This window comes from Heptranchias perlo, chromosome 15 (assembly GCF_035084215.1).
Source record: "Heptranchias perlo isolate sHepPer1 chromosome 15, sHepPer1.hap1, whole genome shotgun sequence".
Classification (NCBI taxonomy): Eukaryota; Metazoa; Chordata; class Chondrichthyes; order Hexanchiformes; family Hexanchidae; genus Heptranchias; species Heptranchias perlo.
In genome coordinates, this window is record NC_090339.1 from 15,842,754 (window position 1) to 15,986,932 (window position 144,179).

Sequence of the window (144,179 nt, forward strand, 5' to 3'; positions counted from 1 at the left end):
CTTTGATGCATCAGAACATTTAACGGGCTCTGGCAAACAAGTCCACTCTTCAGTGCCCCTTGGAGATGAGGAGGATGTGGAGATGTACACTTGTCTATAGGACTGTGAGCGATTACTTTACCTGTCTTCAACAATAAGGTAATTAATAGTGGAAAAAAACACAGAACTGTTCTTGCACATTTGTTACAAACTTTTTATTAAGCCATGCAATGTTACATTATTATATTTTTGGGCTAACTATAAACAGGTACAGCTAAAAACATCCCTGTAATAACATATAGTGTAAATTAGTTTAGCTCCACCCCAAGTAATGTGCACTGTGAAACGACTTAAATGTATTGATGTTGTTATATGAGAAGGTTGTGAATTAAACTCACGGGGCTACCCATCGCACCAACTCATTTCCCTTAGTTGGATGTGTGTTTACTTCAAGCCTTTAAAAGATGAAAGAAAAAAAGACCCTAAAGAGTGTAATATAGTATCGGATGAGTACTAGACCCTCGCTATATATGTGGAACAGAATGCTAGGTTTTCCAGCTGTGGTTAGGAGGAGAACATACATTAATCTAAGGAGGGAAATAGTGGCGCTGCAGCCAAACAAAGCAAACCCCAAATGTGACATGGATGCCTGTGGGACTGAACACCACAATTCCAGGAATTTCTTATCAGGATCCAAAAATGTTATATTCATCTAGGCCAGGCCACACTAAATTGACATAATTTTGATTTCAACTGGGTGAATGGATGGTACTGGTGCTGAGCAAGAGATAGATGTGTACTTTGCTGCTTGTAGGAGATACTAACTACCAGACACTGGAAAAATTAAATACACGTTTGCTATAAACAGCCCTGATTTTATCTGGAACCAATTCAACTATCTTCTTAGCTCAGTCTGGCTTGGAATTCTTATGTCCTGTCAAAAATGACCCATCCTGTGGATATGAACCTTTCAGGCACCCATACCACCTTTCAAATGGGCTGGATGCAATTGTAAACTCAATCAGGTCTATTTCCAACAAAGACAATTACAGCGCTTTAGAAATCAGAATGGCTTATCCAGTTTTAATCCATTTCAAATCACTAGTACATTCTACAGTAGATATATAATGGCTTTTAATTTCTCATCAATAAGGAGAGTTGAACTGATCGCAAGTTCAAACTCTGCCACAAGCCATAATGCACTGAAACTTGTCACACCCCACACTGCATATAAACCCTGGTTGTATTGTGAAAATGGACTTTTAGCCAACATAATGTGACTTTTTCAGTTCAATATCTGGACTGTGCCAAGTTTTACTCTGCTTCAACAGAAGTCGCTACTTGCGCAAGGATTTAATTAAAATATTAATCACATATAAAAAAAAATGGGACTGTTAGTTACCCACAAAGTGCTACTCTTTCTCAGCACTGGTATAGTGTATGTAGAATACTTGCTTGGAATGTGTGCATCGCTGGTCTTCCACTATCGGTCACTTGTTTTGCCCTATTTCTTGCTAATGTTTGTTTAATTCAGTTTGGTTACCTGCAGTGAACATGAAAATATCACTGTGATCTGTGATGTGCACTGGCTATATATTTAATTGGATCTGCAGGTGATCGAGTTGAGTTTGAATTGATTGCTGGCCTAGCTGTTTTTTGTCCCAGTTTTATCCTGTATGGTGAGTGATTTTAAATACAATAAAGAGATTGTAAATCTAAACAATAAGCTCAGGTAACATTAAAAAAATACTAGCTATTTTAATAAAACCTGCCTTTTTTGATAATTACTAGTGGGTCTCATCTGGGGTTGCTCATGTTACATTTACTTTCCACGGGAAGTAAAAACAGGTGAGGTGTAAAACGGGCGGCCGATCCAATCCCGTCAGTTTCCCGCCGGGTGGGTTCGGTTAAAATTACCCTCCAAGTAACACAAAATGTATTATTCTGCTCCTAAAGCACAGAGGTGTGTAGCTTAGTGTGTCCCATTAAGGCCATAATGTGTAATTGCAGTGCCTTCCTGAGTCAATTAGAGGCTGATTGCTTTTAGTGGATCATCAGGTCAATTAGAGGTCAGAGGTCGGATGTTTCTCTGTACATTGGAAATGAATGACTTTCCTTCTCTCTCTTTAAAGATCAGAAATTTGTGTGTTTGACATCTTAAGTGTGACATACAGGTCTTGAAACACACGAGAGGGTGAGAGAAATTAAATTCCGTCTTGTTTCTTATGATACGACATACTTATTAATTTTGTGGAAATAAAAAGACCCCATTCTAAATACAATATATTCCTACAATAATGCATATATGTATAATGTGTATGGAGTATAATAATGATTTCAAATGTTTGCAGTATGAAATTCTAGATTAGGCATACAACACATTTACAATGAAGATGATGCTGTTTTCTTAACCAGGACAGTGAGATACAAAAAACAATACCACTAGTTATAGTGGAGATCATTTTACATTTGCAAATTATGATTAAGTACATATATTTATTATAACTTGTGCCCTGCTGAGTAAACAGGACCTTTATGCAGTCATCATGAAAACAATTCTATGATTAACGCTTACAAAGTTTAATATTTAAAAGAAAATATACTTGTTGTGTGGGTGTAGTTGTTTATAATGCCTTATGTGGAGCTCATGATTCTCCACAGGACTACATGACTTTCTGTATTTGAGAAATAAGCTTTTTATGTCATGTTGTTTAATGTGTTCCCTTATTTGAATATTTGGCAACTGATCAGAAAGTTTTCATAAAAAGTGAAATTCTAAAATAAAGAACTGTCATCCTTATGGATCTGGTGTCTTTGCATTGACATCAGAGCCACAAGTTTGGGGTTCACTGAGGAACAATGGTTATCAACCATAAACAAAACTACCCTCATACAATGAATGATATGTTAAGTGTTACAGAACATGACTAGAATGAAGTTCCAAAGATGTGGTATGTGATCTTACTTACAATGCACTTAGAGGAAAGTGGAACATTTGAACTTGTATTAATGGAATCAGAACTGACAATTTTTAAATTGTTGATGAATGGATGCAAAGGCCTGGGCATTTTGGAGGAGGGAGAAGGAAAGAGGCTGGAATAGATGCTTCATTTATTGCCGAAAGCTCTTATTATACCCTCCCGAGCATGCGTGCAACCCACCAATTGCATGGCATGATAACCCGACAGATGACGCGACACCCTCGGTAGTAGTAAGGATATGGCATGTAGCCACCAAGAGGTTCACAGACTCGCTGGCAGTGCTGGTGTCCACGCCGACAATCGGCACAACAGAATCCATGGTGGTCAAGCAAAGGATCAAAGGAGGCCCCGTTCTCCCTCTGTAAAAATATAAACATATTAAATCCTCTCAGCCTTTGGGTGAATTAAAGCCTTTTTTGGTTTAAGACATTCAGTGTATAGAGAAAGGAAACATCAACATATGAACATCAACAAGAGCTCACCATTGTTAGTGGCGAAATCAAGGAGCAAGTTCTGGCAGAGTGGGAACATATCAGAGGAAATTCTGGACCAGAATGAAGCATGACTTTAAATTGGGGATTGCATTACATCTGTATGCCCTGGTCCCATTAGACCCTGCCCTCTAATCCTGCTGAAGACTACACTTTATCTTCACTCCCCATGTACAATGTCATGGGAAATACACATTATTGGGTAGCACCGACAGCCTAGAAATTATTGTTATATCAGCATATGAATACTTAATCGGCTTGTTTGACCCTTCTCGGTCAATCCCAGTCCATCACCGGCATCTCCACATCATGTTATTTTAATGGAGGTGTTAACCCTTTGGATTAAGTACAAATACGTTAATATCATCAACAGTAATTCCTAGCCTTAGTTGATGTATGACTGTATTTAGGTTTCCCTGTGTAAGGTATTGGTCATAGTGAAACTGGGCAATGTAGCAAGAGGCTAGAGCAAAACCATCTCAAGGGGGTAAAGCTTATCTAATCATCCTCATTTTTCCTTCAATTTCTCTTGTCTGCACAAATAATAACATAGCACAAGCCAATCTAATTTGTACCTAATGAGACAGTCCAGTGTCCATTTATCTATTTTGAAAATGATAGAAAATAGCATTATGTTCTGCAAGAATTCATCCGTTACTTCCTATTGGTGATTTTTCTTTTTAAAAATGATCTTAAATTTTGTTTTGATGATCTTGTGACTGATGCATTACTGAAAAAAGCCAAGGTTGCTGATTAGTTAGATTTGCTTTTGACCTGAAAATAAAAAATAAAACCTTTGTTGAAAAGAAACAAATATGATTGAGTCAGGTTTTGCTCTGACACCAGTGAAATATATCTGTCAAACCACAGCGCTCATCTTTCCTAGTTTACATCAAAATAGCTGTAAATAATGGATTTATTTAGTGCACAGCATTTGTGAAAGAGAGGTTTTCTTTTAAGAGAGTTTTGTACCTAGACTCCGATCTGCTGTAAGTAATCTTGCTTTTATTTCATCAATATTACAGTGGTCAGTGGTCTCCTGAATTGTCCTCGCTTAGTCCTCCAAATGCACCATTTCAGCATCTTCCTCCTCCCTACACCATCACTGTCAAAATCAAGCTTCCACTCTAGGAACATAGGAGCAGGAGCCATTCAGCCCCTCAAGCCTGTTCCATCATTCGATTAGATCATGGCTGATCTGTATCTTAACTCCATTTACCCACCTTGGTTCTGTAACCCTTAACACCCTTACCCAACAAGAATCTATCGGTCTCAGTTTTGAAATTTTCAATTGACCCTCAGCCTCTACATTTTTTTTTGGGGGGGGGGGGGGAGGAAGAGTTCCAGGATTCCATTACCTTTTGTGTGAAGTCCTTCCTGACATCACCCCTGAATGACCTAGCTCTTATTTTAAGGTTATGTCCCCTTGTTCTGGATTCTTCCACCAGAGAAAATAGTTTATCACTATCTACCCCATCAAATCCTTTAATCATCTTAAACGCTTCAATTAAATCACCCCACAATCTTCTATACCCGAGAGAATACAAGCCTGGCTGTATAATTGTTAAAATTGGATAGCCATGTGGTGAAGGATAGACTATTAGAGCCTGGTCTTTAGCTACTTCTAAGCCTTTATGCATAGAGATTCCCCTTACACACACCTCACACTCTAGATAAGCTCTCCTATTAAAAAGGTAACAAGAAAGTCCCCAATTGATAACCACCACCTGAATACAATTAACACTCATTGATTTAAATCATACAATTAACATAATTTAACCCTTTTAGCTCCGGTATCATTCTGGTGAAACTGCGTTGTGCTCTAACCCGGTCTTTCCCATAACCCTAAATGTGGAGATCCTTACCTCCCTTGGGCTACCCCTCTTCCTACAGGCTCTTAAAACCTCAAGCTTGATGTCACCTAGTTACGACTTCTTCATTTATCCCATCTTCTCCCTTACTGTTTTCAAGCCTTGCAGTATAGGCTTTAGCCCTTTATCTTCGGTTTCTCAACAAAAAAAGTGTCTTTCTAAAAAATCAAACCATCATAAAGAATTCAGATTCACGTGAATGCACGTTTGTTTTTGTCTTTGTTGAATTTTTTTGGGTACCGTTGTTTCAATAATGAGTCTTGATGCCATCATTGGGTGTACTGACGGGAGGATTTGCTGATTCTGAAAGAATGAGGGAGCTGAATTAACATTAACTGACATCATTATTAACGCAAGCTACTAAGCAGTGTGCCTGGCTCCTGATGTTTACCAACATGTTGCTGTGTGTTTGAGATATTGTTGCGCGGTGTAAAAGCTTCACCACAGCTAAAGAAAGTAATGAATAATTGTGACCGTGATACTATTTTGTTAAATTATAAATTCTTGTAATATGCCCTGCCAGTTGAGAGATTGTTAAGCTCTGTAACCACTAGTTTAAGGGAACCTCAAGGAATGTCACATGGATAGCTAATGTCGAATGGAGACTGTGACGTTACTATAATGCAGGACAAAGTCTCCGATTTATGGTCATCCTTTGCCAATGTGGGACCCAGATCCACCAAGGGAAGCAGGTTACAAAAGTTTAATGTATTTCCACACACTGCATGAGCATACTCTGACATTGCATGATTTTTGATGCAAATTCAAATCCCAACATGGCAGTTTGAGATTTTGAATTTGGTTTAAGAAATCTAGAAATAAAAAGCTAGTATCAGTAAAAGTGACCATAAAGCTGTTGGATTATCATAAAAACCCAACTGGTTCATTAATGTCCGTTAGGGAAGGAAACCTGCCATCCTTACTCGGTCTGGCCTATATGTGACTCCAGTACCACACCAACGTGGTTGACTCCTAACTGCCCTCTGAAGTGGCCTCTCAGTTGCACCAAACCCCTCAGCAGTTCAGGTGAAGGCCCACCACCACTATCTGAGGGCAACTAGGGATGGGTTATAATTGCTGGCCTTGCCAGCGACGCCCATATCCCAAGAATTAATTTTGAAAATATTGCCAATAATTCCCACGGCATGGAAATTCTATGGGGGCGCCTCCTGGCCTCCCGCAATAACTACCACTTTGACCAAGCTTTTGGTCACCAGTCCTAATATCTCCTTACGTGGCTCGGTGTCAGATTTTGTTTGATAACGCTCCTGTGATGCGCCGTGGGACGTTTTACCACATTAAAGGCACTACATAAATGCAAATTGTTGTTGTTATTGTTTATGCCATGTCTCTGGGGATAAGAACATAAGAAATAGGAGCAGGAGTAGGCCATCAGGACCCTTGACCCTGCTCCGCCATTCAATACGATCATGGCTGATCTTCGACCTCAACTCCACTTTCCTGCCTGATTCCCATATCCCTTGATTCCCCTAAAGTCCAAAAATCTATCCATCTCAGCCTTGAAAATATTTAATGATTCAGCATCTATAGACCCCTAGGGTAGAGTTCCGCTGGTCTCCTGCCAGACAACCCCCATGGAATTTCAGGGCTCATTAGTCTAAAACCCCGCAAGTCTGACTTTTCAACGGAATTGCTGAGGCAAAAGATGCCACATTATATAATGCATAATTAGAGCATTCTTCTCCTCCCTGCCTCCAATGTTGGAGAGCAATATGTTGGAGTGGCACTCCTAGGGCTCGATTTTGGGATCGTGTTTCCGGCGGGTTCCCAGCGGGGTGGCCCCGAAAATCCCGATATCTGGTCATGTGACCGGATCGCGACAAAATCCCGGCCACTTCCGTGTACCGCGCTGACGTGCGGGGCTGCGCGCGCAAGCCCCGCTGGTGGGAATCCCGCAGGCAATTAAAGCCAGCGGGGTTCCACTTGAGAGTACTTACCTTGCTCGTTGTGGTCAGTTAATGAGCTGAAGCAGCTGTCAAAAGAGGAAGTGTGGGATTTTCGGTTCAAGGCAGTGAGTTACCCACACTGGGGGAAACAGTCCCTCCTCAACCAGGCGTGTTGCAGCCAGCAGCCTGTGGCAGGTGCCAAGGTGCGCTCCACGGGGGAGAGCCCTCACCCACGCAGGAGGCCACCGCGTCACATAGGGCAACCCCTGCCCTCCACCACCCCCCGCCAAGCCAGAGGACAGACCGACACGAAACCGCAGCCCCAGTCCGAGGAACCACCCACCTACCCTGCACAACCCCTCAGACCAACACCTGCCAGATGGGTGGTGTGTGGACACCCTCGGAGGACGAAGAGCATGACCAGCACCAGCAGCCTCGCAGTCCACGCCGTCCGCCGCAGAGACGTGGATCCCCCCAACACGGTGTTGTTGCACGCCCACCTGCACAGCAGGAGGGAGGGCTACCGCAGAGAGAGACGCATCGCAGAGGGCACTACCCTCGCCACAGGGTCCACAGACCGAGGCGCAGCTCCCCGGACCTCTCCGAGCAGCAGTGCACAGGGAGGCGCAGATTCGCTCGACATGTAGTCGTGGAGATCTGCAGCCTCTTTCATGCCGAGCTGCTCCTGGCTGGCCCCAGCACCAACTGCTTACCTGTCGCTGTCAAAGTCACTACTGCCCTCCACACCTTCTCCTCCGCATCCTTCCAGGGTGCAGCCGGCTACACCGCCGATGTCTCTCAGTCGTCTGCGCGGACGAGCCCTGCAAATACACCTGCACCTACTCTGCAGTAACACGATGGGTGGCATCAGTGGTGGGTCCTCATAGTGATACCCAGGAGCGGCCATTATTGGACACAACGGACAGGATTCGCGGAGACATGGCAGTGGTGGTGTCAATATAATGTGTGCTGTTTGTTGCTCTGAAATTCAATATAGGTAACACCCATGACAAACCCTCAGACACCCTTGTGCACCCCCTTCATGCTGACGACACCTTTGCCTTACGCTGCCTACTGCACATATGTGATGCATGCCCTGTGGCTGCAGCACAGGTGGTGGCAGGTTGAGTGAGGCTGGCCGTGAGGGAGATGCACGGGAGGGTGAGTATGGGATGGAGCAATGAGATTGTATGAGGATTGGGTTGCGTGTTAGTGGCAGGATGAGTACTGGCGAGGTGAGTAGGTGGAGGTAAGATGAGGATGGGGTTTGAGTGGGTATGAAGGGTGATGTGACAGAATAGTGCTGGCGGTGCCGAAGCAGATGTGGGGTGGGGGCAGTGTTGTGGCAGACGGAGTGTAGGGGAAAGACTTCATGTTCTCACTGCGGCTGACCTACTGCGGTCATTGCAGCGCCTCCTGCACTGTATGCAGGTGGGCCATATGTTGGTGGCGCAGGTGACCCCCTCTGCCACCTCGAGCCAGGCCTTCTTGGTGGCAGAGGCAGGCCGCTTCCTCCCGCCCGCCGGGGGGAAGATCTGTGTCCTCCCCCTCCTCCTCACCCCATCTGAAGATTCTTGGGGTGAGGCATCATTAAACTGGGAGCAGCCTTCCCCCTGGGCTGTTCCATGCTGCAATTTGTTCCATTGGTTGCAGCATCTGTCAGTGGAGGACTGCCCCTTTAACTAGAGAGCCTCCAGCTGACAGATCGTACTGCGCATGCGCAGCCCGACCAACGCGCAGGCCAGCGCCGTGGACCCCGGAGGAGCAGGTAATTGATTCCTATTAGTGGGTTGCCTGCTACGATCGCGTGGGCAACTCACTAATTTCGCCGTCCGCGTTTTCGACGCTTCTGGAGGACCACCCGCTGGGAACCCGCAGGCCTGCTAAATTCGAGCCCCTAAAGTTTGGTAATAAAACAAGGTGCTATTTTTGTGGCAGGGAAATAATTTTTACTGAAGTGCTTGTGAGTCTTACTTTTAGCTGCTATTGCAAAAAGGAAATAAGATTCTCTCTAAGGTAATTTTAAAAGATAGTTGTTCAGAAAAAGAACAAAAAACATTCAATAAGAATTAGTTCCTTAGCAGAAGGTTTTAGCAACATTCAACAGCTAGTGTTCTTGGTTCTCAACTGAGTTTATTGATCGAGAATGCAAGTAAACCTCATTCTAATGCTAAAACCAAGGCTTATTCAAAATAATGTTTGATTTGAGGTGTAAGGGTCTTTGGTCTAGAATAGATTCTTACAGTGATGGAATGAAAATGAGATCACTAGAAGCACTCAAGAGTAGTCTATATACTTTAACACTCCACAAGGAAAGTTATATAGGAAAAGCTAATTGTCATAAATGAGCCTCAGCACTTGTAAAGCCAGAAGGTTCCATTTTAGATAAAACGTAGCATTTCAGAAAAATGGAACACCAGGGAAAGTTGCCCTTAAAACAAATCTGACATCTTAAGTTAAATCAAAGCACCTAAATCTAGAAACTCACTGCACCAACAGTTGAGCCTATGGGTAACTCAAAGGCTCATGTGATTAAAAGGGATTAACTGGCCAGGAATGAGGAATGGAAGGAATTAAAAAGTGACTAGAAATTCATTTCACACAAAATGATAACCAATAAAGCCTCCAAATAACTATTACAGGAGCGTAGAAGGATTTGATTCAACTTAGATTGGTTCCATTTAATTGAAGAGACACTACTTTCATAAAAAAATACTAGACAAACATTATTTTGCATTGAGGGAGATTCATTGTTTTTATTATAATATTAATATTTGGAAGATAATGAAATTATTGTATTGAGTGTGCAAATAAATGATAAATAACATGTCAAGCACTTCCTCATGAAGACAGTGCCCCTTTAATCTTTAGCCTGAATACAAGGTAAGGCCTGACATATGGGAGGAGGGTGAACTGATGGAAGGGGAAGTCCATTACTTGGCTATCCAATAATGAGCAGTATCGGAACACTGTTGCCCACCTGAAAACCGTTGTGTCCATCATGTACATATTTCCATGAAGCCATTATACATTTTGATTACATGGTGTTTGTGGAAAGAGTGCATTGATACAACCAGGCCATCTTGAATGACTGTGCTTGCACTGGGAGCAATAGGGTCAGAGATCGAGGCAGTTTCTTTGGTCTTAGTTTCTAGGCATTAGTTAGACTTGGGGTTCGGAGGGAGGCATGGTACTGCACACATATCGGTTGGAGACGTTGCCCTTCCTGGCTAATGGGTGCAGCTTGTGTTGAGCGAGTCTGCATGAACGGGCCCGGACTTCTTGGTATTTCTCCTGTTCCAGGCCGAGGCTAAACATTACTTTTCTGATTGGCTTGTTCCACATGTGTTTCAGTCACATATTTGTTGTGGGGAGGGCTGCACTTCACCATAAAGTGGGATGCACCTTCTTACAGTTTAGTAATGAGAGTTGTGCTGACCTGAGTATAATTGGGACCTCCCCTCTCCAGTGGACAGGCCTAGCAAGCACTGAGGTGGGTCCTCTTGGATTACAAGACTGGTCATGTTCCCAATGCTCTCCAAAACTGCTGTACAGAATGGCTTGATGTGGGGGCATGACTAAAACATTATATATAGGAGGATGCCCTTCTGGCCAAGCCCCTCTGGCAGTCACTTGTCATATGGTATGGAGGGCTGAAATGTGTGGAATTTGTGTGAGGTGTGGTATATGTGATGTATGACGTTGAGTTGACCTTTGTGTATTTTGCTGCAGATGGTAGTGTTCAAAGCCTGTATCCATACCATTGGACACCCCTCTTCCCTTAACAGATGCCCTAGATCTTATTTCCCAGGCTCCCTCTGACTTTCTGTCCCATCCTTGGTCATGGAGGTGAGCACGATGCCCTCACAGGAGGCTGTGGGGAGTGGAGGAAGGATTCTAAGCAGGTTGGCTCATGCTAAAGTCTGCTAAATATTGCAGGGTTATAGAGATATTGCCAAAGGGACATTTTCAAAATGGAGGAAGTTCACATCTGCCCAGTGGTTTGTCACCTCAGATACATATTTGTTGCAAGTATCAGTAGAATAAAAACCAATGAATGTCATTTTATGAATTACCAGTGAATCTCCCATGGCAATGTTCACAGTAAGTCAGAGGATATACTTTTTTATGCCATGTAACACATAATGCATTATTTAGCTGTTAAGATGGAGCTGTGTCCCTTTAAGGTTATAAGATCTAATTGCTGTAAATAAGCATATCCTGAAGTCAATTAAAGGCTAATTCCTTTTAGGTACATCTTGAGGTCAACTTGTGTATTTTTTTTTCTCTATAGATTGGCAGCTGGTTGTAAAGTAAATCTCATGTCTTTCGTCAGCTCAGCAATAGGAAATAACTGTATTTCTCTCTCTTTTCTTTTTAAAGATTTTTTTTACATTTATAACAAAGTATGATGGACCTATAATATAGATTCTAGATGGAAGCTTACACATGTTGAGTATTTAACTCAATTTAAATGGATTATCAATAGATAAATTCAAGAAAATCATTTACAATTTCTCATCTTCCCCTGAAGATAGTCATTTATTCTGGGGTACAGTTCCATGGGCACTAGCATTCTTCCATTGTACTTTGTGTTCAAGTGGTGGCCATTCACCATGTATGGGTCTAGGTAGTAATATTTAACTGGGGGAGGGGTAAAACCTTTAAGGCCAAATCTGATCCGGTCTTCATTTCCAGCAGGAGTCACTGCATAGAGATTGTGAGCAAGAGCAAGCAAGGACCCACCTCCGTGCTTGCTAGGCCTGTCCACTGGAGAGGGGAGGTCCCAACTATACTCCGGTCAGCACAACTCTCATTACTAAACTGTAAGAAGGAATGTTCGGGTAAGTTGTGCTGCCTCTATTACTACCGTGGTTGACATCCTCTTATGAGGACAGGTTGGCTTGGCTTGTATTGTATTTTCTTGAGTATAGAAGATTGAAGGGTGATCTAATCTAAAAATGATAAAAGGATTCAATACAATAGATAGAGAAGCTATTTCCTCCGGTGGGGGAATCCAGAACAAGGGGTCATAATCTTCAAATTAGAGTCAGGTCATTCAGGAGTGAAATCAGGGGTATATGTACACAAATCGTTGAAGGTGGTAGGGCGGGTTGAGAAAGCGGTTAAAAAAGCATAAGGGATCCTGGGCTTTATAAATAGAGGCATAGAGTATAAAAGCAAGGATGAACCTTTATAAAACACTGGTTCGGTCACAACTGGAATATTGTGTCCAGTTGTGGGCACCGCACTTTAGGAAGGATGTGAAGGCCTTCGAGAGGGTGCAAAAGAGATTTACTAGAATGATTCCAGGGATGAGGGACTTTAGTTATGTGGAGAAGCTGGGGTTGTTCTCCTTGGAACAGAGTAGGCTGAGAGGATATTTAAAATCATGAAGGGTCTAGACAGAGTAGATAGAGAGAAACTGTTCCCATTAGTGGAAGGGTCAAGAACCAGAAGACATAGATTTAAGGTGATTGGCAAAAGAACCAAATGTGACACGAGGAAAAACCTTTTCACACAGCGAGTGGTTAGGATCTGGAGTGCACTGCCAGAGGAGATGGTGGAGGCAGATTCAATCATGGCTTTCAAAAGGGAACTGGATAAGTACTTGAAAGGAAAAAAATTGGCAGGCTACGGGGATAAGGCAGGGGAGTGGGACTAGCTGGATTGCTCTTGCATAGAGCCGGTGTGGACTCGATGGGCCGAATGGCATCCTTCCGTGCTGTAACCTTTCGATGATTCTAACTGAATGGTGGAACAGGCTCGAGGGGCTGAATGGCCGACTCCTATTACTATAGGTAGAACTGGAACCTTCCTCACCTGCATAATTTAGTGCCACATCACTCTGCATTTACCCAATGAGCCGCTGGGGAAACATGAGATTTACAGTTAAATTAAATATTTTCTTCCTGAAAGTCAGCTAAAATTTATAAAATGAAGACTAAATCCTCCCAAGAAAAGTCAATTTAAAAAAAAAATTGAGATGTGAACTTGTGACTGTGACCTTTTACAGAGGTTATGAGCCAGAGCAATAATTTGTAGAAACTCTTGGCAAAATTGACAGATGTTTTATGAAATTTAGCTCCTTTTACGATTCAAATTCACTCCAGGTGCTTATTTTGTGACCTGTGCAAAAAGTGTGCTCCCTAGATGAGCCACACCCTCTCTATTAACCCATGAAATAAGGCCTGTGCAAACAATGAGCCCTTTTATTATAATCGGATAGAAGGTCCACTTTGTCTTGCCTCACTTCAGAAGATGCTTCCTATCAGCCACGGCACACACTTCCGTGCTAAGCTGAAATATTAAATAGGTTTATTTATGGGTTCTTATTTGTGGCAGGAAGCAATAAAAAGATTGTACTAATATAAGTGCAGAAATGAACAAGTCTGCAACGCATTCATGACAGACAAAGTCGCCATCTGTGATCTTTTTGGAAGCTTCCTTGCAGAATTTGGGTTAAAAACGAATACTTTTCAGATAGAGTTAGTAGTTTTGATTTCTTAGTGAATCAGTGGGTTAAATCTGCAGGATTTCTGTAGTTGTGTCGATGGCCAAGCTAAACTGAAGTAGCCCAAATTGGGGCTGTGCTGAAGCAAACCTGTCCGAAATGCAGTTTGATTTACAGATGGTCAGAGCTATGAGATTATACGATCAATGCACTTATTGCAAACCAATCAAACTAGGTGACAAGCTAATAGTTTGCCAGATTCAATATATGAACAGAAAGCAGGAAGTGTTCTGGTGAGACATTCAGGTAGATTTTCCGGTCCGTGCCTGGGCGTATTGGACTGCTTGAGACAGTGAATATAGAAACATTCGGCATGGAGCCCGTCTGATTTCCTGTCAACTTAACGGATGGCAAATTGGGTGAGCTGTTTTCGGAAAGTGGGTTTCTGCCTACCTGATTTTCCTCTATTCACTGGGCCCAAGCGATCCAATGCCTTTCAGGCACAGGAACTAAAAAATCTATCTCCCCTCCCACCACCTCTCCCCTGCCTCCCACCCATGCAATACTAACATCTTTCCAATCGGCCTGTCAGCATATGAAAGACAGGTTGGGGTGAAATTTGACTTGGGCAGCAGTGCAATACGGCCGATAACACATTGGCCGCCCGTTTTATATGCCTCCCAATTTTCTTTTCCAGGTGGAGTGTAAAACGGGATAATGTAAATTAGGACAAATGTCACCCCCTGCGTTTTATCAGAGTTTCTGTAGTTAGTTTGATTCTGGGGTTAATATGTTGTGTTTTTAATGAAAGTGCAGCTCCATTTTCAATGTTTTTTTTATATGTACGTTTTTAAACTAAGACACATTAAAAGGAAAAAAATGGACAAAATAATTTTTCACACTGGTATCCTATCTATAATTCTTTATTTAAAAAAAGCAAGAATGCAGACACTGGGACTTTGATATTACATTGGTGATTTCTATCTCTCAGCTGGATGATGGGTCATATTTTCATTGTTATACACCAGGCTGACAGGTTCAAGCAGAGAGCTCTAATTACCAACTATAACGGTAGGGATGATTGAGAGATATCTAATTTTACTTCAAGTTTTGATTTGTATAGACAGGCCAGATGGTCACTCTGAGTGATATGGGGGATATCTCTTTCAGCTTATTAATGCAGCGTGACTTCTGACAAGTTTCAGTCATGGTTATTTTAAAAGTGCTACCTGCAAATAGTCTGATTTATTTTAAGGTTTGGAATCAGGTGGAAAAAAATGTCATCCGTACCTTATAGAAGGTATGAGCCTATATTTTCGACAGGCTTTGGTTATGAGGTCTTTCTCATTTGGAAAATTAACAAGAAGTTATGATCTGGAATGCACTGCCTGAATGGGTGGTGGAAGCAGATTTAATAGCAACTTTCAAAAGGGAATTGGATATATACTTGAAGAGAAAAAATTTGCAGGGCTATGGGGAAAGAGTGGAGAAGTGGAACTAATTGGATAACTCTTCTAAAGAGCCAGTACAGGCACAATGGGTTGAATGGCCTCCTTCTGTGCTGTAAGATTCCATGGGCTCTATTTTAGCACCCGCTATCGGTGTGTTCCCCGCGGGGGGAGGCCTCTGAAAATCGGAGAATCCCGCCGCGGTACCAGAACCCGCGCACTTCCGGGTTCCCCGCTGACGCGCCGGCGTGCGCGCGCAGCCCCCGCTGGTGGGAATCCCGCAGGCAATTAAAGCCAGCGGGATGCCACTTGACAGTATTTATCCAGGTATTTCAGGTCATTAACTGACCTGATTAAGGGATTATGTGGGATTTTAGACCAGAATGGGACTGTTTCCCACACTGGGGGGAAACACTCCCAGGTCAAATGGACGTGTTGCAGCTGTCAGCCTGTGGCAGCTGCAAAGGTCCATTTGACAGGTGGAGGGGGTAGCGGGGGGGGAGAGACCCTCACCCATTGCAGGAGGCCACTCTGTCACTTGGGACAAAGTTTGGCCTCCACCACCCTCCTCCTGACAGTCAAAGTCACCAACCTGCACACTTACCCCGGGGTCCGGAGACATGTACCTACCTTGCGGACCCCCACAGATGTAGCTGCAGTCATGACCTCCTCGGAGGACGAACAGCATCGCCAGCCTCGCCATCCACGCCGTCCACCTCTGACACGTGGAGCTCCACAACAGAGTGCTGTGACACATCCACCTGCACAGCAGGAGGGAGGGCTATCGCAGAGAGAGATGCGTTGCAGAGGGCAGTACCCTTGCCACAGGGTCCACAGACCGAGGCTCAGCCTCCTGGACCTCTCTGAGCAGCAGTGCACACGGAGGCTCAGAGTCACTCGACATGTAGTCATGGACATCTGCAACCTCTTTCATGCCGAGCTGCTCCTGGCTGGCCCGAGCACCATCTTCTTACCTGTCGCTATCAAAGTCACCACTGCCCTCAACAACTTCTCCTCCGCATCCTTCCAGGGTGCAACCGGGGACATCGCCGATGTCTCCCAGTCGTCTGCGCAGAAGAGCCCTGCAAATACACTTACACCCACTCTGCAGTGACACAATGGGTGGCATCAGTTGTGGGTCTTCAGAGTGATCCTCAGGAGCGGGCATTATTGCACAAACCAGACAGGATTCGCGAAGACATGGCAGTAGTGGTGCCAATATAATATGTAATGTGCGTTGTTCAGATATTCAATATAAGTAACAACCATGACAAACCCTCAAACACCCTTGTGCATCCCCTTCATGCTCACGACACGTTTGCCTTACGCTGCCTACTGCACATATATGATGCATGCCCTGTGGCTGCAGCACAGGTGGTGGCAGGTTGAGTGAGGCTGGCCGTGAAAGAGATGCACAAGAGGGTGAGTATGAGATGGAGCCATGAGATTGTATGAGGATTGGGTTGAGTGGTAGTGGCGGGATGAGTACTGGCGAGGTTAGTAGGTGCAGGTAAGATGAGGATGAGGTTTGAGTGGGTATGAGGGGTGATGTGACAGAGTAGTGTTGGCAGTGCCGAAGGAGATGTGGGGTGGGGGCAGTGATGTGGCAGACGGGGTGTAGGGGAAAGACTACGTGTACTCACTTTGGCTGACCGACTGCGGTCATTGGAGCGCCTCCTGCACTGTATGCAGGTGGGCGATATGTTGGTGGCGCTGGTGACCTCCTCTGCCACCTCGAGCCAGGCCTTTCTGGTGGCAGAGGCGGGCCGCTTCCTCCCACCCGCCGGGAGGAAGATCTCTGTCCTCCCCCTCCTCCTCACCCCATGTATTGATACCTGGAGTGAGGCATTATTGAACTGGGAGCAGCCTTCCCCCTGGGCTGCTCCATGCTGTCATTTTTGCTATTTGTTGCAGCATCTGTCAGTGGAGGACTGCCCCTTTAAATAGAGCGCCTCCAGCTGACAGATCTTACTGCGCATGTGCAGCCCGCCCGACGCGCAGATCAGCAGTGGGGAACCCGGAGGACAAGGTAAGTGGCTCCAATTAGTGGATTGGATCCTACAATCGCGCGGGAAACTGACTAATTTCACCGGGCGCGTTACCCACGCGCCCGATAGCCCCCCCCGCCGAGAACCCGCAGCCCTGCTAACATCGGGCCCCATGATTCCATGTTGGCCATTATGTAACTTGAGGATGCACAATAGATGCTTCATTTAAAATGATTTCAAATTTATTTTCTAAGTTACAAAATTGGGTTGTGGTTGCTTCTCTTGTAAATGGACGATGATCTCTAACAAAAGCAGTCTCAAAACTCTGCAACTTTTTTTTCTCCGAGAATTTATAGCTACTGCTTCATGTTTAGCAGCTAATTCAGTAACAGGTGTGGTGACAATAACGAGTTAATTAACCACCTACTCTCCAGCGTACTTTTCAAGGGACAAACAGATATGGAAACAAAAGCAAGTTTATACATTGCAGCAGAGTTCAGCTCACATATACAACATCACAATACATACTGAAACCACTGTATCTAGTTCCTGGCATAACACATATCCTTATGACCCAAGGCCGCTGGACTTGTGTCACTAAATAGATTGAACATGAGCAGATCCAGGTGAAACCACACATATATATATATATATATATATATATATATAGTAGTGCTATGAGTTTGTGGAAAGTGGAGCAATCGCCCTTTAAGTATAGCAAGGGCATACTGGATAGCAATTACTTTCAAAGCGGTTTTAACCCCCAAGCTTTAATTAGAGATATTTACCTTGTCCTCCCTAGTAGTCCAGGAGCCAGTTGCAACCAATGAAGATGGAAAAGTCAATTTTTTTTTTAGAAAAAATATAATTGCAGATTTTTATTGGCGATGATGGGACGGATAGAAATGCATTACTTATGGACCCCTTCATTTTAAAATTCAGGCACCATTTGAACCACAGCACGGAGAATTTATTTTTACTTACACGCCCGTGATTTAGCACAACTGAACATTTGAAAATTGACACCATTTTGATTTAAGATGGTCGAAGATACTCACATAGTCATTTACGGAGCGTAATGGGCGCTTTCCATTGGGTTTGGTTTTCAACTCAGCAGCAAGTGCGTCCTCTTCAGCATCCTCTGGATCTCCAAAATCGTAAAATTCTGTACCTGAAAAGATACAAGGCTCAATTAGAACACTGGGGATTCCATACATCCACTGGACTCGATGTACAATAGTGATATGGTTGCCCAATACTATCTTTTAATTTCTGCTATACATATTCCAGTGCCCTCAGGGCACTAAGCAGACAATATAAACAAGCGAAGGGAAGCTGACTCCACTGGTGCACTGGGCCCATATAAGTCTGGGCATTAGAAATGAGAAAATATTGATTTGTACTTTGTTCAGCGTCATTACCTTTCTCTGGATAAGATTTCATTGGTTTTTGTTTGCAAATATCTTTGTTGTATTCAAAGATTATCACCTTCTCCAAACAAGAATCTAACATGTTTTCATTTTAAAAGATGTTTCTAACTTTTTTTTTGTATCGCTTGCTTGCAGGGAAAACAAAAATGGATTTTGTTATCTGAATTGTTGACATTCCAGTCATTTCATCTCATGTGAGTGTAAGGAATTGAGCTTGATAAGGGAGCAAGGGAACAGAAGATTGAAATGACGACTCTTTTTATTCCAAAAAACAAACTCTCCTAAGGAAACACCAGAAGTGACTTTTGTCTAGACAAGTAGCAATCTATAAGCAGATGCCCATTAATTTGTGATCGATACAGCCTCAAAGCATGCCTTTGGCACATCCATTATAGGTTTATGAAAATAATTAGTGGTTTTCAATATCTTATGCTTTGTGTCAAGCATCGGTGGTTTTTGGGTCAATATTCATTCAGTGCTTTGATAAGAACATTTGTGGAGATGTATATTATCAATAAATAGTACACCCTCAGTAAGCTAAAATCTGGTAAATACAGTGAAATGTAACTTATTACTACCCCTTTGTCAATGCTCAAAGATATTAATACACTTTGCTGAATGTTATGCCACCTTTGGAACATGACATACGCTGATAGCTGCCTACAATGTCTATCACTTAAATACCCGACTAAACCCCTTTACAGGTAAACTAAACAGTCCAGCCTAGGAATTATGGTTGGTAATATTTGCAGACAAACATTTAACATTCTTTTGTCTGCTATTTTAGTGGAAGTGTTACCCATTTAAAATAACGCTGCATTAAAATAGTGGGCAAAGGACTGTCCTATGAACACGTTGCATGCTTGTTCACTAATACTGCCCATTGTAATCTCGATGTTTAACTATCATAAAAAGGAAGAACAACAGATTTCAGTCATTTGAGCTCCAAGCTAAAATCTAATCGAGGGATTTAATAACTCTAAACTTTTTGACTTTAGATCTTTGTTTAAAAAAAATTATTATTTTGCCTGGCTGCCTTGATTATCTTACCTTGGCATTTGCTGATGGTTATCTTAATAGTCCCTGTATAAAATGCAATAAAATCAGTTTGGCTGTTAAAATAAAAGTTTTAAATCCAGTTCTGAATTGTAATATATTTTTGTCAATAATTCTTACTTTCTCATTATCACGATTACATAATTCACTAGGGAAAGAGCCAGCCATTCAATTTAAACTGTACAAGATACTGAAGTAATGATATAAAATTAATTATTGATGTGGTAATCAGAGTCTGCAGCAGCAATGCAGTCTAATACGCATTGTATGATTGAACACGAATACTCGAACATATCAATTTATTAACTACAAAACAGTCTCTTTGATACGAACTTGAAACCATATCCAAAATCTTTGATACTTTCACTTCTATTATTTTTACCTTTCAAATATGATGGACGAAGCCAATAAATAGGAAGATTTCCACATACTTCCAGGACTTTTGAATTCAGCAGAAAATGTTGGTCCTTAATTGGTTGTTCAGCTGCCACCCAAACAAGAGACTCATCAAACTTCACTGGCATAATTTCATCTTGCTGTTAAAATGAATGACGTACATTAACCTTTTTTGTCAACTGCCAAAAAAAAGCAGGAATTCATTATTTTTTTAACTTGGCAGTTTCATCTAAAGTTGAATTGTAGAAAACTCTTGAATTTATTAGTAGTACAATAAAAGCAAATGACAAGACTTAATTAAATTCAACTTCAGTTTGAACATATGGTGTGGTATAATTGGTTTTTCCGCAAATACTGATTAGCAGAATTTCATTAGGAAACTTTGTGCACTAACCTATTTTTCATCATTAGGAAATACAAAGAGGGACTTTCAAATGCCATATCGGCAATGATGGACCTTTTGTCAGCGCGATTTTAAAATTAAGACTTTTAGGCTGCAGTTATATTGTAGGTACCAGTCTGAGAGTAGACCATGATGTTCAGTTGGCAGGCCTGAGTTATACTTCTGACTATGCCTCATGCCAACAAAAGAGCTCTGTGTAAGCTTGGATGAACTGTGCAGAATTCTGCTCTCTGGGGGGCTGAACAGAAGAGTACAAGTGGCAGCCTGAATTGTTTCCTAACAATAAAAGCATTGAAAAAATATCTTTTATAAATTACTCAGGGGTCCAATGGATTGCCTGAGCATTACTGAAATGTGGTTTGGCATTGGACTGAAGTTGTACTGCAAATGGTGAGAACTACCAAGTGGTACGAGGTTACATGTTCAAAGCGATCTCCCATCTCTCGCTTGAGAGTCAGATTGCCAAGCTGACTCTTGAATTCTAATGCCACTTGACGCACACTGAAAACCACTTTACATTGAATTAAAATGGCAGTGTAACTGTACCCTTAGAATAAATGTACTGGTATTAGTGTCTTTGACCAAACTTTTTTCAATATAAAGCTATCCGATTGCATTTCAGCAATCAAAAGTATTTTATTTAAGTTTATTCCTACGACTCAACGAATTCTGAAAAATTCTATCGTGCGGGAATGGGGAAGGGAGAAGATCCTTTCGCCCATTGGATCTCAACTTTCTGAATACTAATTGCAAAATCCTGGCACTACAGCATCTAACTGTTTCTTAAATGAGTCCTGGCCTCAATAATTCTTCCTGGCAACCCATTTAAGTTGTTAATTATCCTCTGTAAAGTAATACTTCTTGGCATCTGCTTGAAACGTTCCCTTCACACTCTGAACTTGTGCCCTTTTGATCCTTCTGCATAGGTGTATCAAAAGTATTGTTCTTGGTTTATTTTCTCTATCCCATTAACTATTCTTTAATAGGCTTTTCCTTTTGAAGCTGATGAGCCCTAACTTACTTAATCACTGCTCATAGGTCACCTCTGTAACTCTAAGGATCAGTCTTGTTGCTCTCCTCTGCATCAATTCGAGGACTTGGATGGCCCCCGAACATATATTGAGATTTTTGTCCATTACGTCTAAGAAGGATTTCAGATTCATTTATTTTAAGATGTTGCTATTAATTTCTGCTCACAATACATTAAATCCACAGAACACACAAGCTTCTAGGAATGCATATTCAATCCAGGTTAAGTGGCTGCAGAAATGGTGTTTCCTGTATACCACACCAGCTTGAGATAATGGGGTCTGTTAAGATATTAGTAACACCCACGTATAAAATACTGGAATGGCTTCATTCAAATGAGCCCAATCCAAGCAGGAGTGGTTGCTAGTGGCAGCTCAACTGGCCAATCCTGAGCACAGAGCAGGAGGAAAGTCAGAGTTCAAATGTTTGACTTCCTATCTAGCTGGAACATGAAAATTGAGTCTGCGGAAACTTGGAATGGAAAACAGTCACAGAAGGAGAGAACTCTCTTCTTAAGGTTAGAGTCAACTATGGGCTGGATTTTACTGTAAAAATACTGGTGAGGCTATCGGTTCTCATCGTTATTCATGTGCAAATTGGAAAGCAACTTCCGGTGACCATACAAGCGCAGTTAGAAGCGGAAATCCGGAAGTTGCTGGCCGAGATGCCCTGCTCCTCCAAAAGCTGCCCGAAAACGGCATCTTGCCGTCTGACTCACCATTCAAATGTATTGAACTTAGCTCAGATACTGACTAAACTCACCAAAAGAAGTTAGGGAATGTCCATTCCAGTGTAAGCACCCTTTTAACGGCGTGGTAAGTCTTAATTACTGCCAAACAACCTCTCTGGCACTGAAAATTAACTTTTACAAGTGTGGAGTCTCATTCCTTCGGATTTTAATTATTGTTGGACAATTTAAAAATAAATTAAATAATGTTTCTTTTAAAGTTTTTTCTTTCTGTCTCTTTTATCTCTCTCTTAATCTAATCTTTCTTTCCCTCTCTTTATTTTGCTTACTGTATCTGACTTGACATTGAATTCACTATTCTAACTTACACTTCCTGGTTCAGATGCTGCTCTGCTCATTAATGATTCTTCAATCTGATTGATTAACGAGATACACAGTTGCTTGCCCCGTTCACACAGATTCCAGATGCCCTGTAGAGGGCGCAGGGCTGAATGGCTCTCTAACTTACAGTAACATGCCGTGAAAAACCCCATAGAAAGTCTAGGGGCAAGTGCAAATCTAACGAACGGGGCCGTTCACAGCAAAATCCAACCCAATTAGTTTGAGATTTTGCTCATCTATAAAGTTGAATTTAATTCATGAGTAAGGCAGTGTGCTTTGATATTTTTTATATTATGAGGAATGTTATGCAATAAATTGAAATTCTCACAAACTGTATTCTGTTCATTCGTATCTTACATGTAAAATAAACTAGTTTGTTGACTTGCAGTTGGCACTAGAATGTTTATCTTCTGGAATATAGGAGAAATGTGCGGGCATCTGCAGAATTACTGTAGTGAGCATACACAACCAGGATGGGCGTTCATTGTTCTGATCCCTGGGCCACACTACCATATGACGAGCTATTAGGCAGTATAAAGATAAATTTCTGTGGGATATGCTTGCAGGAGAGACTAGTGCCCCTGAACCCAAGAGACTATCTAGTGCAAATTGGAACACACGTGCTCTTTGTTGTATTGAGTAGAATTACATGTGTGGTCTCACCAGAGCACATGCAGCTTCAGTGAACTTAAACTCAACCCAGATATTCTGCTTGCTTTGTTTACTGCAGCCTCTCGCTGTCTGGACATGGTGGCTGATGAATCAATTAATATCCTTGGTTCTTTTACTTTCCTCTTTGGTAACTTCTATGTACCTATGGTGTATACTTGCCTCCTATTTTTGCTTCCAATATGTGGTACATTGCATTTAACTGTACTGAAGTACATTTTCCACTCTGGTGCATATCCTATTGAGCACTCTTAACTGCCTTTTCATGGTCCAAAGTTGCTCCTAGCTCTGTGCCACTTGTAAACTAAACTACCTTGCACTAAGACTGCAAATCTGGGCCCTATATGTATACCAGAAAGATGGATCCCTGTGGCACACCTGCCGCCCCTCCCTCCCACCACACCCCATTTCAACTGAGCTCCCCTCTGCTTCCTTCCCATTAAGCAGTTGCTAACCCACATTCATGCCTTACTATTGAGAATTTAAATTGTAAAGGAGTCACAACTTTTATCAAAGATCTTTTGGAAGTCTGGGTACGTTACGTTACATGACTTTCCTATATCGAGTCTTCAAAAAAAAAAGTATATAGGGGGTGATTTTAGGAGGCAATTGCGGTTGCGTTGGGGGTGGAGGGGTTTCCGATAATCGGAGAAATCCCGTTCAGGTTCGGAAGCCGGCTCCAACCCGCCGACTTCCGAGTTTCCCAGGGACCCACCTGCGCGCGCGCGGGCGACCCGAAAACAGAAGTCCCGCTGGCAATTAAAGAACCAAATGTACCTCATTGAGGTCTTAAGGTACCTTACCTGTGATAGAATAAGTACTTAGAAAGATTTTTAACTTACCTGGGCAGCTTGCCCACCGCTTCTGATTCACGTGCCGGATCAGGGAACAAGAAACTAAATAAATTAAATAAACCATAGACGGAAGTGAAAACACTAAATGAATCTACCTTTGCACCCTGCTCAGATGTTGTCCCCCCTCCTCATCCCCGTCCCCCCTCCTCATCACCCCCCCCGGATGGTCCCCCTCTTCGCCCCCCCCGGATGGTCCCACTCTTCGCCCCCCCCCCGGATGGTCCCCCTCTTTGCCCCCCACCCCGGATGGTCCCCCTCTTCGCCCCCCACCCCGGATGGTCCCCCTCTTCGCCCCCCACCCCGGATGGTCCCCCTCTTCGCCCCCCACCACGGATGGCCCCCCTCTTCGCCCCCCACCCCGGATGGTCCCCCTCTTCGCCTCCCCCCCCGGATGGTCCCCCTCTTCGCCTCCCCCCCGGATGGTCCCCCTCTTCGCCTCCCCCCCGGATGGTCCCCCTCTTCGCCTCCCCCCCCGGATGGTCCCCCTCTTCGCCCCTCCCGGATGGTCCCCCTCTTCGTCCCCCCCCGGATGGTCCCCCTCTTCGTCCCCCCCGGATGGTCCCCCTCTTCGCCCCCCCGGATGGTCTCCTTCTTGGTCCCCCTCTTCGCCCCCCCCGGATGGTCCCCCTCTTCGCCCCCCCGATCGTCCCCCTCTTCGCCCCCCCGATCGTCCCCCTCTTCGCTCCCGCCGATCGTCCCCCTCTTCGTCCCCCCCCTCGTTTCCCCCCTCCTCGTCCACCCCCGATCGTCCCCCTCTTCGTCCCCCCCCCGATCGTCCCCCTCTTCGTCCCCCCCCGATCGTCCCCCTCATCGTACCACTCCGATCGTCCCCCTCTTCGCTCCCCCCGATCGTCCCCCCCCGATCGTCCCCCTCTTCGCTCCCCCCGATCGTCCCCCCCCGATCATCCCCCTCTTCGCTCCCCCCGATCGTCACCCCCCGATCGTCCCCCTCTTCGCTCCCCCCGATCGTCCCCCTCTTCGTCCCCCCCCTCGTTTCCCCCCTCCTCGTCCACCCCTCGTCCCCCTCTTCGTCCCCCTCTTCGTCCCCCCCCGATCGTCCCCCTCCTCATCCCCCTATTCGTCCACCCCCGATCGTCCCCACCTCGTCCCCCTCTTCATCCCCCCCCGATCATCCCCCTCTTCGTCCCCCCCCGATCGTCCCCCTCTTCGTACCCCTCCGATCGTCCCCCTCTTCGCCCCCCCCGATCGTCCCCCTCTTCGTCCCCCCCCCGATCGTCCCCTCTTCGCCCCCCCCCCCCCGATCGTCCCCTCTTCGTCCACCCCGATCATCACCCTCTTCGCCCCCCCACCCCGATCGTCCCCCTCTTCGTCCCCCCCGATCGACCCCCCCCTTCATCCCCCCCCCAATCGTCCCCCCCTCTTCGCCTCCCCCCGGATGGTCCCCCTCTTCGCCTCCCCCCGGATGGTCCCCCTCTTCATCCCCCCCGGATGGTCCCCCTCTTCGCCCCCCCCCGGATGGTCCCCCTCTTCGCCCCCCCGGATGGTCCCCTTCTTCACCCCCCCCAGATGGTCCCCCTCTTCGCCCCCCCCGGATGGTCCCCTTCTTGGTCCCTCTCTTCGCCCCCCTGATCGTCCCCCTCTTCGCTCCCCCCGATCGTCCCCCCCCCGATCGTCCCCCTCTTCGCCCCCCCCCCGATCGTCCCCCTCTTCGCCCCCCCCGATCGTCCCCCCCCGATCGTCCCCCTCTTCGCTTCCCCCGATCGTCCCTCTCTTCGTCCCCCCCGATCGTCCCCCTCTTCGCTCCCCCCGCTCGTCCCCCTCTTCGTCCCCCCCTCGTTTCCCCCCTCCTCGTCCACCCCCGATCGTCCCCCTCTTCGTCCCCCCCCCGATCGTCACCCTCTTCGTCCCCCCCCCGATCGTCCCCCTCTTCGTCCCCCCCGATCAACCCCCCCTTCATCCCCCCCCAATTGTCCCCCCCCTTCGTCCCCCCCTTCGTCCCCCTCTCCTCGTCCCACTCTTCGTTCCCCCCTCCTCATCCCCCTCCGATCGTCCCCCTCCTCGTCCCCCCCCCGATCATCCCCCCCGATCGTCCCCCTCCTCTTCGTCCCCCCCGATCTGTCCCCCTCTTCGTCTCCCCCGATCGTCCCTTCTTAGTCCCCCCCGATCGTCCCCCTCTTCGTCCCCCCCCGATCGTCGTCCCCCCCCCCGATCGTCCCCCCCTTTTCGTTCCCCCCCTCATCGTCCCCCCCTCCTCGTCCCCCTCTTCCTCCGTCCCCCCCCCGATCGTCCCCCTCTTCATACCCCCCCTTAGTTCGCGCCAATCGTCCCCCACCACCCCAGTCTTCCAGTCCAGCACCGGATGACTTCTCATTCTCTCTGTTTCTCCCCCCCTGCACCCCGCGCTGCAGCTCCCGATGGCAGCCTCTCAATCAGGCTGGCTGCCGGGCGCAAAACCCAGAAAGGACGTCGATCATCAGCAATCAACATGCGATCTCTTCGGAAACGGTAAATTTTGTTCATATGGGTTTGCCACGCGCACCTTCACACCCCCCCACCCCGGCCCCCCCGCTGCCAACCCGCCACCATTCTAAAATCGAGCCCTATGAATCCATCCATTTCTTTTTTACTTTGCTCGTATAGCAAGTAAAACAGAAATAGAATGAAAAAAGAGTGCTGTTGGCAACTAAGTGTTTTTGTTGCTGTAAACTTTTTTTTATGTCATTACTAACTCAAAAAAACATTCTATTTTTATAAAGCCTAGGGGTGTACTTTCATGTTAATACACAAGCAAAAGCTGGCAGATCTCTTGTCGCCTTGCTGACAGTAAATCAGATCATACATTTGTTAATAGTGTTGGACCATGCAATACACAATCTATTATTGTGCTACATTTGGCCAGGTCTGTCTCTTTAACCTTAAAATCTAATTGTTGTAGAAAGGCAATCCTGAGGTCAATTACTGGTTAATATCTGTTGGTGAGGGAAGTTCGCTTGTAAATTTTCAGCTCCAGGTCAAAAGAAACCAGTATGAAATTACTGCTTTGCCTTTTTTTATATATATATATATATATATATGAAAAAATAGTTTTGACACTTTAAAGTGTGATAGACTGGGAATTTATATATTAATTAGTGGAGCGCCCATGGCATTACTCAGATGATATACTGACTTTTAAATATTAAAGTATTATTTTAAGTATTATGCCATGTAATGTGCAGTGTATTATTCTGCTGCTAAGGTGTAGCCATGTTTAAGGTTTAAGGTGACCTGCTCCTTTTAAGGCAAGAAAGTCTAATTTCTATAAGTGAACATAGCTTGAAGTCACTCAGTCTTTAATTGTTTCATCTTTCATTAAGGCACTTTACAACCTTTTGGACTCAACATTGATTTCAATAACTTCAGATCATAACTACTGCTCCCATTTTTTTTTTGTGGGACTGCAGCTGCTGGCAATGGTTCTGCCTTTGCCATTTACAGCTCCTCTAGACCCATCTTTTGTTTCTTAACTTGTCCCATTACCACCCTCCTTGCCTTGCATCATCATCCCTTTAGTCATTTAATCACTCCTGCCCTCTACCGTATCACAAACCTTCCCTTTTGTTCTTTCCTCTCCTCCCGTCCCTCCACCCCCCCCCCCCCCACCTTCCCTGGCTCTGTACTTGCTTAAAAACTTTAATTTTTTAACATCTTCCAATTCTGACGCAAGGTCTTTGACCTGAAACGTTAACTCTGTTTCTTTCTCCACAGACGTTGCCTGACTTGCTGAGTTTTTCCAGCAGTTTCTGTTTTTATTTTAGTTGTTTGGTCGGGGACTTTGCAGATTGGAAATACATATTGATGCAAAGTTGTTAATGAGAGCAAATTGCTAATTACAACACTGAGCTTACAATAAACAAATGAATGAGTGAACCATTTTCTCAAACATCAATAGAAAATGCTCATTTAAAATAGACTGAAATTTGGCTCTTGGTTGCATGTGCCAGGAACATGCAAGAGGAATTGCCCATTAGATGTATTCCAGTGGCAAAGGGGCACAAGTTAGGATCCTCACCAACACTTTGACTTTGACAAGGTAGCACTGAAGAACATCAGTATGAGACATTTACTATTGATAGCAAGGGCAAAGCTGCAACAGAAATAAGGTTAAATGTATATACTTTTTTTAAAAAGCAGAAGAGGAGAACAATTGAACAGTAGCCAACCATAAGCTTTTCAAAAGCTCTATAAACTTCGACAATCTTCTGGATAAAATCTAGCAATCCTATTCCGAAGAGGACCTTGTGATGCAAAGTCAAACTTTAATGCTTTGATTCATCGTTCTGAATCTGGCTGTCAGTCACAAGATTTATTTTTCTTTCTTGCAGACAGCATTGCTTCTTTCCAGAAAAAAAATGACAAAGAAAGGTTCAATCAAGATCTAGCATCATTAATGAGACAGAAATTGCTTGTTTGAAGAATAAAGGACATTAGGGTGTAAATTTTAACCCCGTGAACGGGTGGGTTGGGGGCGGGTGGGAAGATAAAAATCGTTAAAAAGTAAAACCCGACCCCAACCCGCCCACTTCCTGTTTTAAAGGAGGTGGGTCGAGGGACTGGTAACCAACTCGCTCTCAGGAGGCGGGTCGGTCAGTAAAATCTTTTAAGGAGGCTGCGGGCCTCAATTTGACAGGATTTTTATTTTTAACTCCTGGGGACTGGGATTCCTGGGCCTTCTGCTACACGCCACGTAAGAGGACGCGAGAAGGCCTGGCTCAGCAGGTAAGTGCCTTTATAGCACTGCATGTGGGCCAGGAGGAGTAGGAGTTTTCCCTCCAGGTCCAGCAAGCCTACCTGCCGTGGTCCCACATACGTGATCGCCCACCCCCACACGCTCTCCGACCCTCCCCCCTCCACACAAACTCCGACCCTACACCTGCGATCTCCGACCCCCCCCCCATGCCCACGATCTCTGGCACCCCCACCCCCACCCCGATCTGAGACTTGCCTGTTGGCATCCGCTCCCTGGCTGCTCTCCCGTCCGACTGACAGCCAGCCTGTCAATCTGGCTGGCCTGTCAGGCGGGAAACCTACAGAAAAAAATAAAAGACGTCCTCGTGTTAAAATCTTAAGGACGTCTGGGGAATCCCGTACTTCAGGGTTTCCCGTCAGGAATTCCACCCCGCCCTCTTCCCGGCTCCCCGTTAAAATTTACCTCAAGGGTCCTATTCTGCAGAAAGAGGTGGGTGGGGTGAATGAGATAATCTGTAGTGCACTACTGCAAGTGAGGCTTAACTTTTACTCAAGTTCTTGGTGAGCAACATTTCTCTGAATTGTTAATGACTGTTTAACTAAACAGAGGTTGCAATTTCCCACCCTCATATGATCCTAATAATCACTTCTGTAAATCAGTCACTGTAAGAATGAATTTTACCAACACATCCTGTGGGAGATATGAGGCAGGCCATCTCGCATTAGTCAGAATAGTGGATTGGATTAATCACAATCCAATCCTCAGCACTCAATCCATCTGGATGTCCCAGCTAGCAGTCCATATATTAGAATGGGGTAGTTCCTATTTGCATCTCACAGTTCACTGAAGCAAAACTCTATAAATGCAAATCATTGTTTGACTATGTTGTTGTGTTTATACTTGTACCTGCTAGTATATACTTGATCGAGGTTATGATGAGTTTCAGCTTTATAAGTTGCTTGTCCAGCTGCAGAGAAAACCAGTTGTTCTGAGAAGGCCCTAAAGAACAAGTCCCTCAAATAACACTTAACTGATATTCAGAGGAATTTTAATGAGGTAAAATGAGATTGAACCCCTAAAAGACATATAGATTTAGTTTGGAGCTCCTTACTAGGAGGAATTCGTATTCTGTCTTAAAATCTGAGCACTGAGATCATGATTGAATGAAGTCCGAAAGATAGAATATCAAGAGCATTATCAATAGCTAGTTAGAAGTCTGAAAAAGCAGATGCAATTATTAAGAGACCAAACTGGACAAAGAAGTACAAGAGTCTAGGATCTATTATTAGGACAGAACAGGCCTGGGGGGATAGTCTGAGAATCAGGCAAAGTCCGTGAGATTTAATCACTGGCGAAAGGAAAGATATGTGTATACACCTCACACCCAGCCACAACTAGTGCAGAGTTGATTATATAAGACTGGAAACTCTTCCTCTACTAGCTAAGAAATTACAACTAATTGTTAGATTGGAATATTAAGGTTAAGATCTGCTCAATTAATTTCAGAAGGTTCTTTGCATGGTCCTATTTAGGGTACCAGGGTGATAAATGTTTTGTGAAAACTAACAAAGAGGACTCCTGGATTAGATATTTGGGTCTACATGAACTCAGCTACTGAAGATGTCATAATTGTCTTGCCTGATTGGATGCGATTTCCTGGCCATGTCCTGCCTATGGCAGGGGGAGGGGTGGTGGGGTATTGCTAGATAGAACTGCAGTGCTTGAAATGAGGGGGTGAGACAATCACATGTGGCAGCCTGTAACAAATTATTTTAAAGGTGTCATAAGGTTAAAGGTGGAATGAAGCAAATCTTCAGGAGTTTAGGATTGAATGCGGAAGTAAAATGCCAAGTTGGAATCCTGAAAGGGACTTTGGTTTGAGGAATGCAGCCTGCCACACGTTTCTGCATCTCAGATTCCAGGAAAGAAAACAGTATTAAGGGAGAATTGTGCTCCCTTCTAATGTCTGAACTGCTGGACTAGGCATCAGGACTACTGCATGCCACGATCAGAAGGGCAATATTCTGCAGAAAAACACCAATATATTCAACTTACTTTACGTGCATGCAATATATTCAGTATGCTGTTCACTTCACCATTGTCCCAGGTCACGACCTCCCTGTAATCTATCTCAGCTGACTGAATCTACCAGAAAACATGGAGTAGACAATATGTATTTAACACTAGTCTCGCATCAGAGCCTCAAAGCCACCAACACTCACGTACTGCAGTTGCGATGCACAAATGTAACATTCTGCACATACTTATTCCAAATTAAGTTTGACAGCGAGGAAAAAAAACTAATTTTGTTAAATAAAAAATCATTATTTTGGTTACTGTTGAGTGATTTCATATTTGAATTTAATAGCAAACTTTATTCTAAAATATAAAACCACTCAGCAGTAACTATAATTATTTTTCTTTCGTTGTGTGAAATTGAATGGTTAAATGTAGATATAATGTTTTTATTTTCTATAATTTACAAAAGTAATGTTTGCATAAATCAATATAAAAGATCTTACTAAAATATGGGGTCCAGGCAGCTTTGAACCTCCAACTTATTTTACATGCATGCATTTTGCTTTCACACTTCCATTTTTCTTCACTTATTCCCTCCCCCTTTCTGAAGGTGCTAACTGTTAATTGTATGATTTATATCAAGTAATATTAATTGTATTCAAGTGGTGGGTATCAATTGGGGACTCTCTTGTATCCTTTTTTTATAGGAGAGCTTAGCTAGGGTGTGGTGTGTGTATAAGGGGAATCGCTATGAATAAAGGCTTGGAAACAACTAAAGACCAGGCTCTAGTATTCTATCCCTCACCCCATGGCTATCCAATTTTAACACTGGCTCCTTGCTGGGGTACAGTTTCATGGCTGCAGGTTGCCGAGGTGGCCATTCATGTACGGATCTTGACGGGAAGCAGAACACAGGAATGTACAGGACCAGAAAAGACCACCGCGATCCAGCTGACCAGTGATTCAGAAATATCAGCCTGAATCGGGCGTGCGATCCCGGTGCAACGCAGGCTGTGCACGTCTAATGAGGCTGGAGGCAGGGCCGTGGCAAATCTGTCCTCCAGCCTCATTTGCTTATTACAGGTGAGCTGCAGACAATGGTTGCGGCCCCAGGGGCAGCCCGCCGGTCCTGGAGTGGGGGTGCACCAAGATCTGCCGGCTTGGACATCGACTGAGGTCGTTAGGAGAGTCCGGGGTGGGGGGGGGGGGGCAATCGGAAGTATGGTGAGCAGCGACTTTAATGTGGAGCAGGGAGATCCGCTGGTTTGACTGTCAAGCACCTGAAGAAACTGACCGTAGCATGCACAGCACGTGCTATTTCAGGCGCACGCCTTGGGACGCCTGTGCAGGAGCCTTTACCAACATGGTGGGTGGCGCAAGTGGAATCAGCGCGTGCTCGCTGCCCGCCATATTCAATCCGTAGGCGCTGGCTTCCCACGTAATCCAATTTCTAGGCCATCATATCTCACAATACCTCTATTATCCCACTTTGAATTTTTCTTGCTAGGTACTTATCCAACTCCCTATTGCAGTCCATTCCATATATTCAGCATCCTCTGTGTAAAGCAGTTAAATCTAAACTGTTTTTTTACCCTCTGTCTTCCATGTTGAGGCTGTACACCCTCTCCTATTACACTGCAGGGGGACTAATTGTTTGACAAGGGCAATAGCCCTGAGCAGTGAGTTGCTTCACAGCCACTCTGAGTGCCGTCAGAAAAAGTCCATAAGCTTATTTATTTTCATTACATAACTCGGCAGAGACTGAGGATCAAACATGGGACATTTCTGGTCTTTATAGCACAGCTACTCTCTTAGTAAACACACTGTGCCTTTGGGTGAGCACTTTCATACACTTAAATGTCTCTCTTGTTAGAAGGGCTGCATCCTTTATATGCTAATATTGATCTTCCTTCATGGTGCTTCTAAAGGTATGTTTTTTTTTGACAAAGTACTTGTGGTTCAAATTTCTTACTTTATTGATAATAGTGCACATCCTGAAAATGTCTTGGCAATCAATGCAACATCAGCCTATGACAAGGAGTCTATCCTTCATGGCACTGCATGACATTCAAACACTGTGTTTTGAGCCAGAACAGCTGAGATAGCAGAAATATAGCCAGTTGTTTGGAGTAAACTCAGGCCTTCTGGGGCCTTGACTAAAACTGGCAGACCTATATAATTTATGACCCATAACAGCTTAAGGAGCCATTACTTTTGTGTCATGCATCCCTGAGCTTCATTTAAGCTTAGGCCTCTAGAGGTTGAGGGTACTTAGTCTTCACCAGTAGTCTCTGAATGATTAAAATAGTTAGATTGGGAATATTAAAATTAGTTTCTATAGCTAAAGATTGGGACTATGTGGAAAAAATTGTATCCAAGTTGCTGCTTATTATGAAAGTACAAAGGATTTATTTTTAAAATTTGATTAAAATTGATCAATATTTATTATCGTAAGGCTTCAGAGAGTCATGAAAAACATCACCAAGGATCTGTCCTAAATAATAAGTGCATCACACTCGTCAAAAATCATCTTAGTTTAAAGTTTAAAGGGGACTTATACTGGGAAATAAGAGAAGTAAAGGAAAAATTTGCAGGGCTATGGGGAAAGAGCAAAGGAATGGAACTAATTGAATAGCTCTTTCAAAGAACCAGCACAGGCACGGTGGGGCTGAATGGCCTCCTTCTGCGTTGTATGATTCTATGTAATAATGTGATGGTGGCAGAATAAAGTGCACCATCCATCCATCTGGTGTGTCCTTTGGTTGTCTGCACTACAAAAGCCTATTACTGTCACCTGAACATTAAAAACTGAATATATATTGGCTGGAACTTTCAACACCAGTGTAGAACAGGCGCTATCGGATCGGCCACCCATTATACGCCCAGCTGGCGTTGAAAGTTCTTCCTGTTTTCTCTGATTCTGAGAGTTGAGCAAAGACGTTAACAAAAGGAAGCACCTCAGTTTCATGAATGACGACTGATTTTCAATATCTAAAGGTTTTTCTCTTTTGCAGAAGAATATTTGCTTGTAATAATTAAGAATCTAGCATATTAAATAATGCAAACTGTTTATGCCTGATAAAATATTGTGTGTTAAATACAAGTAAATATTAATTTCTTGTCCTCAGGAAAGAAAAAGGAACTCTATTTAAAGAGATTTTTTGCCTCTAATTTGACCAAATGTTTCTAGTTTTCTTTTTTGTTTGCCTTAGGAGATTATTATTAAATCAGTATGATAAATCTATTGATATAAATTTAAGGATTGGGAGAAGCAGTGAATACTGATACTTACATAAAGATATGCCAGAATGTCAAATGCACTTGCATACAAGAAAACAGCAGGGAAAATATTTGTTCAGAATCGAAGAATAGAAATGTACTAAAGCAGACAGCATTAGATAATGGGGACTTGTAAGAATGTAATGGTAGCAGAATAGGATACACCAGAGAACTAGTTATGTATCTGGTGGAAAATGAGGATTCTTCGGAAGGGTTGTAGAAGGAAAAGAAAAGTAAAGAAGTTATGGCAGAGAGCCCTATTGAGTTATTTAAGCAAATAGAAATATTAAATAGATTGAGTATTAGAAAATGTGAACAGGAAAAAGTAGATGATGTGGCAAAGGAGCATACAACTTGTGAGGAGGATGTACAGAAGAATGTCTTTAGCAAGACGTATAGAAGAATATCTTTGGCAAAGAGATAACCAGGCTTAATGCACGAAAAGCCATTTGTAGTTATAACTAGGCTTATGGAGAAAATGGGGTAAATTGTAATTGAGGGGTTAAGGTGTGTCCTATGAAGGCAGTAAATCATTTATTAGAATGAGCTCAAGTGGAGCCTTCGATATTTGTCCATACTGGCAATCTAAATCCTAAAACAGATGTATAAGGAAATGGTTAGGAAACTAATGATAAAAGTATAAAATTAGTTTGGTCCTGTGCTGCTGTACAGCAGGAAATGAGATTAAATTGCGGTTACAGAATTATAGAGAAAACAATGAAATGTACTGAAAACCGGATGGGTCTTGCTGTTTAATGAGGAGAAACAACATTTAAATAAACAGGAATTAAGAAATGTAGGCCTGGATTTGTGTAAACCAAGAGGGATCATGAAAGCGAGAACCAAATCTAAGGATAAAGAAATATTTATGATTAAAGACATTTGGTGTTTACACAGGGAATAAAGATAAATAATTAATTGATAGCAATTTATAATATGACAAATGAAAGGGAGCACTAAAGTAAGGGGGAGGGTAGGGGAACTGAAGGGTTATTTGTAGAATGAGAAGTTGGATATAATTAACCTTTATGAAAATGGAGGATGGATATAACTTTTAATTAGCCAGGTTCAAAACATTTAAAATGACAAAAATTAATGGGGAGAAAGACAGGGTAGTGGAAATCTGGAACTCTCTTCCCCCAAAAAGCTGTTGAGGCTCGGTCAATTGAAAATTTCAAAATTGAGATTGAAAGACTTTTGTTGGGTAAGGATACCAAGGGATACGGAACCAAGGCGGGTGGATGGAGTTAAGATACAAATCAGCCATGATTTAATTGAATGGCGGAACAGGCTTGAGGGGCTGAATGGCCCACTCCTGTTCATGTGTTCCCACAGCATTGCCAGTAAGGGTGTGTCTGAAAATTGTTGAAAGAGAAGAGATTTTTTTTCGATGAGGGGACATTATGAATAAACTTGGATGCGATTCAGTGACACAAGTGGAGGAAACTGTGAGTTCATGTGGATCACCAGGGTGAGGGAAAGAAACTGATACTGAATTATTAGAACAAATAAAAAAAAAATGCACCAGCGATAATTTATTGCAATTCTTTGAGGATGCAACAGAATTGATGGATGATGATAATGTGGTGGATGTTCCATATCTTCCAAAAGGCATTTCAAAAGATGCATCACAAGAAACTTGTGGCTAAAGTGAAAGCTCTTGGGATAAAGTAGGATGTGCAAATTGGATAATAAATTGACTAAAAAATAGGAAACGGAGGGGACTGATGAGCGGTGGTAGTTCTAGTTGGACAGCTGCGAGCTACAAAATACCCTGGGGACCATTTCTGGGCCTCTTCTGTTTACAAGATTTATAAATGATCTTGATGGTACTAAAATTACGATGCGTATGTTAACAGATGATACCAAGTTGTGGAGAGTGAAAATTGACCAGGCTCTATAAAGGACGGGCAATCTGCTCCATCACATCACCGTCCATGCAGTGAAGACAAAAATATACCTCTATGTTTTTTTTTATTCGTTCATGGGATGTGGGCATCACTGGCAAGGCCAGCATTTATTGCCCATCCCTAATTGCCCTTGAGAAGGTGGTGGTGAGCCGCCTTCTTGAACCACTGCAGTCCGTGTGGTCAAGGTTCTCCCACAGTGCTGTTAGGTAGGGAGTTCCAGGATTTTGATCCAGCGATGATGAAGGAACGGCGATATATTTCCAAGTCGGGATGGTGTGTGACTTGGAGGGGAACATGCAGGTGGTGTTGTTCCCATGTGCCTGCTGCCTTTGTCCTTCTAGGTGGTAAAGGTCGCGGGTTTGGGAGGTGCTGTCGAAGAAGCCTTGGCGAGTTGCTGCAGTGCATCCTGTAGATGGTACACACTGCAGCCACTGTGCGCTGGTGGTGAAGGGAGTGAATGTTTAGGGTGGTGAATGGGGTAAAAATCAAACGGGCTGCTTTGTCCTGGATGGTGTCGAGCTTCTTGAGTGTTGTTGGAGCTGCACTCATCCAGGCAAGTGAAGAATATTCCATCACACTCCTGACTTGTGCCTTGTAGACTGTGGAAAGGCTTTGGGGAGTCAAGAGGTGAGTAACCTCAGGTGTGTCTGAGAGAAAGAGAAAATTCAAAGAAATTTGCAGGAACTTGGCTATCATTAATAGAATTTAACACTGAATAATGGAAGAGACTGCATATATTGGCACTAAGAATAGCAAATATGATTAGAAAATAAGGGGTGTAACATCGTGAGGTGAATCAAGAAGATGGTCCAGATAGACAGTTGGCAATGTAATATCATTGTAGGATACCAGCTGCAAAGGCAAATTAAATATTGGAATGTATGGTCCCGATATTTATGTGGAGGCAGGAAGGGAATGGAGGGTGCGTTTGCGGGGGTGGGGGGGAACCTGGAAATGCTGGAAACACGGAGGTCCTGTCAAATTCACGACCTCATTATAATTCTTTTACTCTGTTTTCTGCCTGGCCGCCGGCCCGATTGACAGATTGGCCGGCTGCTGGGCGGGAACGCCAGTGGTAGAAGGCCATTAGGGACGGTCGCCGGCAACCGGGAATCATCGCGGGTTGGGGGTGTGGGTTGGACCGGCAATCGGGAGGGAGGGGGATCAGGAAGCATCGGGGTTGGTGGTGGGGTGGGGGGGCGGGGGTCCGACCAATTGCAGCAGAAGATTTGCTTGAAGGGCCAGGGGGAGCATTCCAGCACTCCAAACCTGCTGTGGTTAAAACGGAAGTTCGCGGCGTGTTTCGCAAATTTGCCAATTTAACCCCACCCCCGAACCTCTCCCGCCCATCGTAGTGGGATCCCCCCTATAAGTTTGATGCATAGATGTACAGTGATAGCCATACTCAGTGGGACACCACTACACTTAAAAACAGAGCATCACATACATAAGAACATAAGAAATAGCAGCAGGAGTAGGCCACATGGCCCCTCGAGCCTGCTCTCTCATTCAATCAGATTATGGCTGATCTTCGACCTCATCTCCACTTTCTTGCCCGATCCCCATATCCCTTGATTCCCCTAGAGTCTAGAAATCTATCTATCTCAGCCTTGAATATACTCAATGCCTCAGCATCCACAGCCATCTGGGGTAGAGAATTCCAAAGATTCACAACCCTCTGAGTGAAGAAATTCCTCCTCACCTCAGTCTTAAATGGCCGACCCCTTATCCTGTGACTATCCTACCCCTAGTTCTAGACTCTCTAGCCATGGGAAACAACCTGTGCCCATACAGTTGTGGTCCTCATACTTAGAAAAAGATATAGGCCCCAATTTTAACTCTGCATTAGGGGCGGGAGGGGTGCGGGATAGGAGCAAATCCCCCACAGACCCCTCGATGTGAGGTCCGGGCAATTTTAACTCCCGGGCCTAAGTTCATTTTCTGCACTGTCTCCCACTCTAGCTGGCAAGAAAGACATAACAGCTAGCGGGTGGGAGCGGGAAGTCGGCAGGAGGCTGATACCACTGGTGTCCCAAGGGAACGGTCCCTGGCAAAGTAAGTAAAGAGGGGGGGGGGGGTGGGGGGGTCTGGGCTAATTGCTGCCAGGGAGGGAGGGAGGGGTGGGGTGGGGTGGGGTGGGGGGGTTGCTGCAGGGAGAACCTGAGAGAGGAGGTCCATGTTTTGTTTCTTGGTCCAGAAGAAGCACTCCTGCTCCTCTTGAGCAACAAGGAACCTTAAGAAAATGTTTAAAATAAAAACACTACATGGCCTGATGGCTGATTGCTGCCAGCGTTTGCTGGCAGGTTCGGCCTCCCGATCCCAGGAGTTAAAATCGCATTGCGGCACCAATGACATCAGGCCGTGACTTTCCTATTTTGATCAGGCCCCCGCCTGCCTGGGACAGACGGCTATCTCGCTGCTGCGATCCTGGCAGTTAAAATGATATGGGGTGAGAACACGTCGGGAACATGGCACAATCCCACCATTCTAACTACATGTTTGTGCTGGGTTAAAATCGGGACGACATACAGTGGAAAGGTTACAGAAAAGGACAACAAAGGCTATTCTTGAATTCAGATTACTGAACTATGAAGATAGGCAAAGGAAACTAAATATCCTCCCACTGGAAAAAAAGATTAAGAGTATTTGCTGTGATTGAGAAGTCAATGACCAGGGGCCATTAATTTAAAATTGTCACTGAGAGTGCAGAGAGAAGACAGGAGGCAATTTTTAATGCAGAGAGTTGTTAAAGCATAGAATGCTTTGCCACGGGGAATGTTTGAGGCAGAGACCATTGCATCTTTTGAGGGAAAAGAAGATAAATATTTGAAACAGAAAATGATACAGGGCTGTGGGAAGAGAACAGGGTTGTACACCAGGCACCATTCCCTAATCTAGGGAGTTTTTGAAAATTCTGACTTACGCAATTTCTTCATCTATTTCTTTTAAGTGGGAATTCTACCCCCTTATTTTTTAGTGCTTGGGTTACTGATAAAACAAAATAGTGGTTGAAAGCATTTCCAGTAAATATTTTGAGTGACTTCATTGGTTTTCCTTCTCGTTCTTACTGGTCATTTTATTGGTTGCTGTTTGCTGAGTGTTGCTTCTTGATCAATAGTTTTATACCTGCCTTCTACTTGTTCAGTTTGATTTGTTGCTGTTTTAATGAATATATGTTATTTGAGTCAATCAGGTATAAGTGTGATACTTGCCTCTGTGATACTTTCCAGTGTGACACTGTGGGGGTAATTTTAACCTAACTCACTGGGTGGGAATCCCACGGGATCGGGTGGAAGGCCGGATTTACACCCCGTCCAATATTGCTCTCAGTTGACTTCAATGGAGAGTAAAATCGGGTGGGGTGTAAAGCCAGTGTTGCACCTGATCCCGTCAGTTTCCCGATGGGCGGGATCGGTTGAAATTGTGTCACTGTAGTGGGGTGCACTAGATGGAAAATTTTTATCGAACTAATTACCTTATGGTTTCTTAGAAACACAATAAATATACGTGTTGTTATCTTATGTGCACTGACATTGAGATTTGCATTAGAGAATTTTCCATCTTTACTTAGCAAATGCCTATTTTGTACCAGATGTCACAGATCACTTGATCTCAGTTATAAATTGCTGGCTCACATCAGTGTAAACCAACCACTATGATTTGGTAGAATTCAACTTTTAGTTTTGGCAAATAGACCAAAATGGACTAGTTGGCTTATTTGCGGGAATTTGTATTTTTTTGTGCTTTTTTTGAGCTGCATCCTTTGACTGGTAATGTTAATACAAATTGGATGCTTTTGCCAACAAGGCCTATGTTTTCATTCTCTTCTTAGATGGGTATGTTACATGGTGGGGTGGGGAATATATGTATCGTGATGCACAAGACATCACAATTATATGGGACAGGCTTGAAGGTCTTTTCCTGGCATGCATTTTTAGTATGTAAGTTTTAAACAAACTCAAATGTATAAAATTGTTTTTATTGGTTGCAACTTTTGGGTCTGCCTTAGATACTCTCTCAGCTACAGTGGCACAGTCACTTATGTAAGAGGTTCGAGCATCTTATGTTCGGGAGTGCACCTGTAATGCTCAAAATTAAATTATGCAATAACGTAACCCAGGGGTGTGACAATAGGACCCCTTTGTGATCTGAACTGGATATTGTCAGCCACACATGCCCTCTGATGTGCTTCTCCAACCTATTTGAAGGTGGATTGAGATACTTGTTGAGATGCGGCTGGATACAAATCATTAAGCTGCTTTATTTCACGGACAGCAAGTGAGTATGTTGAGTAACAGTCAAAGCAGGTTCCCCGTATTTAACAAAATCTCACTTCTGTCCCTGAATTATGTGGAAAATGATAAACCAAGTGCCCTATGCCTTTCGTGGGCTGTTCGATTGTTTTTTTTTTGGCATTACCTTTCTTTCTAGGCAACTTCTAACTACAAACAAACACTAACCACCTGCATTTTTGTTTCCAGTTTCAGGTTACCCACTTACATCTCACAGTCCCTTGTTAAAAACCTGACTGCACATGTGCCCCTTTGTGTGTTCCCAGCAAGGCAGAGGCTTGTGACAATGAATTCCTCTCCATTAGTGATCCACGAGTAGACACATCAATAAAACTGGCTCCTTCTCTTCCTCTCTTGATGTAGGTTTAAGGATAATGTCTCCGGCTGTTCTCAAAATGAATAGGTGCCATCTTGGTTAATGGGCCTGGCATGGGACAATTGACCTTTATTCTAACAGTTTGAAGCAGCCTGCGAGCTGTGACCTTTCACAAACTGGCCCATCTGGTTTCAATACACGCCTTCAATGTCTGCAGCCTGTGGTCCCTTTCTTTTCAAACCTTTGTGAATTCATTCTGTTAAAACTACAACACTTAAACAAAACTCATTCCTAAAACCCTTTCCATGAAGGAAAAAATGATGAAAAATCCCAAAACGTAAGTGTGCTTACCAGAGTAATCTGGCCCGACCTGGACTATTTCATACCTCCACAATTCATCCCCAAAAGCGTATCGTGAGGAAGAAAGAAGTGAATACTCATGAGTGGGAAAAGTCTCAAAAGGCTCATATTTTCCCCTCTCCAATACTTTAAATGATATAGGTCAAAAGTAAAATGTGATAATTAGCGAAAGGCACTAATGGACTGTTCATCTCTGCTGAATACTGATCCGAGAATTTATATCCCTATAGGAATTAAATAATGATTGTTAGTGAAAATTCCCAAGAAGAAAATGTTTGTCTGTTTAAAGGCTGCAGATGGTAGTCGCATTCCACAGTTGCACAGAGAAATTGAAAAGTGAATATTTTACTCCAGATCAGGGCTGACATCTGTGAGTTTAAAGAATGGGATGATTTTTGAAGTATCATCGTAGCAGTGACAGGAATGGATAGCGGAAGCCTGTAAAGTGAATTGGGAGGGGGTTTAAAGCAAATGCAACTAATTTGGGGAGGTGGAGGGAGAGAAGCCAGTGGCACCGTGACTTTTATTAATTAGTGTAGAGCAGCTCAGTTGTGCAATGTTAATTCTGTGCCTGTATGCAGAATCTTGCCAGCGAGTGAGTATTTACAGGGAATATTCTGCAAGGTTGCACACCAACTCTGAGGTTGGGTGAGCATCTACTGAGATGTTGTTTGGTGGGAAATAACAAGGTAAAAGTGAGTGTTTAAAGGAGAGGACAGCAGACAAGGAAATACAAATCTGTGCTGATTGAAATAAAGGAATAATAACCATGAGAACTGAAGCTAATGCAACAGAGACTTGTTTTTCATGGATTCAAGTGCAATCACCTAATGCAATGCTGAATGGTCTCTCGTACTTTTATTAATAAGTAGGGGATTTCAACCGCCCTAATATTAACTGGGATACAAACAGTGTGAATGGTATAGAGGGCGCAGAATTCTTAAATTGCACACAGGAGAATTTTTATTAGCCAGTATATAACAAGCCCAACGAGAAGGGGGGTCAGTTCTGGATTTAGTTCTCAGAGATGAAGAGGGGCAGGTGGAAGAAGTAGCAGTGCGAGAGCATTTTGGTGGTAGTGATCATAATACAGTTAGTTTTAGCATAGTTACAGAAAAGGACATGTCCTTTAGGGAAGAAAACCTACTGTCCTTACCCGGTCTGGCCTATATGTGACTCCAGACCCACAGCAATGTGATTGATTCTTAATTGCCCTCTGAAATGGCCTAGCAAGCCACTCAGTTGTAAAATCTCGCTACGAAAAGTCATAATAAGAATAAAACCGGACGGACCACCCGGCATCGGACCACGAGGCACCGGACACGACAACGGCAAAACACCAAGCCCAGTCGACCCTGCAAAATCCTCCTCACTAACATCTGGGGACTTGTGCCAAAATTGGGAGAGCTGTCCCATAGACTAGTCAAGCAACAGCCTGACATAGCCATACTCACAGAATCATACCTTTCAGCCAATGTCCCAGACTCTTCCATCACAATCCCTGGGTATGTCCTGTCCCACCGACAGGACAGACCCACCAGAGGTGGCAGTACAGTGATATACAGTCAGGAGGGAGTGGCCCTGGGAGTCCTCAACATTGACTCTGGACCCCATGAAATCTCATGGCATCAGGTCAAACATGGGCAAGGAAACCTCCTGCTGATTACCACATACCATCCTCCCTCAGCTGATGAATCAGTCCTCCTCCATGTTGAGCACCACTTAGAGGAAGCACTGAGGGTAGCAAGGGCACAAAATGTACTCTGGGTGGGAGACTTCAATGTCCATCACCAAGAGTGGCTCGGTAGCACCACTACTGACCGAGCTGGCCGAGTCCTGAAGGACATAGCTGCCAGACTGGGCCTGTGGCAAGTGGTGAGCGAACCAACTCGAGGGAAAAACTTACTTGACCTTGTCCTCACCAATCTACCTGTCACAAATGCATCTGTCCATGACAGTATTGGTAGGAGTGACCACCACACAGTCCTCGTGAAGATGAAGTCCCGTCTTCGCACTGAGGACACCATCCAACGTGTTGTGTGGCACTACCACCGTGCTAAATGGGATAGATTCAGAACAGATCTAGCAGCTCAAAACTGGGCATCCATGAGGCACTGTGGACCATCAGCAGCCGCAGAATTGTATTCCAGCACAATCTGTAACCTCATGGCCCGGCATATTCCTCACTCTACCATTATCAACAAACCAGGGGATCAACCCTGGTTCAATGAGGAGTGTAGAAGAGCAAGCCAGGAGCAGCACCAGGCGTACCTAAAAATGAGGTGCCAACCTGGTGAAGCTACAACTCAGGACTACATGCATGCTAAACAGCGGAAGCAACATGCTATAGACAGAGCTAAGCAATTCCACAACCAACGGATCAGATCAAAGCGCTGCAGTCCTGCCACATCCAGTCGTGAATGGTGGTGGACAATTAAACAACTAACGGGAGGAGGAGGCTCTGCAAACATCCCCATCCTCAATAATGGCGGAGTCCAGCACGTGAGTGCAAAAGACAAGGCTGAAGCATTTGCAACCATCTTCAGCCAGAAGTGCCGAGTGGATGATCCATCTCGGCCTCCTTCCGATATCCCCAACATCACAGAAGCCAGTCTTCAGCCAATTCGATTCACTCCACGTGATATCAAGAAACGGCTGAGTGCACTGGATACAGCAAAGGCTATGGGCCCCGACAACATCCCAGCTGTAGTGCTGAAGACTTGTGCTCCAGAACTAGCTGCGCCTCTAGCCAAGCTGTTCCAGTGCAGCTACAACACTGGCATCTACCCGACAATGTGGAAAATTGCCCAGGTATGTCCTGTCCACAAAAAGCAGGACAAATCCAATCCGGCCAATTACCGCCCCATCAGTCTACTCTCAATCATCAGCAAAGTGATGGAAGGTGTCGTTGACAGTGCTATCAAACGGCACTTACTAACCAATAACCTGTTCACCGATGCTCAGTTTGGGTTCCGCCAGGACCACTCGGCTCCAGACCTTATTACAGCCTTGGTCCAAACATGGACAAAAGAGTGAATTCCAGAGGTGAGGTGGGAGTGACTGCCCTTGACATTAAGGCAGCATTTGACCGAGTGTGGCACCAAGGAGCCCTCGTAACATTGAAGTCAATGGGAATCAAGGGGAAAACTCTCCAGTGGCTGGTGTCATACCTAGCACAAAGGAAGATGGTAGTGGTTGTTGGAGGCCAATCATCTCAGCCCCAGGGCATTGCTGCAAGAGTTCCTCAGGGCAGTGTCCAAGGCCCAACCATGTTCAGCTGCTTTACCAATGACCTTCCCTCCATCATATGTTCAGAAATGGGGATGTTCGCTGTTGATTGCACAGTGTTGAATTCCATTCGCAACCCCTCAAATAATGAAGCAGTCCGAGCCCGCATGCAGCAAGACCTGAACAACATCCAGGTTTGGGCTCATAAGTGGCAAGTAACATTCGCGCCAGACAAGTGCAAGGCAATGACCATCTCCAACAAGAGAGAGTTCAACCACCTCCCCTTGATATTCAACGGCATTACCATCGCCGAATCCCCTACCATCATCATCCTGGGGGTCACCGGTGACCAGAAACTTAACTGGACCAGCCATATAAATACTGTGGCTACGAGAGCAGGTCAGAGGCTGGGTATTCTGCGGCGAGTGACTCACCTCCTGACTCCCCAAAGCCTTTCCACCATCTACAAGGCACAAGTCAGGAGCGTCATGGAATACTCTCCACTTGCTTGGATGAGTGCAGCTCCAAGAACACTCAAGAAGCTCGACACCATCCAGGACAAAGCAACCCGCTTGATTGGCACCCCACCCACCACCCTAAACATTCACTCCCTTCATCACCGGCGCACAGTGGCTGCAGTGTGTACCATCCACAGGATGCACTGCAGCAACTCGCCAAGGCTTCTTCGACAGCTCCTCCCAAACCCGCGACCTCTACCACCTAGAAGGACAAGAGCAGCAGGCACATAGGAACAACACCACCTGCATGTTCCCCTCCAAGTCACACACCATCCCGACTTGGAAATATATCGCCGTTCCTTCATCGTCGCTGGGTCAAAATCCTGGAACTCCCTTCCTAACAGCACTGTGGGAGAACTGTCACCACACGGACTGCAGCGGTTCAAGAAGGCGGCTCACCATCACCTTCTCAAGGGCAATTAGGAATGGGCAATAAATGCCGGCCTTGCCAGCGACACCCACATGCCATGAACAAATGAAAAAAAAGAACAAAGACAGAGCAGGAGTTAAAATTTTCAATTAGGGAAAGGCCAATTTTACTAAACTGAGAAGTGATTTAGCAAAAGTGAACTGGAAACAGCTACTTGAAGGTAAATCAGTGTCAGAGCAGTGGGAGACATTCAAAGGGGTGATTCAAGGGGTTCAGGGTAAACATGTTCCCACAAAGAAAAAGGAAGGGGCTGCCAAATCTAGAGCCCCCTGGATGTCAAGAAGCAGTCATCTGACGAAGGAGAAAGCCTCCGAAAGCTTGTGATTTTCAAATAAAACTGTTGGACGATAACCTGGTGTTGTTAGATTCCTTACAGTGTAAGATAAGGCAGAACAGGAAAGCCTATGATAGACATTGGAAAGTCAATACTATGGAAAGCTTAGAGGAGTATACAAAGTGCAGGGGTGAAGTTAAAAAGGAAATTAGGAAAGCAAAGAGAGGGCATGAAAAAATATTATCAGGTAAAATCAAAGAAAACCCAAAGATGTTTTATAAATACATTAAGAGCAAGAGGATAACTAAGAAAAGAGTAGGGCCTATTGGAGACCAAAAAGGTAAACTGTGTGTGGAGGTCAAAGATATGGGTATGGTTCTTAATGAATACTTTGTATCTGTCTTCACAAAGGAGAGGGATGATGCAGGGACTGAAGTTAAGAAGGAGGAGTGTGAAATATTGGATGGGATAAACATTGTGAGAGAGGAAGTATTAAGGGGATTAGCACCTTTGAAAGTGGATAAATCACCAGGGCCGGATGAAATGTATCCCAGGCTGTTGAAAGAAGTCAGGGAGGAAATAGCAGAGACTTTAACAATCATTTTCCAAACTTCACTGGATACAGTCATAGTGCTGGAGGATTGGAGGACTGCTAACGTTATACCGTTGTTTAAAAAGGGAGCGAAGGATAGATCGAGTAATTACTGGCCAGTCAGTCTAACCTCGGTGGTAGGCAAATTATTGGAATCAATTCTGAGGGACAGGATAAACTGTCACTTAGAAATGCACGGACTAATCAAGGACAGTCAGCACGGATTTGTTTAGGGGAGGTCGTGTCTGACTAACTTGATTGATCCTCCTTGTCACCTCCTCGAAAAATTCAATGAGGGTAGCGCAATTGATGTAGTCTACATGGATTTTAGCAAGGCTTTTGACAAGGTCCCACATGGCAGATTGGTCAAAAAAGTAAAGGTCCATGGGATCCAAGGCAATGTGGCAAATTGGATCCAAAATTGGCTCAGTGGCAGGAAGCAAAGGGTAATGGTCGATGGGTGTTTTTGCAACTGGAAGGCTGTTTCCAGTGGGCTACCACAGGGCTCGGTACTAGGTCCTTTTCTCTTTGTGATATCTGTTAACGATTTGGACTTAAACATAGGGGGCATGATTAAGAAATTTGCGGATGACACAAAGATAGGCTGTGTGGTTGACAGTGAGAAGGAAAGCTGTGGACTGCAGGAAGATATCAATGGACTGGTCAGATGGGCAGAAAAGTGGCAAATGGAGTTCAATCTGGAGAAGTGTGAGGTAATGCATTTGGGGAGAGCAAACAAGGCAAGGGAGTACACAATAAATGGGAGGATACTGAGAGGTGTAGAGGAAGTGAGGGACTTTGGAGTGCATGTCCACAGATCCCTGAAGGTAGCAGGACAGGTAGATAAGGTGGTTAAGAAGGCATATGGAATGCTTTCCTTTATTAGCCGAGGCATAGAATATAAGAGCAGGGAGGTTATGCTGGAACTGTATAAAACACAGTTCCAGCTACAGGAAGGATGTAATTGCACTAGAGAGGGTACAGAGGAGATTTACGAGGATGTTGCCAGGACTGGAGAAGTTTAGCTATGGTGACAGATTGGATAGGCTGGGGTTGTTTTCCTTGGAATAGAGGAGGCTGAGGGGTGATTTGATTGAGGTGTACAAAATGATGAGGGGCCTAGATAGAGTGGATAGGAAGGACCTATTTCCCTTAGCGGAGGGGTCAATAACTAGGGGGCATTGATTTAAAGTGATTGGTAAAAGGATTAAAGTGGAAATGAGGATAAACCTTTTCTACCCAGAGGGTGGTGGGGGTCTGGAACTCACTGCCTGTGAGGACGGTAGAGGCAGAAACCCTCAACTCATTAAAAAAAATACCTGGATGGGCACCTGAAGAGCCGTGACCTGCAGGGCTATGGACCCAATGCGGGAAAGTGGGATTAGGCTGGGAGGCTCATTTCTCAGCCGCCGTGGACACGATGGGCCGAATGGCCTCTTTCTGTGCTGTAAATTTTCTATGATTCTATGATTCTATAATGTTTACCATGGGTTTTCACTGTCTTTTTTTGGAACCTTTCCTTATGTGGTTAAAAAGTTTCATGGCAACCTAGGAACAGGAGTAGGCCATTCAGCCCCTCAAGCCTATCCCACCATTCAATTAGACCATATCATGGCTCACCAACTCCATTTACCCGCCTTAGATCCACATCCCTTGATATCCTTACCCAACAAAAATCTATCTTTTACCATGTTATAAATTTAAATTGACCCAACATCCATGGTCTTTTGGGAGAGATTTTGTTTCCTGGCCGCCCTGAAAACCTCAGCCCAATTGTGGCACTTCAGCAGAGGATAGCCAAAATTTGTGTGTGTCTGTGTGAGACTCATAACAGCAAATCTTATACATAGAATTTGCCCAATGTTGATAACTGTTTCAGAGAAAGGTGCATGCGGATCAGTGCGTGCGTCTGTTTCTGTCTCTCTGTAACTCGTAACTGCAAATCTTAACACATGGAATCTGCCCAATGTTAATAACTGTTTCAGACAGAGAATGATGCGTGTTTGTCTTAGGGTTCCCAACCCTCCCAGAATGACCAGGAATTTCCCACAATTGAGGGTTTCTCCCCCGACCATTGCCTCCAGCAGCTCGGGAGATCAACGATTTAAATCTCCCGCTCTACCCCACACTCACCTTTGCTCCATGACGTCACCGGCTGCTGTTAGAGAAGCCTTCGGCTCAGTGACGTCATCCGACCACCACCGCAGAGAGTCATGACCGCGTGGAGTGCAGTCAGGAGGGAGCTGGAGAGTCGGGAATCAGGGTCTCTGAAATGGGGGGGGGGGTCTGCCCTCCCTCCCCGCCCTCGGTTTCCCCTCTCCGCCTGTTAACAGGCGGCCTCCTGGTTCTTGGAACTTCTTGCACAACAACCGCTGGCGCAAAACCACAAGCAAAAGTAGTCAACTACAGGGGATCCAACCTTTATAAGGTAAATGCAATAACATTTGTAGAAGTCATATGATCAAATGTCATGTGACCAGACATCACAGGGTCAGATGTCACGTGATCAGAATGTCATGTGATCCAGGAATGCCTCCAACCAGAGTTGGCAATGTGTGTGTGTTAGAACATACAGAAGTAAGATGGGGAGAAAAGGAAATTATAAACTCAAGTAAAGGGTCAAAGCTTATCGTGCAGGGCACCAGCATAAGTAGGATAGAAAATGCAGTTATCAAAATGAATCAAAAAATACAGGCTAGGTAACATCAAGCTTTGGTTTAAAACATGTGGTTTGTAGATGTTTTACGTATCACAGGGTTTTGGCATGATAACAAATCTTAGCTCCTAGTGAAACTACAGGAAGCAAAGTACTGTCAGAACCTTCCTCTCCATCATAAAGTTTTACAGCACTGATTTTCAGGTTTTGGTTATTATTTGAGGCCCCAAAGGCGGGAGATTCAAAGACACAGAGCAAATTCAAAGAAAAATTAAAACAAACTAGAAAGAACAAGCAAAACTAGACAAAAAAAGTTAGAGTATGTTAAAAAAAGATGGACTTTCTCCTGCCTTTTATCAAACAGAGGACAATATAGCTGCAAGTTATAAAGTTGCTTCACTTGTGCAAGGTGGACTGAATAGTGATGCATTGTTGTCCAATGTCTATTGTGTGTGTGAAATGTGTGGGACAAGGAAAAATCACTTATTTTTTTCTTTCTTTGAGAGATGTCAATGCTGAGGAATGGGACATTTTTCCACTTTGACTACCCAGAATTGGCATCATATAGTCGCAGGTTAGGGACAGCATGGTTATGATGTAAGATATAACAATCTGATAATAAATCTCCCTGCACGCTGTCCCAACAATGTGTCTTCACCTTAGTCTTAAACACAGCATGCCCTATTCCACCAGAGTAAATTATTCCACTTCCCATACTATTTTCTTTGTCTCTAAAATAAGTGGGAGCTGCAATGATGTCTGTTCCAATGTCCAGACATCACTAGGAAAGCATTTACATATTCTACACTGGCAGTGCTGAAAAATCACAGAAGTGTCCACAAATACACGTATGACCACTAATTGTCTTCTAAGGCCTGCCTGGAACAAAATTAAGGCGGTTGTCTTAGTAACCATTTGCTTTCATTGGTCTACGTCTGTGTGGGATTCTGTGACTGACATTCACATTAAACAGGTGAAGGTCAGTGACAGTCTTCGAACAGAAACCATAATCTGTTAAATAAAATGGCTGAACACCCGCTGTATTCAGAAATGCTGCCTGACTCCCTCTTCAACTGCTTAAAGAGCTTGCCATCTTTCAGTTTTATTGTTGTCAAAATCCATCCGCAGAAATAATATTTCATCCATTTTGAAATGATAAAGTAGAATTACAGAAGCTCTTGATTAAAGCTATAGTTTTTCCCCTTATTTTTCTCGTAGAAATAGTGCAGCCCTTAAAGGGTTAAGCAGCTATTGTACTTCATAGGAAATACTTTAGAAATTGGCAGCTATTCATACCTACCAGGCTAATCAATTCTTCATCATTCTTGATGGGCGCAGTATTGGGAAGAATAATTTTGTTTTGGCTTTTGATGTAGCATTTTTCTCCTCCAGCGAACCGTATCCCTGTTAGCCCCTTAAAAAAAATGAAATTTGTTCTTCATACTGTACAGACGTGATATGTTAGTAAAACAAAAGAAAAAATATTAAAGTAACTATAATGGCAATAGTTTTATATTAGTCAAACATAAATGTACACCAATGCCTGAAGCTGCTGACGCCACAGAGACCTCCTTCCTCCCTTGCCTGTCGTTACAGATGATGAACTTGATACAATTCTTGGCAGAATTCAATGTACTAAATGAAGAGTATGATAATTGTAAAAAAAAATTGGTAGTACTCAGCATCCATTTACATTCCCACCTCATTCTGTGCAGTTCAGGATAAAGTATGTAACTCCTCTATTCAAGAAAGGAGGGAGACAGAAAGCAGGAAACTACAGGCCAGTTAGCTTAATATCTGTCACAGGGAAAATGCTAGAATCTATTATTAAGGAGGTTATAGCAGGGCACTTAGAAAATCTCAATGCAATCAGGCAGAGTCAACACGGCTTTGTGAAAGGGAAATCGTTTTTGACGAATTTATTTGAGTCCTTTGAGGAAGTAACAAGCAACGTGGATAAAGGGGATCCTGTGGATGTGGTATACTTGGATTTCCAGAAGGCATTTGACAAGGTGCCACATCAAAGGCTACTGCACAAAATAAGAGCTCATGGTGTAGGGGGTAACATATTAGCATGGATAAAGGATTGGTTAACTAACAGGAAACAGAGAGTAAGCATAAATGGATCATTTTCAGGTTGGCAAGGTGTAACAAGTGGAGTGCCACAGGGATCAGTGCTTGGGCCTCAACTATTTACAATCTATATAAATGACTTGGATGAAGGGACCGAATGTATGGTTGTTAAATTTGCTGATGACACAAAGGTAGGAAGGAAAGTAAGTTGTGAAAAGGACATAAGGAGTCTGCAAAGGGATATCGATAGGTTAAGTGAGTGGGCAAAAATTTGTCAGATGGAGTACAATGTGGAAAAATGTGAACTTGTCCACTTTGGCAGGAGGAATAGAAAAGCAGTATGTTATTTAAATGGAGAAAGATTGCAGAACTCTGAGGTACAGAGGGATCTGGGTGTCCTAGCACATGAATCACAAAAAGTTAGTATGCAGGTACAAGTGATTAGGAAGGCAAATGGAATGTTGTCATTTATTGCAAGTGGAATGGAATATAAAAGTAGAGATGTTTTGCTACAGTTGTTCAGGGCATTGGTGAGACCACATCTAGAATACTAGTTTTGGTCTCCTTATTTAAGAAAGGACATAATTGCTTTAGAGGCAGTTCAGAGAAGGTTCACTCGACTGATTCCTGGGATGAGGGGGTTATCTTATGAGGAAAGGCTGGACAAGTTGGGCCTGTATACACTGGAGTTTAGAAGAATGAGGGGTGATCTTATTGAAACATATAAGATCCTGAGGGGACTTGAAGGGGTAGATGCTGAGAGGATGATTCCCCTTGTGGGAGAGACTAGAACTAGGGACCACAGATTAAAAATAAGGGGTCTTCCATTTAAGGCAGAGATGAGGAGAAATGTTTTCTCTGAGGGTCGTGAGTCCGTGGAACTCCCTTCCCCAGAGAGCGGTGGAGACAGGGTCATTGATTATTTTTAAGGCCGAGTTAGATAGATTTCTGATTAACAAGGGAGTCAATGGTTATAGTAGGTCGACGGGAAAGTAGGGTTGAGGTCACAATCAGATCAGCCATGATCTTATCAAATGGCAGAGCAGGCTCTTTGTTATATACGTACAAAAGACAGTGTAGTGGGATAGACAAATGTTAAAATAATTGTAGTGAGTAAGACTTTAGGAATAAAAGTAGCAGCAGTTTGCAAATGACATATGTGTCGTGATGGGAACGAGAAGGCATTGCAGGAACCAATTTCCACGTGGTAAATTTTAACCCCGAAGAACAGGTGAGGTTTGGGGGCGGGCGGGGGGTGGGCAGTGAAAATTTTAGACTTTGGGAGCAGGAACGAATCCCGGCTTCCACCCACCGACTTCCGCGTTTGACCCAGACGCATCAGGGTGTGCGAACGCTTCTGGAACCTGGAAGTTTTAAAGGTGCAATTAAGGTGGTTGAAGTAATTAGGGGCATTAAATTTTAGTGTACTGAGGCAGACAAACAATTTTAACTCTACCTGAACATGTCTCCCATGGCCTCTGAAAGATGCCATGGAAACGGAGGCGAGTTGCAGCCATCAGCCATTTGGACCTTTTAAATCAATGGTTGACAAGTGGAGAAAAGGTGCTTTTTTACAGCATGGCAATCAGTTCTCTCAGACAAACCTTTGGCTGGAAGTTCTTTGTGTTTAGACTGAGATTTCTTTATTCACACATATTTACCTACATTTTGGACCCCCTCAAACTGACACCATCAGGATGGGGAGGTGCAATGGATTTATTCCATAGTACATCTGAGGAGGAGGCACATCACCGTCCGTGGCAGGAAGGGCATGCAGTTCTGGGAGTTGCAGCTCCACAAGACAGAGGTGCACCACAAGGACCTTCTGAAGAGCAGATAGGGGACCAACGGAGGGGCTGTGGTCGCAGGAGGCATTACCCTCGTGAGAGAGTCTACAGGCAAAGGCTGAGCTTCCTGGACCCCTCTGAGGAGTAGTGCCTATGAAGGCCCAGATTGAGTCGGCAGGTGGTCGCAGACATCTGCAAGTTCCTTCATGCAATGTTGCTCCCGGCTGGGCCTGGTGCCACGCATTGGCTGTCGCAGTTAAAGTCATCACTGCCCTCAATTTCTTCGCCTCTAGATCCTTCCAGAGCGCCACTGGTGACATCACCAGGATTGTTCAGTCATCTGACCATAAATGTATACGACAGGTCACAGATGGCTTGTTTGCCAGGGCGTCTGACTACGTCGACTTCCCCATCGAGGACATCAGCCAGACTGAGAGGGCAGTGGGTTTCCACTCTCTGGCTGGCTTCCCACGGGTACAGGAAGCAATTGATTGCACACGTAGCAATCCGAGGACCTCCACATGAGCCAGGAATGTTCATCAACGGAAAGGGATATCACTCCATTAATGCACAGCTGGTTTGCGACTACTGGAAGAGGTTTCTGCAGGTTTGTGCCAAATTCCTTGCCAGCTGCCGTGATTGCTTCATTTTGCGTGAATCCAACATCCCAGCCCTCTTCCACAAATAAGGCAGACTTAAGGGCTGGTTCCTTGGAGACAAGGGATACCCCCTGCAGATGTGGCTCATGACACCTCTGAGAAACCCCACCGGCGAGGCACAGCAGTGGTACAATGACAGTTACATCACCACCAGGTCTGCCATTGAACAAGCCATAGGGATGCTGAAGGTGCACTTCAGGTGCCTGGGTTGATCTGGGGGAGTCCTTCAGTACTCACCAGTGAGGGTGTGTAGGATCATAGTTATATGTTGCATCCTGTACAACATCGCTCAACAGAGAGGGTTACAGGTGGATGAGGTCCCATGCGCTCATGAAGCACCCGCACCTACTATCAACAATGAAGAAGACGAGGAGGAGGAGGAGGACGATGGGCAAACCATCGGCACAGCAGCGGCTCACCTGGCTGCTCGTGATGCCGGGGTATCACTCATATTTGATAGATTCTCACAGGGAGAGGAGTGCGCCCATCGACGCAGACTCTCACTGCTGCCCCTGCCACCAGTGTCTGCTCGTGCTCACTTGTATGTGGTGATTCACCAAGTGACAACCCAACTACCTCTCTAATAGGACCCACTGAGGTGTGAGTATCTGTGCTGGTGCATGGCTCACTATAATGTGACATTGTGCCCTCAGAGGCATGGAGCTCCTCTGAAGAATCGCCCTTGTCCACGTTGTCACTCCTTGAAGGCCCTGGAAGAGAACATACAACAATATTAAGAATCATTGCAGAAGTAATGTATCGATGAGCATACTGTGGTGTGCTACAGGTCAATCACTGATAACAGCAGTCCATGTTGTGTGTGAGGTTTGCGGGGTGCCAGTCTTGGCATCCCTAACGGCCAGGCACTCCACCATTCGGGGGATGCCCAAGGCCTCCTTCACCCCTCCAGTCTGACTCCTCTCCCTTGCATTTTGCGCTCTCTTCTCCTACAAGGAGAGAAAGTACAGACGTGTGAGTCGGGGTCACCCGATGGATGCGTTGCTCTGAGTCAGGCTGACAATGAAAGAGATGCATGAGAGGGTGAATATCAGACAGATTGATCACATTGCATCGGGATTGGGTTGAGTGGGTGTGGTGGGTGCACAAATAGGGAGGTGAGGAATTGCACAGAAAATGAAGGCGACTTGCCACTGAACCTTAAGTGGGTGTGAGGAGTGATGTAATGGAGTAGGCTTCGCAGGGCAATGTGAGGGGAGGTAATGTACACCACAGAATGTAGGTGAATCAGTACTCACTTTTCCTGACCTGGTTAGGTCATTGAAGCACTTCCTGCACTGCATTCATGTCCGGGTGATGGTGGACCTGCTGGTCACCTCCTCTGCCACCTCGAGCCAGGCCTTCTTGGTGGCAGAGGCAGGGCGCTTCCTCCTGTCGGCCGGGTACAAAGTTTCCCTCCTGCTCCTCACACCTGGTAACAGCAACTCCAGCGAGGAATCACTGAACCTGGGTGCTGGCCTCCTCCTCTGCTGCTCCATCTCCTTGAATTACTCCTTTCTTCCTCAAATCCCATGGTTGCAATAGCCTTTTAAATAATATGGTCCCAGCTCCTCATTCGGGTGCGCAGTGTGCCCACTGTGCAGCCTGCAGACGTAAAACCCAGAAGCCACATTAACGGCTTTCAATTAAGTTGTGATTGCTCGAGAAATGGCAGGAAAATTTTTTACGGGTTTCCCATGCGTGCATTGGCCCCCTTGCTGAGATGCCACTGATATGTTAAAATTTACCCCCATGAGTCAAGTCATCCTGTCTCAATCCTCACTACCCTTCTATTTAAGGGACAACTGCCAAATCATTAGAAGACACAGGGTGGGACAGGTAAGAACATAAAAAATAGGAGCAGGAATAGGCCATACGGCCCCTCGAGCCTGCTCCACCATTCAATCAGATCATGGCTGGTCTTCGACCTCAACTCTACTTTCCCGCCCGATCTCCTTATATCTTGATTCCCCTTACCCTGTGATTATGTCCCCTAGTTCTAGACTCTCTAGCCAGGGGAAATAATCTCTCAGCATCTACGCTGTCAAGCCGCCTCAGAATCTTATACGTTTCAATGACATCACCTCTCATTCTTCTAAACTCCAAAGAGTATAGGCCCATTCTGCTCAACCTCTCCTCATAGGACAACCCTCTCATCCCAGGAATTAATCTAGTGAACTTTCATTGCGCCACCTCCAAGGCAAGTATATCCTTCCTTAGATAAGGAGACCAAAACTGTACGCAGTACTCCAGGTGAGGTCTCACTAAAGCCCTGTACAACCGTAGTAAGACTTCCTTACTCCTGAACACCAACCCCTTTGCAATAAAGGCCAACATGCCATTTGCTTTCCTAATTGCCTGCTGTACCTGCATACTAACTTTTTGTGTTTCTTGTACGAGCACACCCAAGTCTTTCTGAACACCAACATTTAATAGTTTCTCACCATTTAAATAATATTCTGTTTTTCTATTCTTCCTACCAAAATGAGTGACTTCACATTTCCCCACATTATACTCCATCTGCCACCTTCTTGCCCACTCACTTAATCTGTCTATATCTCTTTGCAGACTCTTTGTGTCCACCTCACAGCTTGCTTTGCCACCTAGCTTTGTATCATCAGCAAACTTGGATACATTACACTCGGTCCCATCATCTAAGTCATTAATATAGATTGTAAATAGCTGAGGCCCAAGCACTGATCCTTGCGGCACCCCACTAGTTACAGCCTGCCAACCTGAAAATGACCTGTTTATCCCTACTCTTTGTTTTCTGTCCTTTAGCCAATCCTCTATCCGTGCTAATATATCACCCCCAACCCCATGAGCCCTTACCTTGTGTAACAACCTTTTATGTGGCACCTTATCGAATGCCTTTTCAAAATCCAAATATACGACATTCACTGGTTCCCCTTTATCTACCCTGCTAGTTACATCCTCAAAAAACTCTAATAAATTTGTTAAACATGATTTCTCTTTCATAAAACCATGTTGACTCTGCCTAATCATACCATGATTTTCTAAGTGCCCTGTTATCACTTTCTTAATAATGGATTCCAGCATTTTCTATTGCAGTGGTCGATCTCTGGACCATAAATCACTGACCCCATATGAAGAAGCTATTTTAAGGTCTCCAGGAGAGAGCGCCATTACTACAGAGGTAATTTCATGATTTTGTCTCTCCCATCGGGGAAACTTTGGCTGAAGGAGGTGTGGATCAGAGATAGGGCAACAGCATTTCATCCCCAATCCTTTTACTGCTCCTCCTATTAACATGGCTCTCGGCATGATTATGTATTTCAGTCTATTGTTATTTCCCCATGTAAGAAATAAAAGGCTCTGTGGTCCAAAAACCAAACAAAACATATGGGGGTAGATCTTGACTTTGTGTGATAGTGTAAAATGGGTGATAGTAGTCGGCAGTCCGTTTTACATCTTTCCCGAGTTCTATCGACTTCAATGGAAATAAAAATTGGGAGGGGTGTAAAATGGGCTGTTGACTCGCTACTACTGGTTTTACACTATCACACAAAGTCAAGATCTAGCCCAGGCAGTCCACAGTTTATGAAAAAAAAGGGAAATAGCAGTACTATGATTGTAATTATGTCTAAAGGAAAATAATCAAGTCCAATTGAGAGCTCATTTGCAGAACTGGTTAATGAGAGTATCAGTCACCAACATCTCTATTTGGAGTACTCTTGGTTTGTGCTGAAATGTATGCAGCAGTGTATGTGGTGATACAGTTACCTCCTTCGTGGAGAGGCACACTGCAAAATGGCTGACCCTTGACCTGCTGCTTGTGGGCGCTCTGAGGTAGTGTTGACTTTCTCTGCCGTTCGTGGTACTCTGCAGGTGACCGTCTCTGTAGTGCTTTGTGGACCAAGTCGGATACCGTAGTTACAGCTCCTCTTGGTGAGCCTCCACCTCCTTTGAATTTCCCAGGTGGCGGATTCTATTGTGGTGGACTTGCTGCTGAGAGTAGTGCCCACTGCAACCTTGATCCACCCCATATCTTCTGTGCTGCAACCTCTCCTCCTCCTTCTCCTCCTCCACCATTACATGCACAGCAATGGCTGTTGCACCTGGTTCAGGGTCAGAACCTCCAGTACTAATGACTCGCTGTCACTGCTCTTCTACTTACAACTCTCTCTGTTTGCAATTCTCTCTGATACCAGGTAGGAACTGAGAGGAAGATACTGTTTGATGCGGCTCAAACATCTATTTCTGAGCGATTTAAAAAAGAAAAAAATTCTCAGCATCGACAATTGATCTATTGCTGCTTGCTCCTGATAGTCCCCCAGTCTTGATGCACATCTACTTTTTCATAGCTTCATTAAGGGAAGAATGTGACATTTGATTGGCATTTCATTTACATAGTACCTAGCCCCGACTTTGATCAATTTTTCTATTTAACCTCGTGCTGAATTAGTAACAATTGCTGTTTAAAAGTTTATCATTATAGCTGTCTTTATAGGTCTGTGCTTGCACTTTTTAAATAATCTATCTGAACTACTGCATAAAATTCGAAGTAGATGGATGCAGATTCTAGTAAAGAATTGGTGATTACTATAAATATTAAACAGGTTGCCTAGCAGCATAACCCACAAGCAACAAAGTCACAAGTGGGTTGTCAAGGTCAGGTTGGAAATCCTTGATGGATATTCTATTTACACCACAGATATATATTTATATATTCTCTAAAATGTCTTATTGCTGTTTGAATTTTAGGTTGTAACTCACTTGCAGAAGACAGTGGCGCACTACTTGACTGCTGCTGTTGCTGCTCTCCATTACGGCTGAGCAAACTATTTGTGCAAGCGCCAAAAGAAAAAATTTTCCCATGGTTATGGTTGCTTACAATAAAGTTTTGTTAATTAGCATTTCCTGATTGACTGGGCTAACTCAAATTTCCCTATTTGTGAATTAATGACTTGCATTATTTTTTCGCATGGGCAGAAGACAATTGGAAGGTAAGAGGAGATAGAAAATACTACCGACTCACAGTTTTAAAATCATGGATTTCCACAGACTCTTCGCTACCATTTCCTGTTGTGAAAGTCTCAATGCTGTTTACAGCATCAATCTTCATTAAACTTTCTTTGATAGCACCATTGATATTTATCCGGTACTGTATGTCATAAACCTGAAATCAAACATAATATGTTTTACAATTCTAATTCCACAATACAGTTCTAAATACATGAGCATTTTCTTTTATGCAATTTAGCTCAAAAGCTATAAAACGAGCAACATTCAAACCTGTTTGTCTTGATTGGCTATGTCTGTGAGACTGGATTGTGTAAACTGGCTAATGAAACATAAACGCACATAACCATTTTAAAAAAGGAAATGAAAAGAAACAGCAAACTGGATATCCTGTAATTATTTGCCCCCGGCTAATTAAGCAGTTACCATGGCTATGTCATTATAACTGCGGCTGACAATGCCATGGAGATATCACGATCCCATCACATTTTAATTGCTAGTACTATGGGGGCAATATTCTGACTTGTGGGCGTGAAGGCACTTCAGAGAGTTTTATGGCTCAGGCGGGAACGCTGCAATTCTACCAGCGATCTGCTAAGACACCTATGTAGATGTTAGTTGAAATGAATTCATTTCTATCTTTTCAGTGATGAGAATGACCTATGTCAATGGATGTGACATCAAACCCTGGTGGTAAATACGAAAGTGTAAAGCTGACCATATTTGGAAGAACCCGATCTGTATACATTTTTGTGAAACTGTCGATCAAATCAAAAATGATTTCTTTGCAACTAAACAAATCTACCAGCTGCAGGTGGCTGAAATGAAGCACAGACGACAGTACCTCAGTTAGTATCAAAAGCTCCATGGCCTTGTCTTAAATGGACTACTGATATCATGGATTCACATAGTACCTTATTAGACTGAAATGTCTCTAAGCACTTCACACAAGGAGTTACATTTAAAGTGCAGTGACTGTTATTTTTTTAACCGATGGGTGTCATTTTATCATAATAAAGAAATTAATTCAATTGTATCCATTTTACTCTGCCGGTATAGTTGAGACCTGGTATGAGTTATAGCATCATAATTTGAAATATGTAGTTTGGCTTAAATTAATTGGATCTGCCCTGATAACTGCCTCAATTAGATTTTTTTTATTTTCACTGACGTAAAAGATTTACTGCCATAATAAACCTACACGGGATAGATTTTCATGTGGTGATAAATGAATATAAAAGTTAAACAGTTGAAATATTACCCCTATCATTCCTTTGAAAATTTGTTCAAAGGGAATGGTTCAAAGCACAAACAAAAATCTACAAAGAACATTATCGGTGCACACCTTCAAATTAATCTTTTTATTTGATCTCATTCTTTAAAAGCCAATATTAGCAAATATTCCCCAATAAAACAGTCACAAAGACAGTAAAAATGCTATACTTAATTTACATGTATTAAAATAATTTTCACTTTATTTAGGAGATGCTACACTTCAATATTGCATGTCTCTTATAACATAATGGTGATAGGTCGTGTGTAATAAATCTTTTCTTTTACATTGCATGCTTCTGTTAAGACTACATGAGAGTAATTGCCAATAAGTATTATTTTAGCAGTTGGGTATAAAAGGGGGCATAATGATCATACCAGATGACATATCTTTGGCTGTGTGTTCTGACTCATCTGTAGCTTTTTATTGTCTTCTCGAGGTTTAAAGCTAAGAATATATTATGAAATTCATTCTGAATTTATGCCCAGTCAATGAGCAACTCTCATAGGATCTAGAGATGACTTTATCACAGGTGCTCGAGCAATTGACAATGTTGGATCTTGAGACCCAACCTGATAAGCTCATTCTCGAGGAAAATGTTATTTTTCAGTAGTTACAAGAGCTGGCTATGTTGAACTAATCCCTCATTTTACTCCAGTGTTTCCCCTTTCCCTTTTTTCCAATTTGCTGCTATACCTTGGTTTCTTCCACTTTCCTTAGCCTGTCACTGTTGTGTCTCATGGAAAAGTATATGCTTAATATTGCCTTCTATTCTCTTACAGGCCTTTCAACGACTGCAATGATGGCAGAGGGCGATTCCTCAGAGGAGCTCCAGACCTCGGAGGGCGCACCGTCACATCTTGGTGAGGCATCCACCAGCGCTAATACTCACACCTCGGTGGGTCTAGTAGTCAGTTAGTTAGTTGACATCAAGGCAGCATTTGACCAAGTGTGGCACCAAGGAGCCCTCGTAAAATTGAAGTCAATGGGAATCAGAGGGAAAACTCTCCAGTGGCTGGAGTCATACCTAGCGCAAAGGAAGATGGTAGTGGTTGTTGGAGGCCAATCATCTCAGCCCCAGGACATTGTTGCAGGAGTTCCTCAAGGCAGTGTCCTAGGCTCAACCATCTTCAGCTGCTTCATCAATGACCTTCCCTCCATCATAAGGTCAGAAATGGGGATGTTCGCTGATGATTGCACTCTGTTCAGTTCCATTCACAACCCCACAAATAATGAAGCAGTCCGAGCCCGCATGCAGCAAGACCTGGACAACATTCAGGCTTGGGCTCATAAGTGGCAAGTAACATTCGCGCCAGATAAGTGCCAGGCAATGACCATCTCCAACAAGAGAGAGTCTAACCACCTCCCCTTGATATTCAACGGCTTTACCATCGCCGAATCCCCCACCATCAACATCCTGGGGGTCACCATTGATCAGAAACTTAACTGGACCAGCCATATAAATACTGTGGCTACGAGAGCAGGTCAGAGGCTGGATATTCTGCGGCGAGTGACTCACCTCCTGACTCCCCAAAGCCTTTCCACCATCTACAAGGCACAAGTCAGGAGTGTGATGGAATACTCTCCACTTGCCTGGATGAGTGCAGCTCCAACAACACTCAAGAAGCTCGACACCATCCAGGATAAAGCAGCCCACTTGATTGGCACTCCATCCACCACCCTAAACATTCACTCTCTTCACCACCGGCGCACTGTGGCTGCAGTGTGTACCATCCACAGGATGCACTGCAGCAACTCGCCAAGGCTTCTACGACAGCTCCTCCCAAACCCGCGACCTCTACCATCTAGAAGGACAAGAGCAGCAGGCACATGGAACAACACAACCTGCACGTTCCCCTCCAAGTCACACACCATCCCGACTTGGAAATATATTGCCGTTCCTTCATCGTCGCTGGGTCAAAATCCTGGAACTCCCTTCCTAACAGCACTGTAGGAGAACCTTCACCACACGGACTGCAGCGGTTCAAGAAGGCGGCTCACCACCACCTTCTCAAGGGCAATTATGGATGGGCAATAAATGCCGGCCTCGCCAGCAACGCCCACATCCCATGAACGAATAAAAAAAAAAGTTGTGTTGGTACCTGTTGAGTCACCACACACAAGTGATCATGAGCAGACACTGGTGGCAGGGGCAGCTGTGGAGAGTCCACATCGGTGGGCGCACTCCTCTCCAGCCCTGCTCAGCTGGATGCAGATGCTGAACACTGGGGGCCATCCTTTAAAAGGAGAATGATCGAGGGACAGCAGCACATTTGCAAAGTTCTGGAACAGGTGCCATGAGCATTCTCTACAATAGCGCAGAGGATGGAGGAGTCCAACTCCTGCCTTAGTAGAATAGTGTCACAGAGATGTTTGGGAATCTCTGAGATAGTGTCACAGGGACGTGACCAACTGTGAGATAGTGTCACAGGGATGTGAGCAACTGTCTGAGATAGTGTCGCAGGTAAGTGCAGGAATATCTGCGACGGAGAGAAGGCTAGCCTCCATTGAGCTTCAAGCAAGCCCATGACAATGGCCGTTCGGACTCACGGTGAACAACATTCTGCCATCTTAAACAGGCAGACAGAAGCTTTACAACTGGGCTTCCAAGGCATCATACATGTTCTCCAAACTGTTCTCCTCCAGCAGGTTGGTAGGAGTGATGTGGGCCTGGTCTAGGAGAGGGATGACAGCGAAAGGGGACATGGAAGTGGGGACGCCACTCAAAGTGCTCCCACGTCTCGCCTGTTACCTTCCCCTCTTAACCAGTACCTGCAATGCTGCCTCCTCTCCAGGTGGACGAGTCTGCCCCTGCACGGTTGCAGGTGGAGCAGTCTTTGGAGGGGTCCTTGCGGGCTCCAAAACCCAGAGGGCATAGGCCGAAAGCATCTAAGCAGTCTGGGCATGGACATGAGCAACCTGCCACTACCTCTGCAGCAGCTACAGGGGATGCACCACGTAGAAGTAGTCGGAAGAGAAAGTCTAAGGATTTGTGATCACGAAGGGTATGTACAAGGGTGTCTGACAGACTGTCATGTTTTTCATTACTATTTGTTTTTTGTTAAAGTCACATTAAATGTTATCATTCTCACCACTACTGCCATGTCTTGCCCATTCTTGATTGGCTTTTGTGATGGGGCCATTTCATGTGCTTCATCATGACAGACGATGCCAACCAGTGGGTCACTTTACAGTGGGTGTATGTGTAGTTACAGGGCTGTTTTGTGCGGGGGGGAGGGGGGCGGCGGTGGGGCGTTGGTTGCTGGTGTCGGCGCTGCTCTTTCCAGGTGGTGTGAGGACTGGACTATTCTCACTTTCTGATCTTACTAGAACTGTTCACATATGAGTGACTCACTGGCCTCATGAGCAGCCAGGTGAGCCGTTGCTCGGCCTTGGGTTATTCGTCCTCCTGCTCCTCCTGCTTCTGTTCCTCCTCAATGTGGATGCAGTTGTGGATGGGGCCTCATCAACCGATACCCCTCTCTGTTGCGCCATGTTGTGCAGGACACAACACACTACTATAATGTGACCCACTCTCACTGGTGCGTATTGAAGCGCTCCCCCAGAACGATCGAGGCACTGAAATCGCATCTTGAGCAGCCCTATCGCATGTTCAGTTATAGACGTGGTGGCAATGTGGCTGTCATTGTATCGACGCTATTGCTCAGTGATGGGGTTCCTCAGAGGTGTCATGAGCCACGTGTGCAGGGGGTATCCCTTGTCCCCGAGGAGCCAGCCCTTAAGAGTGTTCAGTGCGTGGAAGAGGCCCAGGATGTTGGATTCTCTCTGAATGAACGAATCGCGGCAGCTGCCAGGGAATCTGGCGCACATGTGAAGAAATCTTTTGCGGTGGTCACAAACGAGGTGAGTGTTGATAGTGATAACCCTTTCTGTTGATGTACAGTCCTGGCTCGTGTGGAGGCACTTGGATTGCTATATTTGTGCAATCGATTGCATCCTGTACCCGTGGGAAGCCAGCCACAGAGTGGAATCCCACTGCCCTCTCCGTCTGGTTGAGGTCGTCCATGGGGAAGTTGGCGTATTGCGAGGCCTTACGAAACAAACGGTCGGTGACCTGCCTTACGCACTTGTGTGCAGACGGCTGAGAGACCCCGTCAATGTCACCAGTGGCACCCTGGAATGATCCGGAGGTGAAGAATTTGAGGGCAGTGGTCACTTTAACTGCGACAGGTAATGAGATGCCGCCAGGCCCAGCCGGGAGCAGCTCGGCATGAAGGAGGCTGCAGATGTCTGCGACCACCTGACGACTCACTCTCAGCCTCCGTATGCACTGCTCCTCAGAGAGGTCCAGGAAGTCGAGACTTGGTCTGTAGACCCTCTGACGAAGTTCGTGCCTCCTGCGACGTCGCTCCCTCTGTGCTCTTGTGCAGGTGCCTGTGGCGTTGCACTGCGTTGTGGAGTTACAAGTGAAGGCAGTGTAAGGCGTGCCTGGTGAGGATGGTGATGTTCCTCGTCCTCGGATGTACTGGTGAACGCAGCCATCACGCCCCCCCATCCCGATGGTTTCAGTTTGAGGTGGTCCAAAAAGTTGGTAAATATGTGTAAACAGAACAATTCTGAGTGGAAACCATGAATTTTCAATCTAAACACAAAGATCTCCCAGCCAAAACATTTTCTGAGAGAACTGAGTGCCCTGCTGCCATAACTCACCTTTTATCCCCATCTGTTAAACAGGGATTTAAATGTCCAAATGGCTGCCGGCTGAAACACGGCTCGTTCCCCATGGCTTGTTTCACACAGCACGGGATACACACTGAGGCTGCTTTAATTGCCGGCGGGACTTCTGGGTTCGGAAACGGCGCGTGCACCCAGATGACTTTGGGTTGTGTGCGTTCTTAGGTGTGTAGGAGCTGGGATTTCTGCCCCGCCCCTCCCCCACCCCCACCCCCCCCGCTCTCAACACAGCTCACTTTTGTTTCAAAATCGAGCCCATTGTTCCCAAAGCTCTCCGCCACTGGGGTTTTTTCTGCGTCTGTTTTAATTGATAAAGATTGATTGCTACGATTAGTCAATAACTCCATTATTTTTTTTTATTCGTTCATGGGCTGTGGGCGTCGCTGGCGAGGCCAGCATTTATTGCCCATTCCAAATTGCCCTCGAGAAGGTGGTGGTGAGCCGCCTTCTTGAACCGCTGCAGTCCGTGTGGTGACGGTTCTCCCACAGTGCTGTTAGGAAGGGAGTTCCAGGATTTTGACCCAGCGACGATGAAGGAACGGCGATATATTTCCAAGTCGGGATGGTGTGTGATTTGGAGGGGAACAAGCAGGTGGTGTTGTTCCCATGTGCCTGCTGCCTTTGTCCTTCTAGGTGGTAGAGGTCACGGGTTTGGGAGCTGCTGTCGAAGAAGCCTTGGCAAGTTGCTGCAGTGCATCCTGTGGATGGTACACACTGCAGCCATAGTGCACCGGTGGTGAAGGGAGTGAATGTTTAGGGTGGTGGGTGGGGTGCCAATCAAGCGGGCTGCTTTGTCCTGGATGGTGTTGAGCTTCTTGAGTGTTGTTGGAGCAGCACTCATCCAGGTAAGTGTAGAGTATTCCATCACACTCCTGACTTGTGCCTTGTAGATGGTGGAAAGGCTTTGGGGAGTCAGGAGGTGAGTCACTCGCCGCAGAATACCCAGCCTCTGACCTGCTCTTGTAGCCACAGTAATTATGTGGCTGGAACAGTTAAGTTTCTGGTCAATGGTAACCCCCAGGATGTTGATGGTAGGGGATTCGGCGATGGTAATGCTGTTGAATGTCAAGGGGAAGTGGTTAGACACTCTCTTGTTGGAGATAGTCATTGCCTGGCACTTGTCTGGCGCGAATGTTACTTGCCACTTATCAGCCCAAGCCTGGATGTTGTCTCGGTCTTGCTGCATGCGGGCTCGGACTGTTTCATTATCTGAGGGGTTGCGAATGGAACTGAACACTGTGCAATCATCAGCGAACATCCGCATTTCTGATCTTATGATGGAGGGAAGGTCATTGATGAAGCAGCTGAAGATGGTTGGGCCTCGGACACTGCCCTGAGGAACTCCTGCAGCAATGTCCTGGAGCTGAGATGATTGGCTTCCAACAACCACTACAATCTTCCTTTGTGCTAGGTATGACTCTAGCCACTGGAGTGTTTTCCCCCCGAATCCCACTGACTTCAATTTTACTAGGGCTCCTTGGTGCCACACTCGGTCAAATGCTGCCTTGATGTCAAGGGCAGTCACTCTCACCTCACCTCTGGAATTCAGCTCTTTTTTGTCCATGTTTGGACCAAGGCTGTAATGAAGTCTGGAGCCGAGTGGTCCTGGTGGAACCCAAATTGAGCATCAGTGAGCAGGTTATTGGTGAGTAAGTGCCGCTTGATAGCACTGTCGAAGACACCTTTCATCACTTTGCTGATGATTGAGAGTAGACTGATGGGGCGGTAATTTAGCCGGATTGGATTTGTCCTGCTTTTTGTGGACAGGACATACCTGGGCAATTTTCCACATTGTCGGGCAGGTGCCAGTGCTGTAGCTGTATTGGAACAGTTTGGCTCGAGGTGCAGCTAGTTCTGGAGCACAAGTCTTCAGCACTACAGCCGGGATGTTCGTTGTATCGTTGTATCATGCGACTACCAGGATGGTAGGAGGTGAACTAGATGGACCTTGGTCTTTTATTGTTCAGGAATTCCTATGTCCCTAATTATGATTGACTTTTATCAGCCATTATGTGTGGAGTGATGTGACATTCTTTAGGAAATATCGAAATAGTCAACATTGTATGTTATTTAACTCCCATGTGCAATGCCATGGCACATTCACTGGTAATATGACAAAAACGAATGAAAGCCCTAAGGTACTCCAACTGGATGAGCTCTTTAGCACTCCTCAAAAAAAGTTTCAGCCTTGGCTCAGTGGTAGCACTCTTACCTTTGAGTCAGAAGGGTGTAGGTTGAAGTCCTACTGACTTGAGCCCATAATCCAGGCTGACACTTCAGTGCAGTACTGAGAGAGCGCTGCACTGTCAGAAGTGCCGTCTTTCGATGAGACATTAAACTAAAGTCCTCTCAGGTGGACGTAAACTATCCCATGATACTATTCTAATAGCAGGGTCTTCTCAAACAACATCACTAAAACAGATTATCTGGTCAATACCTCATTGCTATTTGTGAGACCTTATTGTGCGCAAATTGGCTGCTGCGTTTCCTACATTACAATGGTGGCCACACTTCAAAAAAATACTTCAATGGTTGTAACGTCCTGAGGTCATGAAAGGTGTTTTATAAATGCAAGTTCTTTCTTTCAAAAGGCATCTTAATCTGCTTGTCAGAAATTGTATCGATTTTTTTTTCAGTTCCAACAACCACTCCTCTCTTCTGAAATGGTAAGAAAGTAAACTGGTGCTTGAAAATGAGAATTCTTTCTATATATTTCATTACAGGATGGTTAGACTAGATCTCCTGCAGCTATAATGGACCTTTTCACTCCAGTTAATTATCCTTTCCCTGGGCAGCAAAAAAAAAATCAGCGATTCTCATAAGATAAATGGATTTGCCTAGTTCTCAATCCATTTCTTTTTAAAATTTACAGCACGTCCTTAATTCACGATTGTGATATTTTACAAGTGTTTTTCCCCCTCTCTCACTCCTGATGCAAACTGGCCCTGGTGCGAATCAGGAGTGATTCAGTGACTGGCACACAATCCTCAGTGAGCAGTGTCAGCTGTAATGTTATGCAAGTTGATGCCCAGTCCCAGACTACTATACTTAAATAGGTGGATCTGGTTAAGATGTTCAAAATATAACGGTTGCCTTAGTAAGATTGACACTGCTGAACTATGTTTAAGATATACTTTGACACTGCTGAATAATGCTTAAAATATACTTTGACACTGCTGAATAATGCTTAAGACTGGCTTTGACTCTGCTGAACAATGCTTAAGATTTATTTCCACTTTAATATGACTTTCTTGTCTCTACGAATATTTATGAACAAACGTTCCTTTTAAGAACTCAGTTGGTGAACCTGACTTCAGGATGCAATTGAAAAACCTACGAGTATTTGTTGAATAGCACAATGTCAAGAAAAAACCTGAAGCATGGATTTGTGAAATCTTTGCATTCAAATAAAATTAATTTGTGTTGTCTCCGTCATACTTATGCTTCCAGAGAAGCTGAAATATTTTGACACACGCAGAAACTACGATATTTGGAGATTATTCAAGGCATTTACAATTAAAGTTAGTTTAAAGGTAAAGAGATTTACTAATTTAAAAACCATCCTGGTAAAGTCAGACACAGTTTAGAAGAAATACTTGACCTGGGGTATTCACTTTTTCCCTTGTTCTTTGTGCTCTCATTGAAACTGTTAACAGTTCATGTTCAAGGGTATTCTTCACTCAGTAGCTTGCACTAGTACCAATGTTGAGGAAACCTCCCTCTACAACAATGTAATTTTACTTCTTTTGACCACCGACCCTGCAGGTAGCAGAACTGTTTGAGAGATTGCCTGGTTATAACATGAGCTTGCACTAAGCAGTATAGAGGTAGGTATACAAAGATGGAACTTTCTTCCCTTGCGGCTATAGGGTAAAACTAGTGCTCAAAATAATTTTTCCCAGCATGAATTACATATAGTTCACTATAATAACTAAGCATGTATTGATAAATGGGCAGTCTATTCATTCCAAGGGGCAGTATACAATCTGAACTGCCAAAGACTTTAAGTTATTTAGTTTCTTGAAGGAGCTGAACAATTGCAGTAATATTCTCAAGAAGTGATGAAGGAAATTCCTGCATGACCTTGACGAAAACTCGAGCAAAAGACTTCAGGATATAAACACAACATTTCTCAATGCAGAACAGAGATTTATGTTGGTCAAAAACATTTTTTGTACTCAATGAAGTGCAGGTCATCTGTATTGGTGAATCGATCAGCTTGCGAAATAGTCACTTTTAACAGCTATGGCAGAATCCAGCAGCCCAGCTCAGGTACTGTACAACTGCACCTGTGTGAATGTTTCCATTACCCACACTGGACCTCCTTATGACTGTTCTGAGTGAGTTTGCCAATATAAGGCTAATCTTGGTGAAATATATTTGTGTGCTGTGGTCTCGTGCCTGATGAGGAAGTATGTTCAGATTGCCCCTGCTCATTTTACCAAAGGCCTTTACAGCTAGTGATGGTAGGGACTTCCATGCCATCAATCTGTGCTGGATTCAATCCTAGAGCCAAATTAAGGCTAGAAGGATGGATGGAGGACTTCTTCCCTGGCCTCTGTCTATAGCGCTGGCCACTGGGAGGTGTGCAACAGCTGGCCAGAGAAGACTCTCGCTCTAATTTTCTTTGCCTCTGTTGCCTAGGCCTCTCCTCACAGTGGCATGGGTGACTGGCAAGTCCGGGGAGAGATTTATTTCCTTGATGATATGCACTGTGGTTCTCTAAACAGTCCTCTCAAAAACTGTATTTGACAGTGCATAATATAATCTGGACAATGAACTAAATCATCAATTACTTCTGCCCTTAGGTCCTGGGATGATGATAGGAACATTTGCCTTTTTAGAATTCAATGGCCATGCAGCAACTGAGGGAGTTGTTAAATTGCTGAGATCATGAATTTCCTTTGCATTACTAAAAGACTGCTTCAGGCTGGAATGCAATCACTTTCTGTGATACATACAGATCAGGACACAATTAGATAGTATGCATTAAAAAAAGACATAATTCTAATTGTGAACGGTCTCTGGAAGCCAATGAAATTTGACATGGCTTTGTCTCCGAGTGACTGATGTACTGGAGCTGGCAAATCAGGAACTGGTGGGGTAAAGTTGGGCATTAACAAAGGAAATTAAACATACACAAATAGGAGATATATTTTCCCAGAACTGAGATATGTAATACATATTGGTCCCGAAATTGCTCATAAAATAACAGCGATGCTGACAGGGCTCATCGTTATTTCAGGGCAAATGAACGCACATACTCTGTCAAACATGGAAATCCAGAAATTGCTCTAACATTTTCCCTGCTCCTCCGAAAGCTGTGCGGGAAGCACAGCTCGCCGGCTGAATCAATGGACCAGCGCGAACTTGCTCTTCTGCCCAGCTGGAAACAAACTAATCTCTCCAGAAAAAGGTACGCTGGGTTTTTTAGGTCTAAACTAACTTTTAAGGGTGTGGTAAGTCTTAATGACTGCCAAACAACCTCTCTGGCATTTAAAATTAACTTTTAAAAATGTGGAATCATTACTTCCGATTTTAATTATTGTTGGAGAATTATGAACAATTTTTTTTTAGTTTTTACTCTTTATTTCTCTCTCTTTGATCTCTGTCTTTTAATTCAATATTTCTTACCCTCTCTTTATTTCACTTTCTCTAACTGATTTTACATTGAATTTACTGTTGTAGCTTTCACTTCCTGGTTCTTACTCTGCGTGGCTTGTCAAGGATGCTTCAATCTGATTGGTTGAGGGGACAGAACGACCCTTTCCTTGCACTTTTGTTGTTCACCATTAGAGGAATTTCCCGCACTAAAGCCCGTGGATCGTTTGTGGGCAAGTTTAGAGCTAATGAGCGGTGGGCGCCGATCGTTCGCCACTCAGAGAAAATTCCGGGCTGTTATATGTAACATCTGCCTCCAGCTTAAGAATATGAATAGACTTTCTATCACTCCCACAAAAGGCTGCAGGAGATAAAGATTTACTTTGTTCTGAGTACAGTCATTGCTATGCTGTTCAAAAGTCTGGTTGTTTGCAAAAGATGTAGGGGTAGAAATCACTCTAGGTGGGTGGGGGTGATGGTAGCGCAAAGCGGGCGGTATCTCATCTACCACCTGTTATATGCCCACCCTATATTCAGTTGCATTACAGTCAATGGCATTGAATATCAGACGAAGCATCTAATGGATGGCCGATCTGAAAATGCCCATTTTGTGTTACTGCCTGAGAGAGGTATTGAATCATAGAATCATAGAAAGGTTACAGCACGGAAGGAGTCCGTGCTGGCTTTATGCAAGAGCAATCCAGTTAGTCCCACTCCCCCACCCCACCCCCATAGCCCTGCAAATGTTTTCCTTTCAAGTACTTATCCAGTTCCCTTTTGAAAGCCATGATTGAATCTACCTCCACCCATCCCCCCCTGGCATTCCAGATCCTAACCACTCACGGTGTAAAAAAGTTTTTCCTCTTATCACCTTTGGTTCTTCTCTGTTCACTACACTTCCAAGTTTTGTGTCATCTGCTGTGGGTAAATATCCTCCAACAACCAGCTTTGTGCACGCTATAGTTCTTAATTATGGCTTATGACCTGGATTTTAAAGTTTCGATGATCTTTTGGCTCCTGGTGGTAAGGAAGTTTATCTGTCATACAGCCACCAGCTACCTAGCACTGGGCGATGTCTGTAGCTGCCGGAAATAACTGTTTATGTGCCGATCACTGCCTGATTGAAGAGTACAGGGAAGAATTCCAAAAAGAGTTGGGAAAATTATTTAAAAATTCATTTATTTGCTGAGAAATTCTCACCCCATGCAATCTTGACTCTGCAAAGGGAATCAGTTTGCAGCAGTGCTGAGACTGCACCCAAATTATCTGATTAATAGTTTACAAAGAAAGTGATAACTTATTACATAGAATTACATAGAATGTACAGCAAAGAAACAGGCCATTCAGCCCAACAGGTTTATGCTCCACACGAGCCTCCTCCCTCTCTACTTTATCTAATTCTATCAGCTTATCTTTCCATTCCTTTCTCCCTCATGTGTTTATCTAGCTTCCCCTTAAACGCATCTATGCTATTCGCCTCTTTGTGGTAGCGAGTTCCACATTCTTACCACTCTCTGGGTAAAGACGTTCCTCCTGAATTCCCCATTGTTTTTTATTAGTGACTATTTTTTATTTATGGCCCCTAGTCCTGAACTCCCCCGGAAGTGGAAACATTTTCTCTATGTCTACCCTATTAAACCCTTTCATAATCTTAAAGACAGGTCACCCCTCAGTCTTCTCTTTTCTAGATTAAAGAGCCCCAGCATGCTCAATCTTTCCTCATTAGTATAACCTCTCAAATCTGATATCCTAGTAAATCTTTTTTGCACCTTCTCCAGTGCCTCTATATCCCTTTTATAATATGGAAACCAGAACTGTTCAGAGTACTCCATGTGTGGTCTAACCAAGGTTCTATACAAGTTTAACATAACTTCTCTGCTTTTCAATTCTATCCCTCTGGAAATGAACCCCAGTGCTTGGTTTGCTTTTTTTTTGGCCTTATCAACCTGCGTCGCTACTTTTAGTGATTTGTGTATCTGTACCCCCAGATCCCTCTGCTCCTCTACCCCTTTTAGATTCTTATTATCCAAGCAGTATGTGGCCTCCTCGTTGTTCCTACCAAAATGTAATACCTCACACTTATCTATATTGAAATTCATTTGCCAATTACACATTCATTCTACAAGTTTATTAATGTGTTATGTCAGGGTAAATGGTTAGAGGCTGTTTCCCTGACTAGAGAGTCTAGAACTAAGGGGCATAGTCTCAGGATAAGGGGTCGGCCATTTTGGACTGAGATGAGGAGAAATTTCTTCATTCAGAGAGTTGTGAATCTTTGGAATTCTCTACCCCAGAGGGCTGTGGATGCTCAGTTGTTGAGTATATTCAAGGCTCAGATCGATAGATTTTTGGACTCTAGGGGAATCAAGGGATATGGGGATCGGGCGGGAAAGTGGAGTTGAGGTAGCAGATCAGCCATGATCTTACTGAATGGTGGATCAGGCTCGAGGGGCCGTATGGCCTACTCCTGCTCCTATTTCTTATGTTCTTATGAATGGGATGATAGAATATAAAGGTTTTGTAACTGGGTATTGAAGAAAACAATAATTAGGATGAATACTCAGTAATGTGTAATGCATACTATAACATAATTCATATTGCTTTATATATAGCCATATATTATTATAGCTATATATATATTATAGTCATGCTGTTCTTCAATTATAAAACAGTTTTCCTAGCAGTTTGCACAGTGGAGCCTTGCTTTATGCCTCTGGATTGCTACCAATCACATAGTTAAACCCCTTGGGAAAGTGTTGAGGTCAATGTCGTGAGTACATAAACCTCCCATTCCTAAAATTGATCTCCACTGCAAGAACTTGAATATCTTCAGAAGGGAAGGGGAAAAAAAATCTTTTTTGTGAGGGCTTCTTTATCTGCTGCCTCCGCCTTACAAGAAATAATGATTTTGTGAAAATTCTTACAGCACTGCAGCATTTTTAAAAATCATTCTCCCCATAAAATATACCATTCGCAGGCCGGCAGCCTGCTCACATTCCTCTCTATTAATGTCATTCTTGAACCAGGTTAATGGGAATTGTGCAAGAGGTCCCATCAGGTTGAGTTACTCATTAGTTTTCCTCCGCTCCCTGTTAGGAAATGCCTAGTGTTCATTAGCTGTCTCTCTCAAAAGGTGTGGCGAAGGAATAGACTTGCCATGTGGGAAGTTGTGGGTGACAGTCTGTGCCCTATCACTTCACGGTGAAGTGCTCCACTGTGTCATCTGGAAGAGCCCTATGCTCCACAGTGCCACCTGCTTCACAAACCTGTCTGCTCCCCAATGCAGCCATCTGCTTGTTCTTGCCACTGCCTCAGATCTTCACTGCCCTTCCTCGTGGCCACCACTCCTCTCCCTAGACCGCTGCCTTGGGCCTCTGTTGCTACTTTCCCTGCCCATCCCCCCACTGAGTCTGCTCCCTCAGTCCTCGTCCGATGCACTTCCTGTCCCGCTCCTTTGGTCTTTGAACCTTGTGCTGGGAGCACCTCCCCGACCCCCCCCACCATCCCAACTCTGAAGCAAAGATATGAGACAAGATGTGGCACTGATAGTCAAATGTGAGACAAGGGACATTGCTTCCCATGACTACTACCCATACACTCCATCGACTGGCACCCCCATCTCCTACAGACAAAAGAAAGAGAAAGAGAAGAGGAAGAAGAAGAAAAGGGAGAGTGACAGAACACAAAAGAAAGAAAGAGGGCACAGAAAGAACCTGGAAAGAAGATAGAGAGAGAAGCAAAAGAGTACGTAGAGACACCCAGAAAACAATAGAACAACACAGAGAACTAGGAAAGAGAGAGAGACAGGAAGACAGAACCAAAATCAACAACATGGAAAGGTATTTTGTAACTTCCTCAGCAACACGATTGGAGATTCACCAGCATACACAAATGACACAAGGATTTTCATTGTCTAATTCTGAATTGAAATCTAATGCAGAGATTATGGGGGCAATTTTAACATAATCTGCTGTCGGAAAACTGACTAGATCGGGTGCAATGCTGGTTTTACACCCCGCCCGCTATTACTCTCTATTGAAGTCAATATCAGTAATATTAGGCGGGATGTAAAACCAGCATTCCACCTGATCCTGTGGGTTTCCCGCCTGGGAGTTAGGTTAAAATTGCCCCCATTATATTCGCAGTGTGCAGTGTGCTTACATTGGACAACATCGCTGACTCTCAAAATTATTTGTTGAGGTTGTGGCCGCCAATGTTTTGTTTAGTAAAGGTGATTGCAATATTAGCAGTGATACTCAAAGTGTGCCAAACCATCAATTTATCATTGTTAAAGCAGTGTGCAGCCAGTTTGAATTGCAACCAATTGTAATTTGATGTTTAATAATGATCCCATATTTCATTTAAGAATTATGATAATGAACCTAATCTATTTTTTTTAAAGTATGTGAAAAATAAACATATGAGCCTGGAATTTCCACTTTGGGCGCAGATTGCTGAGTTTCCACTAAAATGTATTAACATAATCATCAACTTAAAATCTGCCACGAACTAGCACAATTCGGCAGCTTAACAGAGTGTATTTGCAATAAAAAATATTCATTGATGTATTTAAGAGATGCATTTAAGAATGGTAACCTGATGCAGTTTTACTAATACAGTTGAAAATGGGTTTGTCACTAAAAACTAAGCATCTAGCCCTCCACCTGGGAGTTACTTGATTTTAAATCACTGAAAATGACTCAAAAATACTATACTGAAACATTTATTACTTTCATTGGTGTACACTCGTCAGTTTCTTAGTAAATTAATATTTTTTTCTATTTAAAAACGTTTAAACCATCCCTTCTAGTGCCTTTTGCCTAAGAAAACGAGCTTAATTTTAAGACCCTCATTGAACGGCCACAGGCGGTTGCAATCGGTGGAAGCTCACCACCTCGTTTTTTTGATCGGGGGGGGGGGCATGGACAGTTTTGTGGGAGGGGCCGGCTTCAGCATGATTTTTTTTTTGAGCCAGCGCAAAAGATCGCGGAAACTCGAATTACGCTAGGCGTAAATTACGCCAAATGTAATTCGAAGTTCTGTGATAGTTTGCGCTGATTCGGCCAGATTTGCGCTGAAAAAGCCAGCGTAATCTGACGGAAACTCAGGGCCGTGAAATTCACTTGAAAACGCCATGCAATTTTGGAAAAGACAGAAGAGCTGGCCCAGCGAGACATCACTTTAAAAAGAAAGATTTTGGCAAATGTTTCCCAATCTTTCAGCCTATAGGAAAACCTTTGCCCTGGGATTGATTCCAAAAGGTAGCCTGAGCCCTTGTCTAAATGATGGAGAGTTTGGTGATCAGTACTGCAGTAGTTTACCCACCTCTATCTGGAATAAATCCAATGAGCCAATAGTCATAGAAAGAAAAAGAACAGATATAGATAACAGCAATGTCATCGAGTCAGAGGTATGTGGATTCCTACTTCAGACAATTAAATAAGAATGATGAGAAATAATTTATTTAGCTATAGCTCACTTGTGGAAGCTTCAGAAAGGATGAACTGTATTTCATTTTGAACATTATTAAGTGCTACTGGGATTTTCTTTTGTTGCAAGAAATAAAGTCAGAATTTTTCATAAGTCTCTTCTGTGCAGATGTTAATTCAAGAGGTCGCTTGTTATTTTGCTGCCTATCAGGAGCATACTGTAGGAGTAAGCATCGGTAAGCACAGGCTGCCAAATTCACATAATAAGGTAATTAGTTTTTAACAATTTCATAAACTGAAGATCAATTAATATCCGATTACTGGCTACTTACTTTCTGCTGCCAATGAACACCGATAAACTAAAAACCATCACAATTCAAACACTGTGGCTCTATTGAATTGAGTCTAACCCGTAAAGCTGCACTTTGGAGATCTAGTGTGGGGGTTAACATTCTGAAATCAGATCACTGGAAGCTCGTGTTCCTAGCCAAACAGTCACCTGCTGAGTTGGACTTAATTTTGTTCTCTTCACATTAATCAAGCAGATAATCTAATTGAGCAAGAAGTCAATAGAGGCCATGAAGATGATATTTCTTTGTCTACAAAAATGGAATTTCACCAATTTGCTTTGATATGAGATTGTCAAAGTGCTAAGGTTTTTGCTGTCCTAATTAAACCTGACTTAAATTTGAAATGCTCCTTTATAACTGTTTTTCAAAAGAAACATCTTGAAAATAATTTCCTTAATGCAGCACTGTAACCCATTTATTCAGAATCTATGGAAATCCGGACACTAGTTACAAAGGGAATTGGGACTACTTATAGCAGCACAATGTTCCTGCCGTCTCAATACTGAGACATCGTTCAGAACTGTTGGATACGGTACTGTCTCCATGGGAACAGGTGCCCACCTAAAATAAACGAATATAAGAAGCACCTAGACTGTAATCGCTCACCTGCACGTTCACGACATAAACAGATTGTGAATGGGAATCATTGGGCTTGATTTTCAAATGGTGGCGGGGCGGGGGAGGGGGTCAATGGGCGCGCGGCAAACCCGGATAATAAAATCCTACCGTTCCCCACGTGATCGCGAATTAATTGGTGGTCCGTAACATGACTTCCGGGTTTGCCGCCCGAAAGCTGCGCAGTGGGCAGACTGCGCACCCGCATAACAGGCTGTCAGCTGGACCGTCTCTTTTTGAAGGGCCATTGCTCCAATGGCTTTTGCTGGAGCAAAGAACAAAAAGACACAATGGAGCAGCACAGGAGCAAGGCTGCTCCAAGATTTAATAATGCCTCACTTCAGGTGTTACTGGCCGGGGTGAGGAGGAGGAGGGAACTGTTTTACCCGGCCGATAGGGGGGAAGTGCCCTGCTTCTGCCACCAAGAAGGCCTGGCTCGAGGTAGCAGAGGGGGTCACCAGCAGGAGCAACATCTCCCGTATCTGGATCCAGTGCAGGAAGCATTTTAATGACCTATCTAGGTCAGCAAAAGTGAGTACACCTAATGATTCTCCTGCATTCCGTGTTCCACATCACCCCCCCAACTAGACTACTCCATCACATCACTCCTCTCACCCACTTAAGGCTCATTCCTCAACTTACCTTCACTTCCTGAGCACTTCCTCACTTCCCCATTAGTCAGTCACCCCACCAATTCCACTCACCCCAGTCCTCATCCAATGTGATGTCTCTGTCTCATACTTACCCTCTGATGCACCTCTTTCACGGTCAGCCTCATCCAAAGCAATGCATTCATCGGTTGGTCACTTCACCATCACTCACTCACACGTCTGTACCTTCTCCCCTTCTAGGAGAAGAGAGCGCAAAATGCACACGAGAGGGCGAGGACTGGAGGGGGCTACAACAAATAGTGGTCCTCACAGATGTGGAAGAGAAAGCGCTGCAGATCAGCCACACCCATGAGTGCCTATCCGTTGGGGACACCAAGACTGGCACCCCACAAACGTTTGCTGATGCAACTTTAACGTTCATCATACATAATATGAATTGATGTTAACAATGATTGGCATGTTGAACCCCTCAGTTTGCTCATCGCAACATGTCACATCTGTGATGATGCTTAATATTGCCTTCTGTCCCCTTACAGACCATTCGATGACCGCAGTGATGGCAGAGGGCTATTCCTCAGAGGAACTCCCGGCCTCTGAGGGCGCACCGTCACATCTTGGTGAGCCATCCACCAGCGCAAATACTCACACCTTGGTGGGTCCTAGTAGTCAGTTAGTTGGGTTGGCACCTGGTGAGTCACCACACACAAGTGAGCATCAGCAGACACTGGTGGCAGGGGCAGCTGTGGAGAGTCCGTGTCGGTGGGCGCACTCCTCTCCAGGCTCTGCTCAGCTGGACGCAGATGCTGAACCCTGGGGGCCATCCTTTAAAAGGAGAATGATCGAGGGACAGCAGCACATTTCCGAGGTACTGGAACAGGTGCCAAGCGCACTCTCCACAACAGCGCAGAGGATGGAGGAGTCCAACTCCTGCAATGAGTGGAATGGTGGCACAGGTACGGGAGGGAATCTGTGAAATACTGTCACAGGGACGTGCGCAACTGTCTGAGACAGTGTCGCAGGTAAATGTAAGAATGTCTGCAATGGATAGAAGGCTAGTCTCCATTGAGCTTCAAGCATGGCTCACAAATGAGTCTATTCAGGCCGTGACATCGGCCGTTCGGACTCAGAGTGAACAACATTCTGCCACTTTAAACAGGCTCTCAGATACTTTAGAAGTGGCCTTCCAACGCATCACACATGTCCATCACACTATTGTCCAGCAGGGTGGTAGGAGTGATGTGGGCCTGGCCCATGAGAGGGATGATGGCAACAGGGGACATGGAAGTGGGGACGCCATTCAAAGCGCTCACCTGTTGCCCCCCTCTCAACCAGTACCCGCAGTGCTGCCTCCTCTCCAGGTGGCCGAATCAGCCCCTGCACAGGTGCAGGTGGAACTGTCTTTGGAGGGGCCCTCACGGGCTCCAAAATACAGAGGGCGTAGGCTGAAGCAGTCAGGGCATGAACATGCTACTACCTCTGCTGCAGCCACCGGGGATGCACCACGTAGTTGTAGTAGGAAGAGAAAGGCTAAGGTTTTGTGATCACGAAGGGTATGCACAAGGGTGTCGAACAGACTGTCATGTTTTTAATTTATATTTGTTTTTTGTTAAAGTGACATTAAATGTTATCATTCTCACCACTACTGCCACGTCTTGCCCATTCATGACTGGCTTTTGTGATAGCGCCCTTTCATGTGCTTTACCATGAACAGCGACACTTGATGCCACCCAGGGGTCACTTTATAGTGGATATTTGTGTAGTTGCAGGACTGTTTTGTGCAGGAGGGGTAGGGGGGCTGGTATTGGCACTGGTCGTTCCAGGTGGTGTGAGGACTGGACTCACTTTCTGATCTCATGAGAACCGTTCACATATCAGTGACTCCCTGGCCTCACGAGCAGCCAGGTGAGCCGCTGTTCCGCCCATGGGTTCATCGTCCTCCTCTTCCTCTTCCTCCTCCTCCTGTTCCTGCTCCTCCTCAATGTGGATGGCAGATATGGATGTTGGATGAGGGGATGGGGCCTCTTCAACCGGTACCCCTCTCTGTTGCGCCATGTTGTGCAGGACACAACACACTACTATAATGCGACCCACTCTCGCTGGTGTGTATTGAAGCGCTCCCCCAGAATGATCGAGGCACCGAAATCGCATCTTCAACAGTCCTACCGCATGTTCAATTAATAGACCTGGTAGCGATGTGGCTGTCATTGTATCGATGCTGTTGCTCGCTGATGAGGTTACTCAGAGGTGTCATGAGTCACGTGTGCAAGGGGTATCCCTTGTCCCCGAGAAGCCAGCCCTTAAGGGTGTTCAGTGCATGGAAGAGGCCCGGGATGTTGGATTCCCTCAGAGTAAAGAAATCATGGCACCTGCCATGGAATCAGGCGCACACGTGAAGGAAACTTTTGCAGTGGTCACAAACGAGCTGAGTATTGATGGAGCGATAACCCTTCCTGTGGATGAACAGTCCTGGCTCATGTGGAGGTGCTCGTATTGCTATATGGGTGCAATCGATTGCACCCTGCACCCGTGGGAAGCCAGCCACAGAGTGGAATCCCACTGCCCTCTCCGTCTGGCTGTGGTCGTCCGTGGGGAAGTTGACGTTTTGCCAGGCCCTGAGAAACAATCTGTCGGTGACCCACCTCATGCACTTGTGGGCAGACGACTGAGAGACCCCGGAGTTGTCACCGGTGGCATCCTGGAATGATCCGGAGGCAAAGAATTTGAGGGCATTGGTGACTTTAACAGCGACGGGTAATGAGATGCCGCCAGGCCCAGCCTGGGGCAGCTCGACATGAAGGAGGCTGCAGATGTCTGCGATTACCTGGCGACTCACTCTCAACCTTCGTATGCACTGCTCCTTAGAGAGGTCCAGGAAGCTGAGCCTCGGTCTGTAGACCCTGTGGCGAGGGTAGTGCATCCTGTGATGTCGCTCTCTCTGTTGCCCTCTGTGCTCTTGTGCAGGTCCCTGTGGCACAGTACTGTGTTGTGCAGCTCCAAGTGGCAGAAGTGCATGCCGTACCTCGCGAGACTGATGATGTTGCTTATCCTTGGATATAATGGTGAATGCAGCCATTGCACCGCCCATCCAGATGGTGTCAGTTTGAGGGGGTCCGAAAAGTTGGCAAATATGCTAAGAATTCTGAGTGGAAGCCAAGAATTTTCAGTCTAAACACAAAGATCTCCCAGCCAAAAGTTTGTCTGAGAGAACTGAGTGCCCTGCTGCAATAATTTACCTTTTATCCCCCATCTGTCAAATAGGCATTTAAATGTCCAAATGGCTGCTGGCTGAGACACATCTCCTACAACATGGAGTGTTTCCCACAGCTCGGGAACCACGCTGAGGCTGAATGAAAATCACTCCCCTGCCTTAATCACCATGAAATTAACAACATCAACAAGTTCAACGACATTAAGAAGTGCTTTAAGTATCTGCATTCCAGAAGCACACGCGCACACAGGTGAGTCTGGATGAGACGCAGAAGTCAGCGGGTTGGAGCCGGCTTCCTTAGCCGCTTGGGATTTTCCCAATTTTTCCCAGCACCCACCCCCCGCCCCCAACGCACCCGCATTTTGTTTTGAGAATCGAGCCCCTTGAGTCTGGAAAATATTCAGCAAGTGACTCTACTCTCAGCCACCTGCGAGGATCTGATGTCCTTGAAATATTTTTTGTACTTTATGGAGATGATATCACAGCTTAGAACAGACTGCACTGTGAAACAAATCATTTCACAGTGAAATGACCAGAACCACTGCATGATCATGCATCCATTTAGTTTTCCATTTTAGAACTGAAATTTACATCTAACTTTATCATTTTAATTACTTACTAATCTATGGTTCAAACCGAATACATGATGAGGAATAGAAGGATATGATCTATACCCCAGTTATACTGTTGACCATAAGGTCAGCCCACTTAATGACATAAATCGTATCCAGTGCTTTCTTATTGTGTATCATCTCTGTCACAGTCTACTCATCCCTTCACTGCTTTTAAGCTATGTGGCCAAGTAACTGTTGCTTGGGGCTTTAATTCATTTAGTCTTTAAAAAAATGATTTCTCCTCCTCTCTGTACCAGTTGCCTATCTGAGAAGACAAGCAGATCATCTGCTATTAAGCCTCAGTTGCCCTGTCACTTGTTAAATATGATTTACTAGTTGACCTCTCGTGATGATGCTCACTGGTTTACAGGGATTGAGCTCTTCCTGCTGCTGTTAATAGGAGGTGTTCAGTGTGTCACAGTTGGAGGAGGATTCGTTACTCTCTTCCAGCTTAGTTTATCTGCTTCAGAACCTTCTGTGAGCTCATTACCTCCCTCCTCTCTCTCTCATATTACTTCCGTTCAATATTTCTCCCCTCCACTCTACAGTTATTTAACCACTTGTACTCTGGTCTGGTTGCTATCCTGCTCTGCTTTGCTTTTGTTTCCCTCAACCACACAATTCAAGAAATAAAGTTGGGAATTCAGCAGTTTGCTTAATTGCTGGAGGATTGGTGAGACCTCTGAATGTCGGGAGTAGGATTGCATGCTCATTGAAGCCCAAGCTACCCGAAGGCTCCTGGGGATCGTAACCACATTGGGAGTTGGTCGGTTTGTGCCTATAAGGGAGGCAACAATAGGCCTCTGAATGGTGGGAATCGGCTAGCTGGTTTGTTCATGAAATTCATGAACTTGTCCAGGAAGTTCAGAGGTCCCCTATCCGAACATTTATGAGTAAGTTTTAGATTTTTTTTTGTAAATTTCTTTACGTGATCCATTTTTTAAAAAAGATTGTACAGTGCGGTGAGTGGCTAATTCCCATAGCAGCTGTATCTCAGAGAATGTTTTAATTGAATGAGATTGGGTAGAATTCCCCCACTCCCCTTCTCCCCACCCTGGTGAACGTGAGAAGTGAGAAATTGAAATTGGGAAGCAAGTTTTTGTATAATTTGATTGGTGTTTAATGGGCGTAGAAAATAATCGGACAGAATGGAGAAAAGCACAGAACCGATGAGAAAAGAAAATTAATTGACACACGACATAGATGACAGACTTGAGAGCTCGACAGTCACAAAGTACGTGATAGACACAAGAAATATTAGAAAGACGTAACGATCCTGCAAAGCTTCTATTTCCAGCACTATTGATTTATACGCAGTGATTGATAAAGACAAGTGCTAGAAATCGCCATCAAATTCTTGAATTGATCTCAGTTTCTTTTAGTTTCTTGCAAATAAAAAGAGCTTTGTACATTATCATATCTTAGTAAGGATGTGTGATGGACGTTGCTTAAATGCAACTTAGGTTGTTCAAATGAAAGTCAATACTTCATATTTATAGATCAACTGACCAATATTTTTCTTAATATTTGTAATGTACTATTCATACTCATGGATTTCACAATCTATTGGAAAAATTAAATTTGACTTGTTTTTCACAATAAACAGATACCAGGGATTATCTGCATTTAAGGTAGTGGTGCTTCCCGCCTTGGCCGTCCCCTCCCCCTCCCCTCGTACTCTGGCACCGTTCACAAGTGGCATTCATTCATGACTGGCAAATGAGTGTTGGTTGGTCTATTTTGTCATGAGGGCATCACAGTGAAGCCTGAGGCAGTTTCTGTTCTCACCTGAAGTTTATTCGTATGCATTTCCTGTCATTAGCCAGCAATCAGCAGCCGGCACAACTTTTCTCTCCCTAACATACAGGCACAGAGACCAATTGCGGTGCAATTTTATCATTGCCCTGGCTAAGGCCAGCACAAGCAGCACAAACTGAGTGTCAAACCTGGAACTTTCCTGTCTGTATGGCTAAGGTACTTCCTAGATAAACTCATTGGGTCACTGGGGGTAGGTAGCAGTATTTATGGTAGTTCATCAGAGTGGAACTGAGCATATTAGCCTCTCCGATAGAATCAATTAATTCTGACAATGTTACTTTAGCCTTAATTATTCTGTTACTTACAATTCTGTAAACATGACTCAGCAGCCATCATTCACAGTGTATATTCTGAAAGAAAGAACTTGCATTTATATAGCGCCTTGCATATCTTCAGGATGTCCCAAAGCACTTTACAGCCAATGAAGTATTTTTGAAATGCAGTCACCATTGTAATGTGGGAAGCATGGCAGCCATTTTGTGCACAGCAAGGTCCTACAAACAGCAATGAAAAAAATGACCCGATGATCTGTTTTTGGTGTTGGTTGAGGAACAAATATTGGCCAGGACAGTGAGGAAACTTCCTTGCTCTTCTTCAAATAGTGCCATTGGATCGTTTACGCCCACCTGAGGGGGCAGATAGGGTCTCATCTGCAGGATGGCACCTCTGACAGTGCAGCACCCCCTCAGAAGTGTCAGTATAGACTATGTGCACAAGTCTTGGGCTTGAACTTATGACCTTGTGACTCAGAAGCAGGTGCGCTACCACTAAGCCAAGGCTGATACCTTGATATGACAGCTTGATATGAGAAATCTCAAAATTATGCAAACTACAACCTTCCTCAGTTGACCTTTCAGTTTATCAATTCCACAATACCGTATTAGATTAAGATTGAGTGAACTTCCTTTTATTTTAAATCATTTGGTGAATTTCATACTCATTAAATTGAAGGATGACAGTACTGGGAATGGAAACAATTTCTGTTTTTTTAAAAACTCTTAACCAGTGTCAGAATCATGTAATCCAAGGTCAGGAACAGCATGGAACAAATGTAGGGCTAAAGCCCCCACATAATACCCCAACAAATGTGCCTTAAGCTTAATTTATGCAAATCCTGCCATTAACTGCACTGCCCATTGTTCTGCTGAGCCATACAGACCAGGAAGGTATCTGAAAGGATTCCCAGACTCTAATGAATTAGGTTCTCTCAACTGGGGCACCCTGTACAATGGCTATAAATGGCCTTGGTGCTCTTTGAATAGGCAGACTAGCTGGTACCAGTAAAAAGTGACCATGAAGCTGTCATACTGATGTTAAAAACCCAACTGGTTCACTAATATCCTTAGGGAAAGAAACCTGCTGTCCTTTACTCAGTCTGGCCTATATGTGACTCCAGTTCTACTCATAATTGACTCTTAACTGCCCTCTGAAGTGATTTAGCAAGCCATTCAGTTGTATCTAAGACCTAAAGAGTTGATGGAGTGATAGTTCTTGGAAGCCTGTTATCTCAAGCCAGTGTGACAAAATGGATAGTAAATGCTTGCATAAGTAATATTTTTAATATTCTAATTAAGGGATATATGGAGGTTTTTGCTTTTTTGATTAGCAAGAAAGTGGAAGAATTTTTTGGTTGACTGGCCAATTATGATGAGGGAATCAGAAAATATGATCTTACTTTGTTTGGACTGTCTGTATCTCTACCTATCTAGTCCCCAGCATTTATAACAAGTGCATTGGTGTTAACGTAATTGCCCGCTATAAGAAATGGATGATAAGCAGCATCTAGTATTCTTGTGCCTGAGTATTTGAATGAGAGACCAAAGCCTTTATTAGCAGAATTCGTCTCCTTCGATCATTCCAGTGGCTCAATTTTCACGATATTTGCCGAGCCACATTCATATCCGACTCCCATTGCTAAGTTTTCCTCAGTGTTACAAACCACTTTCTCAACGCTTTTGTGGATTACATAAGTATGTACTGTGACAAATCTGATCCACTGCTGTCTAAAATAACGGGCGTGCTTGCCTTAGTTATTGGCTCCCATGGAAATTATGGTTAGCGCCATTTGCCCAATATAGGCGGCTGCCTGTGATAATCGTGGATGGTGTGAGTGGTGGGGACTGTATTTATATATATTGTGTGTGTTTGGTGAGTGTGTGTCTAATGTCCTACCACAATTAGAAATAATTGTGTGCTCATTAGAGTCAGTTTGCCCTTTAATATTGGAGATATTTGTATAATTTTTATTTCTGATGCGCTCGATTTTTTTTTCTGTGGAAAGGAGAGGGCTGAGGGATGACCTGGTAGAGGTCTTTGGAATTATGAGGGGGTTTGATAGGGTAGACATAGGGAAGATATTTCCACTTGTGAGGGAATCCAAAACTAGGGGCCATAAATATAAGATAGTCACTAATAAATCCAATAAAGAATTCAGGAGAAACTTCTTTACCCAAAGAGTGGTTAGAATGTGGAACTCGCTACCACAAGGAGCGAATGGCATAGATGCCTTTAAGGGGAAGCTAGATAAGTACATGAGGGAGAAAGGAATAGAAGGATATGCAGATAGAGTTAGATGAAGTAGGGAAGGAGGAGGCTGATGTGGAGCATGAACACCAGCACAGACCAGTTGGACCGAATGGCCTGTTTCCGTGCTGTAAGTTCTATGTAATTCTATGATCTTGAAAGTACATCTGAGATTTTCTTTTGCTGAGTCTCACTCACTTTGCTGTGGAACCTATAATTTCAATATAAATTTCAAACTGTGAAAATAAACTGAGTACAGTGGAAGGCTCTCTTCCTAATTTCAAAGGAGACAATTAGCCACTTAGTACTCGATAGTCCAGAGTCGTCAATAAATAAGCACTATCATCTCACTGATCGATATGTGAACTCTGGAAACGGGTGAGGGATGCAGGGTAAAAGTAAGATTTAACAGATGAACTCTCTTCATTTATTTTTAATTTAACAAAGTTTGATTTTCCAGACAGTTTGATCCAATTCTCATCTCCATTATAGCCTGCACACATCAGTTTGTGGGGTGCAATGAATTGAGAAATTTGGCAGAAATCCATTCCGTTAGGTCTTCATTGAACTTGTGCTCCATATGAATTTCCATGTGGAAAAAAAATTTGGGCAGGGAGCTTCAAACTAATAAGAAATGATGGCCAGCTGATGGTCATTTCGATGTGCACCCGATTTCCCAGTGTTCCAACGTGCACTATGTGTAGGGATTGTCATGTCCATGTATAATGGATATTCAGGATTGCTAGGCATTGAACTGTATACAGAAATAAGTTTACCTTAGTGAGAACATTCATAAGGCCCTCCCTGCACTGTTTTTCTTTTTTTCCCCTGCTGCTTCTTAGGTTCTCATGATCCTTTGTGGTAATTGTTCTGAGGTTTCTTTATCCCCACCTTCACCATTAATGCTACCAATGGGTTTTCCAGTGGGAATCTCTCTTTCTGATCTTTTTCGAGGCTGTTGAGGAGAACAGTGGAGGGATAGCAGGCAGGTCAGGCTGCACCAGGGGTGGCACAACTGATGACAGTAACAGCGATCTGTGCCCACCTGTCTTCCTCCATCTCCCTCCAAAGGTTGGTGCTGTGGAGTGACAAACAGAGCCCCCTACCTCACAACTACCTGGTGTACCAGCCATCAAAAAAGGGGTTGGCTGCTCCATCGCTTGCCTGAAGACTTGTGCTTGGATTTCCATTCTCTTAATTTTTGCCTGTCCCTTCTTGGCCATCTCCCCTTTCAGCCTTGGTAAAAGTTGCCAATGGGTTGAAATATTTTTTGAGCCTTATCTAAGGCTGCAAAGAAATCTGTATTCCAATTTTAGTCCACTTCCTTTTAGTTGTCCACTTTTCTTTAAATTTCACCTAGATGATACTACTAGTATACTTTCTTGTGTCTTCCTCACCTTTCTGCAGCCGTTGACATGGTTGACCACACCATCCTCCTCCAACGCCTCTCCTCCGTCGTTCAGCTGGGTGGGACTGCGCTCACCTGGTTCCATTCTTATCCATTCAGTCGTAGCCAGAGAATCACCTGCAATGGCTTCTCTTTCCGCTCCCATATCATTATCTTTGGAGTCCCCCAAGGATCTATCCTTGGCCCCCTCCTATTTTTCATCTACATGCTGCCCCTTGGCGACATCATCCAAAAACACAACGCCCGGTTCCACATGTACGCTGATGACACCTAGCTCTACCTCACCATCACCTCTCTCTATCCCTCCACTGTCTCTCATTTGTCACACTGCTTGTCCGAACTGGATTGCAAAAATTTCCTCCAACTAAATATTGGGAAGACCGAAGTCATTGTCTTCGGTCCCCGCCACAAACTCCAGTCCCTAGCCGCTGACTCCATCCCTCTCCCTGGCCACTGTCTGAGGCTGAAGCAGACCATTCGCAACCTTGGTGTCTTATTTGACCCTGAGATGAGCTGCTAACCACACCTGCTCCATCACCAAGACTGCTCCGTCCTTCCATCTCCATAACATCGCCCGTCTCTGCCCCTGCCTCAGCTCATCTTCTGCTGAAACCCTCATCCATGCCTTTGTTATCTCTAGACTTGACTATTCCAATGCTCTCCTGGCCGGCCTCCCATCTTCCACCCTCCTTAAACTTGAGCTCATCCAAAGCTCGCACCAAGTCCCATTCACCCATCACCCCTGCGCTCGCTGATCTAGATTGGCTCCCTGTCCGGGAACGCCTCAATTTTAAAATTCTCATCCTTGTTTTCAATTCCCTCCATGGTCTCGCCCCTCCCTATCCCTAGAATGTCCTCCAGCCCTACAGCCCTCCGAGATCTCTGCGCTCCTCCAATTTTTGCCTCTTGCGCATCCCTGATTTTAATCGCTTCACAATTGGTGGCTGTGCCTTCAGCTGCCTAGGCCCTAAGCTCTGGAATTCCCTCCCTAAACTTCTCCACCTCTCTACCTCTCTTTCCTCCTTTAAGACCCTCCTTAAAACCTACCTCTGTCACCTGTCCTAATATCTCCTTATGTGGCTTGGTATCAAATTTTGTTTGATAATCTTCATGAGAAGCGCCTTGGGACATTTTACTATGTTAAAGGCACTTCATAAATGCGAGTTGTTTGTTTGTTTGTTTGTTTGTTGTTGTTGTTGTTGTTGTGCCCGTCCAAATCTACACTTGAGCTGTGAACATTTATGCAAACGGTAAGATCCTATAAAATTTAGTGTTATTAGCACATTACTATTCTGGTGAGATTTAAATATTGATGACAAAATGCTGCTTTAAGCCACTAAAATGACTTGAAATGTGCTAAGTTGACCATATTGCGTGGCACTGAGAGCTATTATATGAACAAAACCCACATGATCATTTAGTGATGATCTTATTAGCATTGAATATTTTTTTATATTTCATAATAACGTCATTATGGAAAACAGACAGCACAATGAGGATAAAAATCATTCAGTGACACTGTTAGAACCACTTAGCAATCAACTCATCAAAGTACATTTTAAATTAATGCTTGCTTCTAACTTGTTACTTTGATTACTTAACCTAACTTGTATTCTAAATAGAACACACAATGAGAATCCATGGAATATAAGATATTTGGACAAGCGTAGAGAATGAGTTTACTCTGCATGTGGGATATTAAACTGTATCCCATAGCTCCTTCTTGAATACCATAGATGTCAAGAACCTCAAGTCATCCTTGTGCATTAGTATGCATTCATGTGTTGAAATGCACAAGAACATTTAATCGTTTAGTTCATAATCACTGCTAATTGAACCTGATCATCTTAAAACTACTCGAGATCCATAAGTAGCGAAGTAGCTGGAGATGATACAAAGGTTCAATAATAAATGTGGAAACAGGATACAGCACTCGAACAGTGCAATCAGTCACCACAATGAATCATCAATTCATTTGTTTTTTTTTCTCTCACAAAATAAAGGCATGTTAATCACACATTTTGAGGGCCTCATCTCAAGATGTTGTTGGCAGCAACCATAATTGGCATACACCTGATAATTTTACGTCTTGGCTAGATTTATATTACTATCCGGAAAGTTTTTTTAATTTTTCTATACTTATCCCTGCAATTTTCCCTATCTCTCCTGAAGGAACTGACGGTCTATGGTTACATGGGTGCCTTCCAATGCCTGAGTGGCCATTCTTTATGTGCCAGCCTGGACAATGAGTGTTGGCAAGCTACTCAACTGTAGGGACATCATTGCTGAGGCTGATCCAAACTTGCCTAATAACTTGCCAGTCCATGTAGCGAGTGTGGATTCACTGCAAGCAATCAAAAGGGAGCTGGATGAGTTCCTGTGAGCAGAAAACATCTCGAGTTATGAAATTTCAATGGATTGATGGGAATTGTGGTACCAATCATTGTGATCTCCTGGAGCTTGCTTGATCATGTTGGGGATTGGAGAGGAATTTTCCAGGGTGGTTTCTTAAATTGGCCTAAGTTTTCTTGCTCTTTTTTTTGTGTTGCCTCTCCCAGGAGCTTGCGTGGTTGTGGGGTGGGATGGGTTTAATGGTGTGAGCAATTGCACTATTTGGGATAGGACAGGTGTGATGGACCAATTGGTCTGTTCATGTACTCTTCTTTTTCCTTTCTTGTGTCTACATGCACACACTTTCCAGCAGGAGTCCCCAGATAGGGATAAGGAGTAGGCCCTGGCTGATTTACCCCCCACCCCCTTGCCCCAGCCAAGAGACACAAAGACCATTGGGGCACATTGAGATCAGCCAACTTACCAATGGGTCACAATCACTCTGTGATATTAGTAACAAACATGTTTACAATGGCTGTGTAGTACGCTCATGAAAATAGATGAAAGAATTCTATATCATATATTCATTGCTAATACTGCACAGCTTGATTTCAACCTACAGTAATTGAATTTGGGATATCTGGCACAGTTGGGAGAGGGGAAGTTCACTTTTACTGTCTTTCACAGATCGCACTACATATTTTGCAGACTTTTTTCAAGCCATGTTTATTACGGCACATTATCCCACTAGTAACAGCTGTCAGTATCTATGATTTTAAAATGAAGACAACAGATCATTAAACCAAATTTAAGAGTCAATTGGGTGATAATGGCCAGCAATGTCAAGATACATGGCCTGAAATTCCTGTGTAAGCGTTGAGGATGTTGTGCCTTACTGCACCTAAGTTGTGCGTTGGGTTTGTTGAACTCATTGATTCATGGATAGCAGATGCTTAAGGGGCCAATTCACCAAATTCCAGTCTACAAGTGTTGCAAAAAAATGCAGTTCTATCGCTTATGTGAAACAGATGTTGCTGAAAGTTGCCTGTCCAAATTCTGAAGAAAACTGAAGTATCACATAATGTTCTTTTTGTTGTGGATTGTTTTACAGTGCTCCCTTGGCAATTAGTTTAGCAGAGGAGGATGCATAGGAGCAGAGAAGAGTTACCAGAGGTTCCAGGTGGCATTAAAGGTTTATTGTCTGGATCTGGCACTATGCCACCCATCACATCTATAGGCACAGCTACCTGTTAATGACAGATGGATACTGCCTCCAGAGGTTGTAGTTTAGCAGGGAGGCAGTTGCAGAGCTGTGCCTTCTGCTTCAGGAAGACTGGCAGACAAGGTGACCATAGCCCTCTTATGCCTCAGGCTCCTTCCAGGCTAGTGTGGGATCATCAACAGAATTAAGCAATCTGCTTTCCATAGATATATCAAACAGATCATTGATACTAAGGGCCAAAACCTTACTGTCCTTTACCACTGGTCAGCAAAAGCAGAATAACAGGGCTATCCAATTCCACTGGACAGCTGGGTTTCCTAAATACAGAGTTTGATTAATTGATTGACACCCATGTGGCCATTCAGGTCCATAACCATAGTGCAATGTCCTACATGAACAGAAAAGGATTCTACTCCATCAATGTCTTGTTGGTCAATCAATATGATTGACTTTTTAAAATGATGAAAGGAATAGATTCTGTCTAGTTGGATGGGCCATTTGAGAGGGAAGGGAATGGAAGAACTAGGGAGCAGGAGTATAAAATGTGTAGGCAAGAAATTGGGTTAAATGTAAAGAGGCATTTCTTTTCGCATAGATTTATCATGCTCTGGAACTGAATATTGAAGCATGTGATATGTATGTATTTCTTACTGTCCTTCAAAAGAAAGATGGGCAAATTCCTGAGAGAGGCGGACATTTGTAGGGTAACTGGGAATAGGGTGACTCATGTTAAGGCAGTCTCTTGGAGTTTGCCTGATTGTCTTAGGGTATTGGAGAGGACTTTCCCAGAGTTTTTTTTCTAAACTGGCCATAGTATTTTTTTTCTCTTGTTTTTGTCTCTTCCAAAAGAATGCTTGACTGGGGGAGGGGAGGGAAGGGGTCAATAGGGAATGAGGTTGTAATAGATGGGGTGGGCTTCATGGCCCACATAATCTTTTCCCATCCATCTTTTTCATATGTTTGTGTAGTCAGCAACAGCCAGCACTGTATCATGTCGGTCAATGTCAGTTTGCCAGGGAGCTTCCACAATGACGGTGAGACTTGAAGGATGGCCCCTGGGAGACCAAGTGCCTCTTGAGCCCTGGTTAATGATCTCTTATAGTAGTCATGCACAGTAGTACAGCACTGATACAAGGCCCATACTTCCATCAGGATCATAATTGACCATGTCATTGGCATCTTGAAGTAGAGCTATAGATCTCTGGACAGATCAAGGGGCGCATACAGTATAGCCCAGCCAGGGTCTCCAGGATCATCATCATCTACTACATACTCCATAATTTTGCTAAACAAAGAGGCCTAACTGGTTACAATTCAGATGGCCCTGTACCTCCTTGGATGTTTCATGTGATGTCCTTGCAACTGATTCAGCCACATGTGCCATGCTGTGGCTGGCTGGTCTATATTTCTACCACATCTACTGTGACTTGCACAGAGATTCTAGATTGGACATGCGTCTGAGAGACAACAGCCTCACCTGTGCCTACTCCAGCCATGCCACAACTGCTAGGCATTCTCTCAGCATGTTCACTGATCTACACAGGAGTCGACTTCTGGGCAGCAATAAGGTCTGTGAGTCCTCGCTAGTCACTCAAGGTGTTCTTGTGATATTCACTCTGCATGTTGAGCCTCTCATAGATGTGAGCCCCAGGATCATTCACGAGAGATACTCTAGCAATATTTAGGACCTGCACCACTGAGGGCTGCACTGCAGAGGTCCTGGAGTTGCCACAGGATTCCATGGTAGACTGCAATGCAGACAATCATTCAATCATGACTGCAGAGATTTAGCTCCATACTCTTCACCAAACCTTGCAGGGTAACTTGCGTTTACTCCAGTGACTTCTGACTTAATTGCTCAGACAGCAATCTCTGTCTCTAAGCAGTTTCTGAGAGGCATTAACTATGCTAGTTTTCTGAGCAGCAAATAGCTGCTTATCATCTGTCCACGTTACTCACTCCTCCTCATCCGTTGCACGAGGACACACCTGGTGCTCCCTCAAGTTTATTATCTTCATTCTCCAAGCTGGTGCTTGGCAAAGATAGGGAGTGACACAGGTTGGTCTGAGGTGCTGCCTTGCTCAGGTTTACTGGCTGTGACGTCTCTCTGATCTTCCAGGTCTATGAAAACCCCTTCAAGTGATTCTTGCAATATACTGTGTCTGATGTTTTTGAAGTTCGGTGTATCCCTGTATGTCAGTGACTGAGTAGGAGAACAAGATATAACAGAATATGATGGTCCTAACCCTGAACTTTGGGAAGCCCTCTTGCTTCACCCTACCCTATTCGCTCAATGCTATTGAGCACTAAAATGGAGTCAAGGGTTTGTAAACTCTGAGACCTCAAGTTTTTCTCTGTACCTTTTTAAGTTGAGCCATTTTGACCTGCAAGTAGGGCAGCATCTTGAGAATGTTGAAGTTTGGTAGCACACACTGACATAAAGCTGCCGATTCTGTCTGACACTGGGGGGGGTTCAATGACACGTTGGAAATCCGGGTGCGGAGAGCTGCAATGTGTGAAGGAGCTCAATGCCCACACTGGGGCAAGCTGAGTGCAAAAGGAGGCTGGGAGCCTGTTTTAGGCTTATTAGGAACCCTGAGTTCCATTTTAATGAGGTCCTCTTAGCAGCACTCCAGCCATTTGGAATGGGCGCTAAAAGGAGGCCACCATAAAAACTTGCAGAATCCTCCCTCTTGCCCCTCATACCCCATACCCTTCCCCCTGCATGCTGGGAAAGTGTCCAATGCACAGACGGCAACTGGCAACCCTTCCCTGGCTGCTACTGCCTGGTTCACCAACAGGCCTACAGTTCGACCTGTAAAATGGTTCGGATGCTCCATTGCTCAGCCTGCTGTGTGGATGATAGTTTTACTCCTCAGCTAAAAACAGCAAGTGCTGGGTTTAATGGACAGGAAAAAATTCTCCCAAAGCTTCCAGTTACCCACAGTGAGCCCCAGAGAACCCCAATAGCACTTTCTAGGCAAAGTTTTCACGCCTTCGCTTCTGCAGTACCAGTGGGCATCTATTAGACATGTTTTTGAAGTCAGTTTTCAATGCACCTTCCACATTTAAATTTTAGCTTAACATTTGCATAATTTCCGCATTGCTCAGCTACAGGTGCAACGCTGCTGATAAGGCCAACAAACTGTTCTTTGCTTTTGGATGAACAACTAACTGCCTGCAAAGGTGGTGGAAGCAGATTCAATGGCAACTTTGAAAAGGGAATTGGATAAATACTTGAAGGGGAGAAAATTGCAGAGCTATTGCGGGGAGAAGCAGCGGAATGGGACTAAGTGGATAGCTCTTTCCAAGAGCCGGCACAGGCATGATGGGCCGAATGGCCTCCTTCTGTTCTGTAAGATTTTATGATTTTACGTTGTTTGTAATATAGCTGCAAATTTTGCATAAGAAGTGAAATTTCAGCTGCTGTAGGTCAGAATTGTTCAATAGAAACACTCCTCTGAAAACAGATGCAACTCTGAATCAGCGTAAACACTCACCCTGCATTGATGCTTAGCTCTGGGGCTGCTGTGCACAGATTCACATTAGGCTGACGTATTCTGCAAAGCTCTTGTGGATTCCAGCCATTAATCAAAAGTCAGTGCATGCATCTGGCAGGTAATGTAATACATCTCAGTGCATGAACTGATTCCGAGCAATCCTCCAGATAAACACTGGGAGAATCACTTTGAGTTTGGGTCATCTGGACCTAAATTGAATATAGTCTCTTTGGGGATATTTGCTCAGCCAGTCATTCGCCAGAAGGGTAAACAAATTCAGAAAATTTCAATCTATTGGTCATCAAACCTTTCATCATCTTAAGTCAGATCATAGAACCTTTCTGTTGAAAATAAGCGTTCAAAGTGTCCAAAGATTGGAAAACATGGCTACATGGATTTAACGACGACACGTTGATGATGAGCTGCACTGAAGATCGGTAAATTGCTGGAGTGAATAAATCAGCACATTATTTACATTGTGGAATCACTGTGATATAAGCTGGATAGCCTTGCGATGAATTTTCTGTTTATAATGAGGGATATTTTCTGTGATTTGAAAAGAGATATTTAAAAAGGAAGAATATAAAAGGATACAATAAAATGGGATCAGAGTACGTAGCTCCACGTGAAGCTGGCACAGGCACAAGGGGCCGAATGGCCTTCTCCTGTGCTGTCATTTCCAAGATTCTATAGGGGGTATTTTAATTCCCCCTCTCCCAGTGGGACTTGTGTGGGGAGGGGGTTAAAGAGGGTGAAGGGATTCACACCGTTTTATATAAGTGTTCTCGTCTACCCCCCACCCCCACCTCCCCGTTTTAACTTGTCTGAAATCAGGCATGGGTAGGCTGTCTTCCCCCCAGAGTGGGGGCCTAATTTAAATGGCTGTCTCAGGCTTCCCTGTCCCTTCCCTGATGGTGGACTTTCCCATTCCCCCTCCCCCCCCCCCCACCCAATTCCTTACTTATCTCCCCAGCAGTGGCCTGACACCCCCAACCGCCCCCATGAATTTTGAATCCTGCCTGCTGGCAGTGACATAATTTCCACCGGCTTCAGGTGGAATCAGTGTCGGAAAATGCTAATAAGGCCCGGGAGTTAAAATCTCCCAGGCCTCATGCTTTGGGGGGCTGGATGATTCACTGCCTGCTTCGGCTCCCGTACCCCCCATTCCTGCCCAGAGAGCCTTCTCTTTGCCTGGTACATGGCCCACAGTCTCGAAATGCACCTTTCAGGATAAGAAATTACATGTAGAGTATGTGAGCTTCTAGTAACCTGGAGCCTGGTGTGACTTCAGCAGAACTAAAGACCAGCAGCCAAAACTGTGACGTTTACCCCACGGAACCTTTGGATGTAAAGAAAGAAGAAAGACGCCTTTCACAACCTCAGGATGTCCCAAAGTACTTTTGAAGTGTAGTCACTGTTGTAATGTAGGAAACGTGGCAGCCAATTTGTGTACAGTAAGGTCCCACAAACAGCAATGAGGGAATGCCCAGGCAATCTGTTTTTTAGTGATGTTGGTTGAGGGATCAATGTTGGCCAGGACAAACCATTTCTTTTGGAAAAAGTCAATCAAAAAGTTAACAGTTATCACATACTGTTGGAGAGTGAAATAATGACTTGTAACTCCCGACTTCCTTTGACTTTTCTCCCTTTGTCTTTTTGATTTTGCACCAGTCCACAACTAGAAATTGTGTACCCTTCTGTCAAAGTCGCATTTTAAACATATTATGGGGAAGATTTCCCTGTTCATGTGCCTGGGAGCAATGGATTGCTTGAGCAGAGCTAATACAGGAAAATTGGATAACGAAGATCACAGGCCCACAAGGGAGACTGTCCGAACTTAAATCAATGAATGGGAAAAAAAATCAAGCAAGCTCCCTTCCAGGCATGTGATGCTTCTCGCCTGATCTTTTTGCACTGAGCTTAGATCATCCAATATGCCCAGGGGCATCTTCTTTTCCTGGGGAGAATCAGGTATATGGTCCCACAAGAAAAATTACTTCTGATAGTGCATTTTGGAGTAGACTTGCATGAGTGTAAGTGTTCTTCTCTTGTGTATACCTAACAGAAAATATCTCACTAAACTGGGCAAGAAACAACCATAACAGTGATCCATGTGCATTGTGGTAATTTGTTGTCAGGAAAATAATATACTAGGTCGTGACTCTTATTTCAGATTCTGTCTTGCTTTAACACTAAAATTTCGAAGTGAAATACTGAAAAGTTTCCTCACTAATTTTGACCTTGTGCGATAGTGTAAAACGGGTGATAGCGAGTTGGCAGCCCGATTTGCATCTTTTTTATTTCTATTAACTCCAATGGAAATAAAAATTGGGAGAGATATAAAACGAACTGCCGACTTGCTATCACCCGTTTTACACTATCGCACAAATTAGTCACCCCATTGTGTGAGGCAATAATTCAGGCACGACTGAAAACAAATCAAACTTGCTCTTTTCTTTAAACATCTATTATCGTCTGTATTCTCCAAACCAGTTCAAAGACAAGTGACACATGTACAGTATGTAATGGGAGCTTTGCTCATCCTTCACCAGCACACTGGGTGAGGGGAAGGGGGAAATCAAGATTTTCAATAAAATAAATTAAATAAGATAGTAGTAAAAATCTCTTTATTATATTAACTGTCACTTGGGCCTTATGATCTTGTGCAAAATCTACCCTAATGTGTATATACACGTGGAAGATATGTTGAAGACCTACCATAACTCATTGTTTAATCCTTCAAAAATGAAATGTGAGTATACTCGATATTCCCGGGTATACCCTTCACTGCACCCCTGGAATTCACAGAAGCTCTATTCTTTCTAAGAGAATAAGTGGTGTTGTCTGGCTTGCTTTGCATAAAGCATATCTTTTGTCACATGATATGAAATTGTATTGATGGAATTTGATAGCAAAGAAATTGGGAGCCAAGGTAATTCCACTCTCTCAGCTCACGGTATATCCATAGTGTAAAATATCTAGTGAAAATTGACAGACACACAAGTAACTTTATAGTGGTTCTAAGACAGAATTCAACTCTCACTCACTAAACAAATATAGCGAATTGAAGATTCAGCAGAATTCAATGAAAGGCCCTTTCTCAGATTAAAAAGATAGATAATTGTGTCCACTTGGAGATGTTACAGAATTGGCTCCACTCTAGAAGACTTGTATAGTATAATAATGTAATAGGAAAGAATTTAGTGATTCCTTGCTCTGTTTTGGTTTTATGATCATTTCACTTTTGAAAATATTTCCAAATGAAGTCTGGGATAAGAATGGCACCGGATTGATTACTTAGCAACAGAAGACCAGTATTAGAATCATTTGAATGTCTTGGTATTGCTAGCAGACGTAAATGAGCCCTGTGACTCGTGCCCAGAAATGTAATTGTGCTACAAGAATTTTTTAAACATGTAATTCATAATACAGGCACGGCACAAAGTATTTCAATTCGTAGCTTGTCACAAATTTTGCATGTCTGCAGAAACAATTTGGCCGTTTTGTGGCCTGCTCCATTTTATCTTTGCGTTCTCCTCCGTTTTCCTCTTTTAATGATTCTTCCACGTTTGCCCTGAGTGGTTTTAGCTTCCTGTGGCATTTCTACGGTTTATGTGATATTTACATGCTTACAGTATATAGGGATAACAGTTCGAAAGCGCGCATCAGAAGTTCAGGCCTGTACTGTGCACAGTTTTCTGACCATTTATTTTAAGTGATCAGAACAATGTGCTCAGGACGAGGCCAAATTTCAAAACAAGTGCCCGCCGGGCAAGACTCCTCTCTGAGAGCGAAGCGAAAACTACAACTTGGGTTTCTTTTGTATTCCTTTTAACATTTATATTTTTAGCTGCAGTTAGAAAAAGAATGAAAATCGTGCTCCTGGCTAGATTTGTACCCTGCTCCTTTTGGACAGCTTTAATACATAACTTCATTGCCTGCAGCCTCTGGCTTTTTTTTTATTATAAACCTGTGTGAATTTACTTTGTTTTAAAACACAACCCTTGAACATAACTCATTCCCAGATCTTTGCTGTGAAGAAGAAAAAAAGGACCAAAAATCCCCCCAAAACATGACAATGCTCAAAATTGAAGCTGTTGATTGCTGGAACTACAGAAAGACTTGGGGATGACTCAGTTGCTAACTACACTGTCCTTTTATTTTTTTCTGTAATCTGCAGTTGAAACCAATCCAGATTTAAGCTAAAGATCCTGGGACTGATAGTCTGTGGCCCCAGCATTCTGACACAAGTGCTAGGATGGGTCCACCCGTGACCATTGACACAAACCCTGCCAAAATTTGCCAGGTCAGAGGGAGGCCACCAATTTAAAATATCCTAGGTAGGGGTTTGCACCATTAAGGGCACATCTTGGGTGTCTACCTAGCCTGGGAGACCACGAAATATGGCAAGTGGTGGCTGGTCTGGGGAGGTGCGGCTGCCGACTGACTCTTGGGCCCTGGGGACTAGCATCGTTTCTCTAGCTTTGTGGTCTCACTGACTGATCTTACTCGTTACTGGGTCGACTGGCGTGATGGCCTGCTCGTCGGGATCAGTGAGATTGACGAAAAGAACCTCCTACCCACGGAGGAAAAAATACACAGGTGCCCCCTCGGGCCCCTTCCTAAGGGACCTGAAAACAACATACCAAATTGTGAAAATCTTTGGGCAGGTAGGCCACAATTTGGGCCTGAACCCTCAGGTTGGGACCCACTCGTCAAACTGCATCACCGCTCTTCTGCCAAGCCAGCGATGCTGGAACTCCTGACCTGGGAGTGGCCATCAGTGGCCATGCCCGCTCCTACTCCTCTGGTCATGTTTGAGGCAGTCAGAGGCTCTGCCCCAACAAGGCTTTTGGAAAGCAGTTGGGGACGGCTGGGACCCAGCATATCAGGGTGTTGGATGTCACCCTTTCCACGCAAAAATACACCAGAAAGACCATGGATTTTCAGCCCCTTTCGCCCAGTTGACTATAAAAGTACGTGATGTGATTTTTGGTTGAAGGTAGCAGGTGGCGCAGTGGATCTGGAGGGAAAATCTTGGGACACTCACTCTCATTCAAAATAATGACCCAAAATAATGGGGACTTGCGCCATTCCTACGTCATAGGGATCCTTGAAAGGTGCAAAGTAAAAAGGGAATTGTGGAGTAAGTGACTTACGCTGCTCCACATTTTCCTGGGACTTTTGCGCTGCTCTGCCGTTACCCTCGCCGAAAACAGTTAGACGGTAATTAGCATAGCTCCACCCCCCATTAAAATCAATGGCGGTCGCCATTTTCCTGCATTTGAGACAGTTTTCGCACCGTCGACACTTAGACTTAAAAGTAATAGCGCTGGTGACATGGCAGTGGAGTGATTTGACTTTATAATGCATTCACTGAATCAGACTTTTACTTTTAAATTACTTTTAAATGGAGCTGAAAATAATTCTAACCCCTTAAAGAATTTGTTTCCTTTCAGAGTACAAATAACAACGATCTCTGAGCCAAAGACACAGCAAAGAAAGATGTTTCAGCAAAATACTTGAAGCTCAAGCAATGAGATTATGTTGTTTTGAATAAAAATAAACATCCATAAAACATCAGAGAGTTAGTTTCACCAACTGGTGTACATTTATCAGCCCTTTTAGAGTTCAAACTAAAACTAGCTTCAGAGAACATTCTTTCATGGCTTGCTAGTTTGTTTTTTTAAAATTGAGATCTCAATAGACCTTATAGCTCAAATGAAACATGTAATTACTCAATCAAAATAAAACCAACTTGATGAATTGCAGAACTAGCAAGCCTCAACATCCTGACTTTTTTCTATAATTGTAAAAACTGAAGCAGCTGAATGAAAATTACAATCCAAAGCAGCTTTCAGAACCTGCCGATCAATTTGTTCAACTTCCAATGTAAACCTGTAAGTTCTGGCTCTGCTTTCAATATAATTCTGCATATAAGATTTTTAAAAAAACAAGTCCATATAAAAATAAATGAAGATGGTGGTTATCGGTTCTCTGCCGTAAAACGAAATGCCTTTATTGGCCATTGGGTGCTCTGCTTCCGATTCGCACTACCCTCGCGGTTACATAGTCAAAATCAGTTTTCCAGTAAAACTCGATGTCAATTCGCCAGTGGGGGGAATCGGGGAGCACGGCAGTCTAATGTATGCCCTTCGCCACCAAAATCACCAAAACAGGGAAATCTGGGCCGATAAAAAAGCAGAAGATGTATCCCACTCATGTATAGTGTTTCGAGCTTCGTATTCATTTGAATTTGGTTGGTTTTCGTTTTTCTATTTCAACTGTGGGTTTGGATAAAGCAGCAATTTGTGGAACATGAGAAACAAGCAAAGCCCATCTTTTCTTTATTCCCTTTCCACTTATTATGCCTGTAACTCCATAAATCACAGCACCCACAGCCATTTATCACAAAGCGCCCATAATTCAAGAGAATTGAGAATTAAAGGTGCTGAGTAACTCTAATTGAAATTTATTAGTCCTCTGTGCTGTGGTAGGTGGTGAAACAAAATATGTTGCCTGGAAAATTTAGATCATTATTGAACAGCCACCTTACATGAAAAGGACATTAGACTGACTCCTGTCCTTATTTCTATTTTACCCAGTGATAAGCCGATTTAACCATTGATGAGATCTGCTACGAAAGTAATCAGCGCACAGAAATAATTGCTACACGCGATAATGACAGTAGATAGAGGTTCTCAAGCTTTTTTCTTATCACCTAATTCCTAAGCTTTCCACATTGCTCTAACGATAGCAATTGATTTCTTGAACAGTTGGAAAGCTTCATAATAGTTAAACTGCCCCTTGGGTGGTATTAAACTCACATAAGTCATGTAGACAAATCAAATGTGTCAGAACAAAATGGCACGTTAATTGTCCCACATCCTGTTTTATGTTGCGTAGACCAAGTAAGCTACGGTTTCTTAAGTGTGGTGTTACTTTGCATTTTATTACAATACTGAGTTTCCATTGCACTATAAAGTGAAACCTAAAATTTTATTTTTGAACAAAACATTTGAAGTAAATTAGCTTCTGGGTATTTATTTTATTTGCAAAATTTTCATAATTTTATTGAAGTCACTTCACATCACTGATGACTGTAGAAATGATCTATATTGTATGTGTGTATCGTATCTTGCTCTTGCTTGCTTGTGAAATAGGTGGATTAAAAATATGTCAATTTTATGAGCTCATGTGGAGACTTAAAGGCCGTTATTTTAACTGCACCCATCTGGTGCAAACTGGGCAGGGGGCAGTTAAATTAACAGTTACCTCCACCGATCCTGCTTCCCCCCCCCGGCATGTCCCCATATTAACCTGAGCAGGTGAGCAGGACATCCGCAGGGAGGAAATCTGATGATGAGGCCTGAGCGCTGGGCGGGGGGTGCTGTCAGTGCCGGCTCCCCCATCAAGCCAAACCTGCTGGGAGCCGGATCCAGGACCAGAAAGGACAATGCAGGTAAGTTTCAAAAGGTATTCTTGTGGGCCAGGAGGGGGCAAGAGTGCTCTTCCAGGCCTCTCAAGGAGACCTCGGACCTCCCTTGAACCGGGCTAGGACCCTCGGTCCCGATTGTGGCAAGGATCCCCCCCACCCCGATCACTGACCAGAGCCTTCTGCTCCCCCCAACCCCTGTCTCCGATTGCCAGCCTCCACCGCAACCCCCCACCACACACTCAACCGATCGTGGCCTGGAGTTGATGCTCCCTTCTGAGTGCTGGGGACCGTCCTTACGGGTCCCCGGCTGGGGCCTCCTGCCTCTAGTCTTCCCTCCCGTCCATCAGCCAGTCTGTCCATTTGGCCAGTGGCTGGGCGGGAGGCCTCCCAACAATATTCTAATAAGGCCTTGTCATTAAGATCAGCAGGGCCTCTATGTCCATGGCCTTGCCGGGATTCTGCGCCCTCCCCGGCTCCCCGTTAATATCGGGCCCAAAGATTCTGATATTTTAATACAGGTGTGTTTGTGAAAAAAGAAAACAAAAGAACTTGCATTTATATAACACCTTTCATGACCTCAGAGCATCCCAAAGCGCATTACAGCCAATGACGTACATTTTGAAGTGTATTCACTGTTGTAATGTAGGAAGCATAGCAGCCAATTTGTGCACAGCAAGCTCCCACAAACAGTAATGAGATAAATGACCAGATGTTGGTTGAGGGATAAATATTGGCCAGGACCTGAAGCTTAACTCTGGCACCAATGGGAAAACAAATATCGTTTTGCTTCCCAGCATGAATCACTTCTCGGGTGAAGTACAAAGCACAGCTCCCCAACATAACTCCAGCAGCCCACCTCAATCCCAGCTCGAGAGGACCCCTGAAGACAAGCCTATTAAAATGAGTAATCCATTTCTTATCACCACATTATGTCATCTGTCAGAGCAGTGCAGTAACATACATGCACCATGAGCTTTGATTGACCATGCATAATTTATGACTACCTCATTAGTAGAAAAAGGATATCAAAACACTCACTAACATCCCCTAATAAAACCTTGCTTGTTGCATGATTTCCAGTCTTGGCATTATAGAAACTGTCTATGGCCTAATGCTATTAGGGTCAATAATACCCTGTTTATAGCAGCAAAATACATTTAGATGAGTGCATCATTCAGCTCCTATTTAACATTATAAATTGTGTGACCTGCCACAGGCTAATTTTTGGGGGTTTCTGAAAGCTGGGGGTGTTAAGTAGTGGCAATGGCAAAAGTGAAGGCAATGACTACAAAAAAATAAAGTGATGCCTGACAGTATCCTGAGCCGCTGAAGTTCTCCCACCTCTACTGCACTGGTTGTCCAGTCGTTCTACTCACAACTTTAGATCACTTTCAATTTTCTATTTTAAAAAGATCACGCATGTGCAAGCAAGAAACATGTATATTCAGTGGCTTAGGTGCATGCAACTTGTTTGAAACAAATTTCTTTTCTCCCCTTCCAACTGCTCAAGGTAGTGAGTTATTCTGGGTCCAGGTATAAGATCCCTTTCGGGACCTTACCCAAGTGGGCAACCATCAGGTGTGGAACCTGGACAGTGAGCGCTTGAAGGCCGTTTGATCGGAAAGGACATCTCAGCCGAGCCCGCCTCTATTACCACACTGTTTGCCGACGCTCGAGATTTACTTGTTAGTTCTGCAATTTGTAGAGTTCTTTTTGAATTGCCATGCTTCACATGAGAAATCTAAACATGGGAGTTTACATGTATAGTTCCTTCAAACTTTTAAAGATCTTCTGCAAATCGCAGGACTGGGAAGTAAGTTGTGAGTATTGTCAAGGCAATCATCACTTGACTCTACAAACCTGCACTTTCAGGAGAGCACTGGATATTGGGAGCAGGGAATGTGACCAATTTTCTCCCTGCACCTCTTTAGACCCGGAATGCCGAGACCGTATAATGACCCACTGTGATCAGCTAACTCAGCACAGATGAAGCCCGAGGTCTTCTTGGTCAATGTAGCTCAGTACCGCACTGGGTGCTGTATCTATTCACTGAGCCATCAGCACACGCCGTTACCTTTTTGTTTTTTTACACCTTTCTCCCATTAGATTTTTTTAAAGTTAGATCTACAAGCCTTCTTAGCAGCATTTGCAAGCAAAGCTACTGTCACTCACAGAACCAGAAGGCCTTTATCAGTCAGTCTGATGTTGGCCATTTATTTTGGCTGCACTAATCCTGCACTAAGTAAGCAGTTTAGTGGTAGCAGAAAAATCCATGTTTGAAGGTGACTGTGTACAGGCACAAAACATAATTATTTTAGAGTTTCCAAAGAAAGCCAGATAGAAAAGATTTATTGTGTCAGTGTCAACCAGTGCCAAATGTACGGACTGCAGCCAGGTCAACACTAAATGGAAAGGTCGGTGCCCACTACACACGTTTCCGGGTGTTGTCTGTGAGGATTCTTAATGGAGTAATGTTAAGCACCCTAATATGTGGGAATGCTGCAATATCTGATCAATGTAGTGCTCAGCCACAACAATCACAGTCACCTTAACAAGCCTCCTAATTCCTATGTTTCACAATTTATGCAGTAATCCAGATGTGCTGATCAGAAACTTGTGCACTGCAGCTATGAAAACAAAAAAGGCATGTTTTAAGCACAGGGACTTGCCCTTCAGTGATCAGCAGGGAGTACCAAAGAGTGTGGCAATCTTCAGCATAGCAATGCATCACCCATTCTCCTTCCACATACCAGATGGGAAACCTAGTAGCTGCATATTATTTTCACTGACTAAAGATGATGAGGAAATGGTTCGATGATGTTAACACCATGAGGCGAGCACTATCGTTGCATCTGCTTGGTCATGGACACCATTGGTCACAGTCTGAAAACACTTTAGGTTCTACAATACGGTGTCATGGAATTCTTTGGCCTTGAGATTCTGGACTGAGGGGCCTCTCAGTCAGAACAGGATTCTTCTTCAAATGGTTGTCTCTCTCCATCCCACAACATGAGATCTCTCACTCTCTCTCCTCATCCTCCACTCAAAAGGATCTTACCTTCTCTGTCTCTTCTTTGATCCCCTCGCCACAATTAGGGTCACTATATCTCTTACCTAATGTGACACTAATTTACCCACCCTAATTCACCCTCCTTCTCCGCCGTTCCTCTGTTTCTTTCACAATTCTTAAATCTCATTGGTTAAAGAGATAGACTGTTGGTCCCGTTGTTCACTAAGGTCTCAGATGTCCTGCTGCCCTCACCACACGCCATTATTAGCTCGCACTTCCAGCAAGTTACAGCACAAATTATATCCGAGCTGAAGGGTGCAGGAAAAAGTCAAACTAATGGCGTACGCTGCCCCACTCCAGCAAGATTTGGCCCAATGTGTATATGCCCATTCTGAGCTCAACTTATACCTCAACATTTGGGCAGGCCACTTCTGTACAGGTGCAATTAATTGGATCTGTCCACCCAATAACTGCTGTTTTGATGTCACTTATGGGAAATGGTTGCCAATATCTTAAACCTATTTAAGAAACTAGGAAACTTCATCCACACTACTAACTTTATTGTTACTGAAGCATTGTTGTTTCTGGACGTTTATAGGCCATTGCTAGAATTATTGACACCCAGAGACTTTCCTCCACTGGCATTCCAACTTCCTCCAACGTTCTGTGTACCACGGGATATACAGATTCATGTACACTCTAGGGCGTATTTTCTGATTGGGTGTTGGGGTATGGTCGTGCAGTGGTTATGTTACTGGACTAGTAATCCAGAGACCTGGACTAATAATCCAGATAATGTGAATTTAAGTCCCATCATGACAGTTTGAGAATTTGAATTCAGTTTTTAAAGATCTGGAAATAAAAATCTGATGCCAGTAAAAGTGACCATGAAGATGTTGGATTGTCATAAAAACCCAACTGGTTCACTAATGTCTTTTATAGGTGGTATTGAGGAACTTCCCCCATCGAAGAGCCAAGCCAATGAGAGGAGATCCGACCATTACTGCCGCTGGCAGTGCCAGTCGTTTGGTGCATGTCAGCTGTCAGTATCCTTGCAGCACGTGGCACAGCTCCCCCGTCTGGCTGTTTGCTAATCTGGATCCCCTGTTCCATGAGGCACAACTATTAATCTTGATCAGGGCACAACTAAATGCAGTTCAGCGGCTTAATATTATTAAATATATACTAGTATGGGTGTAAATTCCGCATCAATATCATAGCGCAACCCTAACCCTATAGGCTAGAGATTTCTGTTAGTAATATTAGCGGATGAATGCTTAACATTATTGTCTAATATTCCTCTGCCTGTTATTTTAATTGTAAACAATTTTACAACACCAAGTTATAGTCCAACAATTTTATTTGAAAATCACAAGCTTTCGGAGGCTTCCTCCTTCCTCCAGTCCATCACTGGCATCTCCACATCATGTTATTTTAATGGAAGCACTGGGCTCAGTGGTGGCACTCTCAACTCTGAGTCAGAAGGTCATGGTTTCAAGTCCCACTCCAGAGACTTGAGCACAAAATCTAGGCTGGCACGCCAGTACAATACTGAGGAAGTGCTATATTGTTGGAGGTGTCGTCCTTCGGATGAAAATTAAACTGAGGACCCCTCTCAGAAAGATGTAAAAGATCCCATGGCACTATTTCGAAGAAGAGCAGGGGAGTTCTCCCTGGTATCGTGTTCAATATTTATCCCTCAACCAACATCACTAAAAAAGATTATCTGGTCATCATCATATTGCTGTTTGTGGGTCCTTGCTGTGCACAAATTGGCTGCCATGTTTTCTACATTGCAACAGTGACTGCACTTCAAAAAATACTTTGGCTGTAAAGCACTTTGGGATGTTTTGAGGTCGTGAAAGGCGCTATATAAATGCAATCCATTCTTTCTTTTAAAATAAACTCCTCTGGACAGGAAATGGGCCGGAAATTGCTCTGAGCAGTGAACACATGTTGCCCGCTGCTTGAAAGTAACTAATTCACCCACAAACTTTCTGCAATCTTCTGGCCGCCAACTTGCTTTAGTTGTAAGCTGCAAGAAGTGTAGTGGTCTTTCCCAGACCTCTCTGAACTGTGAGAGGAGGAAAGGATCTCTATGTCCCCTCCGACAATTAGCTTGAAGTAATCCACGCTGTGAGAACCAGGAAGTGAATCTCATTCACAAACTGCACAGAGTAAGAACCAGGAAGTGTCAGATAAGATTAGTAAATGTAAAATAAAACAAGATAGAGAAAGCAAAATAAACAGAGGGTAAGATTAAATGACTCAGATAAAAGAGACAGAAAGAAAAAGTTTTTTAAAAAATTTAATTTTTTAATTAAAATTTTTTTTTACTTAATCTATTAAAATCAGGAGTATTGAGAGCCCACATTTTAAAAAGTTAATGATTAGTGCCAGAGAGGTTGTTTGGCAGTCATTAATACTTACCAAACTGTTAAAACTTAGTTTAGACCTAAAAAACTCAGCGTAGCTGTTTTGTGGCAAGATCAGTTTGTTTCCAGCTGGGTAGGAGAGCAAGTTGGCGTTGGTCCATTGATTGCAGCCATGAGGTCCCTTTAAAGTGAAGCTGACAGATCACCGGAGAACCCGGAAGAGCAAGTTCTGGATTTCCACGTTTGACTGTCCATATGCAGTTGCCGGAACTTGATCTTCGATTTTGCCATTAATAACGGTGAGCGGTGTTAGGCTCACTGTTATTTTAAAAGCAATTTCCGGCCCATTAGCATTTATCCTGTAGGATCTCCACCTACAGGATAATTTCCAGCCTTATACCCATGTGATGTGTGGAATTTTGAGTGGGGGAGACATTGACTGGACCTCCCACTATTCTACTGGAAGCAAACGTAAGATGGAAAAAAAGTATTTGCTATTTTTTGGATGGGACTTTAAGACACAGGAGAGTATTTAAAAAATATATTTAATTTTGCTTTCAACCACCTGAATCAAAAAGAACCAAAATATTTCTGATTATTTTGTAATACGTTTCGAGATTTGATTGTATTAGGGCTACAAAGACACTTGTTAAAATATTAGTATTTTCTTTTTTGCGATTCCTAATTGTACCACTAAGCAACCTATCTCAAAGTTATCATTTTAATCCTAAAATACCCTATTTTTAACAAATTTGTGTTGATAATTTTACAGCGTTGTCTCTCTCATAAACTGGGACCATACACTTAGTAGTGAATTTACACGGTGAGATCCCAATGAATTTTTAATGAGCGCAGCGATTAAACAGTGAAAGTTGTTAAAGCTGCTGATTCTCGCTCTCACCTTGCTCTCCTTGTGTTTCCAGTAGTACCGAACACCAAACGAACCGAACAACAGCAAAATCGCCACGAGAACCAGCAATGTCCCAATCTTCAAATATCGTGCTAGACTCTTATGTTTTTCTTTCGTTGCAAAAGTCTAAAGATATGCAACAAAACAAAATCGAAACTTTGACCTTGCACTCATTTATTTTCAAAATATTTAAGTAACTAAAAAGGAAATTAAGCAATGATTATTACTGCATAGATCCCGTGCAAGAATAAAACCCTTTCCTACACATTAAGAAAATAGTGTCCAAGATTCAATTCCAGCAAAAGAAATTGTTAAATTGATTAAAAAATAAATCAATATTCTTACATCTGCAGCTGAGTATTGCCCCTCAAGATTTTGGCTGGATTTTTCTGCCATCATTTAAAAGCGCTGGTCGGAAAGACTGAATCACAATTTGGTTATGAACATCTAGCAACCGACACTTTTATTCCCCCAACCCTGACACTTTGCTATTTCACTTTAAGGGGAGTTGCAGATGTGTCTTTTAAAGGCGCCGCTCGCCCTGTAATTCCGGCGCAACTGGAACGTTAAATCACAACACACGTTGACATCAAAGTCCAGTTTAGTTTGGAGTTCAATTAAAAACGGTGTTTCTTTAATACGATAGAACGTTTTGCGATATGTTCATTGTCACACAGTTAAAAGTTGAAATGTAATAGCAACTATTCTGCACAGTGCCTTCACCTCAGGACATCCCAAAGGGCCTCACAGCCGCTTACCAATTGACCAACATCCATCTCCGGATCCAGCGGGCTCTATAATGGCACACCCGCTGATGGGAAATCAGAATCAATTTGATCCTTTGCATCATGTTCATTAATAGGAAGGTCTGCAATACTTTAAGTTGCTGTTGATGATTGCCCTGTCAGCCTGACTTATTTATTGGGACCTTCAGGGTTAGCCATTGTTGACCAGAGACTCGGAAGACATCACCCCTCAGCTGTAGAACCTGGAGATCTAGATCTCATGGGCCCTGCTATTAAAAGGGTGCTTGAGCCTTCACCTACCCCAAACAACGACACTAGTATTGGAGATGGTGTTGGTGAGGAGGACAGAGGATTGGAGGACTGCTAACGTACCGTTGTTTAAAAAGGGAGAAAGGGATAGACCGAGAAATTACAGGCCAGTCAGGTTACTTGGTGGTGGGCAAATTATTGGAAACAATTCTGAGGGACAGTGTTAATCGTCATTTAGAAAGGCACAGATTAATGAAGAACAGTCAGCATGGATTTGATAAGGGAAGGTTATATCTGACTAACTTGATTGAATTTTTTGAGGCGGTAACAAGGAGGGTCGATGAGGATAGCGCATTTGATGTAGTGTACATGGATTTTAGCAAGGCTTTTTACAAGGTCCAACATGGCAGACTGGTCAAAAAAGTAAAGGCCCATGGGATCCAAGGGAAAGTGGCAAGTTAGATCCAAAATTGGCTCAGTGGCAGGAAGCAAAGGGTAATGATCGACAGGTGTTTTTGTGACTAGAAGGCTGTTTCCAGTGGGGTTCTGCAGGGCTCAGTACTAGGTCCCTTGCTTTTTGTGGTATATATTAATGATTTAGACTTAAATATAGGGGGCATGATTAAGAAGTTTGCAGATAATACAAAAATTGGCTGTTTGGTTGATAATAAGGAGGAAAGCTGTAGACCGCATGACGATATCAATGGACTGGTCAGGTGGGCAGAAAAGTGGCAAATGGAATTTAATCCAGAGAAGTGTGAGGTAATGCGCTTGGGGAGGGCAAACAGGCAAGGGAGTACACAATAAATGGGTGGATACTGAGAGGTGTAGAGGAACAGAGGGACCTTGGAGTGCATGTCCACAGATCCCTGAAGGTAGTAGGACAGGTGAGGTGGTGGGGGTCTGGAACTCACTGCCTGAAAGGGTGTTTGAGGCAGAAACCCTCATCACATTTAAAAAGTACTTTGATGTGTACTTGAAGAGCAATAACCTATAAGGCTACGGATCAAGTGCTGGAAAATGGGATTAGGCGTGATAGTTCATTTTCGGCCGGCACAGACGTGATGGGCCGAATGGCCCCCTTGTGTGCTGTAAATTTCTATGATTCTATGATATGACACTCCTATGCCAGGAATTTCCTTGTCTGCTGTCTGGCAGAACAATGGCAGGCCAGTTCACTGAGTGATAAGAGACATACTGTCCTGCTGGCCGGTATACATGGGGCCCACCTAGAAGTCTAAGCCTGGGTTGTGTTCTTCGAAGATTGAAAAATTATTAGTTGGACTTTTTGTCCCACTTATAAAAGTGACCGCTGGTGCACTGAGGATATCTTCCAGGGGGCACCCTACATTGCATTTTGCTACTTCCTCAGTCAGACCAGCACCTGAGCTGCATCCTAGTGGTATGGGCACCAGATAATATAAATAGGGTGACCAAGCTCTGACCCCACATACTTTGGCCGGGTTAGGGTCGGAGTCAACAGCAGAATCATTTCAGCACTTTCAGCTGGTTGGATGGCCCACAGAATTTTGGGACCATTGACCTCTGCACAGTTTAGAGGTAGCTTTGATGAGATGGCATGAATGGAAGCTATGTGAGTTGATGTGAGCAATGTGGGGTTCAAAACCCCTTTAACAAAAGACATTTGAAGGAAAGGGTTAACTCTACCCCTTTTAAACAAAGGCATTTGAAAACCTGCAAACACAGTAATGTGGTAAACTGTGTTCTCGCAAACCCTGTTTTTCCCTCAATGACTCAGATGGCATTGGAGAAGTATGAGTTTTGGGATTGAAGACATTGTACTGCGGATGGATATCTAGATTATTAAATAAATAAGCTAGATGGATAATATCGAGCTTAAAGCATTGTCAGGCTTTCAAACACATAGACTTTTGGAAACACAAGCTTTTCAACAGAGCAGGAGGTAATGTAAGAAAAGGCAATAAGGACATACATCAAAGGCTTTGGATCAGGAAAGTAATGATGGATGTGAAAAAGCATTTGCCCTTTCATTCCTATCTGGTAATCTGTTCAAAGAACTGGGTTTTGTAAAACATCAAATGGTATTGCACCCAGCATATGGTCAAATGGTATAAGGAATGGATTTGAAACCACTGAAGCAATCAAAATTGGAGATGTGAGGACCATTAAGAATGTCTGTGCATAGAAATGTAATCTCTACATGAAAGGCCATAAACAGAGACAGTAAAGGAGCCTTTTACATTCCATGGTTCGAGCACATGGTCTTTTCTCCATCAAAAGGTCTCCGGTCACATGATCAAAGCCTAAACTATCAATTGTTGAGATATGTTAATGATTGAGGTATAGCAACAGGGAGCGATTGGACAAAAAGAATGACCCTCCCAATCCTACGTCCTATTGGTAAAAAAAAATATAAAAAGATGACTTTGAGAGAAGAACGGTCTCTTCACCACCCGGCAGTCACCAGGAACGCACACTGCAGTTGAACATCAGGCAAGAAGAGGAGGACCTCAAGTTCTGAAGAGCTGATCAACCTTCAGGCCCGATGAGCAAAAGCCTTGGTTTAAAGGTTGTATATGTATTAATAATTTGCCTGACATGTGTATGAATTGTTAAGTCATTATTTAATAAAGTTGCAAATTATTAAGTGTGTAGTGGGATTTTATAAAGGAAATTCATATGTATGGTTTGATTTTGCTTCATGAATGCTTGTATGAATGGTAACATCATTAAATAATTACTTTTGATTAACAAAACCACCGTGAGTAAAGGTGGCTTTCTTTGCTTGACTATTCATCCAGTGTCCAAGAATCACAGAAAATAAAGAATTCCCTACAGCAGAGAAGTGCACGTAGGTGAATATTTCTTCTTGGTGCGAAGGGAAAAGATGTAGTGGGCAGATGTGGCAATCAAAAGAAGTTTCCCATATCAGATTGGCACAAAACTATCTTGCAGCCAGCAATGATTTATGTTCTGCATCCTTGACTTGCTGCTTTTCATCTGCCAGATCCCCTTTCTGCCCTTGGGAGCCTTCCTCTTCCAGTCTCCATTCTTTGAAAAACATAACTGTGCAGCATGCAGCACACCACCACAATCACTGTGACTATAGCTGGACTATAGTGCAGAACACTTCCAGACTGAAATATGCCTTCAAAATTGACAGTGATCTCCATGATGACTCTGGTGGCAGAATGGACCTCTTCAGAGCAGCGCTCAGCTGGCGTCCTTGGAAAGCACACAGGTGTCATCAGGCATGGTTGTGTGAGATTTGAGACCTTTTTGCACCCTGGAGTTGGACATTCTTGCCCGTCTGTACACTAAAGTCACTAAGACAGGGGTTCAAACTCTTTTGATATTGTGAATTCGGAACATTGGACTTTCAGGGAAAGGGTTAACTTTGTCCCTTAAACCTGCAGAACAAGCTTTTGGCTTGTAAAAACATTGGAACTTAGCCGGGACAATGAAGGCAGACAGCTCGGCCCTAATCCATATAGCATGTGGAAGGGATCCCATTTTCTTCTGCGATGTGTTAATACTAGAGAGTAGCTGGAACAATGGAGGGGCAGAAACTGGTAGATAGCTTTTCAACGTTACATCTGAACATTTGGACAATCAATTTAAAAACTTCAAACAGAAAATACCAGAAGTCCTCTAACAGGTTTTTGATGTGTAAAAACCATTGATGAGATAAAGGGGCCTCAGACCATAAAATCATACCAGGCCATCAAGAGACAATGAAGGTAGCCAAGTGTCCAACACACTGAATGATTAGACAATAGAATTGTGAAGCACCAACAGGACACATTGAAGGCCAATTGTCTGCCATATGAGATCATGGCATCTAGTTTTAATTGACTTAACTGTCAATCATTGAGGTATGCTAATGATCAAAGGCTAAACTATCAATCATTGAGGTGTGCTGGTGGTCAAAGCCTAACACAAGAAGTGATCGGACATGGGTGATACGTCTCCTAATTCTACATCGCCTTGTTCTGAAACAACATAAAAGAAGACCTCATGGCAAAAGCTCTCTCTCTCTTACTACGACTGCAGTCAAAGAGCAACAACATCAAAGAAGAAGCAACAGCCTTGAGCGTGGCAGATTGATCATCCGGTAAACTCAATGACCACTCTCTACTGCGAAAAGATTACATAAGCTTGTACCAATCATTTAAATCAAATCAATTTGTTTGTGTATTTCTTTTCCAAAATTTACCGTCTGGAGTTCAACAACCCTTGGACACCTGTAGTGACAAACCCTACAGCTGTAAAAGGTGGCCTTGATCGGCACCGGTTGTCCATGGAGAAGGTGGTGAATTGGCTTGCTCCAGCAGCAACATATATGTGATTTGTTTGATGCATCAGTGCACAGATATTTGACTAATGTTAGTGACCCCAGACGCAGGCTAGAATGGCTCCATAACATAAAAATTAAGGACAGTGGTGACCCTCACCTCCTCTGGCAGTGTGCTGCCTATGGTGGAGGGAGACTATGGGTCAGATTGCAGCATGTGCCATGACTCATTGATGACTTCCCTTAAGAAATGCAGCCCCTGCAAGCATTGCTTCTGATTAAGCTGGAGGTGGGATTGGACGTTGGTCTGCTTATTTTTAAGTGGGGGTACTGGCAAATGGGTTCCATGCACCTCCTGGGGTGCCTAACTAGCCTGTTCTCCCTCTATTCCTGCTCCAAAAAGCATAGATAGAGAACCCAATGCATTCTCTTTAGAATGGGGCAGGGGGAAAAATGAAGGCACAAAGGTAAATGTTGAAGCAATTGTCAGCAGGGAAAAAAAACTATGGAAATCATTTCAGGAATAAAGATGTTACAACATTTTTTATAGTATCTGCTGTGATGATGAGAACATAAGAAATAGGAGCAGGAGTAGGCCATTCGGCCCCTCAAGCCTGCTCTGCCATTCAATAAGATCATGGCTGATCTTCGACCTCAACTCCACTTTCCTGCCCGATCCCCATATAGCCTTGTTTGCCCGAGAGTACAAAAATCGATCTATCTCAGCCTTGAATATGCTCAACGACTGAGCATCCACAGCCTTCAGGGGTAGAGAATTCCAAAGGTTCACAGCCCTCTGAGTGAAGAAATTCCTCCTCATTTCAGTCCTAAATGGCCAACTCTTTATCCTGAGACTATGCCCCCTAGTTCTAGTCTTTTCAGCCAAGGGAAACAACCTCTCAGCATCTACCCTGTCAAGCCCCCTTAGAATTTTATATGTTTCAATGCAATCACCTCTCATTCTTCTAAACTCCAGAAAGTATAGGCCCATTTTACTCAATCTCTCCTCATAGGACAACCCTCTTATCCCAGGAATCAATCTAGTGAACCTTCGTTGCACCGCCTCCAAGGCAGGTATATCCTTCCTTAGATAAGGAGAACAAAACTGTACACAGTACTCCAGGTGTGGTCTCACCAAAGCCCTGACAATTGTAGCAAGACTTTCTTACACTTGTACTCTTCAACCCCCTTGCAATAAAGGCCAACATGCCATTTGCCTTCCTAATTGCTTGCTGATCCTTTCAATTCACTTCTGTCTTTAGCGTATTGTTTTTGAATACCTGACTTACAATGTTGTGATTAGCACCCAGGGTAAATGAGGCAATAATAATTAACAATGGGACATATGGCAGTATCATGTCATTACCACTTCATCTGAATATATCCAGCAGCCGTATCTGGGCAAGCATTTTCACTATGGGGAAATGATGTCGGAACATTCAATGGACGTAAAAATGGGTGGTGACCTGGAGTAATTGGCCCCCAATGGAATACCAAAAATTGGGCAATATTGAGTGCAAAATCTATTCTTTAATTATAGTCACTGTCATGTAGGCAAACATGGTGGTCAAGTTAAGTACAGTAAGGTCCCACAAACAGGAAATATATAAATGAACTGATAATTTGGTTTTCTTGCAGTGCAGTTGAGGGAGGAGTGGGTGAACTCTTGGATCGTCTTTGGAAAAATTGTGTGTGCGTGGTCAAAAGAAAGACTGAAAACTCAACATCTGTTAGTGACAAAATATTGCTTATGAACTGTTATAATAATTTCTTTAGTTTTACACATAATTTTGTTAGTTTAACATATGTTAGCAGTGGTTGCACCAACAGATAGCCAATAGGCTACCAGTTGAAAGGGGGGAGGGGGGCGAAACTCTACACTTGAAATGAACTTTCCTGATATTTAACAGAATGGGATTCAATTGAAAATAAAATCAGACGTGGTGTAAAACGAGGCTACCAATTTGCTATCAGCCCGTATCAAGCTACTGGTGTAGACAAATTTCACTCTCTATGTTCTCCTATAAATGAACTGGGCAAACTTGAGATTTTCAATAAAAATGGGTTAACACTTTTACTTCTAGATCAGAGATTTTGTATTCAGCTCAGCCTTGTGGATGAAAATGTCCTCTTTCTGCCAGTTGGAAGCATGCTATGTGAACTGAGTTTGGATAGTCTTCTCACGTTTCCTGGTGGGCACAGCCCACAGCATAATACTGCTTCTAATTCAGCATAAATTGGCACAAAATAGCCAATCTCCAAACAGCCAGAAGGATGGCTAGTGTGGGAAGTTGAACAATTTACACTGATGTAGTAAAAAAATTCTCTTTTGAGGTTGGGTCTCAGGCACATTATTAAATGAAGCTACCCACTGTTGTTTGCTGTGCTACACCTGGCCCGGGAGAGACTAGTGCTGACAAATGAGAATTCAGCAACACAAACAAATTCATCTTGCTGATCACAAAACTGGATCCAATTCTTCCTTTATATATAAGTGAGTCTCATTATAAGCTTTTAAGTGCTGTTGAAGTAACATTATTCTCTTTTGTAGGATTTAGCCCCTTGCGCTACTCACAAATTATTTTGTTGGGAACTTGGCCACATTGGACTTGGTAAGTTCGGCATATAAATTGAATTGTATATTGAGCTGTTTGCTCCAATCAATTTCCTTTCTGGATGAAAACTGGCTGCATAGGCAGTCCCCCCCTCCCCCAGTCAATCAGAGACTAATTTAATCCTTTATGGGCCCCAGCTAGTTCAGAAACAAGAGGATGGAGGAAGTAGAAAATGAAAGGTAGGAACATTGGGAATTATTCCATGACCGCGCACCCAGTGGGAGCAGTGCTCGCAGGGGATTCATCTTGGGAAATGTTGAGCACATGATATCTGCTTATTAATTTTAACAGAATTTTACAGCACAGAAGGAGGTCATTCAGCGCATCATGCCTGAAAGAGCTGTCACTTAGTCCCATTGCCCTGCTCTTTCCCCATACCTTTTAAAATGTGAGAAAGGATCTTGGCTCAGAAGATCAGGAAGTAGAACCAGTATGGGTGGATATAAGAAATAACAAGGGGCAGAAAACACTGGTGGGAGTAGTTTATAGGCCACCTACCAGTAGCTATACCATTGGACAGAATATTAATCAAGAAATAATAGCAGCTTGTAACAAAGGTAATGCAGTAATCATGGGGGACTTTAATCCTCATATAGACTGGGCAAATCAAATTGGCTAGATAGTCTGGAGGACGAATTCATGGAATGCATTCAAGACAGTTTCCTAGAACAATATGTTGTGGAACCAACCAGGGAACATGCTGTTTTAGATCTTGTATTGTGTAATGAGACAAGGTTAATTAGTAATCTCATAGTATAGGATCCTCTGGGGAAGAGTGATCATAATATGATGGAATTTCACATTGAGTTTGAGAGTGATATACTTAAGTTCAAAACAAGAGTCTTAAACTTAAATAAAGCCAATTACATAGGTATGAGGGGTGAGTTGGCTAAGGTAGATTGGGAAATTAGATTAATTGGTATGACGGTAGATAAGCAGTGGCAGACATTTAAAGAAATATTTTAGAATTCTCAATGAATAAACATTCCACTGAGAAATAAAAACTCCACAGGAAAAGCGATCCATCTGTGGCTAACTAAAGAAGTTAATGATAGTATTAGATTAAAAGAAGAGGCTTATAATGTTACGAAGAATAGTAGTAAGCCTGAGGATCAGTGATTGGGCCTCAGCTATTTACAATCTATATTAATGACTTAGATGAAGGGACCGAGTGTAATGTATCCAAGTTTGCTGACGATACAAAGCTAGGTGGGAAAGTAAGCTGTGAGGAAGACACAAAGAGTCTGCAAAGGGATATAGACAGGTTAAGTGAGTGGGCAAGAAGGTGGCAGATGGAGTATAATGTGGAGAAATGTGAGGTTGTTCACTTTGGTAGGAAGAATAGAAAAACAGAATATTTTTTAAATTGTAAGAAACTATTAAATGTTGGTGTTCAGTGTGATCTGGGTGTCCTTGTATCATCATAGTGAATCTCTTCTGCACATTCTCCATGGCCATGACGGTCTTCCCAAAGGAAGGCACTCAAAACTGGATTTCTATTCTAACTGTGCCCTAACGAGTTTGTAGATTTAGCATTACCTCTTAGCTTTTGTACTCTATATCTCTACTTATAAAACCTAGGCTCCTTTACTTTTTTAAGGCTTTAGCAACTTGTCCTCCCACTTTTAAAGATTTGTGTATCTGTTTAAAAACCTGCAGTTTCCTGGGATACATTGTCTGCTCCCTGCTGAGAAAAGTAGATCATGAGCTTACCCTGACCATTTGAACTTATGTGTAAGTAAAAAGTAAAAATGTAACATTTTGAATAACAATTAATGAACAATGTAACACAAAAGTTAAAATGTACATATTGAAAAAGAAAGTTGGAAGAAGAGAAAGTGGTGGAAATTCAAGGGCTGGCAATGTAAAGGTTTAAAATGTTTTATTTAAAATAGTGGAAAAAGCATTTTTAAATAATAAGACTGCTCCTGACTTCTGAGTCTCCTTATCAGTGTAATCTTAGGATGCCTGTTCTAGGTAGTAGACTTTGCTGGTGACGTGTACACTGTAAGATTAGAAGAGGGCTGTACTACCACACCATCCAGCAAAATCCCTTGTGTTTGGTGAAACATGAGGTGTTAAGGTGAAGCACTTACAAAGATAATTACGGACCAATGTCTGTGATGGCAATTATGTTGCCGCAAATGAGGAGCTACGGCAAATTACAATCATAAAAGTGAGATCATGGTTTGAAAATGGAATGATCCCCTCAGTGTCTTAGAATCATAGAATTACAAAATGGAAGGAGGCCATTCGGCCCATCGAGTCCGCGCCAGCGCTTTGCAAGAGCAATCCAGCTAGTCCCACTCCCTTGCCCTATCCCCATATCCTTGCAATTTTTTTCCTTTCAAGTACTTATCCAGTTCCCTTTTGAAGGCCATGATTGAATCTACCTCCACCACCCCCTTGGGCACTGCATTCCAGATCCTAACCACTCGCTGTGTAAAAAAGTTTTTCCTCATGTCACCTTTGGTTATTTTGCCAATCACCTTAAATCTATGTGCTCTGATTCGTGACCCTTCTGCCAATGGGAACTGTTTCTCTCTATCTACTCTGCCTAGATCCTTCATGATTTTGAATGCCCCTATCAAATTTCCTCGCAACCGTCTCTGTTCCACGGAGAACAACCCCAGCTTCTCCAGTCTATCCACGTAACTAAAGTCCCTCATCCCTGGAATCATTCTAGTAAATCTCTTCTGCACTCTCTCTAAGGCCTTCACATCTTCCCTAAAGTGCGGTGCCCAGAACTGGACACAATTATTCAGTTGTGGCTGAACCAGTGTTTTATAAAGGTTCATCATGACTTCCTTACTTTTGTACTCTATGCCTCTATTTATAAAGCCCAGGATCCTGTATGCTTTTTTAACCGCTTTCTCAACCTGCCCCTGTGTACATATACCCCCAGATCTCTCTGTTCCTTTATACCTTTTAGAATTGTGCCCTCTAGTTTATATTGACTCTCCTCATTTTTCCTACTGAAATGCATCACCTCGCATTTTTCGGTATTAAATTTTATCTGCCACGTGTCCGCCCATGCCACCAGCCTGTCTATGTCCTCTTGAAGTCTATCAATATCCTCCTCACTGTTTACTACTCTTCCAAGTTTTGTGTCATCTGCAAATTTTTTAATTGTGCTCTCTACACCCAAGTCCAAGTCATTAATATATATGAAGAAAAGCAGTGGTCCCAGCATCAACCCCTGGGGAACACCACTGTACACCTCCCTCCACTACAAAAAACAACCGTTCACCACTACTCTCTGTTTCCTGTCACTTAGCCAATTCTGTATCCATATTGCTACTGCCCCCTTTATTCCATGGGCTGCAATCTTGATGACAAGCCTACCATGCAGCACTTTATCAAATGCCTTTTGAAAGTACATATACACCACATCAACTGCATTGCCCTCATCTACCCTCTCTGTTACCTTATTAAAAAATTCAATCAGGTTAGTTAAACACGATTTGCCTTTAACAAATCCGTGCTGGCTTTCCCTAATCAATCCACACTCGTCCAAGTGACTGTTAATTCTGTCCCGGATTATCGTTTCTAAAAGTTTCCCCACCACTGAGGTTAAACTGACTGGTCTATAGTTGCTGGGTTTATCCTTACACCCTTTTTTTGAACAAGAGTGTAACAGTTGCAATTCTCCAGTCCTCTGGCACTACCCCCATATCTAAGAATGTTTGGAAGATTATGGCCAGCACCTCCGCAATTCCCACCCTTACTTCCCTCAGCAACCTAGGATGCATCCCATCCAGACCGGGTGACTTATCTACTTTAAGTACAGCCAGCCTAGTACCTCTTCTTTATCAATTTTTAGCCCTTGCATGAAGTCATAGCAGGAGACCTCAAAATTTCTAAGGCCTTCAATAAGATGTGGCATCCCAGCCTTACTGAGAGCTTGACCTCTTAAGGAATGTCTGCCGAGCTGTTAAACAGGACACAAGCATTGGCTCATGATAAATGGACATTCATTTGATCTCAACACCCACACAGATGTCTTTCACTGAACTATTTAGCCACTTCTGCTTTTGTTTCTCCTGACCTGGTGGATACTATCAAAAGTGATGTTTTCTTTGATGAGTAGTTACATAGTGGTTAACTCTCCATCTGGAAAGACAAGCAATGACTGAATCACGACAGGCAGATATAGACAGAATTGGAAGTGGGCGGACAGATGGTGTGTTATCTTCAGCACTGAGAAGATCAACTCAATAACTCTGTCAAGAAAGATTAAGTATAATGTAGCACACCTACCTCTACTCCATAAACACTCTTCAGTTACCACATTCAACTTCTGAGCTTGATAATCACATCGGATCTGAGCCAGGGCAAGCAAGTGCTCAAGATTGTTAGAAAAGTTGATAGAAAAGTTTTTTTTTTAGTATTTATTCTTGGGCTGTGGGTAGCAAACATAGAATCAGAGAATTGTTACAGCACAGAAGGAGGCCGTTCGACCCATCAAGCCTGTGCTGGCTGTTTGTAAGTGCAAACCAGTTGGTCCCATTCCACCGCTCTTTCTCCGTAGCCCTGCAAATTTTCTCTTCAAATATTTATCCAATTCCTTTTTGAAAGCCATGATTGAGTCTGCATCCATCATCTTTTCAGGCAGCGCACTCCAGATCATAACTACTCGCAGTGTAAAAAAGTTTTTCCTCTTGTCGCCTTTGGTTCTTTTGCCAAACACCTTAAATGGTACCAATGGTGAGGCAGGGTTCATTGCTCATCCTTAGTTGCGCTGAAGGCATTAAGGGTCAACCATGTAGTGTGGGACTGGAGTGGCATGGTATGTCAGACCAGGTAGGGGTGGCAAGATCCCTTCCCTGAAGGACACTAGTGAACCAGTTGGATTTTTATGACGATCTGACAGGTTTCACCAATATTTTCTGGTGCTATCCATTGATGGCAGTTATCTTTGGCTACACCTCATTTTGCTACTAAACATTAAAAATGAATTTGTATTTGTAAAGGCAAAACCTGAAACTAACAATTGTGTTTTAAAGTATATATTGGCTTTGAATTGAACATTATATTTTTTTTCCTTATTCCCCTTCTCTTTTGAAGGCGTTGACTCCTTGGTGGATATTGTTCCTCAGATGCTGTGTACATTCATCCATCTTGTCCAAAGATCCATTTATGCATGAGCCTTGACACTGAGTGTCAACGGCTGGGTTGCTGGGTTGTGAGGGGAGAATCAAACCAAGCTTGACTCTGTTCTCACTCAATGCCCACACATGCACACACTTTCAACAGAAGTTGCTGATCAGCAATCAGGAGTGGAAACCATGACTAATTTTCCCCTTCTCTGACCCAGAGGCACAGAAGGCAATTGTAGCATCGTTATCACTGCTGACAGAAATCAACGAACATCATAGGTTGGGGATCAAATTGGGACCTTTCTGGTTTGCATGGGGTAAATTTTAGCCCCGAAGAATGGGTGGGTTGGGGGCGGGAGGGAGTTGCTGTAAAAATGTTAAAAGTTTGGAGCAGGAACAAATCCGGGCCCCAACCCACCAAATTCTGCGTTTCACCCAGACGCATCAGGGTACATGCACGCTTCAGAAACCCGGAAGTTCTGGGAGTTGCAGCTCCACAAAACAGAGGTACGCAACAAGGACTGGCAAAAGAGCAGAGTGGGGACCAACGGAGGGGCCAAGGCTGCAGGAGGCATTACTCTCATGATAGGGTCTACAGACAGAGGCTGAGCTTCCTCGACCTCTCTGAGGAGCAGTGCCTATGGAGGCTCAGATTGAGTCACCAAATGGGTCGCAGACATCTTCAGGCTCCTTCGTGCAGAGCTACTCCCGGATGGGCCTGGTGGGTACGCATTGCCCGTCATAGTTAAAGTCACCACTGCCCTCAACTTTTTTGCTTCCGGATCATTCCAAGGTTCCACCGATGACATCACCAGGGTTTCTCAGTTGTCTGACCATAAGTGTATACGATAGGTCATGGATGGCTTGTTTGCCAGGGCATCCGACAACGTTAATTTCCCCATTGACAACATCAGCTAGACTGAGAGGGCAGTGGGTTTCCACTCTCTCTGGCTGGCTTCCCATGGGTACAGGGTGCAATTGGTTGCACACGTGTAGCAATCTAAGCACCTCCACATGAGCCAGGAATGTTCATCAACCGAAAAGGATATCACGCCATCAATGGGCAGCTGGTTTGCAACCACCGGAGGAGGTTTCTGCAGGTTTGTGCCAAATTCCCTGCCAGCTGCCATGATTCCTTCATTCTGCGCGAAAAAAACATTCCGGCTCTCTTCCAAACACAAAACAGACTTAAAGGCTGGCTGCTTGGAGACAAGGGATACCCTCTGCAGACGTGGCTCATGACACCTGTGAGGAATCCCACCAGCGAGGCACAGAAGCGGTACAACGACAGTCACATCACCACCAGGTCTGTCAATGAACAAGCCATAAGAATGCTCAAGATGCACTTCAGCTGCCTGGATCGATATGGGGGATCCCTTCAGTACTCACCAGTGAGGGTGTGTAGAATAATAGTCGTGCGTTGCGTCCTGCACAACATCGCTCAACAGAGAGGGTTACAGGTGGATGAGATCACATGTGCTCATGAAACAGCCGCTCCTGCCATCAACATTGAAGAAGATGAGGAGGAGGAGGAGGGGAGGAGGGGAACGATGGGTGAACCATCGACTAAGCAGCATCTCACCTGGCTGCTTGTGATGCCAGGGAGTCACTCATATTTGATAGATTCTCATAGGGAGATCTGCAAAATGACTATAGTCAAGTACTCAGACCACCTGTAACGACCACCACCACGACCACCAACACCGCCACCCCCCTCCCCCAGGTTGCACAAAACAGTCCTATAACAACACATACACCCAATGGGTGGCATCAAGTCTCGCTGTTCATGACCAACCACATGAAAGGGCGCTATCACAAAAGGGACTCAAGAATAGGCAAGATGTGGCAGAGGTGGTGAGAATTATAACATTTAATGTGCATTTAACATAAATCAAATATAAATGACAAACATGACGTTCTGTCAGACACCCTTATGCAGATCCTTGGTGATTACATAACCTTCGCCTTTCTCTTCCTTCTACTTCTACATGGTGCATCCCCTGTGGCTGCAGCAGAGGTAGTGACAGGTTGCTCAGATTCATGCCCTGACTGCTTGGATGCTTTTGGTCTATGACCTCTGGGTTCTAGAGCCCGTAATGGCCCCCCCAAAGACTACTCCACCTGCACCTGTGCAGGGGCATACTCGGCCATCTGGAGAGGAGGTAGCAATGCGGGTACTGGTTGAGGGGGGAGGGGGTGAGACGTGGGAACGCTTTGACTGGGGTCCCCACTTCCATATCCCCTTTCGCCATCAAACCTCACCTGGGCCAGGGCCACATCACTCCTACCACTCTACTGGACAACAGCTTGGAGGACATGTGTGTTGCCTTGTAAGGCCAGTGCTAATGTTTCTATCTGCCTGTTTAAGGTGGCAGAATGTTGTTCACCTTGAGTCCACATGGCCGTTGCTAGGGCCTGACTGGACTCATTTGCTGAGCTGTGATTGAAGGTCAATGGAGGCTGCCATTCTCTCCATTGCAGACATTCCCACACTTAACTGCGTCACCAATCCACTAATGCTGAAGGTGGACTGCTCCAGCCTCTCCGTTATTGTGGAGAGTGAGTGTGGCACGTCCTTCAGTACGTTGCAAAGGCACGCCTGTACCTTTAACATTCTCCATTTCAAGGTTGGCCCCCGGGGTTCACCATCACCGTGCGCCCACCGATGCGGACTCTCCACTGCTGCCCCTGCCACCAGTGTCTGCTCATGCTCCCTTGTGTGTGGTGACTCACCAGGTGATAACCCAACTACCTCTGTAATTGGACCCACCGAGGTGTGAGTATCTGCATTGGTGCATGGCTCGCTATAATGTGACACTGCGCCCTCCGAGGCATAGAGCTCCTCTGAGGAATTGCCCTCGATCATGTCTTCAGTACTTGACAGCCCTGGAAGAGAACATACAGCAATATTAAGATTCATCGCAGAAGTAATGTTGAGATGAACATTCTGATCAATCCATTTTGTGTGTGAGGGATGTTAAAGTTCTGTCACCAGACGTTTGCAAGGTGCCAGTCTCAGCATTCCCTGACGGCCAGGCACTTCAGCGCTCGCTTTCTTGGTGGCAGAACCAGTTGTCTTCCTCCTGTCAGCTGGGTATAGCACCTCCCTCCTGTTTCTCACAGCAGCCAGTAGTATCTCCTAGTCTGAGAACCTGAGTGCTGGCTTTGCTCTATGACATTCCATTCTGCTTTCTCTTCCTTTCACCTTCAAAATGCATTGTTGGAGTGGCTCTTTAAATAGTGGACTTTAAACCACGTCATGTCCCGCTGCGCAGCTTGAGGATGCGAAACCCGGAAATTGAGTTATGTAGTTTCATTTGACCGCAATCGCTCGAGAACACGCACTCAAATTTTTTCTGGGTTTCCCACCCGCTTACTGACCCCACTCATCCCTCCTTGTTGAGCTCCTGCCTCATTTAAAATTTAGGCCCATAGCTCAGCTCCTCACAAGTTAAGATCACAGAGCCATTAGCAAGCTCCAGTATGCCTTTGTTTTGTGTATTTTGGTATGAAGCAATTCAGTGCCTTGAGCAATGGTATCTTATGTATGGACGAAAAATTCTACAATCAATGAAAATGACCCTTATTGATGGTGATAAATAGAACAGGCTTCCATATGAATCAATATGGGAAATTTGGACTTTCAGAAATCTATGTACTTAAATGAGATATACACGTTTCATAACTGAAGCTGATTGCATTTCTGATAAAAAAAATGTATCTCTTTCTATTTATCTGAGGCACCATAAATGACATTGATTGTTAACACAAACAAAATATTATGACTCGGATTCTGTCCCTAATAAAAGTACTGAATGCATTGAATTTGGTTTCATCATAAAATGAAACTTGGGGCAAAATATTAACTCCGAGCTGAGAAGATGGCGGCGGGGGGTTGGGGGGAGGGAGTTCCTGATGGGAAACCAGGAAGTACAGGATTTGACGTAAGGGCGTCTTTTGTTGTTTTTTTGACGGTTTCTCACCCAACAAACTGGCCTGATTGACAGGCTGGCCTCAGCTGGACTGGAGAAGAGGAAGGAAGAGGATGCGAGCAGGTAAGATGTGGGGGTGTGGGGGTCGGTCATTGGTGGAGGGGGTTTGAGGTCGGGGGTCAACGGGGGGTTGGGGATTATCAGGGGGGTCGGGAGTCAATGAGGGTCGGGGTCGGGTGTCATCAGGGGTCATCGGGGAGGTCAGGAGTTATGGAGGGGTTCGGGAGTCATCGGGGGCTCAGTCATCAGGGGTCTCAGTTATCGGGGTGCATCGGGGGGCTCAGTCATCGTGGGTCATCAAGGGGGTTTGGAAATTGTGGGGGGGGTCATAGATTGTGAGGGGCGGTTGGAGATCATGGGGTGGGGGTCGGAGATCGTGGTGGGGGGGGTCGGAGATCATGGGGGTGGTCATTGTAGGTTGGCTTGTTGGGCCTGGGGGAAGCACTCCTGCTCCTCCGGGCCCACAAGCTGTGCTATAAAGGCACTTACCTGCAGTTTCGGGCCTTCTCGCCTTCTCTCATGTGGCGTGAAGTAGAAGGCCCGGGAATCCCGGCCCCCAGGGGTTAAAAACAAAAAATCTGTTAAAATGGAGGCACGCAGCCTCCTTGAAAGCTTTTCGTCACCAAACCACCCCTTGTCCTGCCTCTGTTAAAACCAGAAATGGGTGGGTTGGAAGTTGGTTGGGGGCGGGTTTTAGATTTTTACTGCCCCTCCCCGCCCCCAACTCACCCATTTTTCCGAGTTAAAATCATGCCCTTGGTTTCCCTCTGCAGCTTGGTTTATACAATAAAAGCTGTCTAAATCCAATAGATTTAACAACCGTGATTGATTTAATTCATGTAATCATTTCTCATAGAACAGCATGTAGATTCTAATATGGCACATAACGTGCTAATGAAAAGCATTTCCTGACTAATATTTGCACCATGTTGTAGTTTGTCTTTTAATTCCCTGCCACTCCCTTTTGGTTCCTCCACCTCACATGCAATTATTTAACCAAGAGGGCAACTAACTAACGCTCTCTACTTTTTTTGTCAATTGCTTTTTGAGTCATGTCCTCAGGATACTTGATCCAGTGTGTACCACCTACAAGATGCATTGCAGCAACTCGCCAAGGCTTCTTCGACAGCACCTCCCAAATCCGCGACCTCTACCACCTTGAAGGATAAGGGCAACAGGCACATGGGAACAACACCACCTGCCCGTTCCCCTCCAAGTCACACACCAACCTGACTCAGAAATATATCGCCATTCTTTCATCGTCGCTGGGTCAAATTCCTGGAACAGCACTGTGGGAGAACCTTCACTACACGGACTGCAGCGGTTCAAGAAGGCGGCTCACCACCACCGTCTCAAGGGCAATTAGGGATGGGCAATAAATGCTGGCCTTGCCAGCGATGCCCACATCCCATGAATGAATTAAAAAAAGGGTGACTTCCTCTTTGCTTTTCCCTATGAGAAGGTATTTTGGTTCCACTTATTATCTCCCCCTTATATGGCCAATGTTACTTTACAGAAAATAATGAGTGAGAACCCATATCCTACCTCTCTATGGGGTAGGTGGTAACACCAGCCTGATTCACCATTACACAGCTTCACCTTTGGTGACTTTAATTTACACTTAAAAACAAATTAACTCAGTGGGTCCTGCAGCGCTTCCATTTTAACATTTTCACCCTTGTGTTCGAATCTCTCCATGACCTCCCTATCTCTCTAACCTCCTCCAGTCCTACAACCCTCTGAGAACTATGCATTCCTCCAATTCTGACCTCTTGTGCATCTCTGATTTTCTTCGCCCATCATTGGCGGCCATGCCTTCAGCTGTCTAGGCCATAAACCTCTGGAATTCCTTTCCTAAACCTTACTGCCTCTCTACCTCTCTCCTCCTTTAAGATGCTCCTTAAAGTCTACCTCTTTGACCAAGCTTTTGCTCACCTGTCCTAATACCTCCTTACATGGCTTGGTGTCAAATTTTGCCTGTGAAGCGTCTTGGGATATTTTACTATGTTAAAGGCACTATATATATACAAGTTGATGTTGTGGGAGGCTAATAGCAGTGAGGAATATTTATCAATACAACATCTCTCTGGTTTAGCATTTAGAAGAGAGTTTTACTTTAATCAAATACGTGGTTCTTTCATGCTGACTTGTAAACACCCATTCTATGTAACAGAAGGTGCAGCTGATACACTGAAGTGATGTAAGGCAAGAGAAACTGCAGTGTACGCATTCAAAATCATGGGTATCATTGTATTCAGTCTCTTTAGGTTTGCTGTGGATTTGTTTTGTCAGTGTCTACTCAGCATTGCGTGATACAAAGGAGTTTTGTAAATAAGATTTTATAATACCAGAAAAGAAACCTAAAAGCTGTTTAATGGACAACGACTTGTCAGAATGTCAATGGTGCCTGACCCTGCTCCTTAGTAGGGGTAAAACTATTGAGCAGTCTCATTTATGCAAAGAAGCATGGAAGAGAATGGATATCAACTTGATTTATGTGGTGTAGCCTTCAAAACTGGAGAACATGAATTTCAGACCCTCGAAAGCCAGTGATTTCCCCAGTGTGGATCTAATCTTGAAGGTGTGTTGCATGGTGCTTTTATTACCTGTTCTATCATTTAGATATGCAGCCTTCAACGCTAACTTCATTTGCTAGGAATTCAAAGTGTTGTTTCCAAGCACTGGAACATATCTCAAAAGTGCCTTTTACCATTTTACAATAAACAACATTGGCAATATTTGATAGGCTTTCCACTCATGGGTTAAAATCTTGCTGTGCAGTATTACTAGTGAAGGTATTAATGGATTCATATGCAATTCCTCTGCCCATTATTTTAATAAACAAGCAAATATCATACAAAGCAACTTCAATCCATTAGTTTTCATATTGTTAGTTTTTGATTCTGGGTTAAACTAAGAGATTGGATAGCTCTTTCAAAGAGCCATCACAGGCACAATGGGCTGAATGGCTTCCATCTGTGCTGTAAGATTCTATGAATATGCTTTGAGCCTCAGCTCTTTCAAGTGATGAACTATTCAGTCTATTTGACAGATGCCAACAACTTTATTTAGGTTTGGGAATCATCTCTCGATGCAGAGATAGTTAGTGGCTGTGAGGATATGCCACAGAATCTCCCAGTTGGCCTTGTTATACAAACAGGTGCTCTTTTATGAGGTTTATCTCTTGGATGTTGCTCAGTAACCATGATCTCGGTGGAATTGTGATCCGAAGAACAAATACCTGCGACTAATGAGGCTTTTATTTCATCACCACAAGTCAGCAAAATATCAAGAACAGAATATCTTAATTGGTGAATCAAGGTAGATTTAAAGATCGGCTGGTTTAAGACCATGAGATGTTTTGAAATTGAGAACAGCTACTCTGTGTCCATCATTCTGTAAATTTCGGAGTTGATAATCTGCCTTGTGGTAATTTTACTGTCTGTTTAGTGCCAGGCAGATGATGTAAAATGCTGCCAGGCAGTAGTTACAACTGTTCACATTTGCCCACGTGGATTTCACAGGATGGCAACATTTTCATGCCTGTGGTTCATAAATGGCAATTAATTGGGTTGGGTTGCGGGGAGGAATGGACTCAATAATTTTAGCCAGACTGCAATCACCAAATTGTAATATAGTGGAGATTGCTGATTGTCCTTTTTAGTCACATTCAGTCCAGGGTTTAATTTGATGCTGGTTAGTGTGATGAGAATCAATATCATCATGCGCAATCACAACAAAGACAACAGCTGACCCTGCATGGTCATAACCATACAAGGATAAAGAGATCTGGCCAACACATTCTAGAAAGCTGCTTTGCATCTCATTAGAGCCTTTGAATTCATACTTACTGATTAGACAGATGTGCAGCTTTTACATGGAGGGTATGATTGTGCTACTGCAATTGGCATCAGGCAGGACATCCTCCATATGAATAATATAATGTCAGGACCTCAGATGAAGAGTGCCAGATCGGGTGGAATATTCCAGAATCTGTTACAGTCTCCCAGTTAAGTCCTTCAAACCTGGTTTATATAGAGAGAAAATCCTTTCACTGTGTGGAACGGTCTGCTTTATATATGAACTAGGTTTGAAAGGTTGAGCTGGAAGAAGAAACAACTTGAGAGAAAGAGTGAGAAGAAGAAATGTCTAAGAGTGAAACAGTTAGAAAAGTCTTGCAGGTTAATAGGTCTTAGGTTTCGAAATTCTCGGGGATCCATGCTACTGGTGAAAGTGTGGTGGAGCAGAGCTGCTACCCACCCTTGCTGCAGGCCGGAAACCTCCTTCCAAGTCTTGGATGCAAGGATGCATCAGCAGTGTCCTCCCCCGAACTGGTGAAGGAATTTCGGTCCGGAGCAACGCCACTCTGATGGTGAATAGGAGGCCCTGCCTTTCCCTAGTAAAAGTTCAGGGCCTTTTTGAGGCCTGGATGGAACTCCAGCTCTCAACTGAAGTGAGTTCTGCTGAAGGCTCCAAAAGGCCTAAAGGGTGGGATTCCTGGAACTGCCCAGGAACTCCCCTGGACATGCCTTCTTGACATTGGGGGTAGAGTAGGCGTAAGATCCATCCATGGCCCTCCGCACTAGAAAATGGTGGAACAGAAAAGAATGCCAGCAGAACTGGGTTCCGCCTGATACTTTGGTCTGCTATGGTGTGATCCCCTCAAATTCCTCCCAGAGCCCAATCATAGTTTCAGGCTCATTCTCTGTATATTTACAAAAGTATTATTTTTCAAATTATCATCACTATAATCTTTGGTAGTTTGTCATACTTAATAGATAATATGTACATATAACACTTAAATATTTTAAGTGCAATGACTGACATTATGTTAATTTCTGTGCAGAAACAATATGGCCTTTTCATTTTTGAGATTTAAGAAAGCCTATTTGCTGGATATGGGGAGGCCCGTCTTTTGAAAGATGCTATACCAGGTGGTACCTTGGGGGGAAGGATCCCCAAATCCTCCTAAAAAGACCGTTAGATGCCTGTAAGGAGGTCTGAACGGCTGTAATTCAATGCGGAGGAGGATTGACAGTTTTCCAACGTAATTAGTAGATTGATCACAGAATCCATCTGCTCAGCCATCCCTGCGCAGGTCGATGCATGATTCTGCCAAATTGCACACTAATATGGACATTTTCCATGTCCTACTTCAGCAGATATATACCCTCCTCCAAAAGACTTGGAATGTTGGGTGACATGCAAGAAGATAGCTATCCAGCTGACACATCCCTTTATGCACTAGTGCAGAACCTCCAAAAACTCTAGGGTATTACCAGGCAGACCCAATGGAGGGAGTGGCGATAAGTGAAAGGTAAACATGCCATTCAGCAGCACATTTTGGTCTCTTCTCCTTAGATGTATACGGTTCAGTGGCTGCAGACACTGATTCACTGCAAGCGGATTCCTAACCCTTGCTGCATCCTCAAAGCTTCCAAAATAATATTGGCCTCTGTAGAGGACGGAATGCAGCTGGAAGATGATGCCTCACCTACACAGACAAAAAAAAGCGATGATATGCCAGCTGTTTTATGCATGTATGGTGTGCAACTGGAGACTATGAACTAATGTATCCAAGACTATTTCTTCGTATAGGAGATACTTTAATACTAATTTTTGACATTCTGTATTTGTCACTTTTAAGCATAATACTTCCCCAACTGCTTTTACTGGACTGGGAGACTGGGAGATTGAATTGAAGGAGAAATTGTGGTGGAAACTCACCAGGTATCTACATCCATGGGGTAGTTTTTTTGACTTCTGGTATTACTTTGAAGATCTTAGCAACCCTTTCTCCAGCTTAGAGCAACCTCTCTTCAGTCAACGTCCGTTTACTCTTGAGCTCAGCGTTCAATTTTTGCTGTTTCACAAGTCACTTCAGGCAATTGATTCTTTTCCGACAATGAAGCATGCTTCACTTTATTATTTCCTATGGTTGCCTACGCATTTGCTCTTCCTTCTTGAGTTGGTTAATGATGCGTCTGCTCCGAGGGAAGCCACTTCATGCCTGACAAAATGCTTGACAAGAATAAAAGGTTCAAACTGGAATAATCATGGGCATTGCTGCCTCCTGCTGACCATAGAATTTCTGGTTGGTCATGCCCATTAATGAGGAGTAACAGATCGGAAAAATGGTAGGGATCCGTTTAGCCAGATTTCTACCCATTTAACACCGTGATTGATTTTCCATTCTGATTTTTCAGTGTCTCATGAGGTGGTCCCAGTATGGCGGCAGGTGTATACAAATGTAGCACAATGACATAATTCTAGTCATTCATCCAATTTCCTGGTGTTCATGCTGGCATAGCACTGCTTTGTCTAGCTGCCCATATAAAATAGTGACTAGATACAGAGCTGTTTAGGGAAAGTGATCTAAAGAGCCCTATAAAAAGAATGGTAGGAGCATTTGGAAGCAATTTCAGAACCTTTTTTCTTTGTTTTATCCCCCCACCCCCACCACCCTGATTCCATTTATGTGATCAGGAGTATTTGAGCAATTTGTTGTGGCATTGCCATTTTTGGCAGTATCTATAACCATACCACTGTGTTTCCCCATGGGAATTCCCCTTTACTTGTGCTTTTCAGAAGAAGACCAATAAAGTGCCCAACTGTCATACCCTTATACAGAGAAACGGTACCTGTAGATGTGCTGATTCATAAGGAAGGCTGGGATTGAGTTGAGCCTCACATTCCAAGGTGATCTGCAATCAAAATGTCTATATGTATGGTGCTGTGAAAATCACAAGCTCTCTTAAAGTTTATGCTTTGGAATCATTCCAGGCTGCCATTGGTGACATCAGTAACATAAGCCAATCAACTGTTCATAAATGTATTAAGCAAGTAACCAATGCCTTGTTCATTTGAGCAAGCAATTTCATCTCCTTCTCCCTAGACACCCAGCAACAGCATGAGAAGGCTGTACAATTTTACAGAGAGTGGGGTGGGGGTGATAGATTGCTCCCTTGTACAATGCCACTACCTACATGAATCAGAATGTGAATGTTCAGCTTGATTGCGATGGTCAGCATTGGCTTATGGCAGCTATCATGATGCCTTCAATTTAAGGTAATCTACCTTGCTACCAATGTTTGACCCAACAGAGGCAGGTAGCAGGGTGACTCTTAGATAATCAAGGCTACCGACTGCAGTTCTGGCTCTGTGACATCCAAGGGCACCAGCTAACAACAGATGTAATGAGGTGTATGCTTCTACCAGAGAATTGCACTGGCATGTTGAATCAGCACTGCAGGTGCCTAGACAGGTTTGGGGGAATTCCTGTAAGGTGGCCTGACCAAGGTATCTAGGAACACGGCAGTATGTTGCGTGCTGCACAGCTTCGCTCTGCAAAGTGGCATCATTGGGCAGGCCCCAGAGGGCCAAGAGGACCACCAAGAGCAGTAAGGGTGTTTCTGTAGGCTGCTAAATGCCTTCCAGACATCCTTTCACTAAAGAAGCTTGCTGCCTTGAAAACTGACAAACTACAAAGCCTGCCCCTTTAAGCTGCCTTTAAGGCCTTTAAATCCTGCAAGCAGATCTTTTGCCTACCAACAGGTGAGCTTCTCAACCACAGGCATTTTCAACAGCAGGAGCTTGCCTCTATTATGTTGACGAGACTGGCCCAGGACATGCATGTGGGGCTAGTGTACTAAAGTTTTGGCGGGCACTCCTCCCTTGCACGTCTGATCAGGAAATCTGTGCTCTGGATTCCACTTTGTATTGGTACCTCCAGTAGCCCGTGCCACATTTATTTGCACTTGTTAGCACAATTCTTATAGTGCGTGAAAGGACTCACTGAGATGGTACCTTTGAATAGCAACAATTAGCTTGTAACTGATTGTCAACTTATGACTCTTAAGGTTTGTGGGAGTTGCTGTCTTTATGCTTGTCGGGTAGCTATGATCTGGTACAGTCAGCGTGGCTTTTAAAGAGCTTTAACGTTTGCAATTTGGATTATTGCTGAATTCAATGATCATGGAAAAATCGCCACAATCACAGAATATGAGCCTCAAAACCTGATTAAAAATCCAGGAAAATCCCATGTAATAACAGCAGAATGTGACTTATTTGGTTACCATAAGCCAATGGACCTAATCAAAAATGAACAGAAAGGAGGAAAGTAATTCCAAAAATGACTGGTTACAATCCTGGAATCCCACCTAATAAAAAAGGAATTTGACTTATTCAGCCATTATAAAACAGCATCCCTGATGGCATTACCTTTGGGCATTAAATAGGGGTTTGATACCAGAGTTCAAGAGCTGTGTGGCTTTTGAATTGACCAGTCATGAGTTCTACTTTACCTCTGGAAGAGAAAAAGTATCTGATCTATTATATATTTTACCGTATGGCAAATATACTACTGACACCCAATCCGAAAATACCATAGGAAGTAGTCTTAAAAGCAACTGACACAAAAAAAAATGTCGAAAGGGTCCAGGAAAGGATTTGAATAATAGAAGTGTTCTGTTTTATTATGGTTCTTGATTGCTTCTTGTAGAAAAAAATAATAATTTTGTCTACAACACGATTATAAAAGAATTTCTGTGAGCTCACTGCTTGATCTGTGTTGAAGTCAGGAAAAAAACCTCAATCAAAAGGAGAAATTAAACAAAATATTGCTCAGACTACACTGCTAAAACCTTGGGTGCTTTTATGTAAGAAAGCAGTTCAACCATAACTTGCTGTCAAATTAAATGCCCACTGACACCATTTAAGGCAGAATGTTTCAGAACTTAATTGAATGGAATCAGCAGTAACCAGTCATTGAGAATTAGTATGCTTGCACCATAGATAGCACGTGTCCTCAATTCTGAAAGGTTCCATGTGGACAACAAATGAGGACCTTTCAATATACTGTAATATCGTTAGTTCGCAGGTTGTTATTTCTCCATTAATTCCTATTTTTGAGCACAAAATAAACACATCAATACATTCTGTATTGCTGTTTCCCAATAAATTTTATCAACCTATATATTTTTAGAAAATAATAGACTTTTTTTTGCTGATATTATAAGCTGTTTAATGGAATTTTGTAAAATATATATTTCCTCCAGCAAACTAGCAGAAGATGTATACTCAGTGAAAACATTAATATATTCCAAACAATATAAAAACATTTCAGTATTAAGATGTTATAAATAACTTTCTTTCCCTTTAGGCAGCAAAGAATAAAACTCTGCTGATGAATGAAATGTCTTTGCTTTCACTTAACAAAACATACGGGCCTACAAATTGCATCGTGCAGAGCCCATTTTTAGGGCACTCCATGGACACCCAAGGCCCCAGTTTGGCGAGCAGGAGGCATGCGCACGCATCCAGACGGAAGTGCACCATCCGTCATATTGGGTTAGGACAAACAAGAGGCATCCTTTACTCACACCTGAAGCAGGTGTTAGGCCCTTTGCAAATAAGGGGCCGAGCGCCTGATTGAGGTCCCCACTCCAACACTGCTTTACCCTGAGGCAGCCATCACATGCAGGGAAACCAGTCCTAGGGATCGCCTGCAACAAAGAATTACATGAATGTGGAACTGGCAGGAGCAGGAGTGCTCCTCTCGATCCCACATTTAAACATTTAATCCCCATCCTGATCGTCGCCGCTCCTGACCCCCAATCTGACTCTCCGATCGGGCCCTGCGATCACTGGCCCCCGATCCCTAGCCCCGCATTGCCTCACCTCCCTAATCCCTGGACCCCCAGCTCCTGGACCCACTTACTTGAGGGTCACTGTGACGCTAGCAGCAGATTTTTCTCCAGTCTTTGTCAGTGGGCTGTTAAGCCATGCAAGCTCCATTGTAATGAGGTCCGAGGCCCATTACCTGGGGAACCTCAGACCTCACCGTTATGGCGCAGGGTATGTATCCTGCACCCCCACTGCGCACCCAAGAGTGGGCACTCTCAAATTTCTTGGCCACAATCTGAGCAAAAGCCGGCTGTTAAGATTTCCTTAATCTTTTTCATATCATATATATTTCATATGAAACACATTTTATATGAACTAATTAATTTATCAAGGAGAACATATTTAAAAATGCATATTTGTTAGGATAGTAATATTCCACATATTGTATTACTCTGACTGATTAGATAGGAGAATATTTTACTTGCCCCCATGCCCCTACCAATGTGTCTGTAGTGTATTTTCATTACTAATATCATGTTAAATTTTAGGCTCTAAGTTGTTATAAAGTAAGCAGCTATAATATTTATGAAATACATTCTAAATTGAATTTTATTTCTATAATAAGTTGTTTCCATAGTATTGTACAAGGTGTGGTGTTAGATTGCTTCAAGTTTCCAGCACCCCCTCCAAAGTAGGATTCACGTTAAAAACTATCAAATTTCATCTCTAGCACTGTGCGGTACCAATTTTCATAAGCTAACTGCTGTAGCATGTGATTAGATTTCACACTGCAGCAATCACATTGCTACAGAGACCAAATGAACACTAGGATCTGCTTCAAAGACTTGAAATAAGACCTCAATCAAAATGGATAACATAACCTGGTTTGTTATGCAAACCATTTTATCTTCATAAAACTTCTAAAAAATATAACTTTAAAAAAATCTTCAAAAACCCTCAGAAACAATGTAAAATAGTGGCTCTGTGCGACACATTCAAACCAATTATCCATAATTCCCTGCAAGACAAAGCATCATCCAATGTCTCACATTAACCTCATATTACAGTAGAAGTGGAATGTGTCTTCTAATATCATCTCTGATACATAAATCTATAAACAAAAAACTAGCAACAAATGTTCCCACTAGGAACTTCTCAAACATTGTCAGAAACCAATATATAGATACCAGAACCTACCACATGAAGTAGGGGAAACATAAACTAGACAAACAGCAGGGGGCCAGGAATTGCACTGTGCCATGTTACAATATGAATATGAGTTTGGGATCAATTTAAATAATTAAATGTCATCCTTAAAATAGTGGGAAGATGAATTTTATATTGAAGCGTTGTGTTCATATGCTACTATTGTATTATAAGATTTCACCCCACAAGACTAGAGTGTGGACAACCTGCAGAACTACAAGGGTCCTTAAAATCAACAATAGTCCAATAGGAGATCTGATAGGATCCGTTGTAGAAGAACAATTATATTTATTTTTAGAAGATGTGGAAAATAAAAGCACATGTAAATAGGTCAGTGGAAATAATTCCAAATAATGAACTAATGATGATGCTTTCAGTAATTGTTCAAATCCACAAAAAGATGGAGTAGAATATGAGCTCACTCCTTACAGAGGAATTATATCAAGAATAGGTGAATGCATATAAGATAATTAGTGATATCGGATCTGGAAAAAAAAGGAAATATTTGGAAGCAAAACAACAATTCAAACAAATAGGAAAAGGCACACAGTCAAATGCTGTAGATGGGGTGCCAGAAGGCATTATTGACAAATGCCATCAGCACAAACAACTCGGTCTCTACCAAGATCTGTCACTGATAGATCCACGCTCTACTGTGGCGTGGGAGGTTCATCAGAACTATACCTAACTAACCCGGCTTTAGTTCTGGGTTTAACGTCAGCGCTTAAAAGTACAGGCTTCCCACTGTGAATGCAAAGTCTGAAAATTTTGTGGTTGCTACCCAAAAAAACAACTATGTTTAACTCTCACCCACCCCCAACCCACCCGTTCTTGGGGTTTAAAATCACCCCCATTGTAACAGAAGAGAAAAGCTATATCTACCGAAAGTCAGACAATGACTTAAACTTGTAAAAATTGGAGGTGTCGGAAAATGCAAAGCACAAGCACCAGGCACAACAGACCATGAACCTCCTCGGAGGCTGCAGACCTGAGAACATAAACCGAGGAGCTGCAGCCCTTCACTTGACTGCAGTCATCATCATGCCTGATAATGGAAATCAATGGTATAAACAACAGTACCTGAACCTCAACATATGAGATTACCACTCAAAAATATAGTACCAAATACAAGAATCTCAAAATCCCATATGAGACTGTTAAAGCAATTAGTATGCAAATATCTTAGACAAACGCTCAATGGTAGCAACAATCCATGTACAAAGATCATGCAGGTAGCAGGGCGTAGGAATCGCAAAGCATAAATTATAGATAAAAAACTCAATGAAACAAATATCTGATCTATTTACAACTGCTAAGCCTGAGCATGCTACATATTCCATGAGGAGAAAAGAGAGAAAAATCTTTAATGTAAAACAACATGGATAGAACAGCTAATCCTAGTTAGACAAGGCTTTGGTATCTTTCTCTGCATTTGGTAATCCTCCCATTGAACTAGTGACTCATGTCTGATCCTCTGCTGCATCTCCTTAATTCACTGCTAACTTTCCATTTTGTGCCATGTACTCTCACACATTTGCTTCACCCTTCCAGCTTTAACACTACCTATTCACTATTGTTGTCTCCTTAAAAAGGCCACATTAAGTCTTGGGACACCAACAGAAGTGCATGCAGATGGCCAGAACCTAGACAGTGCTGTTTGATTTATAATTTAAAAAAAATCTGCTCAAACATTTGAAGTATTAATTTTTCTCCCTCCTCAGCTACTTATTTGTGGACTTGCTATTAAATTATTTGCCTCCATATCGTTGCCCTCCCAGCAGCCCACACTAAGGCTGGCTGACAAATGATACCTGCTCTCTCTCTCTCTTTCTCTGCCAATTTATAGCACTGGCTTCACATCGTGCATGATACACCATCATTTCTGATTGCATCAAACTATGCTTCAGCAGCTCTCAATCACCCTGGTGCTTATGTGATTTTTAGTTCAATGACACTTCTTGACTAGTGTAGACACAAACTAGGCCAGCAGGCAAGTCGGTATGCCGGTGCAAGGAATAAAGGTAGCAACAGGAATCAAAATTAATTTTTAATGTTACTGGTAACGAGCTCAAAATTATTGGTCCAGATATTTTATCCTGCCTGTCATTACTTGCTGAAATAACCTTGACAACAGGTCACATGGTTGTCTTTTTACTTGGGTATAATAATTGTTATTTTCCCTCTTTACTTCATTCCTTCTATTATCTTTCTTTCATTTGCTTTGTGCAGAATGGTGTATTTAATACCCTCACTCCTTAGATAGCTGAATCCACTCGATAGAGCCTGTAGAGTACCTTCTCCTAGATGAAGAAGCATCAAGCATGGTTTTAAATGAGCACTGTGAGTCTCAAGAAAGACGATAGATTAAGATTAGGTGGAAAGGCAGATCGATTCCAGGTATTAAAACTCATTGGCACCTGATGACTTCAGATATGCAAACACACAAAGTATTGAACTCCAGTAATATATAACATGCAACATGTATAAATCCTCATTTATATTTAGCACTAAATATTTGTCATAGGTGCTTCAATTTTTTTTTCTGAACAATAATCTACCTGACATGTTTTTATTTCTCTTTTCCCTACCATTTTCTGTCCATTCTTTATATCATTCTAGGCTGTATTAATGATGTATCAGTTTCAGCATTTGGAGAATTTCCTTTAAGAACCAATTGGGGTGATTTTAACCCTGAAAAGGATCAGTGCGTAGTGGGGGGGGTGGGGGGTGGAGGTGAGGGGTGCGATTGGAAGGGGGGGAGGGCAAAGTGGCCGGCACACCCGACAGATGGAAACAGAGACAGGCCCGACCAATTTTAACCGCTGGGCTTTATTCCTGTGTAGCGCTGAAGACTTCTTCAGGCTCCGCTCCTAAATGCCGCCAGCTCCAGCACTGGGTGTCAGTGCCGCGATTGGCAGTTAAAATTGCGCTGGGGTGGGAATGATGTCATTGGACCTTGATATTTAAATATTGATGAGGCTCCCTATCTGTCTGTGAAGGGCGGCCCAAATGCTGCCGGAAACTGGGCAGTTAAAATGGCACAGGGCGGGAATGGCGCGGCATCAGGATGTTAATAACACTCTCCCGATTTTAACCCCTCGCAGGCCCCACTCCCACCCGATGGGGTGGGTTAAAATTGCCCTCAATATTTCAGTTAAGCAACAACCAGTCTGAACAAGATTGGAGCAAGTTAGCCTGCAGAGTGGAGTTTGTAAGCTAGCAATGAGCTGTTGATTGTAAAGTTGTTTTCAACCACAGTAAATCTAGCTGTTTTTCCTTTGTCATTCCATGCTGGATTATCAGGACCTCTAACAACAATACAACATAAGAACAATACAACTCTCTCATCTATTCAGCAATGCCTAACTCCCCTGATGCACATCTGATATCCATGTATGTATATATAAGGTAAGTTCCTGTGTTATCTTATTTTCCATAATGTCTATTTTCTTGCCAAATATAATTATGAAGCTGTTGTGATGAAGTCATACAGGTCCTGGTCTGCTATGACATGCATTCCCTTGGTCATGGCATATATGCCTTATAAATGGCTCAGTTCTTTGCACAAATATCAAAAAACACTGTGATCCGTGTGATATATTTTATTTCCGCCACACCGTAGATGGGAAACGGTTTCTATACGAACGTAAAAGAGAAAACTAGAAGAAAAATGCTTTCCCGGCAGGGCAGAGTGAAGAAAAAAATAATCAGTAAACGTCCAAATGGAAATGTGTCCATATAACCTTGGGAACGAGGGAGGAAAAACCAATTTCTCAAGCATTGGCTTTAATGTGGAATTTTAATGGATAATGATGCTCTGAATGTGGTCCTGTAATGTATAGCTGTGAGCCTGACTTACTGCTCCTGGCTAGATCGCTTGGCCATTCCTAGCCAGAGCAGCAATACAATATTAAGAAGATTGACAAATATATTACTTATTTTTTAAAATTACCGTTTTATTTCCCCTTCCCATTTTAAATTATTTTTTAATCCATCCTTTATTACTAAGGGAGTGACAAAAAGAACTTGGTGTTATTGTGCACCGGTAACTAAAAGTTCATGATGAATGTAAAGAAACTGCAGCTAAAGCCACAAAATATTGGATTGTATTAATAGAATCATTCAGTATAAATCAAAGAACACCATTTTGACGCTATATAGGTCGCTGGTCAGATTGCATCTAGAGTACTGTGTCCAGTTTTGATCACCCCAAATGGTAAGTGATATGATGGCCTTGGAAAAGGTTCAGAGGAGAGCTACAAGAATGATTCCCAGCTTAACGAACCTTAGCTACTCAGATAGGCTCAAGGACCTTGATGTATTTACTTTAGAGCAGTGTAGACTTAGAGGTGACCTGATAGAGGTCTATAAAATAATTAAAGGGCTGGATAGCGTAACTGTTGATAGATTATTCCAGTTTAACAGATTTGGAAGGACCAGGGGACACGAGTTTAAACTATGGAAGAGTAGGAATAGACTCGATGTTAGGCGGTTCTTCTTTTCCCAGAGAATTGCGAGCCTCTGGAATACATTGCCAGCTGGTGTGGTGGGTGCTGACTCTCTGCCTTCAAGAGGGAGCTGGACCGGTTCCTGACTGGGTCAGAGATCGCATCATATAGAAGGTAAGTGTCTTTATAGATAACACTTGGTTCGTGTGCTCGCCTGGACTGGTTTTGATTGCTTGAAGGGGTCGGAGAGGAATTTTATAGAGTATTTTTTTTCCCTTTTTCGCCCTGGTTTTTTTTCTGTATTTTGCCTCTCCCAAGAGATTACATGGCTCCAGGGGTGGGTGTGAAGGGGGTGAGGTCGGGGGAGGGAAGAAGTGTTTAGCCATGATGGTCCAACCATCAAGATGTGGGGCAGGTTTGATGGATCAGCTGGTCTTTTGCTGTCTGTCAATTTTGTATGTTTGTATGTTCGTATTATCTGGCAGAGGAAGGAGTCAGGCAACCTGTTCTTAGTCAAAAGTCAGTGCTGTTTTGCCTGATCATTTACCCATCTTCTCCATGGTGAAACTGCTCACTTCTGCTTTGCACCCCATCCCCACTTACCAAGCTGGGCATCTTATTCTGCAGGTGCAGTGCCCAGCTCTGTGAGCAGTGAATGATTCACCAATTCCTTTCAGCACTGCGCTTTGTGTAGATAGCTGCAAGCGTTTATTATTTACTTAACTCAGAGTAATTCCTTTCTTTCCTTCCAAGATTGTCTTTATGAAACCCAAAGATTCTTGATTATGCATATTTATTTTGGCTCAAAGAAGCACATGTTTGCTCATCACTGATTTCACTCAGTTTTTAAAAAATAATAACATGTCATACGCTATTAAACTTCAGTTTCAATGTTCAAATTTGCATGTGGTTTGACCTAATGGGCTCGATATTAACAGGGCGGCGGGTTCTCAGTGGGGGGTCGACTGGGCGCGTGGGTAATGCACCCGGTGAAATCAGTGTGCTCCGCACGCAATTACAGGATAATTGGAGCCACTTGCCTTTGCTTCTGTGTTTCCCGCTGGTAAGCTGTGCGGCGGGTGAACTGCGCATGCGCAGTAAGGTCTGTCAGCTGGAGGAGCCCTATTTAAAGGGGCAGTCCACCAATGCTCCTCCTGTAGCAAACAACCAATGCTACACCATGAAGCACGCCAGAGAGAAGGCTGCCCCAAGATTTTCAGACTCCTCACTCCAGCTGCTGCTGGATGGGGTGAGGAGGAGGAGGGAAATATTTTTCCCGTCTGATGGGAGGAAGTGCCCTCCCTCCACCACGAAGAAGGCCTGGCTGGAGGTGGCCGAGGAGGTCACCAGCAGTGGCAATGTGGCACGAACCTGGGTCCAGTGCAGGAAGAGATTTAATGATCTAACCAGGTTAGGCAAAGTGAGTATACTTACGCATTCTCCCACACTCCGTCTTCCACATCACCTCCACCACCACACAACCCCTTCTGCATTGCCACCACAACGCTCTCGCATCACTCCTCACATCCACTCAACTATCATCCTCACCGTGCCTGCACGTACTCACCGCCCCAGTTCCCATTCGAACACTACCACGCACCCCAATCCTCATACAATATCATGGCTATGTTGCACACGCACCCTCCCATGCATCTCCCTCACGCTCAACCCCACCCACACCAATGCATGCAGCGGCTCACCATGCAACCATCACTCAATCACGCCTCTGTGTTTTGCCTTGATAGGAGAAGAGATGCCAGAACGCCCGGGAGAGGGCACAGACCGGAGGGGGCCCGCCACACCAGGTGGTCCTAACAGATGCGGAGGATCAGGCGTTGGAGATCAGCCACATGCTGGAGTGCCTGTCCGTGGCGGATGCCGAGGCTGGGATTGCACAAACGGCCGGTGACAGAAAGCTAACACTCAGCACTCATGATAGCGAATGATCTTAGCATCACTTGGCATCTGCAGCACCTCAACATCTGTCCATATGCCTAATATTGCTTTCTGTTCTCTTGCAGGGCCGTCTGCGAGCGCCGTGAGCGTGGAGGGCGATTCCTCAGAGGACCTGCCGGTCTCTGTGGGTCCATCGTCACATCTGAGCCATGCATCCACCAGCGCAGATACACACACCTCGGTGGGTCCCCGTCCTCTCTTAGTTGGGCTTGCACATGGAGAGTCACCACGCACATGTGAGCACGAGCAGACCCTGGTGGCAGGGGCAGCCGTGGAGAGTCTGCGTCGGTGGGAGCACTCTTCTCCAGGCTCTGCTCAGCTGGACCCAGATGCTGAACCCTGGGGGCCAGCCATGAAAAGGAGAGTCATCGAGGGGCAGCAGCACATTGCCGAAGTGCTGGAACAGGTGCCACGCGCACTCTCCACAAACGCGTAGAGGATGGAGGAGTCCAACTCTTGCATGATTGGAATGGTGGCACAGGTACAGGAGGGTATCTCCGAGATAGTGTCGCAGGGACGTGAAGGCATCTCTGAGATAGTGTTATGAGTAGGTGCGGGAATGTCTGCGATGGAGGAAAGGCTAGCCTCCCTCGAGCGTCAAGCACGGGTCAACAATGAGTCCATTCAGGCCCTGACAACGGCCGTTCGGATTCAGGGTGAGCAACATTCTGCCGCCTCGAACAGGCTGACAGATACTTTACAGGTGGCCTTCCAAGGCCTCACACAAGTCCTTCAAACTGCCATCCGGCAGGATGGAATGTTTGATGTGGGCCTGGGCCACGAGAGGGATGATGGTGAAAGGGGACATGGAAGTGGGGGCGCCACTCAAAGCGCTCCCACGTCTCACCCATTGCCCCCCTCTCAACCAGCACCCGCAATGCTGTCCACTCTCCAGGTGGCCGAGTCTGCCCCTGCAAAGGTGCAGGTGGAGCAGTCTTTGGAGGGGCCCTCACGAGCAACCTAACCCAGAAGGCGTCGGCCCAAAGCATCTCATCGGTCAGGGCATGGACAAGAGCAACCTGCCACTACCTCTGCTGAAGCCACAGGGATAGCACCACGTAGAGGTTCGCGGAAACACAAGGCGAAGGTTTTGTGAGCACAAAGGGAATGCACAAGGGTGTCTGGCGATTTGTCATGTTTTTCATTTCTTTTGTTTTGTTTCACATGCACAATAAATATTATTATTATCACCACTACTGCCACGTCTTGCCCACTCTTGACTGGCTTGTGGACTAGGTCCCTTTCATGGGGTTCACCATGAACTCGCATACTTGATGCGGAGGAGAAGTTGTTGAGGGCAGTGGTGACTTTGACAGCGACAGGTAAGAAGATGATGCTCGGGCCAGCCGGGAGCAGCTCGGCATGAAGGAGGCGGCTGATGTCCACGACTACATGTCGAGTGACTCTGAGCCTCCGTGTGCACTGCTGCACAGAGAGGTCTAGGAAGCTGAGCCTCGGTCTGTAGACCCTATTGCGAGGGTAGTGCCCTCTGCGACGCATCTCTCTCTGCGGTTGCCCTCCCTCCTGCTGTGCAGGTGGATGTGTCACAGCACTGTTTTGTAGGGCTCCACGTGTCAGAGGTGGATGGCGAGGCCGGCGAGGCTGGTGATGCTGGTCGCCCTCTGAGGAGGTCATGACTGCAGCTACGGCGGCCCCCATTCAGAAGATGTACATCTGAGGGGGTCTGCAAGGTAGGTAAATGTGTCTGGACACCGGGGTAAGTGTGCAAGTTTATGCATTTGATTGTTAGGAGGAGGGTGGTGGAGGTCAAACTTTGTCCAAAGTGACAGAGTGGCCTCCTGCAATGACTGAGGGTCTCGCCCCCACACCTGTCAAATGGACCTTTGCAGCTGCCACAGGCTGGTGGCTGCAACACGTCCATTTGAACTGGGAGTGTTTCCCCCAGTACGGGAAACAGTCTCAGTTAATTGCAAAATCCGATCCCTCCTAAAATATCAGGTCAATCAGGTCTGTAAACAACCTGAAGTACCTGTTCAAGTACTTTAAGTGGCATCCCGCCGGCTTTAATTGCCGGCGGGAGTCCCACATGCGGGGGCTGCGTGCGAATATCAGCGCGTCACTGGGGAACCCGGAAATGGGGCGGGTTGGAGCCGGGCTCCGGACCCGCCCCGGGAATCCCCGATTTTCGCAGCCCCCCCGCCACGAACGCACCCGATCGCGGGTGCGAAAATCGAGCCCAATGAGTCTGATACTCGGAGAGTCCGGGGTTAAGAATTGGAGTACCTGGAGGTAAGGGAGTGCGGACCTGAGAGAGTTCAGGGGCAGAGCAGCAGAGCGCGGGAGAGTTAGAAGTAGCAAGTCCCTGAGAGTAGGCCTCAATCGGAGAACCCAGAGGGAGCGCGAGCGTCAGGGAAAGAGGTAAAAAAACACCTAAAGTGAAGTTCCCACAAGGGAAGGAGCTGATTGGTGAGTAGCTGGTGAGTGGGTTTTTTTATCCAGATCAGGGACAAGTCTTAAGTTTATTTCTGGTAAGTTTAGTTAGTAATCTAATAAATAGAGGCAAAGCAGGGCACCTCAGTCCCATCGAATGCACATCCTGTGCCATGTGGGAACTCCAGGACGCTTCTCATGTCCTGGACAGCCACATGTGCAGGAAGTGTCGTCAGCTGGAGGAGCTCGAGCTCTGGGTTTTGGAGCACGAGCAGCAGCTGGCGTCACAACAGTGCATCCGCGAGGCTGAGATCTACGTGGCTTAAAAGAGTGCAGGCAGAGAGGGACTAGGTGACCGCAAGACTAACAAGGAGGACCAGGCAGGTAGTGCAGGAGTCCCCTGAGGGCATCTCACTCTCTAACCGGTGATGAATTGGTGAGGATGATGGTTCCTCTGGGGAGTACAGCCAGAGCCAAGTCCATGGCACCATGGATGGCTCAGCTGAAAAGTGGGGGAGGAGGAAGGTCAGGAGAGCAATAGTGATAGGAGATTCTATA

The 144,179-nt window shown here is 44.0% G+C and overlaps 1 protein-coding gene across 1 annotated transcript; it reads right to left on the bottom strand.

Moving 5' to 3' along the window:
- Window positions 1-2,442: 2,442 nt before the first annotated feature.
- tnmd (tenomodulin) lies at window positions 2,443-120,747 on the bottom strand. Its single transcript, XM_067997380.1, has 9 exons — window positions 120,667-120,747; window positions 118,708-118,836; window positions 107,011-107,145; window positions 58,105-58,245; window positions 49,890-50,003; window positions 19,988-20,141; window positions 18,178-18,290; window positions 7,871-7,893; window positions 2,443-3,317 (listed from the first exon to the last, which is right to left on the bottom strand). The coding sequence occupies exons 1-9, from the start codon at window positions 120,745-120,747 to the stop codon at window positions 3,110-3,112; spliced, it is 1,098 nt and encodes a 365-aa protein (XP_067853481.1). The 3' UTR covers window positions 2,443-3,109.
- Window positions 120,748-144,179: the final 23,432 nt, after the last annotated feature.

Bases quoted from the DNA above. Each gene is read 5' to 3' on its own strand.
- tnmd (XM_067997380.1), bottom strand. From the start codon at position 120,747: ATGACGGGCAATGCGTACCCACCAGGCCCATCCGGGAGTAGCTCTGCA. The intron at 107,146-118,707 runs GTACTAGGCTGG...GCATATCTTTAG, and splicing joins TAAAAATTGATAAAGAAGAG to ACTTTTGCAACGAAAGAAAA. The intron at 58,246-107,010 runs GTGAGAGCGAGA...GTTTGATTTCAG, and splicing joins GGAAACACAAGGAGAGCAAG to GTTTATGACATACAGTACCG.